General features: G+C 33.0%; 4 protein-coding genes across 12 annotated transcripts; 3 read left to right on the top strand and 1 right to left on the bottom strand.

The window, feature by feature from the left end:
• The first annotated feature begins 39808 nt into the window (after positions 1-39808).
• On the top strand, positions 39809-41988 carry LOC114193632. Of its 3 annotated transcripts, XM_028083509.1 has the most exons (4): positions 39809-40470; positions 40941-41062; positions 41165-41205; positions 41630-41988. In XM_028083509.1, the coding sequence occupies exons 1-4, from the start codon at positions 40111-40113 to the stop codon at positions 41650-41652; spliced, it is 546 nt and encodes a 181-aa protein (XP_027939310.1). In that variant the 5' UTR covers positions 39809-40110; the 3' UTR covers positions 41653-41988. The 3 variants fall into 3 exon arrangements, with proteins under 3 accessions (XP_027939310.1, XP_027939309.1, XP_027939308.1); XM_028083508.1 differs by lacking the exon at positions 41165-41205 and having other exon boundaries at positions 41648-41988; XM_028083507.1 differs by lacking the exon at positions 41165-41205 and having other exon boundaries at positions 39813-40470.
• Positions 41989-60449: 18461 nt separating this feature from the next.
• Positions 60450-76579, bottom strand: LOC114195639 (UDP-galactose transporter 1-like). The gene is made up of 5 exons (XM_028086175.1): positions 76151-76579; positions 75435-75684; positions 75143-75350; positions 71008-71239; positions 60450-60677 (listed from the first exon to the last, which is right to left on the bottom strand). The coding sequence occupies exons 1-5, from the start codon at positions 76259-76261 to the stop codon at positions 60450-60452; spliced, it is 1029 nt and encodes a 342-aa protein (XP_027941976.1). The 5' UTR covers positions 76262-76579.
• Positions 76580-80903: 4324 nt separating this feature from the next.
• Positions 80904-113410, top strand: LOC114194339 (sister chromatid cohesion protein PDS5 homolog A). 7 transcript variants are annotated; one of them, XM_028084498.1, is made up of 28 exons: positions 80904-81156; positions 81548-81781; positions 81915-82096; positions 82424-82544; positions 82999-83226; positions 83373-83589; positions 83671-83816; positions 83905-84062; positions 84149-84298; positions 84370-84418; positions 86228-86419; positions 86961-87140; positions 90424-90563; positions 91323-91443; positions 96327-96464; positions 96594-96671; positions 98694-98836; positions 99473-99590; positions 101718-101852; positions 103480-103673; positions 103775-103922; positions 104003-104137; positions 104261-104362; positions 104459-104908; positions 107703-107752; positions 112504-112604; positions 112984-113054; positions 113138-113410. In XM_028084498.1, the coding sequence occupies exons 1-28, from the start codon at positions 81061-81063 to the stop codon at positions 113162-113164; spliced, it is 4104 nt and encodes a 1367-aa protein (XP_027940299.1). In that variant the 5' UTR covers positions 80904-81060; the 3' UTR covers positions 113165-113410. The 7 variants fall into 7 exon arrangements, 3 of the variants coding, with proteins under 3 accessions (XP_027940299.1, XP_027940301.1, XP_027940300.1); XR_003606381.1 differs by lacking the exons at positions 112984-113054; positions 113138-113410 and adding an exon at positions 109308-112147 and having other exon boundaries at positions 104003-104116; positions 104603-104908; positions 112504-112596; XR_003606379.1 differs by lacking the exons at positions 112984-113054; positions 113138-113410 and adding an exon at positions 109308-112147 and having other exon boundaries at positions 104003-104116; positions 112504-112596.
• A 12648-nt stretch (positions 113411-126058) lies between these two features.
• On the top strand, positions 126059-139366 carry LOC114194275 (small glutamine-rich tetratricopeptide repeat-containing protein alpha). The gene is made up of 10 exons (XM_028084401.1): positions 126059-126325; positions 126619-126890; positions 128450-128483; positions 130025-130158; positions 136452-136518; positions 137166-137265; positions 137434-137597; positions 138051-138097; positions 138174-138224; positions 138869-139366. The coding sequence occupies exons 1-10, from the start codon at positions 126247-126249 to the stop codon at positions 139214-139216; spliced, it is 1296 nt and encodes a 431-aa protein (XP_027940202.1). The 5' UTR covers positions 126059-126246; the 3' UTR covers positions 139217-139366.
• The last annotated feature ends 4813 nt before the right edge of the window (positions 139367-144179 follow it).

The raw sequence follows: 144179 nt of genomic DNA, 5'->3' as shown, positions 1-144179 counted from the left end.
TGGTGGGGGTTTGCGTGGTGTTGAGAATGTGAGGATGAAGGGGTTGTTTCTTTAGAGATCAGAATGCGGGAAAGCCTCCATGAGTGAAGAAGGGGAAGGTCCCTTGAATGAAGGGATCTTGATGATACTTGTTGTGCCTCTTCTATATTCCTTCCTTCATCTGTCATCATGATTATGACCAGCTAGCTACCACCCATAGCTATCAGAAACCTTTAACTCTTGGTCTTCTTTTTTTTTTTCATTTCATTTTTTCTTAAATAATAAAAAGTAAAAAAGAAAAATAAAGAAAATTGTAAATAAAATAAAAATAAATAAAATAAGATTAAAACGAAAAAATAAAAAATAAAAAAAAACAAAATAAAAATATAAAATAAAATAATAATAGAATTAAAAAAAATAAAAAATAAAAATAAAAGTAAAATAAGATGAAATGAAAAAACCAAAATAAAAGTAAAATAAGATTATGAGAGAAAAGGTAAAATACTTTATAACCCAAACAAAATTGGATGTTGACAATCTCAAAGCTTAAAAATTGAAGACTTTCCTTGAGCTTTCGGGTAAGGTGTATCCGGATTTGGTGAAGGTGTTTTATGCCAACCTCAAGTTCAGCAATGGTGTTCTCAAATCAAGTGTCAAAGGTGTGGAGATGGAAATCACTAGGCAAGCATGGAAGGATGTGGCTGGCCTAAGGCAAAGAGGTGTGCAAGTCCGAAAAGGTGAAACTAGTGCGGTGGACGAATTCAATAGGGTGCAATACTTCAACCAATGTGTGAGAAATCAAGGTGAGCAAGCTAGAAATTTCCATGTGGGAAGGCTTCGTGCGGAGGAAAGGTTGCTAGCCCTGGTGGTGACCAAAATCATCATGCTTGGGGGGAGCAACCATGCTACCTTGAATGAAGGTGGTCTTGTGGTGATGTATTGTATCCAAAATGGTGTGATGGTGGACTGGACATACACCATCCGTGACCACGTGATGAAGGCAAAAGGGCTCACGGATTTCAAGCTTCCATATGTGGTGCTCATCTCCAAGTTCATTGAGCATTTTGGTGTAGATGTGGAAGGAGAGCTTGACGAGTCAACTGGACTTCTAAATCATGTTTCTACACTTAATATGCACAAGATGGGATTCACCAAGGTAGGCAACACTTGGATAGTTAAAGGAGATCAAGGTGCAAACATTGAAGGTGGAGCAAATGATCATGAAGCGGGAACAAGTGGAGGAAACCAAGAGGAAGATGAACCTCATCCAATGGCAATTGAGCTGTACAATCCACCTGAGAATACTGGACATACATACTCCCAATTTGAGAGAATGGTTCTCAACCAACTTTAAGACCTCAACATGGCTTAAAATGTGTAAGATCCATGGAATTTAATTAATTAAATAAATAATTAATTAATAAATGCGGGTAGGAAAATCATTTATGACATTAAATTATGATTGGTATGATGTGGAAAAGTACTAGCTTAAGTGGTTGAGAGTACTTTGATTGTGTGAAAGGACTTAGGTTCAAGTCCTATGTAATGCCAATTTTGTGTTATTAATTGTTATTATTTTAATATATGTTAATCATGCTGTGAAATAATATGATAGTTGGATTATAATTGTTAGCATGAAACATGAATTGGTATGATGGTTTGACATTGATTTGGCAATTGCATAGTTATGGGTTCAAGTCTTGGAAAACCCAAATTAAACTTTATTTTTCTTTTGCTAATGTTAACTTTGGATGGAATTGGAAGGGGTAAAGGAAACCCTAACTTGAATTAGCAGCCAAGAGTGGCTGTAACCACAATTCATAATGAGAAATGAATGGCCATTAACAAATAATTAAGTGCATTTTTCGTTTTGATCATTGGCCTAGCTTAAGGCACCAGTTTAAAAGGCAAAAGTGAGGGTTTAGGAAAGGTTTTGCAAGGCTGGAAATATACCTAGAAAACAAAGACGAAAATCAAGAGTGAGGGGAGAGTAGTGAGTGAATTATTGAGGCTGGGTTGAGGAGAATCAAGGGTGGCCATTGGTGATCAAAGGAAGAGCTTGAAAATTTCAAGTTTAGCAAAGGAAACCAGGTTAGGGGAGCTGAACCCGCTTCTTTGCATGTATTAATTTATTCTGTGTGAAAGCATGAACCATTGGATGTGTATTTTGGTACATTGTATGAGTTTTTGGGGTTTTGGAAAATCTTCAGAAATCGCCTGGCGGGCTGCTCATAGCCGCCAAGCGGCACATGTCATTTTAGTGCATTTTCTGGGTTCCATGAGGAACCGTCTGGCGGTCAATCCCTGTACCGCCAGGCGCCACAAACCTGTACCCTAGTTTCTGGGTTCTATGATAAACTGCCTGGCGGTCATGCACACCCGCCAGGCGACGCGAGTCGAATTGGCTCGGTTCTGATGTTTTGTGTGATCTGGAGTGATTCTGATCGGGTAAAAGTGTAGTCCCACTTGAGGATTGATGATTTGGATTGTTACATTGAAGGGTTTTCCATGGTTTAATGTTTAATTTGATAAAGTACTATGAAAACCTTTCGTGGTCGAATGTTGGGGCATATCGTTGTTTAATTAGACGCTGAATCATGTAAAATTGCAACTAGAATAATTAAATGAAGTTACTAAGATTTGAATTACTATGATTGGGATGGAATTTGGACGAAGAATACATGAAATAGCAAAGAATGGTTAAGTGGTAGGGATACGGGTTCTGGAAAAGAATCTGGAGTTGGCAGATGGTATCCACCGCCTGGCAGTGTGGGGCTTGCTGCCAGGCGCCGACGCAAAGGTTGTAATACTGCGTTGACGAGATGAATGTTGAGGGTCTGGGTAGTTGTCCTGGAAATAGTTGATTCAGTATGATGAAATTTGGGGTCGCGGGATCAAGAGGTCATGACTTGCCTTCTACTTAAGTGGTAGTTAACTATGTTGGGTTAGTTATATGCGAATGTTAGAATATAAGAATTTTAAGACACTGGTGGGAGGCATAAATCTGATTTCATCAGGTTGTATGGTTTTGATGAGGCTGGTTTGACAGCCACAATAAATACAAAGGTTTAATAAGATCAGGTTATGAGATGGTGTGTTGGTTTTAGTATGTAAATAGGTCATGAAAAAGTGTAAAAAGGGGAGCAAGCTCTTATTACGAGAACGGTTACTGCCTAGAGTAAGGAATAAAACACCTTGATTGGTATTAACGATTCTTTTGGCTTGGCGTTTCAAGTATTGATCATAATAAAGCTTTAGAGACTTACCATATAACCCAATCATGCTTCATTAGAAGTTACTTAAAATTATCAAGAGCTTATTCATGTATTTTAAAAACTCCAAGATTAGCAATATTAAGTAACATATATCTCTAGCTACTGACCTCCAAATCAAATTTCCACCGTTTAAAGTGAAGAACCACATGTTATGGACCACCTGCTAAAATTTCACCTAAATCGGACAATTAACGAATTGGGAAATGCAGTTTTACGAAAACTGCGCAAACTAGAAAAATGATGGCGCCTAGCGCCCAGAAATCAGGAACTTGGTGCCTGGCAGTACAAAACCAACGTCGGGCGGTTCTTGTTTCGCGAAAATACGAAAAATTGCGTTTTTCGTGAATCAGAACACCATGCATATCTGGTATGGCGCCTGGTGGCCAATTGGTTGCTGCTAAGCGGTTCTTGTTGTTCCAAGAACCCAGAAATTTCCTCAACACCTGCGAACTTTATCCAACCCCTACAATTCTGATTCCACTTGATTAATGATCCAATAGGCTGCATTCACATGTTTATTTTCACTATTCCTTCATAAGACTCCTCCATATACAAAATTCCAATGACCTTACCACTTAATCTAGTGCGACTATGAAATCCCCAATTCATCAACCTAAAAATTTATATTCATGCAATTTTTACCCAATCAAACCTTCAATTTTATATACTTCAGCGAATTCGGACTTTCAATCATTTCCAAACAGTTGGCATTATCTTTTCCCCTAAATAGAACCAACCCAAAAACCCCAAAACATTAAAATCGAGCCAAATTCATTCGCGTCGCCTGGCGGGTGTTCATCACCACTAGGCAGTTCATCAAAAACCCAGAAACTAGGTTGCTCTGCTTGTGTCGCCTGGCGGCACGGTGCTCATCGCCAGGCGGTTCCTTAAAGGAACCAGGAAAACAGGAAGAACAACATGTGTCGCCTGACGGTAGTTCATCACCCACTGGGCAATTTCTGAAAAAATTCCCAGAAATGTGAAATTCAACAAAAACATACATTGATCATGCAATAACATACAATACAACATAGATTTAATCATTAAGCAATTAGAACGACGTTAATCAGCTCCCCTAACCTGGATAGTTCTTGCTCACTTGGAAATTCCAATGTTCTTCTTGATCAACAATGGTTTCCTTTAACAGCTTCTACAACAGCCTTCAATCCTCTCTAAACGCAACTCTTATGCTCTCAAAACAATTCCATATGTTTTCCCTAGGCTACCATTTACTTTTTCCTCTATTTCTCTTCTCTCTTCCACTCTAATTTCACTTAATTAACCATCATTAATCCAAAACCGAAAAATAGCATTAAGGTTGTGTTAATTGCTATTCAAGATACATTATAGTGTGTTTTTCAGCCCTCTTGGCTGCCTCTCTAAGGTGGCTAGGGTTTCCTCCGCCCTTTCACATTCATGCCAAAAGAAATTTTGGCAAAAAGAAAGTTTAATTTTGATTTACCAAGGTTTAAACCCATACCCTTGCCAATTACCAAGCACATGAACAACCATCAATCCAATTCATGTTTCTTGATAATTTCTATAAATATAAGATTATATTATCCCTCTACACGCTCAACATATTATCAAAATTACATGATTAAAATAACATCTAAATGGCATGCATAGGATCCGAACCCAAGTCCTCTCAATCTAACTAAGTACTCTCAACCATTTAAGCTAGTACTTTTCCACATCATAAACCTTAACATTAAATGCCACAAAAGCTCCACTACCTGTATTTATTAAATAATTATTTATTTACTTATTTAAATTTCACTGGTCTTACAAGAATGGTTCCCGTTTCCAATTGACTTGTACACGACAACTTTGTCAATTAGTTCCTTGCCTCCTTCGTTAGGACTTAGAGTTTCCTTTCTTCTTATAAAAGGGCAAGCTAGTGAATGTATTTGTAGCTTTGATGAAATAAATAAGTGTTTCTCCATTTTCAAAGCTCACCTTCTAGAGAGGATTTCGCCTCCTAGGGTTTACTACTCACTGAGAGCACGAGAGTTCCCCACTAAAACTCCTTAGAGAGAGAATCGATATCTCATTTAGAGGTTGTTCGTCTTTCGCTACCATAAGGATTAAGTCTTCTGTTGCGTAGATTCGCGAGATCTGGAAGCTTCGTGAGGGTGTCCACCTTTGGAGCATATACCCATGAGCTTCCACTCATCAATAATGGGGTTATTGCTATGGAAGATGAACTTAATGAATTCACTATAAATTATGTGTGATCTTTTGTTCCTAAAAGTGATGAAACGAATGTAATTTGTACTAAATGGGTGTTTAGAAATAAATTGTATGAAGAGTGCAACATATTAGAAACAAAGCTAGGCTAGTGGTTAAATGGTATATTCAAGAGGAAGGCATTGATTTCGATGAAACATATACACTTGTAGCTAGGTTAGAGGTTGTGAGATTATTATTAGCACATGCTTGCATATGTAATTTCAAACTATCTCAAATGGATGTGAAAAGTGCATTCTTGAATGGTTTCTTAAATGAGGAAGTGTATGTATCATAATCTCCTAGCTTTGAACATCATCTTTATCCTAATCATGTTTTTAAATTGAAAAAGGCCTTGTATGGTTTGAAATAAGGACCACGATAGTGGTATAAAAGGTTAAGCAAATTTCTTTTATTAATAGGATATGCTAGAGGTGTTGTTGATAAAACATTCTTCATTAGAAAACATGAAAGTGATGTAATACTTGTTCAAGTATATGTTGATGATATTATCTTTGGCTCAAATAATAACTATGTGTGAAGAGTTTGTCGCAACTATGCGGTATGGATTTGAAATCTCTATGATGGGTGAGCTAACCTACTTTCTAGGACTGCAAGTCAAAATACTCAAGCAAGGAACATTTTTAAGCTAGTCAAAAATAATGTTTTTATATGTTGAATAAATTTGAAATGGAGAGTTACAAAGAAGTTTTCAATTGCTACAAATTGTATCATGGATTTAGATGAGGCTTGGCAGCAAGTTGACTAAACAAAATATAGAGGGTTGATTAAGTCTTTTCTCTATCTAACAACAAGTAGGCTAGACATTCAATTTAGTGTATGCTTATGTGCAAGATTTCAATCTAATCCAAAGGAGTCACATTTCAAAGTTGTAAAGAGGATTCTCAAGTATCTAAAAGGAACAATCAAAGTTGGATTATGGTATCCAAGTGATTATAAGATAACTATTAGTGGATTTTCAGATTCTAACTATGCAAGGTGCAAATTGGATAGGAAAAGCACAAGTGGAACATGTCACCTACTTGGCTCAAGCTTGAAATCATGGAATAGCAAGAAGCAAGCTTGTGTGGCACTCTCCATAGTTGAGGTAGGTTATATAGTAGCTGGTCATGATTGTGCTCAAATCATTTGGGTAAAACATCAACTCTTGGATTATTGAGTGAAGTTAGTAATGGTACCCTTATATTGTGATAACACTAGTGTAATTAATCTAACTAAGAATCTAGTACAACACTCTAAAACCAAGCATATTGAGATAAGACATCACTTCATTAGTAATCATATACGAAAAGGTGATTGTTAAATTAAGTTTGTTAAAATAGAGAATCAACTAACTGATTTGTTCACAAAACCATTTAGCTCGTGATAGATTTAAGAAGCTAAGAACTGAACTAGGCATATTGGATATGAAAAATGTAATTTGATGTGTTTTTAGCATGTTAATCTTATTAATCCATGCATCGACTTCATTTAAATAAGCTAATGTGTGCATAAAATATGAAATCTAAGAGCCAGTCTGTTGATTTTACAATTCTATGCATTTATTTCTCTTAAACATCATCTGGATATATGAAGTTCAATCTTACAAATTCTTAGTATGTTGATTTTACAATTTTATGCGTTGATTTCACTTAAACAACATCTGGTTACATGAAGTCCAATTTTACGAATTTTAGTCTATTGATTTTTCAAATATATGTGCTGATTTCACTTAACCAGATTCTTTGTGCAGAGAATTATTGTTTTTTGAACTTTTAGACTGTTGATTTGAATCTATGTGTTGATTTCACTTAAACAACAAATATTTGAATAAAATGGATTTAAAAGTTGACTGGGTCAGAGTAATGATCACGTGATCATGTACAACCTGCTCTTAACAACTATTGTATCAATTATCTACTGCTTTTCTAAAAGCATTAATCATAAAGCTTATATGTTGTGTGATTCCAATGTGCATGCACCTTACATGATCTGAACTGATTGATCTACTCAGAAAAACTCATTGGAAACATAATACTTAATTTGGTTTAGAAATATGTGCATGTTATCGCTTAGTGTTGTATCAAAAACCAGAAAATGCACTATGGGATATGATAGAAGTTGGACCTATTCAATTAATCAATTTGGTACCCCTCTCTTAGTACTTTAGTTCAAAATAGTTTTAAAACCTTAGGGCTTATACCAAATTGCTCAATTATTCAAATTTTAATTCTCTCAAACATCACAAGATCAATCCAAACAAGCACAACTATTCTAACATGCGATTTTCAAACTAAAACATACAAGATCACCTCAGCAATACACATTAAACCATCAAAATAATCAATTTATCCTCCAATTAATCAAACATCAATATGCATCCATCAATAAGCTTTAAGACACCAAAAACACCTTTACGTCCACAATATGGATGCTCTGTCTACACCTAGGAACAACACAAGAATGTTCAAGACATATCGTTATAATCACTGATCAGCAAATACTCATATAGAAGATTAAAAAGGCACATGCAAGCGAAAAAAGCCTCACGTGAGAAGAAAACTAAGAAAAAAGGTTGAAACTTAACTTACACGAAAAAAAGAAACGGATTGGTCCAAATTGAAGAGCTGGCTGTGAGTATTAATCCTACGGTCTCAATTCTTCAATCAAATGAGCAGTGGGGAAGAACCCTTAGAGAGAAGTCAAAGAACTCTTAGAAAAGTGGCTTCTAGATAAATATTGTGTTTTAAAATAATGAAACTCGTTTATAATAATTCTATTTATATTAAAACCTTTCAATATTAAAATAATCAAGTCTTACTATTTTTAAATCAATATCACTTCTAAAATACAATTTTCTAGTCTTTACATATTACATGTAAAATAAAAATAAATGCCTTTTAATTATGTCCTACTATATGTTATACTAAGTAAATTTCCTTTCATATTCTTGTAAGGAGGAGAAAATTATTATTTCCGCTAAACATTATTGGTACTTTGATGTTTAGGAACATTTTAATAGGAATAGGTACATAGTGACACGGGTTTAAAATTTATTTTGGGTATCAAAATTTTAGAAGATCAAATATATTAAAAATAAAAAAATATTTATATATTATAAGAGGATTAAGTTTCCCTCCAATAGCTATGAAGCTCTTGACTAGGCATGACAAGAGGGTAGGAACGAGTTTCGTTATCCCATATTTATTCTTAGAGAAAAAAGTCATCCTCATCCTCATCCTCATACCAAACCCAACAAGTGTCAAATTTTTGTTTCATCTCTATCCCCACCGGGAAACGAATATATACTTATACATGTACGTGTACCCAAAATTCATTAATATTTTAAAATAATAAAAAATTACTGTAAAGGAAACATAATATTATTAAATATTGAATATTAAATTGAGGGTTGTTTCTTCAATATCAAATATTTTAAAAGAAATTATAATTGTATACATTTCAAATTAGAATACAAAATAAAATTTTACGAGAACCAAATTTATTAAATTTGTAAACTTTAATGAAACATAATTGATAAAATTTAAAATATTTAAAATATATATATATATATATATATATATATATATATATATTAAAGGAAACAAAATTCAAATTAAAAAATATTTTAAATGTATGTTTGATTCAATTTTTTAAATTCTAATGAATCTCTTTTTTTTTTTATACACTGATAAAAGTTATAATACATCACTTGATCAAAATCACGAAAAACAAATATTAAACTAACTAGCTTCAATACAAGCAGTATGTGTGTACACATTTTTTTAAATATGCATTGTAACGCCCAATTAATTAATGAGCATAATTAAAAGAAAACGTCACATGATTATAATATAACCGCGCAGTTCTGGAGTTTTAAACGTAAAGCCTGACAAATAAGGCACACCACGGTGCCACGAAAGATAAAAGAGCATCATAAACAATCTGCTGGAAACACAAGCATATGAAATACTAACAAATACATAGGCTGTAGCGCTCAAGATATTCCAAGAAAACTAAGCTGTAGAGTCCCCTCCTCTCTGATGACCACGATTATCCCTCGCATCTGCTCCCATCAATAAATTGATGATCATCGCAAAGATAGAAACACGACATACAAAACAACCAACAAGAAAAGGGTAAACTAGAGCCAATCAACATTTTCATCATACAGTTAAATATACTTTCACTATCCAATATCAGTACAACATCCAAGCATGTTAAGACTCTTCAATCAATACACTACGACTCGACTCGACTCATCCGGATACGTATAACTTGGTCGGATTCAGCGGATGCCCGCGCTTGTGGTGGATACCTCTGCTCACCCCCGAGATGCTCACCCCCGAGCTATGTGTTACAAGTGTTAAGATGAATCAATTTTCCCTCACCACAAGGTTAGCCCTTAATGAATTTCAGGCCTCATGCTACTCTCACCACAGGAGTCAGTCCGCTCTAGGTGAGACTAACTGACCCCTTAAAGCGTCAGGATGCAACCTTACCTTGAATCCTTACCTAGTTATACAGATGGGGCACCACCATGGACACCCACTAACAGTGGCCATGGAATTACATCCCGACCACTGAAGCGTAGCCTTGGGAATCTCACCTAGAGATCTCAAGGACTTATGCACTGACTCGGACCAAAATTTCTTAATCAATCAAACTGTCTTGGCATGCATACACACAATATATATATATATATATATATATATATATATATATATATATATATATATATATATATATATATATATATATACACATATACATAGAATTACTCATGATCCACCTCTTTAGTGATCCCAACTAAACCATGCCAACTCATTGTTCTCGAACCCAGAAGGTGGAGCTCTGTCTCATACCATTACCATGCCACATTGATACCAACCCTTCCATATCTCATGTTGAACTCATACCAAACTCATCATTTAAATTTCATGAATCATTTCATACAATCGTCATGCTCACATCATGTTAAACCCACAAATCATAAATCATACACCACCTCATTCACAAGGCCATCCAGTTCATAAACTTGAAAGAATACTCATACAAGCATGTTGTCCACTTTTGAAATCAAAGAAAATATCAAAACCAACCCCTTTCTCGCCCAGCATCTCGCTCAGGCAGTAAGGTCTCGCTTAGGCGAGGGGGCCCTCGCTCAAGCGAGCTCCCTTCGCCTAGGCGAGAGCTTGACATCCAGCATTAGAACCTTGCGCGCGTTCTCGCTCAGGCGAGACCCTCCTCGCCTAAGCGAGACGTTCGCTCGCCCAAAAGTGCAGTGGGTCGCCTGGGCGACCCTTCGTGGAGAAATACACAGGCGAGTCCCTGTTAATCTCGCCTAGGCGAGGCAGGCTCGCTTAGGCGAGTTTAACAGACTTCGCCACTGTTCCTCACTGCTATCAACACAGTGCATGCCCAAACAACAACACAAATCATGCCATACGATCATAGCCACATATAAGCACAAAAAATCACAGAACACCATCACAACTACCATCATTTCACCAGACAAAAGGGTTCTAGCTTCCCTTACCCAGAAATAAGCTAGCAAGGCAGCCCTACACGCCCTCGACACAGAAGGTAAAAGCACAACAACTCAAGGAAGGGGAACAACGGCTGGAAGGAAACCAAAAAAAAATATAGCAGAAGGGGTTATCAAAAGAGTCCCACGGAAAATGCCACAGAAGAGTTAGTAGAAACTACAACAAGCTCGGAAAATAACTTACATGGAGTGGAGAAGTTGGAGTTCGCTCGAAGAGGGTGACGGCTAACCCTAACAGAGCTCTGAAATAGGAGGGACAATGTTTAGGTACGAATTTGCAAAAGTGAGGCTGACAAAGGGAACCCTAGCAGCTTTAGGGCTTTTGCACCCTATGGGCCAGCCCTTAGGCCCAAAAGATTAAGGCCAGCCCTTACACATTAGGGCAGAAAAGAGAAACTGATTTTAATGGGCCTTACATGCATGATACTATATTATTAGGTGATGATATTCTAATGTTATGAAGTTAATATACAAAATAAATTTATATTTATTAAACACAAAGTGAAATGAATGGAGAAAAGATAAGAAAATAATTGTTGATGAATTGGAAAAAAATGAGAGAAGATAGACAGTTTCACAGAAAATATTTAAAAATAATTGTTAATCTTTAAAAAATAAATAAATAATTATATTGTAAAGTATAAAATTCAAATTATATGTAGTTATAGATAATAATAGAATTTTAACCTAGATCTTTTATCTTTTGAACTTCAATACATGTTTGATGGTGATAAAAAAATCCATGGCAATTATGAAAATTGTTATAATTGTTATGAAATAAAGTTTATAATAGAGAGAATAATAGATAATAGAGAAGAAACAATAGAGAATAGAGAATAGGGAGCAACTCATTTGTCTATTATTATTGATAGGAAGAGTCATATTTATAGATACAATATGTAAACCATAAAGGAAATAAATCAACTTAGTTAATACAAATATTTACCATAAAGAGTAATGAATCATATGAGTAAATGTATCAAATCAACGGACAATCATTAATTCATAACACTCCCCCTTGAGTGTCCATTGATAAAGAATGTGCCTCGTTAAAACCTTACTAGGAAAAACCCTTTGGGATAAAAAATCTAGTGAAGGAAAAAGAGTACAACATTTTGTATTCTTTAATACAATATTGTTCATCACATATTCTATTTCTCCCCCTCATGTAAACTTACATCATTAAGGTGACAAAGTCCGAATTTGTGAGTCATTTGCTCAAAAGTTTTTCTTGGCAAAAACTTTACAAATAGACTTGTCATATTTTCAGATGAACGAATTTTTGGATATCTATATCATCTTTTCAATTGAACAATACACTATTGTCCGTCTTCATATATGGTTGTTGATTCCATCTTTCTCGGGGATAGTCACAAGTTTCTTGCACATGTTGAATTATAAACCTTAACCAAACATACTCACAACTTTCCTCGTAATTTTGTATGATTAGACGATGTTGCTACTATGGTTTGTTTCATATACCTTCATGAAACGATTATGCTACCACATGTGAACAAACATCTTGTTTGTGATCAACCATTGTGACATTGTAAGAATATGTAAAATAACATGCATATCCATAACCCATTGGTCTGAATCTGAATCATTTGGATGGAATAAGCTCATATTCGTAGTACCCTTAAAGTAACGAAGTATATGTTTTACTCCAAACCATTTTCTTCTTGTAGTTGAAGAACTATATCTTGCTTAACAAATTTATAGCAACAACCATATATGAAGACGGACAATAGTGTATTGTTCAATTGAAAAGATGATATAGATATCCATTTAGACAAATATCATTGAAACTTAATAAGTTTCTATTCAACTTCTTGGTAGAAGTATAGTAGCTCTTCTAGAGTCTTCAAATATATTTGTAGTACTATAAATAATACTAACATCGATGTCTCACATTATCAAACAAGAGAAAAATTTATTACTCTTGAGAATTGTATAAGTTGTTGCACTATCAATAAGGCATATTCTTTTGGTACTAGTGCAAACATTCGTTTTTCATATAAACGTAAATATCAATATGAGATTTTTTTTTAACACTCTCATAATCAATGAGGTGATCAATGCTTCCATTTGCTTTAGCAAAGAAAATAACAATATCAAGATGAGTAGCATCCATATGGCCATAATCAGAATCACCATCTTCATAAGCAAATTGTGTTTCTATGTTCTTCTCATTATTTGTAAGATGCTTTGGTGTACAATAAGTACAACTCAAATGGCCTTTACCACCATAATGATAATATATACTTTCATCTTTTTGTCAATATTTTCACATTTTCCTTTTCCTTTTTTTCACATTATTGTGCCACTTCTGGTGACAAAATGTGTCTTTGAAATTTTCTTTATAACCATGTCCATAATCAAGATCACAATCACGATCATGAAAATATAAATAAAATGTTGCTGCATTCACTTCTGGGAATGGAGCAGAACCAATTTGGACAGCTTTCATGATTTTCTATCAAAAGCTCATTGCTTTTTTCAGCCATACAAAGGCATGAAATAAATTCATAATATTGATTGCTGCATTCACTTCTGGGAATGGAGCAGATTAGGCAGATCTCATGATTTTTCATCAAAAGCTTTATTGCTTTGTCCAGCCAGCCATACATAGGCATGAAATAAATTCATAATATTTGTGAATCCTTTTTCACAATATTTTTGTCGCATGAGCAAATTAGTTGCTTAGATGCTTTATTTCTTGAATTAATGGTATCCAATTATCCATTGCATCTAAATGTATTTCAAAATTTAAAATCCAATATAAGGAATTCTCCCTTGCAATATCAAGGGTCACAAATCCAAATTTTGCAACGTTTCGTGTGTTTAGAACTAACACATAAAATAACAATATTAATAATAATAATCATCATCAAAATAATAATATTAATAATAATCATCGTCATAATAAAAATAAATAATAAGACGGAGATGAAAATTGATAAGGTCAAACAATTCTTATCACAAGAGGAAGAATATAAGGTAAAATTATAAATTGAGAAAGGATTAGAAAGAGCCTGGATTGAGACACGCAGAGCACTGTCCTTGGAGAGAAAAAACTTCCACTAGTCCACAATTGGAGCATCATGCTGATAACGTGTTATGAAATAAAGTGAACAATAGAGAGAATAATAGATAATAGAGAAGAAACAATAGAGAATAGAGAATAGGGAGCAACTCATTTGTCTATTATTATTGATAGGAAGAGTCCTATTTATAGATACAATATGTAATTCATAAAGGAAACAAATCAACTTAGTTAATACAAATATTTACCATAAAGAGTAATGAATCATATGAGTAAATGTATCAAATCAATGGACAATCATTAATTCATAACAATAATACATTACTTCTTGATCAATATTAACCTAGTCGATGGTCGAGAGATATCAAAAATTGTTTTAGTGAAACAAAAAAGTTCTTCAAATGAAAAAAAAAATTAATGATAATAGAATAAAAAAGATAATTTTTTTATATTACCTAGTAAATGAAAGGTTTATGTTATTGCACACTTAAATTGATAATGTTAAACATTCTCATGTGAGAAGAAAATATACAATAAATAAAAATATTAAAAAAAGAGTAAAAATAATCAAATGTGAAACATAAAAAATATTCGATTAACATATATCATTTAAACATAATTGCATAAAGATTATAATAAAGATGAAAATATCTTATAGACGTGAATTAATTTAATGACAACTTAAATGATTAGAAAAAAACAATAGAAGGGTTTGAACAATACCTACAAATACCGATTTATTTGTATGATGTGATGTATGATGCATATGGAGCAAATGCCTCCAAAATCATACATACTACTAACATATGATAAAAAAAAAGTTTGCATGGAGGAATGAGATCCACTTCGAGAGTGAGTGTTCATAATTGGATTGTACCCTTGCACAGGACCATTGCAATTAAGGAAATTAAAAGCACTGTCCCTGCTGCATGCATATGATATCGGTGTACGTTTTTTCAGCACAATTATACTTGCTTATATATTAAATACATTTGCCTGTTCACTGCACTTAAATGCGAACAATAAACTACAAATAGTGACAATCAATTGGGCAATTAATTTGGTCTATGGCTTATGGTACTACTTATATGCCCTACCACATGCCCTTCTTTAATTAATGGGTCGCTTTCTTCACTTCCCAAAAACAAAAATCTTCACTTCACCCTACATTTTAACTTTCTTTATTCTTTCAAAGTGTTAAAAAATGTTCGGTAGTTAATATAATTAGTAATTTAGTTTTTACATTTTAATTTTTTATTTGTTTTGATTTTTTTTACATTTTAATTTAATTAATTTTTTATTTTTTATTTTTTTAAACTCAATCAAGTCTCTATAAAATAAAATACTCAATCAACAAACACACAACTCACTCAACGAGATAGTGAACAATTCATCCTTGGAGGTATAAATTTGTCCAACTAATACTTGGCTCACTCAATGACCAATTTCCCTTGCATTCTCTAGATTCTTATAAATTTGTTTTCATATAGCAGTGAAATTGACTCACCTAACGACTAATTATTGTAGCAAAAATTCAACAATTTCAATCAAGAAGAGTAGGTTTGGTTAACCAACCCAACCACCTTAAACTTTTTAGTTTTCTAGAAATTTATTTTTCTCAACAATAATAGCACTCGATAAGCAACCCAAATCCACTAGGTTCGGTTTACTATTTATGACTTGCTAAGTTAGTGTATCGTCTGGAACTTATAGAAACATAAAATTTTCACTTTCATTTAATAGGTGGTGGCTTGCCTAGCGAGTATATCGTTTACATAACTCAAAAATATGATAGATGGTTTATTTTCTTTAATTGGTGTTTATCTCCCTTTTTCAATTCTCAATAGATACATTTTAGTTCCAAAACATAGTGCCATGAGCAAATTAACCATACCTATCTTCAATTTGATCCTCAACCATAGAATCATCTACTTACAACTTCATAACAATGCTCACACAGCCACACATATATCACATATAATTATCGATTCAACAAAAAGCTCAACCAACATCAATATTCAACACCACTCATGCTTTACAATCCATGAAAACAAATAAGCATAACTCATTACTTCACAACTTTAATAAAAACAAAAATAAACTAGTTTTCCTTACCTAGACTTGAGCTTTTATCTCAATTAAATTTAATATATTGTATATCGTTCTTGTACAAACAAAACTCAGATCAATGATCTAAACACATCTAATGATCACAAACAATCAGAGATTTATTTTGAATCCAAAAGACTCACATACAAACATATTTTGCCCTTCATGCGAGCATATCTCTAAAATGACTTAAGAAAATGACAAAAAATGAACTTATTTTGATTTAAATTTTGTTTGAATATGATTGTTGCCTTCGAAGAATCTTATGATGCACTCTTCTGATACTTTAAGTTAAATTGGTCAAAATCTTAAAAAAAGTGTAAAAAAAAAGAAATATTATACTTTTAGAAGAATAATAACTTATAAAAATAAAATTCAATTAACTAATCTTCTATTTATAATTCGAGACTTTAATACTAATAACTACATTTCATTGATTAAATATCCTTTTTACTCTTATATATATTTGTTTAGGTTGTTACGATAAGCATGTAAAAAAATTGTTATAGACTTCCCATGTAACCTTAATAAATCAATACAACTTAATCAAGATAATTCATGATTTTAATTAGTATTTTTCAAATATCTATAAGAAAAAGCATGTTTTTTTTGTGAAAAAGAAAACAAGAAAAGCTCACACAAAGCTCGTTTTATTCCATCCAAGGAATGTATAGGTAGAAAACAACTATTAGAAACAAAAGAAAAATAGAATAACATAATAGACGTTGAAGACATACATAATACAAAACATTGAAGACACATGCGTGCATAACATAAGAATAAAAATTAATTTGCTAAATTATCTGCTCTTCACAGGACTCGGTTTAAAGATTTTCCATGTTGATTATGACACAATATACAACTCATCTCAATAATATATGCATAGTTTGGTGTTACCAATAATATAAAAGAATTTTAAGAGATTTAAACTGTTATTTACATAACAAGTTAGATGCAATAAAAGAAAAGTCTTTGACACAAGAAAAACATATTTACAAAAAAGTTTAACATTTTTATTTAAGACAATTATATATAGAAACTACTCCAAGAAAACAAGAAAGAGTAGTTATTATATCAAATAAAGTTTTTTTCTTTTTGCAGGCAATACTATTAATATTTAAAGTTTCAAACAAGTTGACAGAGAAAAATGTTTTTTTTTTCGAAACCTTCACAATAAAAAAATATATTTCTTTCTAGTAAGGATGTTATTTGTTGATATACTATTTACTAAAATTACCTTCATAATCACTACTAAAAAAACTCATATTTTCTGTCAATTTTATTTTGAATTTTTTTTTAGAAAATACTTACAAATTTTATTGTGAAAAAAAATTTACAAGAAATTGCTACCAATTATTTTGCAAAATATTTTGTATAAAACATTTTTCGCAACAAATTTTGTAAGAAATACTTGCAAATTTTATAATTTTATAGGAAATGCTTACGAGGAATGAATTACCTGCCAATTAAAATTTCTAGAAAAAATGGCAGAAAAAAGTCTTTTCTCACAAAATTTTAACAAATTTGCAAGAAAAATTTCATGTATATATGAGAATTTCTAGTAGTGAATCATATACACAACAACTTTATTGTTACTAAAATTCTTAAATATTGATTAATTTTAGTGATAAAAATAATTAGTTACTATTACGATATAGATCCACCTAAACAAAAAAACAAATCACAAAGTGATTAAGGACACATGGATGCATTATGAAACCCTAAGATGATTTAATCCTACAAAACTGAATCCCAATAAGCATAACCATCAAGGTAGTATAAATAACATTATTCATGAGGTAAATCAGTGATCTCATTTATTGCAATCTCTTTGTTATTGTCAGTAACTAACTTGAGCATTGGAATCTCTTTGTAGGCTCCCCTGTCGAGGTCAAACCATCCTCATCGTAAGATAACATCTTGACAAGAACTATGAAGAAGTCTGGTGGATAAAGAGAAGAGTATTCAACTAAGAGTAAGAAGGAAAGTAGACAATGAAGCTACTTGATACGTCTCGGTCTGAGTAGAAGATTAGTTCTTCAAGGTACATCTCGATCTAGTGGGAACATTTGGTAACTAAAATAGTTTCTATTATAAATAAAAAATTATAATTAATTTGTGAATTGGTCTCTAAGTTTGTCACTGAATTAGTTACCAAATTTTTTACTAACAAAATAATTAGTCTTTAAATTGGTCTCTAATTAATTAGTTAAAAACTAATTAGAGACAATTTCTTTGTTAACTGAATTAATGACAAAATTACATATCAATTATAATATTTATTAATAATAAAAATTATTTTAGTTATAAAATAATTTCTAGTTTATAAATTATTATCTAGTAATTAATTATTTTTATCATTAAAATTAATAATTATTTAAATATTTTGTATGGTTATAAATTATACTTATAATAATATTTGAGAAAGATCGAAGCGACTTAAAAGAAAACATAATTATCTTTTATTTCAAAGAAAGATAAATAAATACTAAGAGTAATTTTATATATTTATTATAAGATATACAAAAGAATAAAAGTACATAATAAACTATTAATTAAAGAAACCTTTTACACTTATATGGAACTGTTCTTGTATGGATGGAATCAAGAGATCTCAAGAGCCTTCAGTCTTCCTTCTCTTTCCCTCCTACCTCTTCTAATCGCTCAAGTCATTAATAATCATTAATAATCTGATTTTCTATTTGCACTATATCTGAGTTCAATATTAGATACCCTTTTAGTCATTGAATTGTTTTTTATATTACCTGCATTACTCTCGACTTTATTGCCTACAGGACGGTTTTTCTCCTCTCATTAAACACTAAGGAATCTAATGAATGTCGCAATTGTCTTAGACCTTGATGCAACGGTAACATTTTCATATTCGAGATGATGTTGAGCCTCTGCATTCTTGGGCCTATATGTTACCTCTCCCAGCATTGGAATGATCCTTTACCTTTGTACTAATCCAGGATGTACCTGGTCCCTTAGGCCGGGATGTGCACGCGACTTCATTGGACTGGGGTGTGCACACTGTCCATAGTGGCCGAGAGATACATGAACACCATGCTGAGATGTACGTGGCCACCCACACCAAGTTGGGTCCATCCTCTTCTCCCCTACCCCTTCCTTTAATAAACATACTTTAATTTGAGCAATGTCTTTTCCCGTGCACTTGACCGAGTACATTTTTCCACACTTCCTTACTATACTAATTTGTGAGACATACATGGACACACCATACAGGAACATTTTTTTTTATCAGCGCACTTATATGAAACATAACCCAAAATTGAGGGATAAGTACCAAAAGGTATAAATAAATTAAGGAATAAGACGTCCACTTAAGTTTAAAACTTATTTAAATTTAGTGACTACTACGAGGGTGTTATATAATTTCAAAAGTAGAATAGTAAAATTGTCTATATTTTTTTCTGTATTTCTTTGATTACAATTAAAGTTCTGTTTCAAAAGTTTACATTAAAAAGTAACGTGTAACTCTGATAAAAAACCTAAAAGTTACATTGAAATTTGATGTAAGTATTAACTAAGCACAGCAAGGATTTACTGTGAATGGGTGAAAAAGAAAAGAGAGAAAGTGTAGAAACTGAATAATGTTTTCCTTGTTAGTGTTAGTGAGTTATAGAGTGCTGCCGGGGGCAATTATTTGCACTTACCACATTCTGACTTCTCTCTGCACCAAAAACAAAACAAGACCCACTTCAGAGGGCCCCAATCTTCATTTTCTGACACGCCTCTAACATCAATGTAAATAAAATACTCTTTTTCTTCATTTCAATTATATCAAAATTGTTGCTGCTCTGATTATTTGTCAGGGTCCTTTACTCATTACCCAACCATTGAGAAATAAAGAAATATCTTTTTCTTCTTTTGTGGAAACTATTTTTATCTTCCAAAAACTTTTTAAGTATATGCTCAATCGAGAAGGATAATAAATAGATAAGGAGTATTTATGGATCTACCCATTCTTTTTTAACTCAGTAATTTTATTATCGGTTTATCAGAATTATACTTTCAAAGTTATGCATTTATGATGATTTTTTCTATAGAATTTATGTTAGAGGTAATGTGATATAATATTTAAGTTAGAATGGTATTTCAAAATCACTATTGAAGGGAAGCGTTCTCACACCAATTTTTTTATTTTGTATTTCGATTTCGATCGAAATATATCTATGCAACAAGGTAAAAAAAAAAGTTTTTGGCTTTGGTTGGAAATTAAAGCCTCCTTCTCCAATAGGATTGAGTTGTTTTCGGTTCTTGGTCTCAACTGAAACTTTATTCCATTTTAATTTAAAAAAAATTAAATAATGATTTAGTGTTAGCTTTTGTTCGATTTTTTTATTTTGATTTTATTTTTTATTTTTTTTAATTTAGTTCTAATATTTTTCAATTTTATTAAATTTAGTCCTTTTCGCTAACATCGTTAACATAGTTAATGGATTGTCAACAATCACTACAAAAATAATTATTTTTAGTGAGGGTTATTTTTGGTGTTTCTGGGGGTTTAAACCCCCACTAATGGCTTTACCAGGGGTTTTCTCTTCCCCTAGAAAAACCAGTGTAGCTAATAGATTACCAGAAGTTTTCAGCAACCCCTTGAAAGACACAACTTACCTGGGATTTTTAAACCCCCACTATTGTATAGGGTTTTCAAAACCTCCACTATTATCCAGGGTTTTTAAAACCTCCACTATTACTAGGGTTTTTTAAAACCCTCACTATTACTAGGGGTTTAAAACCCCAATTGGTGTCTAGAGTTTAAAATCATCAAATCTATGAAATTATTTGTCGTGCGTCATGCTGATATACTTTCTAGTTATTATTAAAACCACTTAACCTTTTAAACTTGGTGTTAAGCTAAATCCATTAAACAATACTACTCCCAAAAATTGGATCCAATATTAGAGCACATTAAATAGTATTATTAAATAATATTACTCCCAAATTAGAGTACAAAGTTGGCTTCCAAATAGTTTAATAACCATAAAAAAAAGTCAGAAACAGACCCACATGATTAATCAGAAGTATTCTTCTTTATAAGAATGAAACTACTATTTTCTATGTAGTTGTTTTTCGTTTGTTGTTCAAACCGGAAACATGTCCTCTAGAGTCTACCCTTTTTGATCTCAGTAGTAGACAGTGCTTCATGTTCATGTTCAGATTGAGTCCAATGTCAAGCCCATTACAAGCACATGGAGCATACATCCATAGATCATCAAAGCTTAAAAGCTTCATCAGAGAAAACCAGAAAAAATTGTTATAATGTAATTATACAAAGGTTAATCTCTCTAAATTTGAAACATGATTTTCAGTTTTATTCTATTCATATGCATACCTTGATTTGGAGCTGCTTTCACTCCCTCTTCATTGTACTTATATCAACCTGCATTATACACATCCATCCATGAAATCAATTACTTTAGCTTATAAAGTTAGATACATTTTCATGTTTTTGTCACAATAACTCATAATTTCGAAGTTGTAATAAAATTCGGTGGACAAAATAGAAATTTAACCAATATTCAGTTTCATGAACAATAATTTAAAAGGTAGAATACCATATTTATTCTATAGTCATTGCTACCCTTCCTGACATCTATTATCTACTCAGGTGGTAAGTCCTCAGGAGTGGACTTCTCACCTGCATCCTAAAATAATATTTCCAGAACTATAAAGATTACATATTGAAAATCATAAATAAAGAAGATAATTATTATTGTGAAGAGTGCATATGATCCCTTAGAGCAATAATTGCATAAGTGAACCAAATTCATATGATTCATTGAACTCTGTCATTTCTGGAATACCTATTTTCTCACCATAAAAATAACATTAGAGAAATCGCACATAGTTTAAGAAAATTGAAATGAGAAATAGCATTAGAGGACAAAATACCTAAATTACTTGAAGCTGCATCTGGTGGGGACCAAGATATTGTTGATAAGGATCCGTGAAGTTTGGGAGCATATTTCAGAATGTATATTTGGTCTTCCCATTATGATATTTCTTGCTCTATCCTTGTTCCCAAATAATCTTTCCATGGGTGAGGATTAGATGCATATCAGCTAACAACGAAACAAAAACAAGAAGTTGGAATGAAAAAAGTAGCTTGAGAGAAAAAATAATAAGCATACTCTTTGTGGGTTGATACCAGACGCAACAACATACATATCAAGTTTACCTATGGGAATACCAATTCCCTAATTCCAAGGTCATCTAAGCTAAGATAAGCATAGAATAATAATAATATATAAAAAAATATTAATTACTTGGCCATGAAATTTGATAACCATGTGTTTTGAAATAGTTATCACTTTTTCATATTTTAGTTTATTTCAAATAATTTAACATCTTAAAAGTTAATAATAATGTCTTTTTAATGTTATTCTCATTTTTAAATTCTTTCAACCAAGGATAGCATTAAATAATTTCTCTGTTATCAATTCCTGGCTTCTACCGGCTTAAATAGGTTCACCAAAACCCTATCAAAGTTAGAAACCAAATGAGAATAAATAAGCAAAGAACACCAATTAAAAACGCCTCTGCCTAAAAATAAAAACTTAAAAATAAGGTAGTAATATTTCTTAAAAATAAAACTAACAAAAGATATGAAATTTGTGAAATCACCAATCCTCCTCAACAGGGCATTTGATTGGTACTTAAATATGTTCTAGAAAATATTTCTTACTTCTGATTACTTCTTCTTACTTGGAGCCAAATCACATAGATTTGTTTAATGAGTGAATAAGATCTGATTTGAACCATCACAAGACCTCAAATTAGTGGACAAAAAATGGAGAACCAAAAGACAAGTGCATGCACAATTGTAGGTCCTCATAAATAAAGATCAGAGGAAATTCTTCACCTTGTTCAAAGCCAACTCATTGTCTTGGTAAACTTCTATTTGAATACATATCTATTACTAAAATGATTAGAATAATGTAACATAGTACAATCAATAATAGTAATATTTTGCATGCTCCAATAAGATTTCTCCAATTAACAATAATAAATGATAATAATAATTATAAATAAACTTTGGTTACAAACCTTACTCTAAATAGATTATAGTAGTAAATGTAGAACCTAAACAATAACACAATAAAATATATTTTTTTAAGAAAACTATCCTTACCGAACCTTCTAACTTTTATACTTTATGGCCTCTCCAACAAGCCTAAAGAAATTTCTGCATACATTTTTTTCTTACAAGGTAGCAAGCATGTGCTACTATTTTTATGCTGCCTATAGGTTCTGCCTTTGTACACAATGATAACCTTTTCATTATATTGGTATTACTGTAAAACAGAACTACAAATAAAACAAAACCAATAGCATAACAGGTAGAATGTTAGTAACATTAGTAAAAATGGCAAAATAATGGATGCATAAACTACTAAAACTAGATAAAGTCCTAAACTAAAGACAACAAATGAATAACTATTCTAAAAATTCAAAACAGTAACCAAAAATGGAAAATAAAACTGCACTAAACTAATCTAAAGTGAGTTATGATAAAATTGTAGATTAATCATTATTAGTGTTTGATCATATTAATCAATGCAGTAGATACAAAACTTATAAAGCCTATATTTTCTCACTTTCAACAACAGCTTCTTAGAAACAAGAAAAAATTTAGTGTCAAGCTTCCTATCTCTTACCATATGAGAGTGCTATAAAGTCTTAACAACCCTAAAAAAGAGCAATTATTCATTGACCAATAGAGTTTAACTATTCATTGACCAATAGAGTTTAACTATTCATCAAAAAAGGATAGTGATGCAGGGAGATGATGAAATTAGGGAACGAAAATCAGACGAAAATGAAAGGATGAGATGAAATTGAAAGAACGGTGACGAAATTGAAAGCAAGGAAACAAAATTCAAAACATATGTTTATTACCTGATTTTAGGGAGAACGATGAAATCGAAAAATCAACGTCTTCCCTCTCCTAGGGCACGAGCCACAACTACTTCGTTTTCCTCCTCTTAGGCACGGAATTGAAATCAGAAAGCAACGCTCTTTACTGATTACGAAATCAACACAGTTTGTTGATGAAATCAGCAGACAAAATTGAAATTGAAAGCAAAAATATGATGAAATGAGCGGTACAAACCTTGAGCAGAGTGAGAGGAACCGAAAAAGAGAAAGTTAAAGAGGCACGGGAAAGGGAGAGAGAATAAGTTCAGCCAAATAAAAGTTTTTTTTTAAAAAAAATGATAATAATTTTACTGAGGTTTTTAAAAAAACCTCTGAAACTTACTTGGGTCACTAAAATCTCTGCTAATGTATATTTTTACTGGAGCTTATTACAACCCCATCTAAAAAACCCCTATTAGAAACATATATTTTTGTAGTGAGTAACTCCCACGTGTCATTTTATGATTTTTTTTATTTTTTTTAAATTAATTTTTTTATTTTAAAAATGTCCATGTGACATGACAAGTGGACATTTTTTAAATAAAAAATAATAATTAAAAAAAATAAAAAGAAAATAGAAAATTAAAAAAATCAAAAAAATCACAAAATGACATGTGACAATTATTGTTTATAATTTGTTAACTATTTTAACGGTGTTAACGAAAATGTCCAAATTGAATAAAATTGACAAATATTATGACCAAATTAAAAAATAAAATAAAAAGTAGGACCAAATTGAAAAAACTGAATGAAAACTAGGACCAAATCATTATTTAAGCCTAAAAATGTTTCAATTATGGTAGTAAACCTTGTGGGACAACCATGATAGCTTTTTAGTTGTAGGAGTTTATCTGCCTAATGTCATGCTATGTCCAGCAATTACATTATGAAAAAGTGAATTATTTAGGATACACTTATATAAGAAAGAAAATTCACAAGATTGAGATTCTTACTAATCTAATACTAGTTTTAGATTCTTAGGAGAGACTAGTGCAACGAGCAAAACATGCAACAATGTTATCCATGCCAATGACACCTGAATTGAATATACAATCATTGTTAAACCTTAAAATGATGGATTATAATTAAATACAACAAACTACATTTGCTCATCTATATAAGGAACTAAATACATTTGTTTCCCCTGCTAAAAAAATTGGTGATGTATGCTTGGATGTCAACCATCTTATTTTCAGTACGAATGAGTTAGGGGTCCATGAACCCATTCACATCATCCAACTCCACATCCTCTCATACTTAGCATTGATGCATAGTGAATTAATCTAATATCGATCCATACATATATATTGAAATTGTGTGAACAACTTTAGTAATCTTTAAATGAATCATCACCTCACTTTCGTATTCAAGGTGTGACTCTATCTCATTCACGAAGATTCACTTTTTTTACTGGTAAATTTCAATTTAAACAACATTTTTGAAATTTCACGAAATTTTGCCAGCATTTCACATTGGTATTTAGGTTACACAAAATGAAAGTGATTATCAACCACAATGAATTATACACTTGAAGATCAATACAAAATACAGTTGACAAATTTTCATAAATTTTAGTATATGTATATTAAAGTAAATATATATGCACCAATAAAGTATTAAAAAGTGATTAATCTTCTTAAAATGTCCTACCGGACAATTCAAGATTCAATATATAAAAGTTATTAGTATTGTCTCCTCTCATGTTAATTTTTAGAAAATATAACTTCTTTAAAAAACTTGGAGACAATAAATAATTTTCGTATTGACTCCCAAAGGAAACTAAGTTAACTCAATGCTACAACAATCTCAAATAAACAAAATTTAAACATATAATTAACCATTTTAAATAAATAAATTATTCAAATTATCAAACATACAAAATATTAACAACATAATAAAAAATATATAAATTTTTAAGCAAATAAAAACCTGAAGCGTAGATGATAGGAACCGTGACAATGGAACACGTTTTGGAAGTAAGGAAACACGACTTCGTAGCATAAAACACCTGTTTTAGGAAGACATTAGTATAACTTATGAAAAAAAAACAATGGGAAAGGAATGAATTGTTGGCACAATCAAGCTTAAAGCAAAGAATTAATAAAGCCATGTGCATGAAGATCACATGTGTTTGATGAAGATTGATGAAGATCCACTTCAAGATTATGGTTTTAGTGTATTAAATCTTGAAATAATATGTTAAATGTAATGATTAGATGTTATATCATTGTGGTAGGCTATATGACATAGGTTAGATGTCTTGTTAGTCTTATTGTGTCTCTTGGTGAGTTTCTTTGTTCAAAAGTCTAATCTTGGTGTGTGATTTGTAAAACTTTTGAATATAGTGGAAACTAGGCTTAGGTTGTCCTGGTAAACTGGATGTAGCTCTGTGCAATTCTCTTTCTCTCATCTCACTCACTTTGAATCACTTTAAAAACTCAAGAAAATCAAGTAATCCACTCTTTGTTGTGTTTCAAAGCGTTCTTGTGTAATTTGAGGTTGTATACTTGTTAGAAATATTGATTGGACAAGTTCTGTACGTCAAAGTTTGTTGTTTGAGTTAAATCTATGAATTCTACATTCTGCATAAATTCCCAAGATTTTAGCCGACTGAATTGAAATTTTAGTCGACTATTTCATAGCTCAAGCACAAATTAGTCTATTGTTTTATTTTTTGACTGATTGAAAGTGTATTGTTTTACAGCTTTTACATTCTAATTTTCCTGTCTATTTGATTCAATTGAAAGGGGTTTTATGCTTTTGAAAAAGTTTTAAACAGCCAATTCAACCCCCCTTCTTGTCTTCAATCACCATTTCAAACTTATAATTGGTATTTAGAGCGAGGTTTTTGAAAGATATTCAAGTTTGATAAAAAAATCTTTTGAAATGGCTGAAAATAAACTCCATTTTGCTGAAGGTGGCTCTATGCATAGACCACCTATGTTTAGTGGCATAAACTATTAGTTTTGGAAAATAAGAATGCAAATTTTCATTCAATCTATAGACGAAAGAATTTGGGATGCAATAGTTAATGGACCATACACTCCTAAATGTCTTGTTGAAAATAAGTAGGTGGACAAGCCTTGGACTAAATGGACGGATGAGGAAAGGAGAAGAGCTCAATATGACTGCAATGTAAAGAATATCATCACTTCGTCTGTAAATATGGATGAATTTTTAAGGGTCTCCCAATGCAAGAGTGCAAAGGAAATATGGGATGTGCTAGAAGTCACACATGAGGGGACAAATGAAGTGAAGAGAGCAAGAAAGCATGCCTTGATTCAAGAGTATGAGCTTTTCAAGATGCAAAAAGGAGAGTCCATAGCTGAACTTCAAAAGAGGTTCATTCACATTGTCAACCATCTCATAGGTCTAGGCAAAGAATTTGACAAAGAGGAGCTAAACATAAAAGTGATAAAGTTTCTTGATAGAAATTGGCAATCAAAGGTTTCTGCCATCTCAAAATCTAAGGATTTATCCATCATCACCACAAATGCAATATTTGGCAAACTAAAAGAGCATGAGATTGAAATGCAAAGGCTAAGTGAGCTTGAGTCAAGTGAGAAAAAGGTAAAAACCATAGCCTTGAAGGCTAACTGCAAGAAGAGTGATGAAACCGAGGAAGAGGTAGTTGAATCAAGTGATAATGAAAACTTGAATCTACTAGTCAAGAGGTTTAGGAAGTATCTCAAGAGGAAAGGAAACAAAGGTAATCAAAGGAGGTACATTTCTAAACAAAATGATTCAAGTAATACTTCTAAATTCTCATGTTATAATTGTGGAAGGCAAGTACATATCAAGATTGAATGTTCTAATGTTAACAAGGAGAAGGTTGATGACAGGAAAAAGGAGAAAAAGGCCAAGGAAAGATGTGCCTACATAGCTTGGGAGGACAATGATGATTCAACAAGTACTTCATCTCAAGAAGGAAGTGAGAAAGCAAATCTATGTCTCATGGCCGGATATGAATCATCCTCATCAAGGCAAGTGAGTTCCTTGTCATCTAAAGATAAAAATGATTATTACCAATTGTCACATGACTTTGAAGAGTTGCATACTGAGGCTAACAAAATTGTTGTCATGAACAACTAGCTAAAAGGACTAAATAGCTGGCTAGAAAACAGAGTTAGCCAACTAGAATAAAAAACAACTGACTTAAAAGCTAATTTCGAACATTTAGAAATGATTTACAGTAATTCAGTTGATTGTTCTGAAAAGCAGCTGGCTGTAAAATCTTGTGAAAACTGCACTACATTGAAAAATCAAGTGAAATATCTTTTGAAAACATATGCAAAGTTCACAAGAGGAAAACCAAACCTAGAAGTTGTTATTGGCTCTCAAAATTGTGTTTTTGGGAAGGCTAGACTTGGTTGTACACATATCTTTGAAAAGAAAGCCAAGAAGTTCTCTAGTTTCTTTTCCAAGAGTGAGCCAAATGCTATGCCATTCATTTCTTGCAACTATTGTATGAAGAAAGGTCATGTGCTTAAGAATTGCTATGCTAGAAAATATGATGTACTTAAGGGATTTATGAAATAGATCTCAAAAGGATCTAAAAAGGCATAATCATGTTGGACCCACACTATCAAAGAGTACCATGTAATGCTATGTTGTTTTGCAGGTCATAAACATGAAAAGAAAGACCTATGGTACCTAGATAGTGGCTGCTCCTGGCATATGACTGGTGACAAATCCAAGTTTTCAAAGTTGGAACTAAAGGAAGAAGGCTATGTGACTTATGTTGACAATAACAAAGGAAGGATACTTGGAAGTGGAGTCATAATCAATGGAGCCTCATTCAACATCCACAACGTGCTTCTAGTTGAAGGGCTAAAGCACAATTTGATAAGTATAAGCCAACTATGTGACAAAGGTTTTAAAGTTATGTTTGAACTAAATCATTGCCTTATATATGATGCATGTGGTAGTATTGTGTTGGTAGGAAAAAAAGTCAACAATATATACTTGCTTAATCTGCATCATGCATCATTTAGCATTCATTGTTTGCTTACAAAAGAGGATGATACTTGGTTATCGCATAGGAGGTTTTGTCACATACATATACATCATTTGAATCGGATAAATACAAAACAATTAGTTGAAGGGTTACCAAAACTTAAATTTGAGAAGGATAAGATATGTGAAGCATACTAAAGGGGAAAGCAAACTTAGGTTTCCTTTAAACCCAAAAATTGTATTTCAATTGAAAGACCCCTTGAATTGCTTCACATGGATCTATTTGGTCCGTCTAGAACTATGAGTCTTGGTGGAAACTAATATGCATTGCTTATTGTTGATTATTTCTCTAGATTTACACGGACTCTATTTCTAGCTGCCAAAAATGAAATCTTTTATGCTTTTAAGGAACTTGCAAAGGTTTCAAAAAATGAAAAAGGTTCTAAAATAGTCTCTCTAAGGAGTGATCATGGTGGAGAGTTTCAAAATGAAAAGTTTAAGCACTTTTGTGAAAAACATGGTATTAAGCATAACTTTTCAACTCTTGGAACTCCACAACAAAATGGAGTGGTTGAGAGAAAGAACAAATCATTAGAGGAACTAGCTAGAACTATGCTAAATGAAACCTCATTGCCTAAGTACTTTTGTGTTCATGCAGTCAACACAACTTCATATGTTTTAAATCGTGTGTTGATAAGGCTAATTTTAAAGAAAACACCTTATGATCTATTCAAAGGTAGAAGACATGCTCTAAATCACCTACAAGTATTTGGTTGCAAGTGTTTTATATTAAATAATGGGAAAAAGTAACTTGGCAAATATGACTCCAAAGCGAATGAAGGCATCTTTCTAGGATATGCTATAAATAGCCATGCTTATAGGGTTTACAACAAAAGACTAATGATTGTTGAAGAATCTGTGCATGTTGTTTTTTAGGAAACTAACCTAGTGCAACAAGATCAAATACCTAAGATTGTAGATGAAGAAGATATATTGTAGGAAAATCAAACTCCTACAAAACTAGAATCTGCTATAGGAAATCAGTCAGTTAAAAAGGAAATTCAGTCGGCTAAAAAAGTTGTAAACAACAACTTACCCAAGGAGTGGATTGAACCCAAAAGATTACCAAAGGACAACATAATTAGTGATGTAAAACAGGGAGTATCCACTAAATGCAAGCTTGTATTCTTTGAACATGTTGCATTTATGCCTCAAATAGAACCTAAGAATGTGAATGATGCATTAGGTGATAGTAATTGGGTTGTTTCTATGCAAGATAAGCTTAATCAATTCACTAAAAATGATGTGTGGTCTCTTGTTCCTAAAACTGACAAAATGCATGTAATTGGTACTAAATGGGTGTTTAGGAATAAAATGGATGAAAATGGTAACATTGTTAGGAATAAGGCTAGGCTAGTTGCTAAAAGTTATAATCAAGAGGGAGATATTTATTTTGATGAAACATATGCACCTGTAGCTAGGCTAGAAGTTGTGAGGTTATTGTTAGCATATGCTTGCATGTGTAATTTCAAACTTTCTCAAATGGATGTGAAAAGTGCATTCTTGAATGGTTTCTTAAATGAAGAAGTGTGTGTATCACAACCCCCTGGCTTTGAAGATCACCTTTATCCTAATCATGTTCTCAAATTGAAAAATGCTTTGTATGGTTTGAAAAGAGCACTATGACAATGGTATGAGAGGTTAAGCAACTTTCTTTTATCTAAAAGATATGTTAGAGGTGTTGTTGATAAAACACTTTTCATTAGAAAATAAGCAAGTGATGTGATACTTGGTCAAGTGTATGTTGATGATATAATCTTTGGATCAAATAATAACTCCATGTGTGGAGAGTTTGTTGCAGCTATGTAGGAGAATTTGAGATGTCTATGATGGGTGAACTAACCTACTTCCTAGGGCTACAAGTGAAGCAACTCAAGCATGGGACATTTTTAAGCAAGTCAAAATATTGTTTTGACCTATTGAAAAAGTTTAAAATTGAGTATTGCACAAAGGCTGCCACTCCAATTGCTACAAATTGCCTTATGGATGCAAATGAAGCTGGACAACAAGTTGATTCAACGGAATATAGAGGGTTAATTAGTTCTTTGCTATATCTAACTGCTAGTAGGCCGAATATCCAATTTAGTGTTTGCTTATGTGCAAGGTTTCAATCCAATCCAAAGGAATCACACCTCAAAGCTGCAAAAAGGATTCTCAAGTATCTGAAAGGGACATCTAATGTTGGATTATTGTATCCTAATGAGTCTAACATTGTTCTTAGTGGTTTTTCATATTCTAACTATGTAGGGTGCAAATTGGATAGGAAAAACACAAGTGGTACATGCCATCTACTTGAATCCAACCTAATCTCTTGGAATATCAAGAATCAAGCATGTGTAGCACTATCTACAGCTGAGGCAGAGTACATAGCAACTGGATATGCATGTGCTCAAAGCATATGGTTGAATCATCAACTCATGGATTATGGTGTAAATCTAGAGAACGTACCTCTTTATTGTGACAATATAAGTGCAATCAACCTAACTAAGAATCCAATTCAACATTCTAAAACTCAACACATTGAAATCAGGCATCATTTCATAAGAGATCATATTCAAAAAGGTGAAATTGAAATCAAGTTTGTGAAAAATCAATTGGCAGATTTATTCACTAAACCACTTGCACGTGATAGATTCAATAAGCTTAGAACTGAATTCGGTGTTCTTGATATGAAGAATGTATGTTGATATCTGTTTGGCTTCTTAATGTTATTAGATCATGTGTTTGTTGCATTTAAAGTGTTAAATTCTACACAATTTGTGAACTACCAGTATTTCAGTCATCTAAATTTATAAAATCAACACATAGATTTCACTTAAACTGTGAAAATTTGCATAATTTGTGTTCTGGCACTGTTTCAATTTGCTAATTCTCACAAAACAGCACATATATTTCATTTAAATTGGTCCATTGTGAATTTTGTGTGATCTTAAATTTTTAGTCTGCTAAAATTGTAAAATCAACACATAGATTTCACTTAAAAGTGCCACTACACCAAAAATGTGTGATATGTTATAGATTTAGTTGCCTAACTCTGTATTTTTATGTGTTGATTTCACTTATATTGATGTGAATTTGCTTGAATTGATTTTAAGTGATTGACCCAATCAAAGTATCCATCACATGACATTATTTGGACTTTAGTAACTACATATAACAGCTATTACATCAGCTAAAATCAACTTTTCATATTGCATTGACCATAAAGTGCTTTAATTACATGATTTCCAATGTGCATGCATTAGATGTGAACTGTTTGTGAGTGGATTGTTCATAAAATGCATGGGAAACATATCACTGAACACTCTGATACAGATTCCTTCACATTTAATTGATTGTGATTTCCTGTATTGCATTGAAACCAGAATATCTATACAAATTAATTGACCGATTTTGAAAATCGAGAAACTGATAAATACATGCATAAGCATCATGCATTGGCATTCCTATCTGTTAGCAAGAGCCAAACCTATACTTCACCATGCCTAGAAGACAGAGAATAGCCCCCTCAAATGAAGAAAACTCAACCCCACCTACTCCATCATCACCCATTGCCTTGAATTATGGTTTGAAGGGCATGAAGATAGGATCCAAACCTTCTTGATTGAGATCACTAGGAAGCAAATCATTCTTCCTAAGGTGGTACGCATGTCATGGCTGAGGGCATAGAATTTTGGCACCCTTGAGCAATATCTCAAATCTCAAAAATTGAAGACATTCCTTGAACTTTTGGGCAAGGTCTATCCGGATTTGGTGAAGGTCTTCTATGCCAACCTCAAGTTCAGCAATGGCGTCCTTCAATCAAGTGTCAAAGGTGTTGAGATGGAAATCACTAGGCAAACATGGAAGGATGTGGCTGACCTAAGCCAAAAGGGTGTGCAAGTTCGCAAGGGTAAAACTAGTGTAGTGGATGAATTCAACAAGGTACAATATTTCAACCAATGTGTGCACAATCAAGGTGAGCAAACTCGAAATTTCCATGTAGGAAGACTTCGTGTGGAGGAAAGGTTACTAGCCATGGTCCTACCAAGATTATCATGCCTAGGGGGAGCAATCATGCAACCTTGAATGAAGGTGATCTTCTGGTAATGTATTGCATCCAAAATGGTGTGGTAGTGGATAGACATACACCATCCGTGATCATATGATGAAGGTAAAAAGGCTCACAGATTTCAAGCTTCCATATGTGGTTCTCATCTCCAAGTTCATTAAGAATTTTGGTGTTGATGTTGAAGGAGAGCTTGAGGAGTCTATTGGCCTATTGAATCATGTTTCCACAATCAATATGCACAAAATGGGATTCACCTAGACAACGCATGGCTAGTTGAACGAGATCAAGGTGCAAACATTGAAGTTAGAGCCAATGACCATGAAGCGAGAACAAATGGAGCAAACCAAGGAGAAGATGATCAACAACACATGGCCATTGAGATTTATCAACCTCCTGAGAACACAGAACCTGCATATTCCCAGTTTGAGAGGATAATTCTCAATCAACTTCAAGATTTGAACATGGCACAAAATGCACATCATGCATATTGCACAAGGTTCCAAGATTTGGATGACCAACTCCACAATGTTCATGACCTCCTCTCCAATGTCTACAATAGAGACAACCCTAAACATGAGTGAAGGGGATGCCTAATTGGTCATGCATTGCATTTTCGTGATGCATTGGTGTTTGTGTATGTCTATTCCAGTTTTTTAATTAGTTATTTTCCTATTTCAATCGACTTATTATATCAGTCCCAGCTTCATGATGTATTTTTCATTTTTGTTTTAATTTTATCAGCCACAATCAATTATACACTCGAAGATCAATAAAAAATATAGTTGACAAATTTTCACAAATTTTAATATATGTATATTAAAATAAATATATATGCACCAATAAACTATTAAAAATGATTAATCTTCATAAATTGTCCAACCAGACAATTCAAGATTCAATATATAAAAGTTATTAGTATTGTCTCCTCTCATGTTAATATTTTAAAAATAAAATTTCTTTAAAAAACCTAGAGAAAGTGAATAATTTTCGTATTGAATCCCAAGGGAAACCAAGGCTAACTCAATGCTACAACAATCTCAAATAAACAAAACTTAAACATATAAATAACCAATTTTAAATAAATAAATTGTTCAACATATCAAACATACAAAATATTAACAACATATCAAAAAATATATAAATTTTAAGCAAATAAAAACCTGGAGCGTATATGATAGGAATTGTGACAATGGAGCACGTTTTAGAAGTAAGGAAACACGACCTACATAATGCCACCAAAAAGTAGTACCTAGTCACGAATGGCAGCACAAAATGTGTGCTTTAGGAAGACAAACAATGGGGGGAAAAGAATGAATTGTTGGCACAAGCAAGATTGAAGCAAAGAATTGATAAAACCATTTGCTTGAAGATCACATGTGTTTGATGAAGATCCACATGAAGATTATGGTTTTAGTGTATTAAATCTTGAAATAATATGTTAAATGTAATGATTAGATGTTATATCATGTTGGGAGACTATATGACATAGGTTAAATGTCTTGTTAGTCTTATTTTAATCTGTTAAATGACTTTTAACAGGTTAAAAGGCTTGCACTATATAGTTTATGGTATGAATGTATATAGTCAGTTGAATTATTTTTTAATCGACAAATTTCACCTAAGTTAAGTAAAATAAACTGAATATACGAAAAATTCAATTGACTCATTTCACTTAAACCAAACTATATATGCTATATTTTCAAGAGCAGAGGTGTAATTTCAAAGTTTTAGAGCGCGAAACTTTGTCATTCATCAATGGAAAACTCTCTCTCTCCTCTACAATACACAGCTACAACGTGAAGTTTGAATATGCGCATGAGATATTCAACAAAACTGTGATATTGTAATGATCGCATGTTTTGTTGTAAATGTAATATCTTTGTGTTACTCCATAAATGAGAGTTAATAATACAGGCAGAAATCATTTGGCTTTTGTACCTTTTTGAACAACTAGCAATACCTGACAAAAATCACCTCCTAATATGATCACTTTCCCCCCAAATGGAGCATCAGAATCTAGAATGTCCTTTAATGATCGATCTAGTGCCTCCAAAACATATCTGTTAATCATGGGTGCTTCTTCCCAAATAATTGCATTTGCTATTTTTATTAGTTTTGCAAGATCTGATTGTTTACTTATAGAACAAAACGAATCAGCATCGACATTGATAGGTATTTTAAATCGAGAATGTGCAGTTCTACCACCCGTTAATAATGTTGCTGCTATACCAGAGGAGGTTGTAACTAAAATAATTTGATCGTTGCTCCTACAATGTGCAATTAAAGTACGGTACAGGAATGTTTTACTGATTCCTCCTGGTCCATCCACAAAAAAGACTTGACTTTGATTACGGTTGATTACATCTAAAATGGTATTGAAGGCAATGAGTTGGTCATGATTCAATCTATGTACATTGTGAACATCTTCATTAGGTATCTATATTGATAATTCTTCTTGTATAATTCATGGTACTGAAGTAGTTTCCAATGCATCATTAGATAAAGGTGGCAAATCAAAATCCTTGATTGTTTTACCATGCTGAATTAAAAGGTCATTTAAATCCCTCAATAACATAAGAATCAAGTTCTCATTGACAGAAGTGTTGGTTGAAGTATAATCTTCTAGCATAAAGGTGTGGAACTGATTCCAAAAGCTTCTAACATCAGTTGGTTCACAAAAAAGTAATATGGTCACAAATAGTCTTCGTAAAGCATATGGCATTTGTAAAGTTGATGCTTCAACTAAGCATTCATGAAGAGGTTTCCACATCATAACGACTTAATTTTCCGACCAATTCATCCTCAAAACTGTTTAAATATTCAGCAATAGCACCTTCAAGGTCAATGTTGGTAGTAGTGGTTGAATCTTTATTATAAGCCATTTCAATTCCTTTAGTAGAGAAAATCTTATGAAGAAAGGTTTTGTTTCCTACATAATTTAAATGCAGGAAACAACTACTATCCAAGCCATAGTATTTAACAAACTAGGAGAAACCAAACAAAACTATACTCCCTTCTTCACTTGTGCCAACAAACATCTCAAACTTGTTTGATAGAGGATCATACAGTTTTACCTCTTTGTGAAGCGAAAGTTCATGCTCACAGAAAATTTGGAACTCATCAGGCAAAGTTATCAATAGTTGTTCACAAGCACTAAATGGAAATGTACATTAACAACTATATGTATACATTTAAACCATCAAGGGTGAACTTTACTTTGAAGGCTTGAAAAAACCTTGGTGAAGACAGAGGGTAAGATCGAAATGCATTCGTTGAATCTCCTCCTAAAGGGTGTTGGATCTCATTCCAATCTAAATCAAAGACTCTTAAACGAAAATACCTATCACCATAATATAAAGTACATACATAACCCACATAATCAAGATCATAAAACCCTAATACCTTATGGTCAACATGGATCTTTCTGTCAGCGAGAAGACTCTCATAAACTTGATGTTGATGACATTTCCTCTGGGATCAGAGAAATAACTTGTCCCCATCACTAAAGCTTTCCCCCATACCAGATAAAAGCCTTTATCAAAGTAAAGAAACTCCTATCATTTACAAAACTCAGAAAGATCAATGCTCCATAAAGAAGAAGATTATTGTTTACAAGTTAAATATTATTTGAACGCAGAAAATGACTAAAAAAATAAAAAATTTCCCAACAAAATCGTGTTTAAACAGAAAACACAAAAAATAAAAGAACATGTGAGATGCATAAATACCAACCTCTGAGGGATCCAAAAACATCACAGAGTTTTGGTAAAAGTTTGTAAAACTAAACCGCTTAGAAGTAGACATTCTCCTGGTCTGTCTTGTAACCGGTGAGGTTGAAACTTTATTTTCTTTTTTTTTTCTAAATAAGGACATGCACACGCTTAAAGTTGAAATGGCACAAGAATATGAAACAATCTGACCCAGAAATTCTTCCAAAAGATCAAGGTGCAAATAGAGATGTCAAAATGGGTTTCAACCCGTGAGCCAACCCGGCTCACCACGGGTTCGAGCCGGGTTGGGTTGAGAAAAATTTAACTTTTTCAAAAGTGGGTTGAACTCAACCCGGCTCACTTAACCCACGGGTTAAACGGATTTGATCCGGGTTGAAGGTGGGTTGGCCCACTTAACCCACCAACATTTTTTTACAATTTTTTTTTTATTTTTTTTCAAAATTTTCTTTTAATTTTTTTTAAAATTATTTACTACTCCAATTATATTTGTTCACAATTTCATATTTTTAAATGCTAGAATGTTGCTTAATTATATTTGAATTATTTGAATGTTTAATTATTTTGATTGTCAAGTTATATATATGTTGATACTTTAATCTTTAACTATAATATTTATAGTAAATTACTCAAGTAACCGTCTTATAAACAATTTTTTCTAAATTAGCATGAAAAAAATGTATAGTTTTTTTTTTATTTATATTTTGTTGAATAGCATGACAGAAAATTTGTAATATTAGTCATGCTTTCTTAGACTAATGGATACTTTCTTGGAAATAATTCTTCATATATTGGTGGTGAGCATGATCAAAATATTGGTTCTTGATTTTACTATGATTGTCATCTCATGGGTTACTTAAAAATTTATTTAAATATTTGAATAATAAAAAAAAATTTAAGTGGGTTGGTGAGCCAACCACTTAACCCACCAACCCGTGGTGGGTTGAGCCGGGTTACAAAATAAAGTATATGATATTGATTAATTATTGTTTTGCTGCCAACTCTTCATATTCTAATAACGTTAAATATTTTAAATTCAATTAATTATATTTTATTCAATAAATAAAGTATATGATATTGATTAATGTACATACACCGTTAGCTTATATGATATTCTTTTTATTAATTAAATTAAAATTAAATTTTCATACATAATTATATGTGTTATATATTTAAATAATAAATTATAAATAACAATAATTATTTAAATAATTAATTTATGCATAGTAGTAAAATATGTTTTAAGAATAAATAAAAAACCAAAAATCACAACCTGGTGTATGCACTGCATCTTACTAGTAATAAAATGAAGGTTAAAATACTTCTTTGGTCTTTTTATCAAAATCTTAATTTGGTCCTCATATTTTTATTAGTCTCAATTAGGTTCTCATTGTTGTAAATTAGTATCAATTAGGTCATTTCCATTACTGTAGAACTAATACCGTTTTTTTGAATTTTTTGAATTTTTTTTTTTGAATTTTTTAATTTTTTGAATTTTTTTAAAAAGATATTTATGCCACATGTCAACCTAATATAGTAACACGTGTCAAATAATTGTATGAATCTCAATTTGGTCCTCATATTTGTTAATTTGATTTGATTTGAGTCCCAAATTTTTTAAAAAATTTTCAATTTTAGGCACTTCAAATTTAGACCAAATTTTACTTTTATATAATGTTATGATTATTATTAAAATTGATATTTTTATTAAATATTTTAATAATATTAATTGTATTTAATATTAAAAATTTAAATATATTTATTTTAATTTGTTATAAAATTGTTTTAAAATTTTACATTTGAACTTATAAAATTGTTATTTTTAAGCCAACTCTAAAATATTGTTGATATAGAATGTTATACAAATATTTTGAATATAAATTTATTAATCTATATATTTATAATTTTAAAATAAAATTTAAATAAAGTTTAATGTAAAATATAAATTTAAATAAATTAAATATTGTTAAAAATATGTAATAGAAATATCACTTGTAATAAAAGTATCATCATTACATTTATATAAAAATTAAATTTGGTCTAAATTTGGAGCGTCTAAAATTGAAAATTTTTAAAAAAAGTTGGGACTCAAATCAAATCAAATGAATAAATATGAGAATCAAATTGAGATTCATACAATAATTTGACACGTGTCATCATATTGGATTGACACGTGACACACTATAAACGTGACACGTAACATAAATATTTTTGTTAAAAAAATTTAAATCTATTTTTAAAAAATTTTAAAAAAATTTAAACAAATTCAAAAAAAATTCAAAAATTCAAAAAAAAAACGAGAAGCTGAGACGTGACACCTATTTAACGGTGTTAATTATATACTAATGGACCTAATTGATACTGATTTAAAAAAATAAAGATCTAATTAAGACAAATAAAAATACTAAGAGACTAAATTAAAATTTTGATACAAAAATGAAAACCAACGGAATATTTTAATCTAAAATGAAATAGTGTTCCAGTAAAAAAATTCTTGAAATCAAATAACCTGTTAAAGTTTGAGTATAAACGGATGAACTTGTGTGTTAAATTTCAGGAAGTAATGATGAAAACTGAAGGAGTAAACTGTTTGATATTATGAATAAGTTACTGCTGATGCACCAAACTTCATCATTCATTGATGCGACAATGCAAAATGACTCTGCATGCAAAAGTTGTTCTTAGACCCATTCGTTAGTCCATAATGGCTCACAACCAGATTCTTCGGAATCTCCCAATACACAGATTAGTGCTGTCGATTTTTTATTTTAACTTGTTGAAAGGTGGGCCACTTTGCATCATGTGCCTCATGTGGCATGAGGTAACCCATAGTTTGTGGGTAATTAGTTTTATATTATGATTGTAAGAGAAACCCTGATGAGTCAGTTTATTATGACAGGAGATGATAAACTAAGGGTGCTAAAGTACAAAAGAATCTGATGAGAGAATAGGTGAGGAGTGATGGTTCAGAAATCCTATCTTTCATCATCAATGAGACTACAACATCATGGTAGAGTAAAGCCATAACTAGCTAGTGATTCCCGTGACACTTCCCTCTGCACAAAAGTTAACAACCCCTTACCTTACCCAACAAAACCTCTGCTACACTCTATCACCCTCTCACCCTCTCTACCTCTGGTCCATCACTTCTCAGCAACAACATTGGTGCACTTTTGAAGGACACAATGCAAGGTTCAACAGGGTCATTATTGAAGCAATTGAGTGTGAAAGAGGCTTGGAAATCAACATCAAGTAGGTGGGGTGGGAAGGAGAAGGGGTGTGAAGCTAGTTTGAGCCAAATGGAAGGTTTTTCCATGTATGGGAATGAGGACAGTGGAATGGTGGGGAAAAAGAGAGTGATGGTGGTGGTGGATCACACTTCACATTCCAAGCATGCAATGATGTGGGCACTCACTCATGTAGCTAATAAGGGTGATTTCCTCACTTTGCTTCTTGTTCTACCTCCTCATAAGCCCTCTCAATCTTCCTCCTCTGCCTTTCTGGTCAATCATCTTGCTTCCCTTTGCAAAGATTGCAAGCCAGAGGTAAATTCCTGAATCATATGTTACTCTTAAATGGTTAAAGTCATGAAACATAGGCTATGTCACTGTCCATTCTGTCCATTTTTCATTTTCTTAAATTCATTGATGCGAGGGATGGACATAGATCTTGATTTTTTCTTTTTATTGAAGTTGGTCTTGAATCTTCAGTGCTGTTCAGAAAGACGGAGCTATGATGTTCCATCCGTTTACCCTTTTGCATTATTTAAAACAAAATTATGCATATTACTTTTTCCCATAACGTGTTTGAACTTTTTCTCTTCTTTAGAGGACAAAGGGTCTGAGATTCCTGTAATATTCCAGTTCTTTATTTTCACTTTCCAGAAGGAAATGATGAGAAGGCTCCCATGTTTCTTCAGCTTTTCATTGCACATTCCCCCTTAGAAAAATTTAAAAAAAAATATATATTTATTTATTTATTTATTTACACTACTATCTTGCTTGATCTGACATAGGTGGAAGTGGAAGCACTTGTGATCCAAGGACCAAAACTGGCCACAGTGATGAGTCAAGTGAAGAAGCTGGAGGTTTCAATCTTGGTATTGGGCCAAAAAAAACCCTCTCCTCTTCTTAGCTGGTAGGATTATCCTTCAATGCAATTTTCCAACCTTCAATCGCAATTCTCAAACTTCTAAACCCTTTTTTATTCTTTTAATTTGGCTCTTTGCTCTTTATGCAGTAAAATGCAGAGTGATAAACTAATAATTGAGAAATCGATGAGTACGATTTTGATAACTTTATGATCTATTTTATTATATTATTTCTTTACATGTAGCTCATCACAATTTTAGTTGTCATTCCTCTGTATATGACCATCATTGGTCTATACCTTCCAAAATGCACCGACTAATCAGATCAGCCAAAAATGTATGAAAAGTCAGTTTTATGTATAAAATTTAGTTATAATTATTAAAGCAATTAACAATTTTTCCAGGCATTGTCAATTTGTCATAGAATAGAGTATTATTATCATACCCTTTACAGATAACTAAGTTAGTAATTTACATTGTGAATATGAAATATTATAAAGTCCTGTTAATGAATATGATGTGTTGAAGTAATAAAATGATGTTGGACTGTGTAGAAATTAAACTTATCTGAATTACTATTGAGTTTTTGAAGTTTTACTGAGTAATTGTTGCAGCTTGTGTGGAAACAACAGTATAAGCAGCTCAGAGGAGTTTGCTGAGTACTGCATCAACAATGCAGAGTGTTTGGCAATTGGAGTGAGGAAGAGAAGTCAAGGCAACAATGGATACCTTATCAGCACAAGGTGGCAGAAGAACTTCTGGCTACTGGCTTAGATCCTGAGCTTCTTCACTTTAGTTGCTAGTAGTAGCTATAGTTAGGATCTCACAAAAACCTTCAAATGCTCAAAATTAACACAATAATGTGTGCCTTCTGTTCCAGTTCTAACTTCATTCTCTTTGTGCTAGTGAAATGACTCGGTGCATCCATTTACAAATACTACATGATTATATGATTAGTTCAACATGATTGTGACCAATAACTTCTTCCAACACCAAGTACGAGTTAAAATTTGGATATTTTGACTCACTTTTTTTATCCACTTTTAATTCACTACTTCAATCCCTCTTCAATTATCTATTTTAATTATTTTTAGTGATAATGTAATGATCTAAAATTGATTAAAGTTCAATTATCTATTTTAATTATTTTTAGTGGTGTAATGTAATGATATAAAAATGGTTGAAATAGTGGATTAAAATTGAATTAAAATATCATTATCCTTAAAATTTCACATTGACACAAAATTTAAGATTTTGAGTTAAGTTAAAATAATATCAAATATCTTATGAATTAAGATTCAATGTCATATACATATATATATATATATATATATAATTAGTTATATAATATTTATTTTTATTTAGATGTATCAGTTTAATATTATTTTTAAAAAAGTGTCAATTGAATCTTAATTTTTAAAGAAGTGTTTCAATTATGTCTCTTTCAAAAAAAATAGTAATGGTGTTAATATTGTTTATGAAAAAGAGCTAATTAATATATCTTTTAAAAAATTAAGACTCAATTAATACACTTTTAAGAATAGCTACCAAATTGACATATACAAACAAAACCGACTAATTAAATCATATATATATATATATATATATATATATATATATATATATATATATATATATAATCTCTTCCTCGTAAATCTTTTTATATAATATATAACCCATGACTTTTAGTCTAGCTGATTCTTTAATGTGAAATTTAAAAAAAAGTCACTTTAAAAGTTTGATTTATTTAAAGTCAGAATTCAGTTTAATGGAATCGACGTCTGAATTGTGACGAAGAGAAAGGTGACTGGAAAAACTTCTGAAATTGGACTTTCAATTATCTTTTATTTAAAAGAAAGGTTTTTCGAAAGATAATAAAGTTCAGAATTTTATTCTTTAAGAATTGAAGAACTGAATTTGGACCTGAAAAAGAAAATCTGTGTTATTATTTGGATAATATTTAAATTGAAAAATTGGAATTTAAATGAATGATTCAGAATGTGGTTGAAGAAATAACATTTGGGTGAAATCATATCTGTCACGGAACAACAGCGCGACCTATAGATGAAGAAGGACCACATGGCAGGAGGTAGAAGAAATCATTTACATTACATTAAATTTCAGCAACTTTTTTCTTCAAAATTTTGGTAAGTGTAACACGAAAAGCGTAAACTTAGTTTTCTTTTTTAGAGTATAACGGGCTTGTTTTGTAAAAGAATTTACATTATTTATAAGCAATTTGGAATTCTGTAATTGAATGTTTAAGAAAAAAACCAACATTTTATTTATTACAAGTTATGACCTTTATTTAAAAAACCCAACCTATTGCCAATGAAGTTGTTGGGGTTTAATTAATGAAAGATACTGTGATTAAGTGGTTAGGGATATTGAAATTTAATCTTCACTGTTACCTTTACACCAACATAAATCAATGCTAGTACATGTGTTTTTTTTATGTTGTATGAACCGTATGTATCAAACACTTAAACGCATTATTAGTGTTAAACCAAGTAACTCTGATTTTTTTTTTTCCATCTAGCACACTTTTCCCAAAATATTCTCCGGATACCATACTGTGCACAATATTTACATGCATAGTACACTTTTATTTTACGTTGAGAATTCGGTTTCCGGGCAACCAAATTCTGAACTCAATTTTGCAATTTTTTTTTCTTATACCGGTCTGAATTCGGTCCCTAGAGACCCGAATTCTATACTGGTTTTTTATTTATTTATTTTTTAAATGATGAAAAGATAAAGTTTTTTTAAAATAAATATAATTAATTTTTATTTTTTTTATCAATAAAATAGAAATAATTAAATAAATTATTTTAAATAATAGAATTATAAATGTGTTATTAGTTATTAGAAATAAAAAATAATTTTATTTGTTTCTGAATTTGTTAATTTTAAAATTGATATAATTAATTTTTTTTAAATAGATAAGAGTAAAAAAAATTAAAAAATAGAATTAGTAATGTATTATTAGTTATTTGAGGTGTTATTTGAAAAAATAGTAAAATAAAGAATAATTTTTTGTGTTTATGAATTTGTAAATTAAAAAAATGAATTTGTATTGTATAGTAAGTGATTTTATGTGTAATTTCAAAATATAAAATTCAATTTAATTTTAAATTTTGTTTCATAATTTGTGAAGTATGAATTTTTTTTTTTTTGTAATATGTGTTAACAAAAATTGGAATTATAAGTTTCTTTTAATTTTGGATAATTGTTAAAAATTTCATATTTTAAACATTGTAAATTTGTCTAAATTAATTTAGAAATGAAGGAAATAATTAAAATAATTTAAAACGATTTCATTATTGTATATGAAACTAATTTTTTATATGTTTTTGGTTTATGTAAAATAAGTAAGAATAAAAGATAATAAGAAAAGATGTGTCATTGAATTGAATGAAGTTTATATTTATTGAAGACAAATCAAAGTACAACATAAACTAAGTGGTTTGATGCAGATCATGAAAGTGCAGGGTTATTAGGACAATGATTTCTTATGTGTCCTTCAGTTCTACAATAGGAACACTTTCTTGATTGTCTTCCTTCCCTAATGTCCATCTCAGTCCTAATTCTACTTGATTTAGGACGACCTCTCTCGGTCCTTTTTGTGGCAGGATGAGGCCAAACCTGTGGCCCTTGGTATGGTGGCCAATATTCTTCATGTCTTAACTCGAAATAAATTGTCATATACTTTGACGATGACATCCAGCCTGTAATGTGGACTTATGTACATGCTAAAGTCGTGATGTGCATGCTTGCAAGCTGCAATAACATGTGAACATGGTAGATGTAGTTTTTGAAACTTTCCACAATCGCACCACCTTTCATCTAACCTGACTACAAATTTTCTTGCTGGACGAACCCCTTTGGGATTGACCATCTCCTCCACTCTAAATCTTGTGGTATTTCTATCAAATTCAACGACGTGGTGCGTGTTGGACTTGGAGTCCACATCTTGTAGGAAGTTCGTCGCATATTCAGAATACACATGACTAGCACTAAGCATTGCAGTTATTTGTCTACCTCTTTTGGTAAAGTATGTGTTGCACTTGGTGTATGTGGCCAATACTATGGATGAAATTGGCAAATTTCTTGTCTTCTTCAAGACAGAATTTATTGCTTCAACCAAATTTGTTGTTACGTAACCCCACCTTCTTCCTTGATCATATGCAAGACACCATTGTTCCCTTGGAATCAGGTCAACCCAAGCTGTTGCTTCTGAGTTGTCTTCTCTAATGATGTTGTAGTAGTAGTTACAGCGTGGCTCCGTCAATGTGTACACTGCAAATATAATTTTAAGAATAATTTATGAGTTAATATTGGGTGTGGATAATTGACAGCCAAAAAAATGAAAAAGATAGATTTACATGTAATAACTTACCCATGTTGATGAGGTCCTTTTTCAGAGTTGTATTCTTGAATCTTTTTGTAAAATTTTGTGCAATGTGTCGAATACAAAACACTTGCACACGGTTGCCTTGAGTCCAGCCACTACTGGGTCTGTTGAATGCTACACTAATGGAATTGTGGCGGTCTGACATTAAGCATAAATTTTGTTGAGGCGTAACGTGTGTCCTTAGGTTTTTAAGGAAAAAAAACCAAGCTTCAGCGGTTTCACCCTCTACTATAGCAAATGCGATGGGGAAAATGTTATTTCTCCCATCTTGTGCAACAGCTACTAGAAGGGTGCCCTTATACCTTCCGTAAAGGAAGGTCTCATCGACTTGAACTATTGGTTTGCAAAATGAGAAGCCATCAATGCATGGTTTGAATGTTCAGAACACTCTTCGAAAGTGTTGTTGGTTTTGTAGGACGTCGTCCCCATCTGTAATTGGACTGGTTTTCAACTTGTATACAAACCCAGTCAAATAAGTTTGCATGGCTTGTAGTAGGCACGGAAATCGGTTGTATGACTGTTCCCAGTTTCCGTACACATCTTCAATTGCTTGTTGTTTCACCAACCATGCCTTTCTGTAGGTTGTGTTATATCCCATAGAGGTCTGGATGGAAGAAATTATTGTTGCAATTGGTGTGGATGGGTCTGACTCCACCATTTGTCTTACGTGTTGAGAAATTATTCTTGAGCCCAGGTGTTTGTGGTCTTGCGTTATGAGTTGTGTGGCACATGTGTGCACACCTTCAACTTTTCTAATTTTCCACACTTGGTCCCTTGTACGTAATATTGCCTGACATTTCCAAGGACACAACTGTTGTACACATTGCACCTTCAACCTTGTGGTGTTTGAGTGTGTCATTTTGTAGGTGCAATGGTTTGTTATGTGGTACCTATTTAAAGCATCTAGAAGTTGTTCCTTTGTTTGGAACCTCATTCCTTGGGTCAGTGTACCAACATCGTGGTCAATGTTGTCATTCAACGTTGTGTGGTGGTCATATGCGTTTGGGAATTCTTGGTGTGGGCTTTGGTTGTATTCCTCATATAATTGGAAGTGTTGTGGTGGGTTATAGGGGACATGTGTCTGAGGGTGAGGGTCTTGTTGTATGGGGTAGACATCTAGTGTTTGGTCATGGTCATCATGTTCATAAAAAAGTATATTGTCTTCATCTTCACTAAATGCGTCTAAGGATGTTGGAGGTAGACCTAGGTTTTCAACTTCTACGATAACTGGAGGAGAGAACCTTTGGGTGTTGTGATGTGCGGGAGTTTGAAAAATATTTGAGATAGACGGACCGGTTAATAGTTCGGTATATGATTGTATATCATTTCCCCAATCCCCTAGGTAGGTAGTGTTAAGGTCAAATAGTTGTTGTGGTTCAGTGTTTGGATGTGGATGATACGCATCAAAATGTGTTAAAGAAATATTTTCAGAAGGTCTCGTACATGAGTTGTAGGTGGTGCAGAGTTCAATGGATGTAACAGTTGGGGTGGCATGTATCATGTCGAAAGCGCCATCCAAGTCGTCGTCATCTTGGATCTGAGTGGTTGTGTATGGCACATATTTGAAATAAACGGCCTCACTTGCACATTCTAATTATGACAACACTTGTCAACTTTATTGGGAGATGCCAAAGCTGATTTATTATATTACTTTTGTAAAACGTGACAGATACTTCAATTGAGATAACGTGTCAATTAAGAAATTTAGTTTAACCACTGTAAAAGCTAACGCATATTTGAAATAAATGGTCTCACTTCATCTTCTAATTATGACAACACTTGTCAACTTTATTAGGAGGTGCCAATGCTGATTTATTATATTACCCTTGTCATAATGTTCCAAGGAAGATGTTTAATTCATAAATTTACTCTCACCCTACAATTTGGACAACACTTGTCAATTCTTCGACATGGAACACTTTGGCATCAACACCCAAGAGAACTATTCAAATTCCTATCTTGTACATCCTTTCACACATGTTCAAAATGTATACCATAGGTTAACACTTATGTAGCAATGGGTAACCAAAAATACTGCACACTGGTAGTGAAGAAGAAATATATACACCTTTATTTTCCTTTTCCAAACAACAAATAGGGGCAAACTAGACTCACTTGAAGGAATATGAGTATGAAGATTTAACTTTATCATATAAACTCAAGGCATGAAAGTGCCACTATTGAAGTTCATGTGCAAAACATTGCACCTGGGTTACCATTTATTAAGTCACGGGTTGGCACATAGGGAATGAATTCATATGTTGTTAATTAAATTACAAAAATTCTATTCCTTGACTCACCAACATATACTCCCCACTGGTAATGACGAGAGTGAAAATTGAAATAAGTTTTGTACATCTTTTCACACATGTTCAAAATGTATACCATAGGTTAACACTTATGTAGCAATGGGTAACCAAAAATATTGCACACTGGTAGTGAAGAAAAAATATATACACCTTTATTTTCCTTTTCCAAACAACAAATAGGGGCAAACTAGACTCACTTGAAGGAATATGAGTATGAAGATTTAACTTTATTATATGAACTCAAAGCATGAAAGTGCCACTATTGAAGTTATTAAAGAAAGAAAAAATTCATGTGCAAAACATTGCACCTGGGTTGCCATTTATTAAGTCACGGGTTGGAACATAGGAAATAAATTCATATGTTGTTAATTAAATTACAAAAATTTTATTCCTTGACTCACCAACATATACTCCTCATTGATAATGAAGAGAGTGAAGATTGAAATAAGTTTTGTACATCCTTTCACACATGTTCAAAATGTATACCATAGGTTAGCACTTATGTAGTCATGGGTAAGCAAAAATACTGCACAGTGGTTTCACACATCCTTTCACACTTTCTGCTTTTTCTCTTCCAATTTGCATTTCCACCTTTGTTTTTTTCTCTTTTCGCTTGCTTCCAAAGAAAACCAACGTGAAAATTGAAAAAAGTTTAAAAAAAATAGAAAGTGACAATAAAATGTCAAGTTGTGAGTGAAGTTCTCAATAAATGGATGTTAATATATCATTTTCCTTAAACTTAATACCTACTATAAATTCTAACAATAAATTTTACATTATTTATTTTTGTGTAAAAATAAATATTTTATCAATAAAATTCTTATAAACAAATCAAAATATAAATATATAAATGAAAAATAATTCGTAGTTCAAACAAATTTTTTAATTTAAAATATTTAATAAACATTAAAAAATAAATAATATAACACCACATTAAACATTATATATTAATTATTTTTACTTCTATTATAATTCATAATTTTTTTTCCAAAATCACTATTATAAAAAGATAATTAATCAACAAAGTAAAAAAAAATAAATTGACTTTTATATTTTTAAATTGCACATAAAATAACTTACTACACAATACAATAGCTATTTTAAAATCAACAAATTTCAAAAAGACAAAAAAAAATATTTATTTTTTCATTGTTTCAAATAATACCTAAAATAACTAAAACCACATTATTAAATCTATTTTTTAAAAAAATAATTTTAACCTCTAATGTAACATTTTTCACAAAAAGAAAAATTAACTCATAAAAATATTTTATTCAAAAAAAATCAAAAATGTTAATTCTTATTTATTTAAAAAAAATGAAAAAAAGAAACCAGTTCAGAATTCAGGTCCCTAGAGACCGAATTCTGACTGAGATACAAAAAAAAATTACATTTTGTAAGGTAGAATTCGTGTCCCAAGGGACCGAATTCTCACCTACAAATAAAACCATGCTATTGAGGCATATATTAGGAACAATGTGTTGTCTGGGAAATTAAAAAGCAAAAGCGTGCTACAGCGGTAAAAAAATCAAGTAACTCTAATCATAAGGAAACAATGACATTGTTCGTTTTTTCCATTCATTTCTACCCTTCCTCTCTCCTCAATCAATTCATTAGAACTTGCAAAAATAATCAAAATTATGTTAACCTCTAATAAAAATTTTATCAGGGATCTATCTATATAGAATCTTGGTTAAGGAATTAAAAAATATTTTTAACTATTTGAATTAAAAAGTATAATAGTTATATTCTAACATAATAAATAGTTGACTTTGTAATTTTTCATTTAATAAATACGATTAACTAAATAAAACATTATATATGATATAACGTAAAGATCATTGTCGTGGAGTATAAGTGTCATTCCTAACAATTTCTCAAAATACATGGAGATAAAACTAAGGCACACCACGATGCCATTAACAAAAGAAGAATAAGAATAAACGTTTTGACAGCTATCCAAAATATATGCTCATAGAGCAAGGACAGTATATAGGCCACAGCCTTAAAGAGTACTCGGAGTAGGGAATTCAACCCAAGAATAGCTACGTAGCGGAGTTTCCATCACCCTGATGACCACTAGGGGTTTCCACATCTGCTCACATCAATAAATTGATGATCATCGCAAAAGGAGAAAACCACACACAGAACACACAAGCAAACAGAAAGGGTAAGCTAAAGTAAAAAGGATTTATCATACAATTGAGCATGCAATTTAAAAGTCAAGAATACATGAATCAACCAAGCACGTGATAGTAACCAAGCAAGACTCTAAGACTCAATTATCCGGATACATATAATCAGTCGGATTCACTGGATGCTTGCACTTGTGGGGGCCTCTACTGCTCAGCAAAGCCATTGCCAATGGGTTTCACCCTACCACACACAAGGTTAGCCTTGAAACATCTAAGGCCATTATCCTGCCAAAGACTAGGGTCTTTTGCTACTCTCACCACTTGAGTCAGTACGCTCTACATGAGACTAACTGACTCTTTAGAGTTTCGGGATGCAATCCTTACTTGAATCCTGACTTGATAATATACTAAGGCACCACCACAAAACCTTACTAAGAGTTCGTGGAATTACGTCCATCTGAGGCACCACCATGAGCTCTAACCAAGAGGGTCATGGAATTACGTCCATTAAATGAGGCACCACCATGAGATCTCACCAAGAGATTCGTGGAATTACGTCCTTTACATGAGGCACCACCATGAGATCTCACCAAGAGATTCATGGAATTACGTCCTTTACATGAGGCACCACCATGAGATCTCACCAAGAGATTCATGAAATTACGTCCTAATCCATACCATAGTCATGTCTCACCAACCAAACATAGATTTATCATGCATACCAAATCTCATGTCAATATTCAACCAACCATCCAATCATGTTCCATATGCAAAATCATACCAACTCATCAATTCCAACCCATCAACCATTTAATTCATGCATATTCACCCCAATTCATGCTTTAACAGAGTAATTCAATCAAACATGTGACCATCAACAAAAAATAGAGAAGAAACAACACTAAAGAACATCCCTTCCCAGTTCTCGCTCAAGCAAAAGGGCTCTCACTCAGGCGAGAGGAACCCCTCGCTCAAGCCACCAGTCCTCGCTTGGGAAAGACTACAAACAGAGGACACGTCGAGGTCTCGATCAAGCTAGCTCATCTCGCTCAAGCGAGACTACTCTCGCTCAGGGGAGTGGCCTTCGCTTAGGCGAGCCCTCGAAAATAGATAGGGGGTGAGCTGATGTTGTTCTCGCTCAGGCGAGAGCTCCTCGCTTAAGTGAGAGCTTTCGTTTTGGGCGACCACCCAGCTCGCCTAGGTGAGTTTAGTAGAACTCACTCCTCTTACTCGTGCAAAACCAGCTTTCAATCATCATAGTAGTACAAGCAACATATTTTCCCGCAACCAACATCATATACCAAGTACCCAAAGCATAAAACCAACCAAACATGCAGAATAACTTGAAAACAGCAAAACCCTAGCTTCCTTTACCTAGACAGGGGATAGCTAACAACACAAGCACTCTACAAAGGGCATCACAGCTCTAGGAACAGATTGGCGAGCTAAAAACACTGACATCAGAAGCAAAACGAGGTCACTAAGATAAACCCTAGTCAGAACCACGACAATAGAGCTATAAAAGAGAGGGTTTGGGTTGAGAACCAACTTACGTGAAATGGAAGATGGGGTTGAGGTAACTTGACAAGGAATGGGACCAAACCCTGGCAGAGCTCTGTGTTTCAGCTGTGAGAGAGAGAAGGGAAACTATTTTCTGAAAAGTGGCAGAATAAGAGTGTTAGGGCTGGTTTAGGGATTTTGGGCACCCTATGGGCTAGCCTTAGGCCCAACTGATAAGGCTAGGCCCTTAAACTTTTAGGGCAGAAGTAAGTAGGTCTTACAGACTTAATTCAGTTTTAGTCCCCTTATTTTTTTTTTTCGTTTGGCAAATTTATTCTTTTTTGACTTAATAATATTATAAATCCTTGGTAAATTTAGGAATTTTCAATTAATTTTCTAATAAATTAGTATTTTATCAAGTATTCAATAAATTTATATATTTTCATCTCGATTCTTTTATATCTAAATTTTTTAATTGAGTTTCTATTAAATATTTCTATTAACATAATGATGTGATCGTTAAGAGATTGACATGATTGTCATTTTGACATGTTAGGTTGTTAAGTGACTGATGTGGTTGTCATTTTGACATGTCACTTTGTTGAGTTGTCACCACATGTTTTGTTATTTTAAAATTTTAAAATATTTTATTTTTTATTTTATAAAATATTAATTTTATAATTTTATAATTTTATAATTTTTATAATTTTATAATTAATAATTTTAAAATAAGAAAACAATAGAATATCTGGCAACAACTTAACAAGATGACATAGTAAAATAATAATCACATTAGTAACTAACAAACGTATCATTATGTTAATAAAAAACATTAATAGTCCAAAATTTATGAGTAGACCATAAAAATTTATCAGGAACTCAATTACAAGTTTTTAAATGGTTTAATGAATCGTATGATACCCACTTTGGTAGAGGTGTGTTAATTTGGTACCCGATTTTTAAAAAATGTCAATTGCATCCTAACTTTTGAAAAAATGCTTCAATTAGGTCCCTTCCAGATGAGGTTGACTAACACCGTTAACGACGTGCCACGTGTCAATATGTGGCTTTTTAATTTTTTAATTTTTTAATTTTTTGAAAAAAAAATGCCACGTGTCAGGTCCCTGTATGTGCCACGTGTTAGTGTCATTATCAGATGTCATTGTGTTGACTTCGATTTAGTCCCCGTATATATCTTTTTGATTCAATTTAGTACCTACTTACATGTATCTGATTCAATTTTGTCCCAATTTTTTTTAATAATTAAAATATTTGTGTAATCCATTTTTTATAAGATTAAAACTAATTAAGTATAAATACTTTTAAAAAATTAAGTATTAATATTTATTTTGTTTCTCTCAATTTCAGACCAAATTTATTATTTGTATAAATGCTATACTAATATTTTTTATTAAAAACGACTTTTAACATATTACTTTATTAATTACTTTTTTATTAAGTACTCATGTTTTCTTAATTATTATTTTTTTCCAAAATAGAACAATAATTTCTCTTACTAATTTTAAACCAAAATTTTTATTTGTATGAATGTTATACTAATTTTTTTTTATTAAAAATGACTTAGTAAAATGACTTTTACCATTAAATTTTAATATAAATATTAAATACTTAATTTTTGTAAAAATTTTATACTTAATTACTTTTAATTTTATAAAAAAATAGATTTTAATTATTAAAAAAAATTGGGTCAAAATTGAATCAGAGATACAAAAGTAGGGACTAAATTGAATCATTGAGACATATATGGGGACTAAATCGTAATCAACACAATGACATCTGATAATGGCACTAACACGTGGCATTGGCAATGCCACGTGGCATTGGCAATGCCACGTGTCACACACAAGGACCTAACACGTGGCATTTTTTTTCCAAAATATTTAAAAAAAATCAAAAAAATCACAGACTGACATGTGGCACGTCGTTAACGACGTTAGTCAACTCCATCTGAAAGGGACCTAATTGAAGCATTTTTTCAAAAGTTGGGATGCAATTGACACTTTTTTAAAACCGAGTACCAGATTGATACACCTCTACCAAAGTGGATACTATATGAATAATTAAACCTTTTCAAATTTATTAGAATTTAAAACATAATTAAATTTCGTGGTATGATCCTAGACTTTTCATTAATTTGACATTTGAATATTTAATTATGACACAAGCATACTCAAAATGATTTGATATTGGATTGCTCTGTAAGGCCCAGTTTTATTTCTCTGCCCTAATGTTTAAGGGTTGGCCTTAATCTCTTGGGCCTAAAGACTGGCCCATAGGGTGCTAAGGCCCTAAAGCTACTAGGGTTTCCCTTTCAGCCTCACTCTTGCAAACAGATCCTAAACGCTGCCTTTCTTCCTTTTAAAGCTCTGCTAGGGTTAGCCGTCAACTCTCTCCAAGCGAACTCCGACTCTTCCACTCCATGTAAGTTGCTTCTGAACTCGTAATAGTCTTCCTTCAGCTCTATTTTGGCGTTCCCTTGAGGCTCATCTCAATAACTCGTTCTGCTCTGTCTCTTTGTTCCCTTTCCACCCACTTATTTTGTTCCTGGAGCTGCTGCGCTCTTACGTTCAGTGTTGAGGTTGCGTCGGGATAGTTTGCCAGCTTATTTCCAGGTAAGGGAAGCTAGAAACCTTCTATTGATGTGATTGAAGAAGAAGGATGGGAGTTCACGTCTATGTGTGGACTACAAGCAGTTGAACAAGATGACGATCAAGAATAAGTACCCTCTCCCGAGAATTGACAATTTGATGGATCAGTTGCATGGGTCATCGGTGTTCTCGAAGATTGACCTACGGTCGGGATACCACCAAATCTTGGTGAAGGCTGATGATGTACAGAAGACGGCCATCAGCCTTCAGGTCCCGGTATGGACACTACGAGTATGTGGTTATGCCCTTCGGTGTGACCAATGCTCCGGTTGTGTTCATGGACTACATGAACCGGATTTTCAGGCCCTTCCTAGATAAGTTTGTTGTAGTCTTCATAAATGACATTCTCATCTATTCTAAGACTCAAGAGGAGCATGCAGAACACCTAAGGTTGGTGCTTGGTGTGCTGAGGGAGAAATAGTTGTACGCTAAGTTGTCCAAGTGTGAATTCTGGATAGATGAGGTACAGTTCTTGGGGTACGTGATATCCGCTCAGGGGATAGCGGTGGATCTAGCGAAAGTTGATGTGGTGGTTAAGTGGGAGAGTCCCAAATCTGCAACTGAGATTAGGAGCTTTGTGGGGCTAGTTGGCTACTATAGGAGATTCATAGAGGGATTCTCCAAGATAGTGACGCCTCTAACACAACTCACTCGGAAAGATCAACCTTTCACCTGGACAGATAAGTGTGAGGAAAGTTTCTAGGAGCTGAAGAGAAGATTGACCAACGCTTCGATACTAGTGATCCCGGATGTCGGGAAGCCTTTCGAGGTCTACTGTGACGCCTCCCATCTCGGACTTGGTTGTGTGTTGATGCAGGAGAAGAAGGTTGTGGCATATGCTTCGAGACAACTCAAGGTGCATGAGAGAAACTACCCCACTCATGACTTGGAGTTGGCGGCCATAGTATTTGCCTTGAAGATCTGGAGGCATTATCTTTATGGTGCACAGTTTCGGGTGTTCAGTGACCACAAAAGCCTTAAGTATCTGTTTGATCAGAAGGAGTTGAACATGAGGCAGAGGAAGTGGATGGAGTTCCTGAAGGACTATGATTTTGAACTGCTATATCATCCGGGGAAGGCGAATGTAGTGGCTGATGCATTGAGTAGGAAGATTGTACATGCTGCACACCTTATGATCAAGGAAGTAAAAGTACTAGAGTAGTTCAGGGATATGAAGCTGCAGGTGGAGTTGGGGTCCGAGTACATTAGGTGTAGTACCTTAACTATATCTAGTGATTTCTTGGATTCAGTTAGGGAGAGGCAACTGTTGGATGTCAGCTTGAACCGGGTGCGAGAACAGCTTAGGACAGATGAGGCAAAGGATTTTACTTTGGGTAATGATGGCATACTACGGTTCCAAGGCAGGGTGTGTGTACCTGATGATGCTGAGGTAAAATGGTTAATCCTTGAGGAAGGGCATAAGAGTCGTCTTAGCTTGCATCCTGGCATGACTAAGATGTACCAAGATCTCAAGGAATCCTTCTGGTGGCAGGGGATGAAGAAAGATGTGGCCCAGTTTGTATTCGCCTGTCTAACATGTCAGAAGGCAAAGGTGGAGCACCAGAGACCCGGTGGAATTCTACAGCCTCTAGAGATACCGGTGTGGAAATGGGATAGCATCTCCATGGATTTTGTGACCCATTTGCCACTAACCTTTAGGGGGCATGACACCATCTGGGTTATAGTGGATCGACTGACCAAGAGTGCTCACTTCTTGGCGATGAACTTGAGGATGTCCATGGTCAAGTTGGCCCAATTATACATCAAGGAAATTGTAAGACTGCATGGAGTACCTTCGAGCATTGTATCAGACAAGGATCCCCGGTTTACGTCACGATTTTGGCAAACCTTACAGGATGCTTTGGGAACCAAGTTGACCATGAGTTCAGCCTACCACCCTCAGATAGATGGTCAGTCCAAGAGGACGATCCAGTCACTTGAGGACTTATTACGGACATGCATTTTGGACCACCTGGGTGCTTGGGATAAAGTACTGCCTTTGATAAAGTTCACCTACAACAATATCTTTCACGCGAGCATTGGCATGGTGCCATATGAGGCTCTTTATGGCAGGAAGTGTAGGACTCCCCTATGTTGGTATCAGGATGGGGAAGTAGTGGTTGTTGGGCCGGAGTTGTTGGAACAGACTACTGAGAAGGTGAGGATGGTGAGGGATAGGATGCATGCCTCTCAAAGTAGGCAGAAGGCTTATGCGGACCGTAAGAGGAGGCCCTTGGAGTTCACAGCTATTGATCATGTGTTCTTAAGGGTGACCCGAACCACTGGTGTGGGAAGGGCTCTCCGCTCAAAGAAGCTCTCTCCTAAATTCCTTGGTCCCTATCAGATCACGATAAGGATTGGACCAATGGCTTATGAGATAGCTTTACCCCCTTAGTTGGCAAACCTCCACCCGGTGTTCCACGTCTCATAGTTGAGGAAGTATGTGTTTGACCCGGCTCATGTGTTGGAAGCCGAGGATATACAGATCAGAGAAGACCTTACTATAGAAGTACCACCCATCGCTTTAGAGGATGGCAAAGTTGAGGAACGCCGAGGAAAAGCAGTCAACCTGATCAAAGTCATATGGGATCGGAGGACATGCGACTCCACGTGGGAGTTGGAAGATGATATGAGGAAGCCACACCCGCATCTTTTTACCTGGTAAGTTTCATTTTCGAGGTCAAAAATTTTTCTTGTTGGAGAGAATGTAATGCCCAGTTTTATTTCTCTGCCCTAATGTTTAAGGGCTGGCCTTAATCTGTTGGGCCTAAAGGCTGGCCCATAAGGTGCTAAGGCCCTAAAGTTGCTAGGGTTTCCCTTTCAGCCTCACTCTTGCAAACAGATCCTAAATGTTGCCTTTCTTCCTTTCAAAGCTCTGCTAGGGTTAGCCGTCAACTCTCTCCAAGCGAGCTCCAACTCTTCCACTCCATGTAAGTTACTTCTGAACTCGTAGTAGTCTTCCTCTAGCTTTATTTTGGCATTCCCTTCAGGCTCATCTCAATAACTCGTTTTGGTTTGTCTCTTTGTTCCCTTTCCAACCACTTATTTTGTTCCTAGAGCTGTTGCGCTCTTACGTTCAGTGACCAGGTAGTGTCGGGATAGTTTGCTAGCTTATTTCCAAGTAAGGGAAGCTAGAAACCTTCTATTGATGTGATTGATGTTCATTTTGTCTTTGTTCCGTGATTTATGAGCTTGTATGCTACTGTGGATGCATGTGCTAGTTGATTCTATTGTTTGGGTATGAAAATATAGTTGTTACAGGATGAACAGTGGGCGAGACCAGTTATTCTCGCCCAAGCGACCCTATCTCGCCTAGGCGAGACTTGTAGAGGACAAACCCTAGCTTGCGCTCGAGCTCTCGCTCAGGCGGAGGGTTTTAGTTTGAGCGAGGTACTATCTCGCTCAAGCGAGAGACGCTCGCCTAAGCGAGAACGCGTGGGAGCTTGAGGAGTGTCGCTATAGTGCAGCCTAAGTGAGGGACCTCACCTTTGGGCGAGGAGTGGGCTCGCTCAAGCAAGGGAGGGCTCGCCTAAGCGAGTGCGCGAAAACCTCCTAGGGCCTCTGTCGCGATCTCGCCTAAGCGAGGGCCTGTCGCTTAAGTGAGGGAACTCTTCTCGCTTGAGCGAGATGCATTATGGGCCTCGCTGTTTTCTTCACTTAAGTGCTATAAATTGTTTGGTTGATTGATTGATGTGTTTTAACTATGAAGTATGAGAAATGACATGGAATATATGTGGTATGGATTGAATTGATATATTGATGTGACCTTAGCATGTAAAGTGAATGAGATGGATGTTATTGAAATGGCAATGGTATTGGTATGAGATGAGACTCTATACTCATGAAATCGGTGAATGAGGTGGCATGGTACAACATGGAATACGAATGGAAATTGGTTACGAATGTTGGCACGAGGTTCGAATGCATGATTATTGTTACTTGGTTGTATGAATATATTTGGTATGTGTCAGTGCGTAATTCCTTGGAGTTTCTAGGTGAGACTTCAGGGTCGTGCTTCAGTGGTTGGGACGTAATTCCATGGCCCCTGTTAGTGGGTGTCCATGGTGGTGCCCCATCTATATAATCTGGTAAGGATTCAAGGTAAGGATTGCATCCTGACACTCTAAAGAGTTAGTTAGTCTCACCTAGAGCGGACTGACTCTTGTGGTGAGAGTAACTGGAGGCTCAAAACCCATCAAGGACTAACCTTGTGCGTGGGGGAATTGATTCATTGTAACACTTGTAACACATAGCTCGGGGGTGAGCAACTCGAGGGTGAGCAGATGTATCCACCACAAGTGCAAGCATCCGTTGAATCCGACCAGATTATATGTATCCAGATAAGTCGAGTCGAGTCGTAGTGTATTGATGGAATGTTCATAACATGCTTGGATGATGTATGTGTTGTTGATTGTGAAAGTATGTCTGACTTCATGATAAAATCACTTTTGGGCTCTAACTTACCCTTTTGTTGTTGTTGTGTGTTTTATATGTGTGTTTCTCTCTTTTGCGATGATCATCAACTTGTTGATGTGAGCAAATGCAAGGAACACCCGTGGTCATCAGGGAGGTGATGGTTCCGCTGCTTAGTTCTCTGGATCTTTCTACTCTGGGCTTTCTTGTTGGGCTGTGGCCCATGTACCAATTTAACTCTTACTTTACTATTTTGTTTCGGTTGAACTTTGTATCAGTTTAGTTTTGACATTATGGTGTGCCTTGGATAACTGTAAGGAGTTAAGTTTAAACTCCAGGACTACGCAGTTATATCTTTTGCGTGACACTTTATTTTTATTATGTTTATTAATTAAATGGGGTGTTACATGCTCAACAACAATCTGATAGATATTGAAAGGTCGAGTTAATAAATTAGTGTTTATTATAATTTTAGTCTTGATATTTAGAATAATTCCAATTTTTATCTCTTAAATCTAAAAATGTTTAAGTTAGCCTCTCAATATTGAAAACAAATGACTGTAATTCATAAACATTCAATTTGAAAATATAAAATAAACTCTTTTAATTTGAAGTACTAAAATATTTATTTCAGATTTCGGAAACAAAAGGTATAATTAAATCATAAATTAATTAAAATAGAAAAATTAAATTAGTAAGGATAAAATTCTTCCCATCAAAAATAAATTATCAAAAATACTATTAAACCTAAATAATTTACATTTTAACGAAACAAAGTAATTTCAACCAACTATTAATTAGGTTAAAATACTCCGTTGATCCTAGTTTTGGTTCAGAAATCTCAAATTAGTCCTCTTATTTTTATTGATCTCAATTTCGTCCTCATTATTGTAAATGTGTATTAAATCAACCCTTTTCGTTAACAGTTGGCAAACGGTGTGTATACATGATGATGTGGTTGTAATGTGTATTCTTAAGAAGAGATTATGTTCCCTTAACATTTGAAGGTAAGGGTTTGAAAGAGGGTGTTGAAGTTGTCTCCTCTGTTTTGAATGTCTCCCTCACATTCTTGCTCGTCTTACACTTGCAATGGTTGGGGAATGAAAAATTCTAGCGTTTCTTCTCATGGGGTGTGGTGAGAAGGTTCGATTTAACACCTATTTGCTATTGCGGTGAGAAGGCAATCACGCTCACGGCATTAGTTTCTATTTCCCTTCACCAATTGCAATCCCTAATTAGTTAATTTAGGGTTTCAATCACAATCCCTTTTTAATTCTCAGTCCATGCACACAATTTCGAATACTGAAAATAATACACAGAGCCACGTCACAAATTCAAAACGAAGTTAACGTTAATAATTTTAACATTGTTAACGATTGGGCTGATTTAATACACATTTACAAAAATGAGGACGAAATTGAGATCAATAAAAATACGAGGACCAGTTTAAGATTTCTGAACCAAAACGAGGACAAACAGAATATTTTAACCAACTATTAATTCTTCCCATCAAAAATAAATTATCAAAAATACTATTAAACCTAAATAATTTACATTTTAACGAAACAAAGTAATTTCAACCAACTATTAATTATCATGAAAATACTACAATCCCATCATATCTCAGGCGGCAAAAATAGAAAACTGGTTATAAAAATTACATTGAAATGGAGCCAACAAAAGCCAGAAATGGCTTCAAAAAAGAACTAACTTATGGATCACTCACTGTTCAGTTTATTGGGCCTTCAGTCAGAAGTTAACATGTTAAGAAAGAGTGACGATAAGGGTAGAATGAAATGGAGGGAAAAGGTGGGAGGGTTAAGGAATTTGTTAAAATAAATAGTTGATGGGATTGAATGAAGAAGTTGGTTAATCCTCAAAATAAATTCTATAAACTGTGATTTGCTAAGAATAAATAACTAAAGTGAGTTTAATATTATAAGCTATTCTGTTATGAGTACCTTTCCAAATGGCAAAAGCCTCAACGAAAATGATTATACCTTATCTTCTAATTTGTGATTTACAAGTGGAAGCAACTCCATCATACTCCTAGGTGTCCGAGGTGTCCGAGGAGTTCCGGGAAGTGGTTGCTGTTGGGAGAGCATATGCCTGACATAACCGTAGAATGTACATCCCATAAGAGTCACGGCGCATCCAACACTATTTAAGTATGATATTGGGTTCCTAAAAATTAGCCATGAAACAAGAACAGCAATAGCAACCTGCACCAAAACAATAATTGTTGCCAATTGTTAATGCAGGATGAATAGGGGTTAAGACATCGTGGTCTGGTTTAACCATTCACACAGCACAACCTCGTCACTCATAATTCCCAGTGTGAAATTTAGATGGAGAGAAGCATAAAGAACAAAGAGAAAACGGAAGGAAAATGAAAGACCCCCCAAATGGTACTTTCGTTCCATTTTCACCACCTATCAAATTGGTATGAAGAGAAGAAGAAAACCTCCAATTCCTAACTATTTATTGAGGTGAGTTAGATATTATATTAATGTTTATATTAATTATGTATATTTTGATAAATTTAATGTAAGTGATTAAATTTTCTGAGCTTTTTAGACTGTTAACAAGATTGTGATTTGAGTTTAATGAGTATAATTTAGTTTGGTTTATGAAGTAAAAATGAAAATCAAAAGAAGTTAAAATTTGAAGTATGATTGTACTATCCATTGTTGTTGTACTTTAACGTTCTGCTCATTGAAATATCCTACTCAACTAAACTCTATTGTATTGGAAATGAATGATACTGTAATTTCTATATACTTCTTGGTCTATATGTAATTATATTTTGTTTTTTTATTTTGATTTGGTTTTGTGGTCAATGCTTGACAGAAGAGGAATCATTATGCTTGATTATAGAATCCGAAGATATTGAAAAAATACTTTATTTTCCTGAATCAAACCAAATCAACCAAAGAGGACAACCGCTAGAACCAGAGTTGTACCTTTGTCTATCATTGTTCTAATCTTAATGCATGGATTAAATTTGATCAAGGAATTGATTAAGAGTTATTATATTATTAGATAATAATTAACTTGGTTTGGCCTAATAAAACAGGAGAAACTGTGATATGGATGTGTGCATGAACAAGAAGTGCATATTAGTTTGTAAACACCATTCAGTTCCAACACTTGATAACTATTCAATCAATACTCGGGCAATCTTTAGCTTATTCTCTGAACATTTGATATTCTCATGTCTACACAATTATGTGTGAAGAGAATTTATAACTATCAATATACAATATACTTAGTCCTTGAGAATTCAGCATCTTTTTTTCAGTTGTACAATAGTTAATTCTAACCGCTTGTCAAGAGACCACAAATAAATGTTCTTTGTTAGAAACTAATTGACGAGTCCATGACTCCTCATGACAACATAGAGGTCTTTTCTAGGAGGATCACTAGGAGAATGACTAGAAGAGAGGCATCTACTTTACTTATTTCTTTGACTTTATTTAGTATTTTCACCTTGTGTTTAGTTATGTTGACTTTTACTTGGTTGTTGTTTTGTAAGTTATGCTCTTGGCACCTTACTTAGGAGTGTATGCCCTTTTGGAGAAGGAGATGAAGAATGGGCTTGGCCCAAAGGAGGAGGGACGACCTTGGAGATTGGAGAGGCATGGTTGACCCTCTAGAAGATCAATGTTGCAAGGATTGCTTGGAGAGCAAGGGTGTGACCACCTAAGCTCTCACTCTTAGGATGATCTAACTTCTAGAAACCCATATTTATCTATTTGCTAAGAGGTCCCTCTCATTACCTATATAAGGAGACCTCTTCCTTTATAAAAGGGTTGAATATTTTGAGTATAGACTACCTATATTTGACCATATGTGATAAGGTTTTCTTCTTGAGTGTCTTCTTCTACTAGTCGTATCTTAAGTCTAGACTCAAGTGGCAGCATCAATACTATTCTTGAGTGGCTTAGTATCCCAAGTGGTATGACCCATCTCATCCCTTTCCCTATCTTGTCTTCTATATTTTATTCCATTTTTGTTTCATTTTGTTCTTTATGTTTCACGCTCATATCCAATGCTAATCCATTTATGTTTTCCTTTATGGCTTAATTGAGCTCTTTTCTCCCTTTTGAATCATTGAGAGTGCATTTTCACATCTAGATAACCATATGATTATCTTAATCTTTGGTGGGAATCTTCCTTTGGTTTTTTAATCTAAACACCAAATTAAGAAACACTAAAATGAGTCTTTATCACTAATTGTGTTGTTGATGATAGGAAGAACCAAAAAGTTTTTAGAAAAAAAAAACAAAGAAAGTTTATGTAGTTTGTTAATCTTGTATCTAGTGAGATCATGTGGATAATTGATAATGGTGTTACATTACACGTTATACCAAGAAGGAGTTCTTCACATCTTACACTTCTGGTAATTTTGGAGTGTTGAAGGTGGATAATGATGATGTGTCAAAGGTTGTTGATATTGGTAATGTTTGCTTGCAAATCAACATAGGAGTGCAGTTATTACTCAAAGGAGTCAAACATGCTTCAAATGTGTGTTTTAAGGGTCTTCGTGCATTTTCTTGATGATAATGGTAATCATTTTGGTCTCGATATATGGAAGATCTCTAAAGGTAACTTGGTTATGTCAAGAGGGGAGAAAAATTTCTAATTGTATTGGACTAAAGGATCATAAGGAAGGTTTTCTTTAAGGAAAAACCTATCATTAAAGGTGATAGGTTCTCATACCTATTATCATTCAAGACACAATTTTACTAATAAAAAATAACTTTTAAACTATTGTTGAGGACATTATCCAAGAACAAAACAATAATGAGGTTTTCTCTCTCTTATCGAGAGAATAACCTCGAGAAGGATTAAGGAGATCCATATTACAAAGAGTAAAAGTGCAAAGCAATACTAAATTATTATACTCTCTTTCTCTAAGAGTAAGTATATTTCTCTAAGAGTAAGTATATGAGGATGAAATTAGTTTAATGTGGATTCAATTAATTTTTTAAAAGTTGTGTATAGTTATAAAAATGGACTAAGATAATGAAAGAATAGATAAAGTCTATACAAGACAATGACATTTGGGATCTTGTTGAATTTCTTAATTGTGTGAGACATATTAGTTGCAAATGCATATTTAAAATCAAAGATTTAAAAGGTAAAATTGAGAGGTATAATATTCGTCTAGTTGTTAATGGCTCTTCTAAAGAGGGAAGACATTAATTATAAAAAAAATCTTGAGAATCTTTAAAGGAATATAATGACTCTAGTATCTCATTCTGACTTCAACCTACGTCAAATGAATGCCAATACCACTTTTCTAAATGGTGACATTGAAGAAACAATTTATATGGCACAAGAAACAAACTATGGTAGGTGACCAAAATATATAGTGTGCAAGGCATAAAAATTCATCCATCTCAAACTAGCTTATCACCGATGGCATTGCAAGTTCCCTCAATTCATTACCTCCTATGGTTTTGAGGAAAATTTAGTTGATGGTTGTGTATATCATGAGTTTGGTGGGAGTAAATACATATTTTAGGTATAGTATTTATATGATATATTGCTTGTTAGTAGTTACATAGGCTTGCTGTATGAGGCTAAGAAATTTCTAACGACTTTTTTTCAAGATGAAAGATCTTGGAAAGCCTCTTTTTATGTTAGGTATCAAGATACTAAAAGATTTCTCTCAAGGTATTTTAAGGTTGTTCACAAAAAGAGTTATATTGATAAAGTACTAGGGAAATTTGGCATGTAAGATAGAAAATAAGAAGATATACCGTTAATTAAAGGAAATTAATCTAGTCTTAAACAATACCCCAACAATGACCTTGAGAGAACTAAAATGCAAAAAGATTCTATATTTATTGATTGTGGAAGTCTGATATACCCTAAAGTTTGTAAAGATCTAGACATAACATTTGTTGTGGGAGTTCTTGGTAGATGCTTTAATAATCCTGAAATGCAACATTGGAAGAAAGCAAAACATGTGATGTGTTACTTGAAGAGAACAAATGGGTACTTAAATTAGGAGATTATAGGATACTTAAATTTGATTTTGTTGGATGTCAAGACAACAAGCACTCCAAATTTAGATTCATATATATATATATATATATATATATATATATATTGGCTCGAGTACATATCTCTTACAAGTCTACTAAATGTGTTGTTTTAGCTCATTCAACCATTGTTGTGAAGTTTCTTGCTTTTTTTTGAAATATCCAATCACGAAATATGAATATGGTTCCAAAACTTTGTCACTTTGTTGATGTGTGATTAATGACATAGAAAGACCATCAAAATTCTATTGTGATCATCAATCAATAGTTCTTTACACCAAAAATAATAGTAGTACAATCAAATTAAAGTTCATTAACACCAAGTATTTGGTTGTCAATGAAACAGTTCAAAATATGCATATTTTCATACACATATATGGACTGAATACTAGTTAACATTCTTCTTTGAAGGATGTCACTCTCATTCTGAATAGTTTGCAGGATATGCAACAATTATATTCAACTCACAGTAGTTCAATGGCAGTTCCTAATCCTTTGAGATCTAAGAAAACTCATTTTGCAGAGGAATTGAAAATAGTTTCTAAATGGGCAAATATGCTTGATGAGAGAAAATATTATAATATTAGAAGAAAATGATGAGTTGGTTCAAACTACAAGAAAACCTGGTAGGGGTAGGCTAAAAAAATTAATACCAAATCCTACATTAAACATTAAAGGACCTTTTTGGAATGTAAGAAGATTGATTAATGACAGATTTTTTAATATGCTGAGGAAATTTCCTTTTCCTAATACATGGAGTTCAAAGTATGGAATGATTTTCGAAAAGAAAATCATAAATTTTTTTCATAATAGATATCTTTTTAGTTATAAGTTTATTATGCCCCATGTTTTTCTTTCCTCTTTCTTTTCTTTTCTTCTTTTTTAATAAAATCTTCATGTAATGACAATAATATCTAGCATGAACTTATTTGGAAATACCAGTTGATTTAATAAAGATTTGATATTTCTTGTGCTGTTTTTATTTTTCATACATTTGTATTATTCAAATTTTTTTATAGAAATAAAGTTGATTTTTCATTCTATTATGAATTTATTTTTGTGCAATATTTATATTGTATTTGGATTAATCTCTATAAAAAGCAAAGTTTCAACTAAATGAAAATATGCATGATTGAGATCATATTTCACGTTATTTCCATGTTACTAATCCATATTTGATTTATGATGGCAATTACGAATGGCAATGATGATTATCGTGGCTTTGTCATGTTTGAAAGGGGTATAAAATTTGTCATGTTTATGTATAGTTGATAAAATAAAGTTACAATCCTAATCATTTATTTATGTAAATCTTTATGGTTAATATGGAATTACTATTAGGAATTTTATAATCCTCAATAATTTATTAACGTAGACTTCATATTATGAAATAAATAATTGATTCAATATAACAGAATTTGACATATTTGGTACAATATAAAAATTACAATCTCACTACAAAAGTTTTAATTTTAATAATTTTGTTTGAACTCCATTGATGTTTAATAATTATTACGTGTGTTTATTAAGAAAATAATAATATTAATATGCAATTAAATTTCAAGGAACTTTGCTTTGTAAATTTAAAATCAGTAATGGTTTCTAGTTAATTATAATTAATGTTATTTTTTGCTTAAATAAAAATATGTGATAATTACTAAAGATCAAACATGTATTTAATTATGTTAGTTGCTAAAAGAGTTCAAACAAATTAATAAAAATTAAAATATTTGTTAAGACTTGTTTTCTTTTATCGTACTAAAAATAAAATATGTGACGTTCCACGTTATATTAATATTTATGTTAGTTATTTAAACTTAGATACACTTTATATAAATAATATAATCTAATGAATCTATTATATTACCATCAAAGAAGTTAAATGAACTTAAAAAGTAATGAATTTAACCAGACTTAATTAAGCAATAGACTAAAACATAAAAGGCATGGTTGAGGTCCCTTACACACCAAATCAAAGAAATAGTTATCTCATCTCCTCATTTGAAGAGATAATGAAGACCTCATACAAGAATAACATATACTGATTTGGTTGAGAAAGGTCATAAAACAATTGTTTGTGATTATTAGAGACTCCAGACTTTGCTCCGCTATGTGCATTTTCATGCAATTTTGTTCGTACTCCCGGATCTAGGTAGTATACTTAGATTATCTCGATTGTTCGGGTCATGGTCATACGTGATACCTACTTTGAGTTATTTAAGATTTTTGAAGATGCAAAAAAATGTTAGGCCTAGGAATGCAGTCTAAGGCTTTTAAAAGATTTTTATTTTATAACCAACAATTATGATATAGAAAATATTTCATCTTTTAATTATTATATTTTTGGGTAGTTATTATATTTTTTAACTTAGGGATATATGATATAAAATTTTGGAGACTATAAATAAACAAGACTTATGGATTGAGATTTTTTAGCTTAAAGTACTTTTAACTTTGAACAAAATTATTCATTTTATTTTGTGTTTTAGTTCGGTGCTCGAGATTGAATCTTGGCTGTGAGACTCTTTCTCTCCATCTTGAGAGATGTGCGACATTGGTTTCCGATCTCCTAAAGAATCAAAGTTTCAAGTGTTTTTATAGATAATGATATTTTAACCCACTTTTTTTGACCAACTTTTAATCTTTCATTTCAATCATCATTAAATCATCTATTTTGGTTCTTTTTAGTGATGTGATGATCTAATGGTGATTGAAATAGTGGGTTAAAAATGGATCAAAAAAAGTAGATTAAAACATCACCATCCTGTCTCTACTTGATTATGTCAAACCAAAGATAATTTTATAATTTCACAACCATAAAGAGATTTGTATTCACTTATTCTCTTTTTTGCCTATTGATATTAAAATTATTACTTTACAAATTTAATAAATTTACAAACTAAATAAAATAATTTCTTGAGTAAAAAAATTATTTAAAAAGAAAAAAGTTAACAAGATAATAATTGATTTAATAATAATAATTATTGTATAAAATATATTTCATTATTATACTAAAATGTTATTCTAAATATATATGAATTTTTACTAGAGATAAATATTGTTAAATATTGTTAGTTATTATTTTCAAAATTGTTTGTTTTAATAATATCATCAATAAAAAAATAATAAATATCATTAATTATGTTTAACTAAATAAGATTTTTTTTTTCATTATTATACTAAAAGATAATGTTGCATATATTCTTACTAAATAATAACATCAGTTATATAAAATAAAATAATAATAATAATAATAATAATTATTATTATTATTATTATTATTATTATTATTATCATTATTATTATTATTATTATTATTATTATTATTATTATTATTATTATTATTATTATTCTGTGTAACTAAAAAACTCCTTTTCCTTTTAAAAATATAACATTGAAATATAATACTTTTAAATATTCATCGTTAAATTTTTAGTTAACTTTTTTGTACGAAAATTTTGTTGAAACTAAAGTGTATATTTATTTAACGATGTATAACTTTAAATTATCTAATAAAAATAATATATGACCTTTAGGTTAAATAATATTTTTATAAAAATAATCTAAAATATTTTATGTTATGTTATAGGCATATGTTATATGGATCATTAATTTTAATTTTGTAGCTATATGGAAATTCTATCTGTCAAGTCCAACATAAATTGACATTCTAGTTTGATTGAAGATTGGTCTAACTCGCTAATTTAAATCAACATCTTAGCACGGTTGAGAACTGGTCTAACCTACTAATTTAAATCGAGACCTCGGCTCGGTTGAGGGTTGGTTTAACTTGCTAAATTAAATCGACATCGTTGAAGGTTGGTCTAACATGACAATTTAAATCGACACAATTGAGGGCTGGTCTAACCTGCCAATTTAAATCAACACCTCAACTCGGTCAATGGCTGGTCTAACCTGCTAGATTAAATCGACATCGTTGAGGGCTGGTCTAACCTGTCAATTTAAATCAACACCTCAACTCAACTGAGGGTTGGTCTAACAAGTTTAAATTGACGCATCAACTTAGTTGGGGGATGATCTAACCCGCTAGTTTAAATCGACACCTCAACACAACTGAGGGTTGATCAAGCAAGTTTAAATCAACACATGAGCTCGACTGATGGCTGGTCTAACATGCCAGTTTAAATCGACACCTTAGCTCGACTCAGGGTTAGTCTAACAAGGAGTTTAAATGGACACCCAACTCGATTGGGGGCTGAAGAAGTCAATTAAAATCAACAATGCAGCTCGATTGGGGGATTAAGAATCCAATTTAAATTGATAATCCAACTTAGCTAGGGGTTGAAGAAGCCAATTTAAACCAACAAGCTATTCATTGGTCGGCCAAAAATAAACCATCAAAATTTTTATTGGTCAGCCAAAACAAAACCAACAAATTGTTCAATGGTCAGCGAAACCAAAACCAAGCCCAAAACGACTAGAGGTTGTTCATTGGTTAGGTAAAACAAACCCAAGTTGTTTCTTTTGGAGGTAAAATAAATTGGACAATAAATTATTATACAACTAAAGACACGCATCGAATTTAACAAAATGGGAGATTTATACCTAAAGATGAGGTGATAAAAAGCAAAGCGTGCTAGGAGACGACACCAAATTGAAAACTGACAAGACAAGAGAATTGGTTAAATCAAAACAAGTGGAAAAGTATTTTTTTGAAAGATGTCAACATATTAATGCTTGGCAAGGAAGTTTGCTAACGAGCTTAGCAAATTTCTTCATCCTTTATGCCTTAAACACTTTGGCTCAAAGCTTGGAAATTGTGTACCACTTCGATTGTACGGGGTCGAACCCAAAGCCTGAACCCAGGACAAAACTTCTATATGATAGAAGGGAGCCACGAGTCCCCTAAAGTTTTCTTATTTAATTTTTTATATATATTTTGAAATTATATTTAATTTTAAAATTATATTTATATATTATTATATTATTTATATTAATTTTAGAAAACATTTCTTAAAACCTAAAATCATTAAAACTCTGCCCCTATCCCCACTCTTTTTATTCTTTCTTTTGTTTCTCTCTCTCGTACCCCAATCTTTTTCTCATCTCCCAATTTCTATATCAATTTTCACTCTCAATCTCTCATCTCTTTCAAAACCATATTACACCACGATGAAATTCAGGAGTTAAGCAACTAATCAATTTTTTCTCTTAAGTAAGTTTATTTTCTACCTTTTGTTTTCTTAAAGCAATTTGTTTTTCTCTTGCATGTGGTACATTTGCCTACTGTGTACCACTAGGTGGTGATAAATTTATTATTTTCTAAATAGATGAGAGATGATAAATTTATATTAAAAATATTATAATAAAGAGTAAAAGAATTTATTCTTTTTTCAAGAGGAGAACTTGTGATGACATGAAAAAAAATGCATCTACGACAACTAAAGAGAAATTTTATAAGAATCCAAGAATTAAAGAAAATGAAAAATAACTCTCAAAAGTTCCTAAAGTTACGTATAATGAATTTGGAAATTCTTTAGAACGAAATATGGGAAAGCATCCTCAACTTTAACAATACCCACCAAATCAAATTGATGAGGTAAAAATGGCTTATCTTAAATGATAGTGAATGATAATCATATTTTTTTTTTATTCTATCATTATATATGCTTGGTTTGAGTAACGAAATGAAAACTTATTTTATCCAAGTTCTGCCATTGCCTGAACCTGAATCTGATTGGGTAAATTGCCAATACACCAACCCAAACACATATGAACCTACTTTGTGCTTGTTGACGAGTTTTGAATATACAACAAAGTTGGTGGTTCTAGAAATTGAGTCCAAGACTCTTAGGAGGTTTCTATTTTATTAATAAATTTAGAAGATATTGTATCTTATCGTCATTATATTTTTAAATAGTTATTATATTGTTGTTAGTGGTATATGATGTAAAACCTTGGAGGCTATAAATAAGAAGACAACTCCAAGACTTAGGGACTGAATTTTTTTGACTTAAAATATATTAGCTTTTAATCAAATTATTCATTCTTTTGTGTTCTCCTCTTTAGAACCCCAACTCTTGACCAAAATAATACTTAAATTATCATTTCAATAATTTGGTGTAATGTGTTTTTTTTCTCATTATGTATTATATATATACACACGAATACTTATACTTAGTGGATGTATGACTACACATCACTACGTGTTGTTTTGTTTGTGTTGCAACCCAAACAAGGAACCCTTCCTCTTCCTTTTTGGAAGCAATAAAGGATTGGTGATTTACATGCAACGTTGAAGTGTAAAAACACAACATATTATAAGAAATTATGGAACAAAGGACTAAAAAGCATTAAAGAAACAAAAAAGAAAACTGCATTTTTAAGAAACAATGATAACACTTTTTTTAATTATTTCATGTAAATAAATTCTTAAGAAATATACGAAAGAACTAACGGAATACAAATCCATAAATCCAAATAAGAAAGAAAATAGTATAATAGGCTGAAGTAATAAAATATGCTTGATGGATCTTACCTTAAGGTTTCCAGCAACATTAAATGTTACGGCAGTGGTTGAATGAATCACATAAAAAATGGAGAAGTTAAGACAGAATGCCAAAACTCCGGAGCTGAAAATAATGACGAGTGCTGACCAAGGATATGAATGAGTACTTAGCCACTCAAAAACTCCATAGCCTTCAATTAGCAAAGCAGGTATTGCCAAGATCATTGTTGCAAAAGGGGCCATGTAATAAACTGTGTTTATGCTAAAAGTATACAAAAAAAAAAAAAAAAATTAAGTTGTGCATTGTTCAAGACAGATGCCAAAGAAATTTAGAGAATATATACAAGAAGGCATAACATAACTTAGGCAATACGAGGTAATAAAGGGAATGGTAAAATAACATAACTTGCCCAATAACTTTTTTTTTTCTTTTTCTAAAATTAATTGATAAAATAAGGTGCGAAGAGAAAAATGTTAAAAACTTTGTCTGAGGGATTTTGATCACAAATGTGACCTTGGGATGTTACAACAAATATTACCTAATTAACACTACAATGGGCAAGATTTGTATGCTCTTTTTGAGTATTTGATTGATTGGAGCTGGAAGCTAATTGGAAAAATAAGTAGGGCTAAGACCAACCATTTAGCATAAATCTCGGTTTTTTAATCAATGAATTAAGAATGTTCCTAGTATTGGTCCATTATGTAATTACTTTGTTTGGGTAGATCACAGTTTGGGCTATTGCTTCCTACAAACTCACAATTACTGATTACATACCATAATAAGAGAAAAAGACTCAAACACCTTTCACCATCACCACTATGATCATTAATGTCACTGTTATCATCGTCATCGCTTTCATCATCACCACTGCAGTAGAGGAAGAATGTAGGAAGAAGAGAAAAAATGCAGAAAAACCAAAAAAAAAAAAATACTCTTTCTGAAAACATATTTTATGTGTTTTGAAAAGTTCTTTCCAAACAATATTTCATGTAAAAATATTTTGGAAAATTCATTCCAAAAGATATATGTGTTCTAGAAAATTTATTCCGAAAATTCCATTTCGAAAAACTAATTTCAGAATACGTTTCGTGGATTCTAAAAATTCTATTCCAAAAAACTATTTCAGAATACATTTCATGAATTCTGAAAATTTTATTCCAAAAGTTACGATCCAAAAATTCTATTGCAAAAATTTCTTGGAAATCTTGTTCCAAAAATTTCAGAAAGCTTGTTTTGGAAAGTTTGCAGAATATGTATTATGGAAGTCATGTTACACAGAGGACAAAATGTTATTTTGAAAACTTAAGGGGTGCACATAGAAGTTTTGGGGGTGCAGGAAGTAAAGGTCCACATTTTGTTGTTAGACAGAGAATGAATTCCCCAACATACTTTGTAATCCATTAGCTCAAGTAATAAAGAAAAGGCAGATCCTTCCTTACCTCATCAAATTTCTTCTCCCACCCCATCAAAAACTTCCTAAAAATGCTTTTCGTAAAATGAGGAAATGTTTAGCTTCCAAAAAACAATTCAGAATTATTTATTGTGTTCCAGAAAATAAATTCTAAAAATGATAGAGTACAGAAAAAAAAAAAAAAAGTGATGGGATGCAGGAAGTAATCGCCTAAAAAATATCATGGATTAGTATAGGTCTTTAGTAGAGATGACAAATAAATTTGTTTCCGTGGATATTGTCCAAACATATCTCCGTTTTGACGGGCAATCCTTGTATTGATTTGGTATGGATATGGAAAATTTCCAACTTTTTCAATTGGGTGTGGAATATGAGAAATAAACTTGTTTCCGTAGATATTGTCCAAACATATTTCCGTTTTGACGGGCAATCCTTGCATTGATTTGGTATGGATATGGGAAATTTCCAACTTTTTTAATTGGGTGTGGGATGTCTATATCCCCACCATAATACTCGTCCCTGTTTAAATTATTAAAATATTCACAATTAATTAAGTAACCATATATATATATATATATATATATACTTTTTATTTTTTATTTCTTTTAATTATTTGGTTTAAAACTCATTCGTATCTCCATTATATCTTTCATCTTATCATAACCTTTATGTAATTATGTTAAAATGATATATGTCAATTAAAAATTCTATGTCTCATATTTGAATATTTCCTATTATTTTTTAATATTTTTATTTATTGTATATTTTCATTTCACATGAGAATGTTTAATATTCTAAATTTAAGTATTTAATAACACAAACATTTCATTTACTAGGTAATATAAAAAAAAATACTTATTATTTTTTGTTTTATTTGAAGAACTCTTTTGTTTCGCTAAAATATTTTTTGTTATTTCTCAACCATTGAGTATATATGTTAATATTTGAAGAGTTTTCTTAGAGCTCTAAGGTATTTTTTATCTTATCAATTTTTTAATTATACATTTGTTTTTCTTTGTACAATTTCTTTCAATAGTCTCTCAAATTGTTTCTAAACATTTATTAATTTTTTAATATTTTATTTGTTGTTTATTTTCATCGTGTAGAATATTATTTCGATATATTTTATCTAATTATTTTTTATTTTCTAACTCATTATCAATCATACTTTAATTTTTTTTCTCTATAATTGTATAAATAACTTTTATTTACTACAATATAAAAATTTAATTTAATTGTCATGAATATGTTTTGATCACCATCCAACATATATTGGAGTTCAAAAGATATAATATCTATGTTAAAATTTTATTATTATGTTTACTATTTGTTTTTTGCATCATTTTGATCAATTTAATGTAATAGTCATGAATATTTTTTTATCACCATCCAACGTATATTGGAGTTCAAAAGATATAATATCTATGTTAAAATTTTATTATTATGTTTACTATTTGTTTTTTGCATCATTTTGATCAAGTGATGTATTATAACTTTTATTAGTGTATAAAAAATAGATTCATTAGAATTTAAAAAATTAAAGTAAACAAATATTTAAAATATATTTTAATTTAAATATTTGTTTTCCTTTTATATTTTTTTAAAAATATTTTTAAATTTTATCAACTAAGTTTCATAAATATTTGCAAATTTAATAAATATTTTGATTCTCATGAAATTTTATTTTATATTTTAATCTAAAATATAAACAATTATACTTTATTGTAAAGTATTTGATATCGAAGAAACAATTATCCTCATAATATTTAATATTTGATAATATTATGTTTCTTTTACCGTAATATTTTATTATTTTATAAAAATTAATTAAAATTAATATTGAAGTAGTAAAAAAATGGGTACGAATATGGGTACAAGATTTTACCTTATCTAGTGGAGATAAGAATGAGACAAAAGTTTGATAACCGTTAAGTTTGGATATAAGAATGAGGATAAATTTTTTTCTACGGGATGGGTATGGGACATCGTGCCCATCCCGCCCCGTTGTCATCCCTAATCTTTAGGGGATGCAATACAAGTTTTGATGGATTATATATTTTTTAAATATACTCTACCGCTGCCCAATTAACTAAATTCAACAACATTTAAATATAAAAATTAATTTATTAATATTAAAGGAACTTTAATTTAATTTAATTCACAACATTAAATATGTAAAGCATATTTTCCACCAAAACTAGGAACTTTACCTACCATTAATATATTCCACAAAGTACTTAACTAGGAGAGATAACTTTAATGAAGATAATTGTTTTAAAGAAGTAATTAATTCAAGGACATTTTAGATTGATTCTTGTAAAGGAACTAAACCCAGATTCCAAAATAGACCTTATAAAAAGGACTAAGAGGGTAATCTCCTTTGAATGGCCGAATTCGATTGTCCATCCATTGAAATGGTTAATGGATGAGTTTAGGTTGTACCTTATTAAATAAGGTAAAATATCCAGTTCATTTATTTAAACACTTTGAACAATATGGCTAATTTATATGAATTAAGTTTCATGTTTAATGGATGATCTTTAGCAGGTGTCCTATTCATATTTAAAAGCTAAACATCTTATTAGCTCCAATACAAAACATTTCCTAGTTCTTGTTCTTCAACTAGGATTGATAGTGTGGATTAGAAACTAAATGATAAAATTACAAACTCAAATAACAAAGAAGTTTACATAAAAATAAAAGACACAAAATATAAATAAATAAAAGAAAAGGGAGATTAGAGTTTGCACCTATCAAATTTGTATCCATGCAACAAAGACTCAGCAAAGATAGTTTTTGTGGATGTAGCCAAACAACCAAATAAAGCAGCACAAAACCCATATATATTGAAACTAAGCTCTGTGATAGATGTGAGAAGAATCCCTCCAACAATTGGTATAAGAGAAGTCCAAATTCGCCAATCAAAATATTTTCTCCACACCAGCCACTGCAAAGCAACTACACAACAAGTTCACCAAGCTCAAATGTAAATGTTCTTAAAATCATAACATCACTGAAGCATAAACAACAATTGATTCTTACCTGTTGTTGCAGGGGTGAATGATTTAATTGTCTGCATAAAAGAAACTGGTATGTACCGTAAGCTAACATTCCCCAATACAATGTTAATACAGAACACAAATGACATAGGAAATATTCTTCTCCAAAGATCTTCAGGGTCAACTGATATCAATGGCTTCAGCTTCAACACCTTAATCACCACATACCCTCCAATGGCTGAACAAATAAAATGGATGCAAGATACCGATAATGGAAACTTGAAATCCAATTTCTGCACAAAACAAATATAAAAATTAAGATAAAGAATATATTACAGTTTATACAAATTGAAAAACAACAGATATCAAGGGATTAAAAACATATTAATCACTCTCACATGAACATCCATGATTTCAATTTATTGTAAGAGCATACTTAACTGTTTTTATAAGAAAAAAAACATCTTATCCAAGAAATCCATACACACATAGTGTGATACTAAACTAAACAAATTAAGAGTTCATGTCATTATAAAAACAGAACTATTTATGTCATTAAAAGAAGTATTCAAACAAAAATGACAAATAAAGCTATCGCACCTAAAACAACAACGTATTAACATAAAATAATAGTAACAGTAAATATCATCCCTCACTGTGTTGAAATAAAATTACACAACATGTAATTGATTTAGAAAAGGAAAGAACATTATGCAAATAAATAATAACCGAGGGTGAATAGAAGAAAAAGAAAGAAACCTGAAAGATCCACTTGTTGATGATGATAACAGTGACATTGAAAGCCCACCATTGAAGGATTGCCAAGAGAGATCTAAACGTGCTCCACTGGCAAATAATCCCTTCTTCCATCACAGATCAACACAACCCAACCTAACCCAGATGACTTTAGAGTATCGAAAACTCAGAATTTTCACAGAGAAAGAAAAACAAAAGGAGAAGAAGAAGAAAAATTAATCTTCTTTCTTCCGCTCTGAATACGGTAGGTGATTTCAGAGAATAATAACTATTTTATCTAATGTGGTGATTGTAAATCAAAATGCTTCTTTCTCATTTGTCTCGCCCATATATTTCTTGCATTCCAATCACGTTGTGAAAATCATGCTTCAAATGTTGCATCTCATTCTTTTTCCAATACACACCGACGCACGCTAGTCTCTATTCCTCAAAGGTTTGGGAAATTTTGGGTTCGGTTAAATCTTATTTCACCATAGCTATTAATAGGTATTAGTTATAGATTTTCTTTATTATTTTTCTTACTTTTGAGTAAAAATAAATAAATTATTTCATATTTTCAAAGTACTAAATATACTTAGTTTTTTTGTTTAATATAGAACAATATTTATGAACGTACGTATTTTTATAATTCTTTATAACAATTTTACCAGATGAATAAATATATTTAATATTTTAAAATATAAAAAATTTAATGGTTATATCACCTAAAATAAGCAGGAAGATTAGTACAAAATACAAATAGAGAATTTCGTTTATAACAATTTTTGTATTAAATAAATCTGCGTTTTTTTAAGTATTAGTTTTTCATTTAAATAATTTATTATATAAAATGTATATAAGTGATCTTTTAAATATTAGAAATCATTCTAAGTAATAATATCTATATTGAAAAATAAGCTTTAGTGGATATACAAAGGCTAAAAAAGTATATCAACTTAAAGAATTAAATTAATGAATATTCAATGCTTCCGAAACTATTTTTAAAAATATATTATTGTGTGGATTATTGAAGAGAGAGAGACACGTAAAAGAGTAAAAGCATTTCTTTCTGGAGGCTCATACATTATTTTCCAACTAAATTGTCTAATGGTGCGTTGTTTAGTTGGATTCCTAAGAAGGAACCATGGAAAACAATTATAAGTACAAAGACCCAATTAAGGGTGGTTATCTAAAACAAAAACAAATTTTCTTGCATATATTTTCAATGTCAGCAAGAAGACTCCAATCTTGGTACTTGGATAGTGGAGTCATGTTATATGACTGGAGAAAGGTTTATGTTCCAAGCCCTCAAGAGCAAGAAATGTGAAAGGTCATATTTGAAGGCAACCAACAGAGAAGAATCATTGGCGTTGGTTAGATAGGTAAAAAATCTTTACATTATATTTAAAAAATTCTTTTAGTGAACGGATTAAAATACAATCTACTTATTAAAAGTCAATTGTGTGACAATTGGTGTGATGCTATTTTTAATAAAGACCAACGTAGGAGTCAATAACAAAAGACCATTTTTTGTTGTTGCATATATGACGATAAAATATTTATAAACTCAAAAGGTCTTTATACCATCACTACCATGACTGCAAAGACAATCATTAGATTTGGCCCACAAAGTGTTCTCATGCAAGTATGATATTACTCACATAATTGGAAAGACTCAACCTCACTAAGGTTCGTGAATAATGTTGTTCTTAAAAAAAAAAAGGTTCTTCGAGATGCTGCGGAAAAGGTTGATCATGGATCAAACAACAAAAAAGGACATGCAAAAGATATTATGATACTATGATAAAAATTAAGTGAGTATTCCCTATAAGAATGTTGTATTTATAAGGAAAGGTGGACAAAAAATACAAAAGGTGATAATTGATTAGGGTTTAGGGTTTAGTTAACAAAATATTCAGTATTTGATTTATTATTTTGAAATGCGCAAATATGAGATTCTTGGTAGATTATGCTCAAAATGTATTTATGTTGAATTATTCGGATGGTCTCATTTTGATGAGAGTGTGTTAACTTGTTCCTTTTAAAAAACTTTCAATTGTGTTCAAATTTTTGAAAAAATGTTTCAATTAGGTCTCTCTAAAAAAATTACTAATGCCTCCTATGACATGTCACTCATCAATATGTAATTTTTTTTATAATTTTTTATTTATTTTTTTCCAACAAAATTTTGTTGTCACGTGTTAGGTTAGGTCTTAGTGTGATACATGTTACTGACAATGCCACGTGGCGGAGGCAATACACTTGTCAATGTCATTACCAAAGATCATTATCTTAATTTCAATTTAGTTCCTATATATCTCTTTGATTCAATTTAGTCTACACTTATGTCTTTTTTATTCAATTTTGTCGCAATTTGTTTTCAAAATAAAACATTATTGTTTCTCTACCAAATTTATTATTTGTATATATGTTATTTTGGTATTTTTTGTATTAAAAATGAATTTTTAACATATTACATTATTGTATATTATTAACTCATATTTTGTTAATCATTATTTTTTTTTTCAAAATAAAGCAATATTGTCTTTCTCCAATTTAAAATCAAATTTATTATTTGTATAAATGTTATACTGATATTGTTTTATTAAAAATGACTTTTTAATATATTACATTACTATATATTATTAACTTATATTTTGTTAAGCATTACTATTTTTTTAAAATAGAGCAATATTATCTTTCTCCAATTTGAGACCCTAAATTTATTATTTGTATGAATATTATACTGATATTTTTTATTAAAAAATGACTTTTTAACATATCATATTATTGTATATTACTAACCCATGTTTTGTTAATCAATTCTTTTAACACTAAATTTTAATATAAATATCAGTACTTAATTTTGTAAAAATACTTATACTTAACTAGTTTTAATCTTATAAAAAAGCATGGACTAAAAAAAACATATTTTATTTATTAAAAAAATTGGAACAAAATTGAATTAAAGAGACATATTTAGAGACTAAGCAGAATCAACAAAAACATATATATAAATTAAATTAAAATTAAGACAATGACACTTACATGTAACATTGTCTTATAATGTGGTAACATGACATTGACAGTACCACAAGTACCACATATCATACTAAAGACCTGACATGTGACAACAAATTTTTTTGCAATAAAAATTTAAAAAATATTTTTTTAAAATAAAAAAAAACACATATTGACTCATGACATGTCATTAACACCGTTAATAATTTTTTTTTTCTAAAAGAGACTTAATTGAGACATTTTTTTAAAAGTTAGGATGCAATCAAAACTTTTTACACCTTAGTGAGTAGTAATACTATGCTACCTAAGTTGGTAATAATGCGTCCCGAGATATTATCTGCTTTGAAACATGGAGTTTTGTCACGGTTTTGTTTTTAAAAGGGGTTTCGGAGGGTGAAGGGAGGAAGGCAGGAATACATCAACTGCCTTTGACCTCGACTCCTATGCGATGTGAGACTTATTGGGTATAGCAGAACAAATTTGTTACGTAGAACATATGTCAAAATATATTTCATATGTTTCAAAAATTTTATTCCAAAAAAAATTATTTCAAAATTGTTAATCTAAAAATTTTGAAAATACTATTTGAGAAAGTTTATTTCGGAATTAATAATCCAGAAGTTAATTTTGCAAAAATGAAATGATCATTTTTAAAAATCAACGGGGTGAAAGAAGCAATTGCTTTCCGTATAGTCATCCTCAGAAATCCACTCTTACGATTCCTCTAATACATTACCAAATCCAAACTTTAAACTATTTCCATATATCTTCAAATAAATGTTATATGTCCATGATAATTTTATCTCTAGATATTGGTGGTAAAAATTTTGTAGGCATCTTTAATTACAGTAAAGGATTAACTTTAATTGTTAGATTAAGATAAATAAAGTACAGAAATTCTAGAGAATGAAACATTTGTGAAATAGTTTGATTTTTATTTTTGTATTATTGATAGCATTATAAAATCATAAAAATTATACGTGTATTGCGTACGTACATATATTTAGTGAATTTAATAATAATCCCCAATGTTTCTGGCTAGGGTTTCACTCTCTGTAGTTCCCCTGAGTCAAATCAGAGCTGCAATAACTGGTTTCATTCCCATTCTAACCTCGATCGGTAATTTGGTATTCTTGTGGATAAATTGAAAGGAGAATGATACTTTAATATTCTTTTTGACTTTTTACCCACTTTTAATTAGTACTACAATTATCATTAGATCATTAAATCACATCATTACAAAAATAAAAAAAATAATTTAATAGAGATTGAAACAATGAGTTAAAAATGAGTGAAAAGATGAGTTAAAATATCATTTTCCAAATTAAAAATTCATTTATGTTTATCACAATTTTCGTAATGGTTGGATTGGGTAAGTGGAATGTAAGAATTGACTGGTCTGTTTTCTATTTCGTGTTTGATTGAGCGTGAGTGGATTGGATCAGTGGAATGGAAGAATTGATTGTTCTATTAATTGGATCAGTGGAGTTTAATTCTGAAATTTTGAGAAAGTTGTATTCTGATGGTTGTGTTCGATTTTGGTATTTTGATGTATTCTGTTGGAGGAAGTTCTCTGTTGGAGGAAGTTCTGTAATTGTTTTGAATATGATCAGAGACAGGTGCACATACAGATAAAATTGGGCTTGCATCTAAAGCAGAAAAACAACCCTCAAATTTGGAAAATTGGCGGACCAACCGTCTTGCGGGCCGGATTGTAACTTGTAGTCCATTTCCAATTGGCGGGCCAACCCGGTCCGACCCATTGTTCACGGGCCAATATCGGGTCGGACTCAAACGGGTTACGTCGGCCCGTTTTGCCATCCTACCTCACTGAACTTCACACACTCCCGCTCAAACTTCTCTCTTCTTCCCCAACTACTCTCTGCCTTGTTCGTTCGTTCCTCAATTCCACTATGGACGAATCCTCGTTGCAATTCGTCTCCGAAATAGGAAGACACCTTGCTCAACGAACTCGTCCCAGCAAGGACTTCATCGTCAAATCCCTCAGAGTAAGGCGTTTCAACTTTTTGGTTACTTGTACCAATTATATATATGTCTGTGATTTTTGGCGTTTACAGATGAATTTTCAGTGCATTGAACTAGGTTGTAATTGAATTAGATTTTTGAATGCGTGTGAATTGTATCCCGTATCCCGTACTTTAAATTATCAGTCTCTAGAACTACTGTAACATATTTAACTCAGTTTCTATGCGATTAGTTAGATGGTTGCTATTAGTTGGGATAATTATTTACTTTTATGAGTATACAAGTCTCTTTGTGTGGTTCCATTGTTATCGATTTCAGTTTCCTCTCTAAAATGTTTTCCTGTGTGAGTATTGGTTACCTTACACGCTGGTAAGCTAAACAAATTATTATTATTATTATTATTATGCTGTGCAGAAAGCTGCAAATGCTTTGTCTCAGATAAAACAGTCTCCTCAACCGCGGACGGCCAAGGAATTACAAGCTGCAAAGAAACAAGAAGATGCTTTGAAGCCCCTGTCAAATGCTGTGGTTTGTGGTGGTCTGCTTCAACATGCAGATAAGGAAGTTAGACTTCTGGTTGCCATGTGTGTCACCGAGCTCTTTAGACTTATGGCACCTGAACCGCCTTTTGAAGACGAGCATTTGAGGGTATCCATTATGTGTGTTGCATAGTTGAAATATGTGTAGTTGTTATTTTATTCGTTTTTGCTTCTTGAGTGCTTGAATTATGTAGTACTTTAGTTTAATTATTACGCTGACTACAGATGTATTTTTATTTCAGGATGTATTTAAACTCATCATTAATTTGTTTGAGGATCTGGCTGATACTGCAAGTCCATTCTTTTCAAAAAGGGTTAAAGTATTGGAGATAATGGCTCAACTAAAGTGTTGTGTGATAATGCTGGAGATTAACTGCCTTGACCTAGTTCTTGAGATGTTCAATATTTTCTTCTCAGTTGTGAGGTTGAACTTGAGATCAATCTCCTCCCTCTTTGTGTTTGGTCACTTTACTTTTCTGGGCTTATTATCTAATTGGGGAAAAATTGTATTAGCTTATTTTAGATTATAAAGGACACTGTTAAGTTTTTAGCTTATAAAGGATTATTTATATCATCCATTTGTCCTAAATGTTTAAGTTATGTAATACAACAGTTGGTGGGACTTTGGTGGTTGTAGTTTGTAATTTCTTGAGCAACAATTCCTTAATAATTGCAGAAATATGCTATCCGATTTGATTGTTGATTTATTGGTAGAATTAATGACACCTAACCCACTTCACCCTTTTTGCAGAGATGAACAGCTTCTCATTAGTGCCATGACTTCTATAATGATAAACATTTTGTATGAGAGTGAAGAGGCTTTTCAGCAACTATTAGGAGTGGTTTTACTAAATCTTGTTAAGCAAAAAGGGGTATGATTTTTTTAATTCTTTTATTCTTAGTTAATATATGTATTTTCTAATCTTTTTTCATGGAAATAAATAAATGAGCTTTGTAATTAAAAATCAAATACTGAGTGTGATGCAATTTCATTTATTCCCTTTTTTTTCCACTAAAATATGACTATTTTCCAGAAAACACTGTGCTTCATTGTTTTGTTTAGTCAACTTACCTAGTGTATTTTATGTTTAAAGCTTCTAATTTGGTTTGCTTTTGTTTGTAAGGTCTGATGCAAATTATTTGAGCAATTTGATTTTCTCTTTAATTGCTGAGAGTATCATCATTCATAATTATGTAGTAATAGTCACGTTTAGATATTTTGAGTTTTTGTTTTGTCTATTCAGATGTTTTGGGTTTGAAAAGCACTTCTCTATCTGAAATGAAGCCAAACTGTTTCAAAATCTAACTCCAGCAGCTGAATGGCAGGATGGAAATTTTGCTGCTGAAAACCTTGCTGCATCAGTCATCAAAACTTGTGCGCAAGAGGATGAGCTAAACCTCCTAGCTTGTGGGTTTCTAGTTTCTTGTATACACGACAGAGATGCTATGGGCAGTGGGCTTAAACAATATTACTATGAAATTTTCTCAAAAGTTTTCGAGTGTGCGCCTGAGATGCTTCTGTCTGTCATCCCAAGTTTAATTAAAGAATTATCGGTACACACCTTTAATTAATATTTTGAATTTTGCATAAGATGAAACTAGTTGTTTGAAATTGGTTCCTTTATTTTCTAAATGCGCATTCTGTTTTTCTTTTTTAAATGTATTGCTTTCTTTGACTGTATTTGCATTTTACTTTATAGGCTGATGAGGTTGATGTTCGGATAAAAGCTGTGAATTTGGTGGGGAAGCTTTTTGCACTTCAACATCGTGTTGCTCAGAAGTATCCTGATCTTTTTGTGGAGTTTTTGAAAAGATTTTCTGATAAATCTGTGGATGTTAGGATTAGTGCTCTACAATGTGCTAAAGTTTTCTATTTAGCAAATCCCTATGATGGCACAGAATCACGTGAAATTATGAGTAAGCTCTTTGATAAATGTTCTTCATTGATGGTTTCGTATTCAATATTCAATGTCCTGATAATTTCGTCCAACTGAACAGCTTCTGTTGAAGATAGATTATTAGACTCTGATGAACAAGTGAGAAAGCAAGCAGTGTTTGTTGCCTGTGATATTTTTAGTTCAAACCTGAAACTTGTTTCATCCAAATTACTATCTCATGTTTCTGAAAGACTCCGGGATATAAAGGCATGTGTTGTTGAATTTTGTTTGCTTGCTGAAGGAAAAAATAGTGACAATACAGAATTCCAAACATTTGATTATAATGCTTTTACAGATAACTGTTAGAAAGAGTGCCTTGCAAAAGTTGGTAAGGGTATATCGTGATTACTGCAAGAAATGTTACGAAGGTAGCATGAAAATTAGTAATCACTTTGAAGAGATTCCTTGTAAAATTATGTTGCTGTGCTATGATAAAGATTGTAAGGAGTTCAGGTAAGTTTAGGAATTCAAGATTGCTAGTTGATTCAAAATTAGAGTTTTCTTGTTAGAAGTAAGGGTTATTTTTCATTAAATTTCAGGTTCCAGAACTTGGAATTTGTTCTTGCTGATGATCTATTCCCAGAAGATCTTCCTATTGAAGAAAGGACAAACCATTGGATACACATGTTTTCTCTTTTCAATTTTCCTCATGAAAAGGCGTTCAATACTATTTTGGCTCAAAAGAGAAGGTACCAATATCAACACGCTATGAACAGGATCAAAACAGAGTATTGTTTACAAATTGCGCCATTCTTTTCAGGTTCCAAAATGAAATGAAAAACTATTTGGCTACGAAGAAGAAAATGAAGGTAAAAATAAAAGTCGGTGCATTATTTCATAACAAGGTCACCTTTTATAGTGTGTTTTTTGTTGGATAGAAATAAGTGAAATTCTTGATTAAGTTGTTAATATATTGCTGATAATATGGAATACATAAAATCAAGCTAATTATTAATGAGGAGTGGGTAGAGACCAAGGCTTGCTTCTTGTAATCTAAGAGTGATAGATTGGGGAGTAGAAAACAGAGGGTTTGTTACTATAATAATTTTTGAAATTGAGTAGAGGCAGGCCACTTGTAATTTTAGAGTGATTGATTTGGCGGTAACTCTCAAATTTAGATAGAATAATATATTTCTTCTATATTTCAATAATAAGACCGTTGGAATTATAAATATATGAACCTGCTAGTTATTTTAGGAAATATAGAGAGCTAATTCTGAGAAAATAAATTCCTGTAATTATGGGATTGTTTTTAAGTACATAATCCTAGTATTAATAACAAGATAGGCCTGTAATCAAGAATAAACTTATAACCAGGATAATATAAGAAACTTCCTAAAATACATAATGAGTAACATGGTTTTGACACTTCCCTCAAGTTGGTGAGTAAGTGTTCCCCATTCCCAGCTTGGATATAATTCTTTCCAAGTTAATGCATTTCAACACTTTGGTGAGTATGTCTTTAAGTTGATTTTGAGTTGACATATATGGGATGCAAATCAAGCACCGTCTAGCTTTTCCTTCATAAAATGTCTGTCCATCTCAAGATGTTCAGTTTTGTCATGCTGCACTAGGTTATGGGCTATACTAGTCGCAATTTTTTTATTACAATAAAACCTCATAAGTTCATCCCACTTTATCTTCAGGGCTTCCAATATAATCTTCAACCACTAAAGTTCACATATTCCTTAGACCATTGCTCAAAATTTTGCTTTAGCACTTGATTTGGCTACTACATGTTTTTTGCTTCTCTATGTCACTAGGTTTCCACCAAGGAAGGTGCAATATCCAATAGTTGATCTCCTATCCACAACTGACCTTGCATAGTCTGCATCTATATATGCTTCAAGACTTGCACTCTTGTTTGGTTAAATAAAATTCCTCTTTCTGGAGTTCCTTTTAAATACTAAACATTTTAAGAGCTTCTTGTAAATGAGCCTCCTTTGGTTGGTGCATAAATTGGCTTACTAGATTCATAACAAAAGCGATGTCTAGCCTAGTTTGATATAAGTAAATAAGTCTACCAACAAGTCTTTTATACATTTCTTTGTCTACTACAATATCCTCTTCTACACTTCCCAACTTTATGTTTAGATCGATTGGAGTACTCGTTTGTTTGCAAGTTGTCTTCCCTGTTTAAAATATTATCTGAAACAAGTTATCTAACAGTAACTATATGATTACCTATCTATCGGAAAGACTTTATTATGATATTACGACCAAATAGAGCCATATTTACTTTTTACAACTAGCCTAAGGGAGGTGGATTTCCCTAACCATATAAAGAATATTCTGATCATATTTTTAGCCAACATGGAACTATTTTGCGATGGTTCTCTTTATAGTGGGAGAGTCACAACTCTCGAGGTATAATAAAGGTTCAACATGTGCATATGATTGAATTTCAACAATGACAAATTGCTCATCTTGTGTGTTAAATTTATTCATTGAATTTTAATCTAATTTTTTTACCGAAAGTACATCACTATCTTTTCCCCAATTGGTAATTAATAGTTAAGAAAATTGTATGATGGAATCAGCATAACATACGGTCATTTTATGTGTTCCACCTGTGATTTGCTAGCTTGATAACAATGGAGCTTGGTAACTTTTTTCAGGATATTTGTCTTGAAGAAATGCAGAAGAAGATTGATAGCATGTTTACAAAAATGGCAGCATTCTTCCCGGATTCTCACAAAGCTGAAGAGTGTCTGCATAAGTTAAACCAAATTAAAGATAATAGTGTGTTTCAGTTACTTGAAAAATTGTTGGAGGAACAAGCCTTCACCACGATTGGGCAAACTATGAAAGTATGGTGTTTAGTTCCACTTAAGCACACAATATTCTGTATCAGTAGTTTGAATGAGTTTTTTAGTTCAATGTCGTGCCTTTTATGGCCTTGTGAATAGGGAAGTGTTAACACTTCTGTACAAGTAGTCATACCCTACACGGTTCTCTTGTGATTGCAAGTGAATTAGTTTTGTTGGATTAAGAGTTGAGATTCCCATAATTTATTTTTATTGCTCTGCCCCCAGTAACCTCATTTTTCTCTCTAATAGTAAGTGACTTATGTAATGATTAAGCTTTTGGAGTTTTGCATGACTATGATTTGTGAGTGCTCTTGTTGAATTGCATTTGGAGACATTATAATATATGTTTAATCACTCTGTATTCTAGAATATGTAAGGATAGTTTTCATGTGTCAAGTTTCTCTAACTTTTCTATACATCTTGTGCCATGTTCTCTATGTACATGTTTATTCTTAGTATTCTGTATGTAGTTATTTTTGTTTTTGTATAACCATCCATATTCCCCATTTTATGTCTCCTTTTTGTATATTTTTGCTTGCAGGATAAACATCTGGCAATGATTGGAGACAGCAATCCAACTTACGAGTTTTTACGTCCACTATTCTCCAAATGTTCATCCAACATTTTCAGCTCAGAGCATGTCAGATGCATCTTAGATTATCTTACCAATAATGAAAATGAAAATAGGACTTTGGAGGATTCTTCTGCAAATTTTCTGCTGGTAACAAAACGCTTCTTTGTGGATTTTCATACACTTTCCTTTATATAGTTAGTTCTATTTTTTCTTTTTCTGCTGGTGAAGACAAAAGGGATAAATCATTCGATCCTCCTGCATGAAAATGGAATTTGGCACTAGAGTGTTCAAATCAAAAGATTGTGATAATGACTAGTGAGGCATTCTAGAAGAAGTTTTTACGTAAACAATGGTACAAAATAGACCCTGCTACAGAATAGTTGACATGATGTTCATGACGTGGTATTTACAGTTAAGTCATAATTCTAACAGGCAAAGTTTTAAATAGCAGCAAGGTAGCTTCTACATTTATTTTGAGTACTTAACTTTTATTTATTTTTAGTGATGACAATAATAGAAGAGAATATATGGTCAATTGGTTCAAGAATGAATGCCAAAGCATGAATCATTTAACATGAATGCCTTGGTTATTTGGGGTTCAAATGCTTTTGTTTTTTGTTGTATTTTATTGTGCAAAAAGGCTTTTGGAAGTATTTTATTTGAACTATGCATATGACTGAACTTTTGATGCTACATTAGTATCTTTTCATTGAGGAATTTACTTTGTCCTAGATTTTAGAGAAAAGGAGGAAGGATTGAAGATCAGAAAAATTGTATTATTGTATTTTATGGTACAGTGTTATAAGAGTACATAAAGGCATACCAAGGGTTCAGTTGCAACTGAACTGTAACAGAAACCTAATAGGCTTGCTGAATAGACTAATTGACAATAATGAAAAGATACAATATAGCTGGTTCAGAATAAGCGCTTGTGAACTTAGATTAACCACATCCATGCATTTTGGGTTGTGAAAATAATAGAACGAAAGAATTGTGTATGGGTGCAAGAGTGAATGTTAAAGATGAATGTTTTAACATGTATGCCTTATATTTTTAGGGTCACGGGAATTTACCTTGGTTACTTTGAGGTTGGAATGCTTTGGTTGTATTTTGCTTGAAATTATACAAAAAAGGCTTTTGGAAGTATGTTATTTGAATTATGCATTTGAGTGAACATTTGGAATCACTTTCCAATGGTAAGAATTTATTGTTAGATGCTAGACAAAAGAAGGAAATATAGAAAAGAAGAGAAGTTGAATTAATATATTGTATGATGTAGTGTTATAGGAGTACATAATGACATGTACAAAGGGTTATGTTACAGTTGAACTATAGCAAAACCTAACAGACTAACTGAATAGATTAATTGCCAGGAAGGAAAAAGATACAATACGGCAGACTTAGAATAAGCACTTGGACACCCAACTTGACCACATCCTATCATAATCTAACACCCGTCCTCAAGCTGTAGGTGGCTAAGCAGGACTAGGAGATGATTGCAACTTATCTCTAAGATATTAAAACAAGTTGCGAAAACATTTGTGAGAATATTAACACACTCTTTTAGAGAGGGAATGCATATGTTGTAAATAGATTATTAGGATAAAAATATTCTCAATATTTCTTTAATAATTAAGAAAAACTATCTTTATAATCTTTCTATATATTTCAACATATTTTTGTTTCCTTGCTTTAAAGAATTTGATTATTTCAAATAGAGATAATGAAAATGTAATTGGCTTGTTTATTGTCAATAAAATAATTCTTTAGTTTCTTACATAGTATAAGATATTATTAGAGCTTATTGATACCTACCCTAGTGAGATTTGTTAGACCTATATGCCACTTCCTATTGAGCCTTCCTCTATACTACGCTCAATGTCCTTGACTTGAGGGGTTTGTTGGAGATCCCTCATTGACTATAGATATGCTCTATTGAATATAGTGAAAATAAGTTTGAGATTAATCTCCCTCATGTGTAAAAATACACATAGGGTAATGTATCTATAATAAAGGAGACATGGACTAAGCCCAATATACAAAATAAAGAATAATAACAAAAGATAGAAGATAAAGATATGTAATATATCTAACATGCTCAAATTATAATATATAAGTGAGTACAAATCTTATTTTACAAGCTAGTTTTGTAATGTTGAATTAAACTTAAAGTCCACTTTCTAAGAATGTAGAACCTTCTAACTGTTTTTAACAACCTTTTATTTGAGAAAGAAGAGTTCTAGCTCCATGTTCTTTGTTTTAGCATGAAGAATGGGATTATGAGTTTATTGCAACGATGACTTTATGATATTTCCGTAACAATGGCTTGCAAGGCTGTGGCACTCAACTTCATTGTTGAGTCTGACAACAATGGTCAACAATGGTTTGTTTTCAAGACCACCAAGAGATGAGGTTTGGTATGAAAAAGTTGTAGGACGTAGAGGTTGATTGTTTGTCATAGAGGTCAGAGACCCAATCTGCATCAGAGAAGGCAGGGAGTTGGAGAGGAATTGTTGTAAATAGTGGTTTACTTAGATAAAAATTTCTTAATGATCTCTGTATTGATTAAGATAAAATATCTTTAGAATCTTGTTTATTTAAGCACATTTTGTTTGCTTATTTTAGAGATATTGGTAGTTACAAAGTGAGGAGTTGAGAATGTAATTTGTGTGATTGTTATCAATAAAATTATACAATTATTTCTTGTGCCTTTGAGTAGTTTAAGATAATCAAAGCTCCTGATCTAAGGAGCTTATTTCTGCACAGCGAAGCAAGGATGAGCTGTTGCTGTTTGCAAGCCACCACTGTTTCTGGGGACAATGGTGGGCCCCATGCTAGCATCTCGTCAAAAGATCTGCCATGCACCAACGCTCATTGCTGTCAGTATAGGTGCATTTAACCCACGTGCCCAGTTCTGATGAGACTCTCTAGCTTTTACTTGTCCTAGAAGCTTATGCAATAGGAAGGAGGTTTAAATCATGATATGTTTGTTTCACCCCTTCACATGAAATATTTTCAAGCTTGAAGAATAAGTAATCATAGATGATAGGGTTTGGATTTTTTATTTGTTTTTAGGATTTGATGTGTCTGCTTATATGTTCATTGTAAATTTATAGTGATGATGAATGAAAATGTGATCAAAGGAATTTAGATACCTCATGAATGAATGTATATAGTGCAAAAGCTTAAGCCATCAGGTTTCAGGAATGGTTTTTGAGTGTTTTCTTTATCAATGTTGTCTCTATGTCAAAGTAATTAATTCAAAAGTACAGCAGCTTTTTGAATACGAAGTGATTTATGACCCTAGGAATTTTAGAATATTTTTACTATTAAAGTCAAATTGAAGCAAACCTATTTGTTTGTAGGATTCAAGCAGTAGTCTTTAATTTGAATTACTTGATAAATCTTGCCACTGTTTTATTTGAATCAGGCTATTGTTCGATATTTCCCTTCTATGCTGAAAGGCTCGGAAAAGCAGTTCTTATTGTTGTTGGAACAGAAAAGTCCTGTTAATGACAAGCTGATTGAAGTTATGGCAAAGGCAGGCTGTCATATGTCTTTCAATCATAGGTAAACTATGTATGCTGAATGTTCCCAACAGAATTACACACTAGAAAGTCTGCTTTAACAAAAACTACCATTGTTGCTACTATTTCAATGAATACTTGTATAGCATCTATATGTGTTTTGTTTTAATTTGAAAGATTTTTTATGAAAGAGTCATTTTTGGACGTTTAAAAGTTTTATCTGCAACTTCTTTTCATGTGAAAAAGAAAGGCCATTTTTCCGGACTTCTGATGCAACTGATGGCATGTGGCTTTGTCTCAATTTAGAAAGAATAATATTATTGTCCTGTATTTCAATAATAAGGTCATTGGACCTATAAATGCACGAGTTTGCTGTTTATTTTAGTAAATATAGAAAGCTAAATCTTGGGAAACAAATTCTTGTAGTTATGGAATTATTTTAAATACATAATCGTAGTTTTAATAGCAAGATACACCTATAATAAAGAATAAAAATATAACAAGGATAAAATAAAAAACTTCCTTAAATACATAATGAGCAACACAGTTTTGACATTTGGAGACATTAATTTGTAGATACTTCGCATTCATGTTGTCGGTTGTTCTAAATGTTCTAAATGTAAAGTTGACTAAATGGTTTATGAATTTATTTTTGTGATTTAAGGTAGTAAATTTTTAGAGTTGAGATGAAATTTTGCTTTTAGTTGGAGAAATGTCAGCTTTGAACTAACCCTTCTGAGTAAAAGTAGACTAATATTTGACTGCCTTCCTAATTTAGTTTCCCCGTGTTTTCTATATGCAGTGATATTTATCCATTTTTAAGGGGAATTTGCTTGGAAGGAACACGCGGACAGGCTAAATTTGCGGGGTCTGCAATTGTTGCTTTATGCTCCGAACAGTCACTTTTTAGAAAGTTGTTTGAGGTATAAGTTTTATTTTGAATGCCACTTCCAATTATATATTTGTTATTATTGAATATAGAGAAAATAGGGATTGAGATTAATCTTCCTTGTGTAGAAAATACACATAGGGACTGTATTTATAATAAAGAACATATGGGCTAAAGCCCAAAATACATATGAAAAATAATAATAATAGAAACAGAAAATAAGATATTAAAGATATCTTAACACTCCCACTCAAGCTGGTGCATACAAATCGTATGTACCAAGTTTGTTACAAATATAACTAATTCTTGGTCCTCGTAAAGATTTAGTGAAAATATCTGCTAACTGATCACTTGAGTTAACAAACTCAGTTTTGATGTCTCCAGACATAATCTTTTCTCGAATGAAATGACAATCAATCTTAATATGTTTAGTCCTCTCATGAAAGACAGGATTAGAACTGATATGAAGAGCAACTTGATTGTCACAAATAAGTGTCATTTGATTAACGTCTCCAAACTGTAACTCTTTGAGCAACTGCTTAAGCTAAACAAGCTCACAAGTGGCTGAAGCCATGACTCTATATTCTGCTTCTGCACTAGATCTTGCTACAACACTTTGTTTCTTGCTTTTCCAAGAGATCAAGTTACCACCAATGGAGACACAATACCCAGATGTAGATCCTTTATCAGAAGGAGATCCTGCCCAATCAGCATCTAAATAGCAAACACTGTTGTATGGTTATTAGAACTATATAACAATCCTTTTCCAGGGGATCTTTTAATATACTTCAAGATACGAATGAATGCATTCTAATGATCTTCACATGGGGAATTAAGAAATTGGCTTACCACACTGACTGCAAAAGAAATGTTAGGACGAGTAACAGTAAGATAATTCAATTTCCCAACCAATCTTCTATACTGCTTAGGATCATATATAAGCTCCCCCTAATTTGGTAGAAGTTTAGTATTGGGATCCATGGGTGTATCCACAGACTTTGAACTCACCAACCTAGTTTCCTCTAGAATATCCATGACATACTTTCTCTGAGATAACAATACCATCATTGGACTGTGCCACCACAATACCCAAGAAATATTTTAGTTTGCCAAGATCTTGGTCTGAAAATGATGAGAGAGATGTTGTGTCAACTGACAGATGCCATGGTTGTTACTCCCTGTAAGAATGATGTGATCAACATATACTATCAAGTAAACACATCCAGCACTCGAGTGTTGATAAAAGACAGAATGACCTGCTTCACACCGAGTCATACCAAATTGCTGAACAACATTGTTAAACTTTCCAAACCAGGCCCTAGGAGATTGTTTTAGGCCATATTGGGATTTGCGAAGACGACATATCATCCCAGAAGACTCCCCTTGAGCAACAAACCCAGGAGGTTGCTCTATATAGATTTCTTCTTGCAAATCACCATTGAGGAAAGCATTTTTAACATCCAGTTGATAAAGAGGCCATTGTTGAAGAGCAGTCGTGGCGATAAATAAACAACGAAAGCCATCTTTGTCAAAGGGGAAAAGGTATCTCCATAATCCAACCCAAAAGTTTGAGTATAACCTTTAGCCACAAGACGAGCTTTGAGGTGATCAATAGTACCATCAGGTCCAACTTTGATAGCAAACACCCACCTGCAACCAACAACAGATTTTCTCAGACGGTAACGGGACCAGTTCCCAAGTTCCACTGTTATGAAGAGCACTTAGTTCATCTGTCATGGCCTGACGCCAACTAGGATGGGCTAAAAGCTTCACAGACAGTTTTTGGAATGGTCACAGAAGAAAGAGAGGAAAGACATGTATAAAAAGGTAATGACAATCGATGATAACTCAAAGCAATATAATAAGGAGAGGAATTACGGGTAGAACGCATACCTTTTCGGAGGACAATGGGAAGGTCAAACTTAGGTGTCAGAGCCGGAGGAGACAGAGTAGTTGGCAGTTGAGTGGAGTCACGTGGTGGTGGTTGTGATCGTTTTCGGCGACTATATATCTGAAGAAGTGGTGGAGGAGAAGCTGACTGTGGAGCAGAAGTCGATGGTGAAGATGACACAATAACAAGGTCACAAATAATAGGAACATTAAAGGTACTAGGAGAGTTGTCACGATTGGATGGAGTCAGAGGTGAAGATTGACTCTTAAAATAAAGGGAGAACTCATCAAAGGTGACATCTGCAAAAACAAAATAACGGTTAAGAAAAGGAGAAAAACATTTGTATCCTTTTTGTTATCTTGTAAACCCCAGGGAAACACACTTATGTGATCTAGGAGAAAGCTTCTCAAGACCAGGACTGAAATTATGAACAAAACATGTAGACCCGAAAACTCTTAGAGGTAAGGAATGAAGAGGTTCATGAGGGAATAAAATGGAATGAGATATGCTATTCTTTAAAACCGAAGAAGACATGAGATTAATGAGATAACAGGCAGTAAGAATAGCATCACCCCAAAAATGTTCAGGAACCTCTCCATGAATTAAAAGAGTGCGAGTTGTTTCAATAAGATGTCTATTTTTACGTTCAGCTACACCATTTTATTGAGGGGTATAACCACAAGAAGTTTGATGCAGAATATCGTGAGAAGCCATAAATTGTTTAAAAGAATGAGAAAGATATTCACGACCATTATCATTGTGCAAAACTCTAATAGAAATACCTAACTGAGTTTTAATTTCATTAAAAAAAGATTGAAAGATATGAAATAATTTCGAACGATGTTTCATTAAAAATAACCAAGTACATCTGGAATAATCATCAATGAAAATAAAAAAATATTGAAAACCTAAAGTAGACTTAGCGCGGCTAGGACCCCAAATGTTTGAGTGAACCAAGGCAAAAGGGGACGAAGCATCACATGTGACACTACGAGGAAAGGAGTACGACTATGCTTGCCTAATTGACACGACTCACACCAAACGAGATAACTTGGACAAGGCAAAGACAAGCTGTTATAACTGGGCAAGGCTTGGATGACCTAACTGAACATGAAGAAGAGAGGGAGACTCAATAACTGCACCAACGCGTGTAGAGGGACATAGATGATAAAGACCATGAGACTGTTTTGAACTCCGGTCCTGTAAACACACAAAATTGTTGGTAAAAGAAACAACACAATCAAGAGAACGAGTTAGACGACTGATGGACAACAAGTTAAAAGGAGACCCAGGAACATAAAGAACATTATCCATGGTTAAAGAAGGAAAAAGTTTAACAGTGTCAACACCATGAGATGAGACTCTAGAACCATCAACAAGTGTAACAGAAGGTAAAGGATTAGGAGAGGATAAAGAAGATAACAAAGATTTGTTACCAGTAATATGATCAGTGGTTCCTGAATCAAAAACCCAAGGACCAGAAGAAGAAGATCGAGTCAGACCAACAAAATATGTACCTGTGTGAGCGACAAATGCAGTGGAACTAGAAGACTGTTGATCCTTATACCTTTTGAGAAATTTGTTGAACATAGCAGGTGTATCGGATGAAACAGAAGAAGGAGGATCTCAAGTAGACGAAGGTGGGGAAAGGTTGGTTTGAACAGCTGCAGCAGAGCAAGCAGGACGACCATGCAATGCATAACACTTGTCAATCTTTTGACCTGGCTTGCCACAATCTTCACACTCATGTAATGCATAACACTTGTCAATCTTGTGACCGAGCTTACCACAATGTTCACACTTAGGATGCCCTTTTCCCTATTTACAAAGGCGAGTCCGGTCATCACGGTGAGATGCCAAGCAGAAGAATCATCAACAGAAGCAGGTGTATCAGTGTTGGGTTGTTGTGGTACACTGCAAAAGAGTAGAGCAGGTTGAAGCCAAGGTGGAGACAACCGGGGAACCCAAAATTTGATCACGAATATGTGAATATTTATCAACAAGCCCGTGTAATGCTCCAAGGATGAAGAACTTTGAGCATTGCTCGATCTCCGTAGCAGGATCAGGGGAAGGAGGCAATAACTCATTGAACTCATGAAAAACAACAAAATGAATTTTACCCATATAATCAGTCAGAGTCTTGATGTTTAGAGAAAATAAGATCTGCAAATTTAGAACAGACACCATAGAGACGTTGAGTATCATTGGTGTATAATAACTTGGCATGCTCCCAGATTTGAGCACATGTTTCGTAGGAACCAAAAAGTTGCTTTAACGAAGGATCAAGAGTACCCTTGAGAACCACACGTAATTGAGCATCAATGGTTTCCTAACAGTCCTCCTCAGCAAGAGTGAGAGTAGGTGCTTTCGGGGCAAGATAATCAAGATACCTCTGACTCTTAAGCTAAATCGGACGTCTGATGACCATTTGGCATAATTAGGGCCAATTAACTTGTCAATGGATAAGTGTACATTAACATAGTTAGTGTAGATGGACGGGTTAGACACACTAGAAGAGATTTCAGAACTGGAAGAGGCAGCAAAAGACGCCATGGAGGAACTGGAAGAGGCGCGGCTTCAAAGGGCGCGTCAGGGAGCGTTGATGCTTCGATGGTGACGATTCTAGCGGCGTTGAGGTCGCCTGGCCGGGGCGTTCAGAATTGTACGGTCGCCACTTTAAAATGAGCAAAATTGACCTAGTTTTTGTCTAAAAGCCCTTGTCTATAGTCACCTATGCTTCAACTTTGATTTGATTGTTGTAAAAGCTTTAGGTTCGGAGTTGAGTAAAAGCTTTGTTTCCTTCTTATGGCTAGTAGTGGCTACTAGCGAATTGAAGCTACACCTGTTACCATACAAACCTATTTGCATGTTGGTTGATTTGTGAAAGCTCAGACTGCTCCATGAGCATATTTGAATTTGTCTATTGACAATAATAACTTCAAGCTATTTGTTACTAGTAGGTGATTTGCTTCTTAGCACTGATAATTAACATTATCCCTTTTCTGTTTTTTTCTGTATGTGCCCAGGAGCTAATTGATTCCTTATATAGTGAGCGGAATGTCCCTACTATTTTGCAATCTTTGGGATGCATTACACAATATGTTTCCAATTTTGAAACTCAAGTTGAAGAGATCACGTCATATATATTCCAGAAGATCATTCAAGTACTTGAATTTAATAATAAATTGTCTTGCTTGTTTAATTTATTTATTCTGCCAGAGCACTGTTGATATCGTGGAAGAATATATTATCTGTTTGAATTGTTTATGGAATAAGTTGCATATTTTGATTAGATGGAGCATTTGGATGATGGTCATTGTGCGACATCCTTTCATGATACTGCTCAATGTAGTGATTTTTGTCAGTTAAAGGTTAGTATGAGGAATCAGTACTTCATTTGATTACAAAGTTCTCATCTGAATATATAAATATTTTTTCTAATCTGTCGTATGCCATGTTTCTTTTATAAATATATACATATACATAATATGAAAAAAAATACAACTTGTACATATACATAATGTTGAATATTGTGAAAGAACTGTATAGGGTTAATCTTCCTTGTGTCTAAAATACACATAGGGTGAATGTATTTTTAATAGAGTTATACAAGTATATATGGTAACCAAACATAATTAACGCGATATCTCTAAAACATATATAAAAAATACAACATATACATATAGATAATATAAAGACAAAAGTCAAATTCGAAAATATAATTGTAATGAAAAGTTAATGAAAGACAAAAGTAATTAATAATAATATCATTTCCATAAATTCAAATAACAACAAAGTCAAATTCGAAAATAGAAATTTCAAGTTCAAAACTTGAAACAACAAAACATAACGAATGGGGTTGTTGGTTCAATGGTAGGGTGGATGGACTTGCAGTCAGCAGAATTGCACAATAACGGAGGAGGTTGTTGGTTCATTGTGGGTAGGGTGACCTTGGTCAATATTTTGGTGTAATGTTTGTTTGTATGGGCCTACTCATTTTCTTTAAAAGAAAAAAACACTTGGGTTGACTTCTGCTGGGAAAATAAGAGAGAAGATTAGGGTTTCACTGCCTTGGGTCATGTGGACCTGAGGCTTCTTCTCCTTTGTTTTCCATGAGTGCCTGCTGCAACTCCTTCATTTCAAATGGGTGCTGTGCTGCCACTTTGCAGCTTTTGCCATGTCTGTTCTGTGATGCCATTTTGAGACCCAAAGTCATTGGATGGGCAATCATGAAAAACTCACATCCCCACTACCACGTTGTGGTGGCAAGGTAAAACTCCACCAATTTTCACCATCGTCGATTTTTTTTTGACAGTGTTTGTGGGTTAACAACTCGATAATAGAAGACACAATAGATCCAACAAATCTTGTTAGGATAGATTCGGTTACCATCTTATTACGTGTTGGTTTAGGCTTAACTTAACCTTACGAAATCGGTCTGTGAGGTGAGGTTTGCACTCCATTATAGTATAATTTGTCCACAACTCTAGTTTATGTGGGATCTCTATATACCCCCTTGTGTCCATGACTCAACATCTCCAACGTGACACTATATATTTGCAGGTGGTGAGATGGCTGGTAACATGATAAGTCTAATAAATATTACTAGTGCAGAGTTTGATACCATCTTAGAAATTAAACTTTAAGCCTAACTTAATTTTACAAAACTAGGTTTTAAAGTGAGGTTTGCATTCACTTATATACAATAATTTGATAGTATCTTTAGTCGGTGTGGAATCTCTTACCGTACTTGGGAAGTTGTTGTCTTAATGTATTTCCACAATCAAAGCTTGTCGATCACCTTATCACCCTTGTTTCAGATATTGACAACAAGGATTGAGTTTGTTTGTAACGATTTGACACATCTTATTCTTTGGTTTTCTATATCCCGTAGCCTTCAATTTTAATATCGTGTTCTCAAATGCTGAGGTTTGGACCAAGGTCAAGAAAAATCTGTTCCAATGATGTCCATCATGTTTATAGTTTGGTTATTGTTGTGATGTCCACAAATCTAGAGAATATGGGTTTGTAGAACTATCTTGATAAGCTTGATCCCCAGATGGATAACTTTCCATTGCTGAAAACTCAATCAAATACTCTTGACTCTTTTTGTTTCTACTTGTAACATGAATAGTTGTTGCACCTTTTCGCTCAATCAACACTTTATGGTTCTCTTGGATCTTGGATACTTAGTTCTAATATCATAAATAGTTTACTGAATTGTGGATATAATCTCATATCCATATTTATTTATGATGAGAGAATAATTAAATAAGGATACTATCACTTTGAATTCCAAGAAAATAGTTATACAATGTTTCAAAGAATCACTATTTACATAGATATGATTTTTGACACATTCCATGATGTTAGTTTCGACCTTGATTTTGCAGATTTATTGGCTGAAAGCTCTTGTGAAGATTTCTTTGCATTATGAAGGGAGTCATGTTGAGCGTAGTATTAATGGATTGATGGAAATTTTGTCAAGAATGCTACGAGAAAGTGATTATTTCGTCAATACAACTGCTAGCTCCTGGTATAGCTTCTATATTTCTGTAGGCCAATTTTTTGTATGCATTACCTTTGGGTACACTAATGCTTTTTTCTTCATTTTCTGAAGGCCAATTCTTTTTTGTTTGTTTTCACTGATGCTATGCATCACTGAGACTTTTTTGTTTGGGTACACTAATGCTATGCATCACTGAGACTTTCTTGTTTTCAATTTGTTTACTTACAAATATAGAAAGTCATAACGGTCAGAGCTTTGTGTAGCTTGAGAAAGTCATAGGCTTGAACTTTTATGCTGTTGTACCAAATAAATTTAGGTATTATTCTTGACTTGCTTTTTGTGTTTATCCAACGTCATATTTTGTTCCTCTCTTGTTTAATAAACATCAATATTATATCTTTTAGATTCCTAAAACCTAGTGCAGTTCAGCTGGTTCATGTAGAATGAGATTCACATGCTAAGGACTTCATAATAATCAACTTCGAAATTGTATGCTAAATCAATTAGTAGTTGATTATTGTTGTAGTGAATAGTGATTAATTAAGTTATGTTTTTGATTATTTTTATCATTACTCTCTCTCTCTCTCTGTCTCTCTCTACATTGAAGTGTTCAATTTATGTTTTAAGCTTGCTTATAAATTTTGTTGTATTTACTACATGTAGTGAAAATGATAAGGCTCATATTAAATTAGCTGCTGCAAAAGCAATCCTGCGCCTTGCTAGAAAGTGGGATTTACATATTACTCCTCAGACTTTTCAGTTTTGTATATTGATTGCAAAGGTATGTATATTGAACTGTCTACATGTGAAATAATTCAGTTGGTAGAGAAAGTAGATGAAATTTTAAAGTTGATGATAACATCATTAAAAAATTGTGTAGTTTCTAAAATACCAAAATAAGATATAGTAACATTAAATTATTAAAAAACACACAATACCTTTCAAGATGTTAATAACATTGGCCTAAATTATATAGGTATTCTATTAATCTATTGTTACAATAATAGCTTCTTTGTCTTAAGAGTTGGAAATTGTAGTTTGTTTTATTCTTTCATGAAATTGGGCTTGCTCCAATGAGCACTGAATAGTTTAAAGTCAAACGCCTATTAAAAGGTGGACTTGTCTAAGTTGAATCATATTGTTGAGGTGGGAAGAATAATTGTTCTTGTGCATTATTGAATGGTTAGAACAATTGTACATACACACGAGGGCTATATTACTTGCTAAAGTTTGTGCACTAGTTAGGGAAACAAGAAAACCAAATGTAAACAAGAAAATAAGGAGAGGAAAAATACTATCTTCTCAAACCTCTATATAATCTCAACACTCTCATTCAAGCTAAAAAAGATATCTTATGGTCCCTACCCGTTACTAACATATCCAATTTGGGGACCTTGTCAATATTTATAGTGAAAATGTTGGTCAGTTGATCAACTTGAGCAAATTTGAATACGTGGTGAGACACAAGTAACTCTAATGTAAGACGTAATCCCAAAAGCGTGCTATAGAAAATTTCCTTATTTACACAATCACATCGTTAACAAGTATAAATATGTGGTTCATTTCTTATACTTGTTTCCATGCTTGAACTCAACCGAAGTTTGACACATTTCTCATGTAAGTTTCAAGACTTATGCCCACATGATCTTCCTTTTTATATTCATTTTTTAGATAAATTAAATTTGTATCTATGCAAAGTTGATCCCACTCCTCTTGAATTGTACCCTCTTGTCTTCTCTATATACTCATTTTTGTCATTGATTACTCTTGATAAATTGACTTTAATCCTAACTCAACCTCATCAAAATAGTTTATAAGATTAGGATTGCATTGCACATACTTATATTCTATAATTTGGTCATATCTCAAGTCAATGTGAGATTCCTAGCACACTCCAAAATTGTTCCTTCACAAAATTTTAAAATAGGAAACAAATTGAAACCTGGTAGTATTGTAACTATTAAGTAGAACATACCAATTGATATTGAAAATAGAAAACTGTTGTAAAATGGGATTATTAGGATTAATAATAGCCTAATATCTCTGTAGTAATTGGAAAAAACATCGCTAAAATCTACACATTCATTCCAACAAAGTTTATTTTCTTTGTTAAGAGAATGTGATTGCTAAAAGTAGGGGACTTGAGAATGAAGTATTTCTTTATTCCCTCTCATTATTCAAGTTGGTATCAAAGCTCCCAACCTTGGGGATTCTGTTTCTTCTGCCACCAAGGTGTGTGTGAAACATTAGATGAAGATCACCTTAGATGACATTAAAATTAAGGTAGAAATCCTTATGCAATTGTACTCTGACATCCATTACCACCTCTTAATCCATTACATGATGGGACCAAACATCAATGATACAACCCATGTCCCTATAGGAATTTAGTTAGCTAACATCTTCACTAAGGGACTTCTAAGAGGCAGATTCTAAGACTTTGTAGGGAAGTTGGGAATGATCAATATTCATTTTCCAACTTGAGAATGAATGTTGTAAATAGGGGATTACTATGATTAAAATATCCTATTATCTTCATAGTAAGTTTGAAAAATCTTCACATTCACTCTGGAAGATTTTATTTCTGTTTTTAAGAGAATGTGATTGGTATGATTGTAATTAATAAACTATTTCTTTGTTCCCTCTCATTATTTAAGTAAAACAAGCCAAACATTGGCTAATGTTTACTATCATCTTAAAAGTGAGTGGAATTTAAATTGATGTAGATCTTATACATGCCAATTGATCTGAAATTTGGCACAAGGACAAATATACTAAATTCATGTTTTGCCTAAACTGCTTTTACTAATAGCTCTTCCGTAACTATAAATTACATATTGATTCTCAATTGATTCGGTATTATATTTTTTATTTTAACTTTTGTTTTGTGTCTCTTTCTGTATTTTAGGACTCCTCTTTGTTTGTTAGGGGCACATTTCTTCGTAAGATCCAAAAGTTGTTGAAGGAGCATAAACTACCAATGAGATTTGCATGTGCTTTTGCTTTGGCAGCAACAAATGGCACCGGCGATCAGCAATATCAGGTGTGTTTATGGCTTCTAAATTGTGATTTTTACTATTTTATTTTTTGTTGATTTTATGATTTTATATTCATGTCAAGTTGCATTACCGGATGGATATTTAATTGTAATCTATGCGATTGAAATGTTGTAATGATGACCCCTCGGTATTCTTTTCTTCATTCATTCTTTGTTTCTCTGTGTCGTTTTTCTAATGGGAGTTATACAAGTCTCTTTGGCGGGAAAGAGGGTCAGTGTGAGTATAATCGTGGTAGAGATGACAAAAAAGTTGTATAAGAAATGGCAACATGAGCAGGAAGAGGTGATCGTTGGTGAAGTGTTGGGGAAGAAGGGGATGTCGTGGGCTAATATTTTTAATATAATTTCATACTTTATAGAATTTTAATATATTTTTTTAATATTTATTTTACAAGGAAACAAAATCAAAATCACTAATATCAAATTAATCTTCAATTAAATTTAACTTTGTTTCAATTCAAATAAAAAAGAAAAAAATTAAAGTGATTAAAAAGTTAAAGGTCAATTTAAATCATCAGGAATAAAAAGATTATATATATATATATATATATATATATATATATATATATAAATCATTAAAATTTTGCACTAAAATGTTTTTATATATCACACTTTTTATTATATTTAATTTCCATATCAATTTTAGAATAATTTTTTGTTTAAATTTAAAGTAAATATAGAGTAATATGCAAAAACATTGTTTATTATTTTTAATTTAAATAATTTATTTCTTAAAATACATTTGTAAAACTCAAATATTTTACCTTTTAATTTCATCTATATCACATGAAACATGTTCGAAGGCTTTACATCAGAAATCTTTTGTTTTCGAAAAATTGAAGGCATAATATATTATGCACCTACTTCTATAGTGTTAACATATGTAATTATTAAATGCTATTAATTTGCATGCAATATGAAATACAATTAATTTTTAGTCACAATAATCAAATCAAATTCTTCAAATTCAAGTTTCAATTTAAACATTCAAATTGCAAATCAATTGGTTTAGTACACCAATTTAAGAATTATAACATCAAAATTTAATAATTTGGTTTGTTAGAAATGGTAAGTCTCTTGTCACATGCGTGATTAATGCAACCAATTGTAGGGAAAATTAGTGATTGACGTCACTTTTTCATCTTTTTTGCTCATGAGTGGGAGGGTAATAAAACCACCCTCCCCTCCTTTTCATCTATGAAAATCAACACTAATAAATAGAAACAAAGCGATCAATTTCAATCCCTAGCCTCAATTCTTCATGCATAGTATAATCATGGAAACAAACTCAGTGTAGTAGTTGTAAGGTGAGGTGTTGATGTGGACTCTTCAACAGACCCCCTCACGTCGAGGAGTAGACATATCAAACATGGGATTAGGGAGAACCTGATAGTAGGTGACTTGACGCCCAACACCTTGTTAGGATGAGATTTGAATGACTTTGATACTTGAGATAATGTAGTGTTTTATTTCCCATTACAGCCCTAGAAGAAAGCCTGCAATATTATCATTATTGTTTTGTTCTTGATATTACATATATTATATGCTAGAACCTGTCCTATTATGGGTTATGCTAATTCTGATTAATGGTTACTGATGCTGTTTCTTTTAGACCTACAAGTATATGGCAGAGTTTATAAGGGATTACACTATATCAGCCCGTAAACGAGAAACTTCTTCTGTTCAAGGAGTCATCATTGATTGCCCAGCATATGTTTTGGTCTTCTTGATTCATGTGCTTTCTCGGAATAATGAATTTCCATTTGAAGTCTGTCCAGACGAAAAAATTTATGCTGATATTTGCAGGTAATATATTTCAATTATTATTTTTCATATTTTAGTTTTAATAATTATGCATACGAATATACACCCTTAGATAGTGACACATCTTGGTTGCTTCTTTGTAGTCCACTTTTCTTTATCCTGCAGGCATTAGTTGATATCAATATTGTTGATGGTGACTTGGACATTGTTGATGATGCTATCCTGCATATAGTTAGTATTTTTCGAGCAATCAGAAAGGTTGAGGATGGTGTTGATGCACAGATGACAACTGTAAATTTTTTTACCCTGTTCTTCATTAATTTCTCGTGTTTGTTGTATGTAAGTTTTATTTGAGTTTTTGTGGAATGCAGAAGCTGCATATGCTGGCTGAAATTGGGATATTTATATTAAATGAATTAAGCCACGGAGGAATATCCAAATTGCAAACACCTGGACAAATTTTATTGCCTTCATCATTATATAGAGTGAGTCCTGTTAAGATTGATGTAAGCTTTCTTGAGGATGCTGTAGACAGAACATTTAATTAGTTTGTAATTTATTTATTTTTAGCTTATACAGTTCTTTTCTTATGCATTTTTTTTTTCTTTGGATGAAACATTTCATTGCAGACTAGTTCAAAATGTCCGACGTCATGTTTTGATGAAAATTTTCTAAGTAGAATTTTCCAAGCACTTAAGGAATTTACGTTGGCTCATCCACAAGCTCAAAAGGTACCTTTTTGCAAATACAATGCTATAATTGTGTCTCATTTGTTTTTAATGATGATGGCAATGATTTTTTCTGGGGGGGGGGGGGGATACTAACAGACTGCAAAAAAATTTCCTGAGCATCAAAAGGGTCAACATGATGTTAAAAAGTCTAATATTAATATTGGTGGTGTATTGGACTTGGCATCTTGCAAACCAAATGATTTGTCAAGGAGAGAAATAACAAATGCTAAAACTGTGAAGCTAGACATCCCTTCGGTGAAAAGGAGAAAATGTGTGCCTGTATCTGTTGGTTTGCATGAATGCTCTACGATCGAGAAGCAACAAAAGATACCATCAAAACATTTTGGAAAGACAAAAGAGAGCAACCTGCTTTCATCAAGTGATTCTGCTTGCTCTAAGGGTTCTCTGTATGAATCACATGTGCAAACCCGTAATTCAAAAAGAGCTGCTGCTTGTTCATTGGAGAATGCTGTGACAAATAGCAAACATATTGTCGAACCTTTCAAATGTCCTAGAACCAAACGGAAAGATACAAGTGGCTCAAAGGTTGGTGGGAATTTCTTTGAAATATCATAAGTTTAGTATTGTTTATTGTACTTGCATGTTCATTTAAGTATATTTAATGAATTGGATGAAAAAAATGGATTTAATTAGAATGCAACAACAATGTAAAGTTTTTTAAGCTCATTCTAAAGGAGAAGGAAATATGAAGAATTATTGCCCATTGCTTATAATTCTCTGTACATCAACATTTTAGAGCTGAGTATACGGAATGAAAAGGGAAATAAATCTTCCTAATAAAGACAACAAGAAATGAAATAGTCTCCCCAGGGAAGACAGTAATAAAAAACAGATTCCTACCTTAAAATATATAGCATTAAATCCAAATAGCAAACATATTGTTGAACCTTTCAAATGTCCTAGAACCAAATGGAAAGATACAAGTGCCTCAAAGGTTGGTGGGAATTTCTTTGAAATATCATAAGTTTAGTATTGTTTGTTGTACTTGCATGTTCATTTAAGTATATTTCATGAATTGGATGAAAAAATGGATTTAATTAGAATGCAACAACAATGTAAAGTTTTTTAAGCTCATTTTAAAGAAAGCAAATATGAAGAATTATTGCCCATTGCTTATAATTCTCTGTACATCAACATTTTAGAGCCGAATATATGGAATGAAAAGGGAAATAAATCTCCCTAATAACAAGAAATGAAATAGTCTCCCCAAGGAAGACAGTAATAAAAAACAGATTCCTACCTAAAATATATAGCATTAAATCCAAAAAATATTAAAATCATAATTATACAAAATTTAGAAGTTTCTATAGAATCTAGGTGATTCCAGGGTATCTTCCAGCACATTTCATTACAGGTTGACATCTTTAAGTGTAACTGTTATAGTAAATATTTGGAAGTCATGCTTAGGATGATTTCTGATTGGTTGACAGTGTCAAAAATTTTAGGTTAACTGTGCTTGAAACGTGAAAGCTAAACTCATGAAAATAATATATAGTGTGGCAAAAACTGTAAAATATTAGCTTTCTGTATGTTCTTGCTTACTCAACCCTTGAGGATCGTTATTGTTAGATATGAACCATTGAGGGGCATTGTGCTTTGAAGCAGTTTGGACTTTGGATAATGCTGCAGTGTTTTATGTTATGTAAAATATTTCCTTTTTAATTATAATTTCAAATTGTCATTTAATTTCAAATTGTCATTAGTGTTTTCCAATTTCCCTATTGCATTCTCAATTTGCGTTTAGGATGAGTTGGCTGCTTGACATGTGAAAGTTTGTTTGACAATTTGGTCAAGAATTTGATCATTGCAACCTTGTCTCTCTAAAACCTTCCGTCATAAGGCTTGAGGGGCATTGTCTTTGAAGCACTTTGGACTTTGGATAACGTTGTAGTGTTTTATGTTATGTAAAATATTTCCTTGTTCATTATAATTTCAAATTGTCATTAGTGTTTTCCAATTTCCCCATTGCTGTTATTGTTTACAGTTTTCTAGCCTAAAATATATTGGTTAGCATTTCTCTTTTGTGTCTACATCAACTATATACCTAGTGCTGTAATGAACAGAAAATAATTAATCTTAATTCTCTTTTGAAGTGATAAATTTCCAATAGACACTTGAACAATATAATAAAAAGAATTAAACATCTCTCATAAGTCTAAGTCAACTTTTATCTTAAAAAGTAGACTTTGAATATAACTCAACCAAACAAAATTTAGCTATAAAGTGAGGTCTGTATTAATTTATTAACTATACTTTGGGAATATTTCTTGTTAAATGTGAAATTTCCAACATGCCCCCTCATGCCAAGGATCTACATTTCAAATGTGAAAATAGATATTTATGAGTGGTCCAACTTCAAGTGGCTTGATAGACCTATCAAACCTAGCTAGGATAAGTTTTGGTACTATCTTATAAATTGGACTTTTAGCTTAGCGCAAGTTCACAAAATTGGCTTAGGTACCCATCTATGTCTTATAATTTGATCTTAAGTTGATGTCTTACCCCGACACTATGCACCTCAATTTATGGAGAAGTTGGATAAGGGAGCTTATCAAAAAGTTAAAGTTCTCAAATTGATTTTCATTTATAAAAGAAATTTGATTTATTTGATCTATTTGATTCATTTTATTTTATGACTGCAAGTGTTTACTAGAGATTTTATCCATACATTTCTTTTTAACAGGCTTTGAGCCTACTTCTGAGGTTATATAAAAAAGTATAAACTTTGTATTAGTCTATTATCAGTAGCATATGCTTTATGAATATCCTAAAGCTTTAATTATGTTGAATCAGTAAGTAATTTAATCATTATAAGGTCAATGTGCGATTGGAAAGCAAACAAGACTTAACTTCATCTATAGGATTTTGTCTTCAGAAGCCTTGGTTTTTAAAGTTAGACGTAGTTTGGATTAGCTTTTAGCTCATGGGGACTTTTCAGTTCTAAAATTCAAGCGTTGATATTCTTTGGCAAGTGCAAACCTTTGTTAAGTTTGTAAATGCTTAAGTACTTATAGAGAAGTTATATGAGAAAGTTTATGAATAGTTGATAAGCATGAGATGATTTTAAGTTTTAACATATGGGATATGTTTGACTCATTTTACCTCTATTTTTTATTTTCTTTTCCTTTTGTACTAGTTAAGAAGATAGCGCTATGCTTTTCTTGTTAATGCCATCTGAGAAATAGGTTTAATAAATCCCTTGTTTTGAGCTTCATTTCGTCTTTACTCGTCTTTTGTCCCATTTTTACGCTGCTTAAGTGTTTCTTGTGGAAACAATTCTTAGGAATATCACCTGACCACTTTTTTTTTTTTTTTGTAGAAACAGGATGTACTAGAAGATGTTTCAAATAAAATTAATTTCATCCCCCGGTGAGTTTTATGATAACTTTTTGCTTTCTAGTGTTTACTGCATTTTTATTGGAAAAGTTCAGTTTTCTTTAAACATTTTCAAGTTTGGTAGAAGAATATGTCTAAATTCATTAGTTCCTTTTTCGAGCTACAAATTTGAATTGGATCAATTCAGATATGTTTAAATTACATGCATTTATTTCTTATTTTTAGGGATGTGTGGGGTTGGGTTGGGTTTCATCTAATAGTTATTCAGCTAGGTTAAAATAGTTTGGATGGTATTATTAATTTTTCTATGAAATTGTGTTAGAGATTCAACTAAAAATAAAGTGAACTTACTTCTCATAAGCGAGTGCAAACTTTACCATATAAGTTGGTTTTGTAAAATTGAATTAGGTTTAAAATTTACTTTTTAAGAATTTGGTTGAGTCGATCAGTACCAAAAAAAATAAAAATTATCTATAAAGTAAAAAATATCTTTTTTCTTTATCGATGCTTTTCAATATACCTTTGAAATATTTATATTATATATGTATTTTGATTAAATAGTGCATTTAATCAAACTAAAGTAACATTTAAATTATTGAGATTAAGGCATAAATAAGAGGATGAACGAGACTATAATAAGAAAATTGGTGTTAGCATGTGATTTTTCTCAAACTTTATGTTTATAAAGTATAACAACAATACATTCAAGTGAAAATGTATAATATATGAATGGATGGGTTAGATTGATTTCAAGGGTTCAATACCAAGAGTCAATACTCAAGTGAACAATGAGTTTTATTTAGTCAAAATTTGGATCGATTTGGATTCATGGGTGTTCAAATCTCTTAACACCTTCTAATTGTGTTCTGGCCAATGCTTCTCTCCCCTTTAGAAGGGGTTTTAAAACCTGCCATCTGGAATCACTTTACACTTCATTTTATTTATTTATTTATCTTTTTTAAGGATATAAATGTAATTTAAACCTCAAAAAGCCCCAAGTTCAAGAAGATATTGTCCACCCTCCAATCTGCTTTACCATCCTTCATTCTCAATGGCAGCCTGACCCTCTCATCCCCGTTCCACTGGTTTAGAATATTTTATTTCCTATATCCTCCAAAGAAGCCAATTTATCTGCACAATTATTCTCTTCCTTAAAAATATGTGAATATTTGAAATTCATATTGATACAAGCAAAGAATTAGGGGGGCATATTAGGAAGACACAAAAGGTTTACGAAAGAAAGAAGTGGAAACCAATTGCATGGGGACCACAAGCCCACACATGTTGATTCTGATACTAACAGAATTGCCTACGTGGCTTCTAGAAGGAGGAGGGAGATCTTTGGTTTTGGGAGGCAGAGAGAGGGAGGGTTTGAGGGGGGTTTTTCCGTGGGAGGAAGAGGGGGAGGGCTTGTTGGATTTTGGGCAGGGAGAACCAGATAGTGAGAAGGCAAGGCCATGGAAAGAGGGTCATCCTCAAACATTTGTTTTTGAATTCAGTAATACAATCAGTATTTTCTTTTTATTTCTCCATTTCTTTGTGGTTACTTATCAATTGGTATCAAAGCTAGTTGTTTCTGGGAGTGCAGGGTCATTACACGAAACGCGATGGAGAAGCGCATTGATGGCCTTGAACAACAACTCGCGGAGTTAAGAAACTTGATCATTGCTTGTAACAGGTCTCGCAGTGGCCGACCTCACACACAACGTTCGCACAGACGACGGAAGGTGCATGATGAGGATAATGGTGATGTGGAGCGTGACGACAACTCACGTTCGACGATACGGAGTAGTAGTGGCGAGTCGTCGAGGGATTTCGGAGGACGGAAACTCAAGATACCCATCTTCCATGGTGATGACGCTTATGGATGGATCGTTCGAGCTGAACGATACTTCAAATTGAACTGGGTGCACGAAGAAGAAAAGCTCGATGCAGTGGTAATCGCATTGGAGGATAAGGCCCGGAGTTGGTATCAGTGGTGGGAAGAACAAAGTAAGGAGCTCAACTGGGAGGAATTTAAAGGAGCGTTGATTCGACGCTTCCAACCAGGGTTGGTCCAAAACCCGTTTGGTCTGTTGTTGAGTATTAAGCAAAGTAGTTCCGTAATGAAATACAGAGAAAAATTTGAACGTGAATCGGCTCCATTGAAGAAGGAGGAAAGGATTATGTTGAAGGGAATTTTCATCAATGGGTTGAAAGAAGAGATCCAAGCTGAATTGAAACTCTATGCCACGGGCACATTCGACGAGTTGATGGACCGAGCTTTATTGTTAGAAGAAAAGAATAATGCCTTACGCAAGGTTGGGTTGATGGGCTCAAAGAAGGTGGGTGACAAACCACCTATGAAACAGGCGAAAGGGTTCACTAGATGGGCGAAGGGTGGATTACTGAGGGGATGAGCAATAAAGTGAATAAGAGTGAGCCGGTTGAGAAGAAGACAGTGGGTGGAGGAAGACTCTCTCAAGCTAAATTGAGAGAAAGGAGTATGAAGGGTTATGCTTTAAATGTGGTGAAACATGGGGAAAGAACCATATTTGCAAATTGAAACACTTTCAATTTGTATTATTGGAAGACTCTCAAGAGGAAGAGACGGAGGATAGTGAGGGAGAGCAGGAAACGGTGGATACTCTCACTATTAAGGTCCTGCAGATATCATTGAAAAGCAAGGAAGGGTTGACTTCTAATCGATCCTTCAAGGTGATGGGGTGGCGATTTTGTCCTTTCCAGAAAATTGCAATACTCAGCCTTGAGTTTGATACGTTTCTTTGAGTGGGAAGAATTAGCAGCTGAAATTGAGAAGGATGTGGAACTGAATAAAATTCTACAAGATCTGTTGGTCAAGGAGGGAGAACACTCAGGGTATAAGATGAACAATGGGAGGTTGTATTATCATAACCGACTGGTGATTCCTAAGGACTCACAGAAAATCATCAGCATTTTGAAAGAATTTCATGATACAGTTGTGGGAGAACACTCGGGATACTTTTAGACCTACAAGAGGATTTCAAACTTGTTCTTCTGGGAAGGAATGAGGAAGAACATTAAAGAGTATGTGCAGAAATGTGATGTGTGTCAAAGAAACAAGTATCAAACTCTAAGTCCAGCAGGTTTGTTACAAACCTTACCTATTCCTAAACATCATTGGAGGTTTGCCCAAAGCAGGGGGAATGGATACAATATTAGTGGTGGTGGATCAACTCACCAAATATGCCCACTTTATTGCTTTGGCACATCCTTATAATGCCAAAGAGGTTGCAAAGTTGTTTTTAAAGGAAATGGTAAAACTTCATGACTTTTCAGAAACCATTGTTTCCTATAGAGACCGGGTTTTTATGAGCTCCTTCTGGACAAAATTATTTAAGTTGGTTGGAACCAAATTGAAATTCAGTTTTGCATATCATCCGCAAACTGATGGGCAAACGGAAGTGGTAAACAGATGTTTGGAAACTTATTTAAGATGCATGACTGGTGCCAAACCAAGACAGTCACATAGGTGGGTTAGTTGGGCTGAATATTGGTTTAATACAAACTATCATGAAGTCACTAGGATGACACCTTTTAAGGCAATGTATGGAAGAGATCCTCCTCCGGTGATTAGGGGAGATGTTGCAACAATCTCAGTAGATGAAGTAGCTGGGATGATACAAGACAGAAATAAAATGTTAGATATATTGAAGGACCACCTGGTGCAGGACCAAAATCGAATGAAACAGCAGGCCGACAAAAGTAGAAGGGGAGTGGAGTATAAGGTTGGGGAGATGGTGTATTTGAAGATACAACCATACAAATTGAAGAAGTTGGCTAAGAGAATTAATCAAAAACTTAGCCCAACATATTATGGTTCGTATGAAATTGTTGAGAAGATTGGAAAAGTGGTGTATAGATTGAAATTACCCGAGGATAGCAAGGTGCATCCAGTTTTTTATGTGTCTTTGTTGAAACCCACTATGACAGTTGAAGTTGTGGTTCAACCGTTACCACCATATGTGACCAAGGAAATTGAGTTACAGCTAGAAGATGTTTTAGCTATGAGAGGAGATAGCAAACAGTCATTAGAGGTATTAGTAAAGTGGAAGAACATGCTAAATTGTGAGAATTCATGGGAATCTTTGAGCAAGATGATTGAAGCATTTCCTGATCTTCACCTTGAGGACAAGATGAATTTTAAAGAAGGTGGCTTTGATATGGGTGGCATATTAGGAAGACACAAAAGGTTTATGAAAGAAAGAAGTGGAAACCAATTGCATGGTGACCACAAGCCCACGCATGTTGATTCTGATACTAACAGAATTGCCTATATGGCTTCTAGAAGGAGGAGGGAGATCTTTGGTTTTGGGAGGCAGAGAGAGGGAGGGTTTAGAGGGGGAGGGCTGGTTGGATTTTGGCAGGGAGAACCAGATACTGAGAAGGCAGGGCCATAGAAAGAGGGTCATCCTCAAACAGTTTTTTTTGAATTCAATAATACATTCAATATTTTCTTTTCATTTCTCCATTTCTTTGTGGTTACTTATCACATATTCGAAAAAACTGCAAATACTTTCTCCATCTTTTTATAGCCAAGGCGTAATTGTGACATCAGAAAAAAGTCTTACAAAGTAATGTAGAGTCACTCTCCAACCAAACACATATTTATTGACAGCTTCCTAGGAATGCTCTATGACGAGAACAGCGGCCATTGTTTCTGCATATTCATCTATTCATCTTGTTTTCTATATAACTTACGTTTTACATGCCGTTTTTTTGTCTTTTAAATAAATTACAAGGTTTCCTGTTTCTTGTTGCAGTGAACCTGGTGAATATTCTTCTCGTGGTGTTGTTGGTATAAAGGCTGCAGTTACAAGACGCCAAGCTGCCAGAGAGGAAACACCACTGAATAAGGAAAATAGTAAGTAGTTTCAACAACCAGCAATGGATCTTATGGCTGATATTTTATACATTGCAGGCATTACCTATTAAAAACAGTCATAATATTTGAACATTGGTAAGCATGTAAAATTCCGTGGTACAGATAAACACAGAAAAATAACATGTGAATATGATGTTTTCCATGGTCCGTGGGTGGAAATACAATTAGAAAATCGAGGCTTCATAAAAACATTTTAAAGAAATGTTGTACGGGCAACAATCACTGCCACTAGGATAACTTAATGATGTTTAGTTTTCTGCTACATGTCAGTAATGGTTCTCAAGATTCACTTGAATGCATATTTGGGAATTTTCATGCCCTAAAGAAATTTCTCTCGATAATGTGAATTTTGGTGCAGCAAACGTAAATGCAAGGGGAAAATGCATGGAAACATCAGCTTCAGAAGTTGTCAGTACAAATGCAAATGCTGTAAAGTCTTGCCCAAATATATTTTGCTGCCTTATTTAACAAATGTTTATTTGGCTTTTTAGATTTTTGTTGCTTATTTTCAGGTTAGAAGAACAAGACGGAAAGTATAAATGTTGTGCCTTGTTCTCACGGACACGGAGCTTTGGAGACCACGTATTCCAATCCAGAGTCATGCACAAACTATAACATCTCACTCCGTTGTTATTTTTTGCATTATTACATGCTGCAACCTTCCCCGTGTTGGGAAGAACTCGAGCTTGTGTTTATACATTTTCTTATCCTGTATGCATGCTAAAACTTTGTACTCCCAAACGAATGCTCTTTCTTGTATTTATTTACTGATATTTTCATTTAGATATGATGATTGAGAATAGCACATCAACAACAGTGGTGGGAGACGATATATCTTAAAAGAGTATTACCATGCGAAAATAGAATGTGAGATATAATGAAATGTCTAATTGAATAAAGCATAAAAAGTATTAGTAAATCGCAGAACCAAATGTAAAAGAATTCAGTCAATAAAATACAAAAAGTTATCAATGATGGAAAAACTAAGGACAACGGTTTTAAATTTCAAAGTCATGAAGTGCAAGTACAAATGCACCCTATCAATCTTATGTAGATTTGTATACGAAACATTTTCTGAGATGTCAGATGTTATATAAACTTGCCTTTCTTTTGCTATTATTGCACTAACCACTAATGGCTTCGATGGTTGAAAGATACAAAAGACAGATAGGAAAAATAAAGAAATCACCCATGAGGTGCAATTGCTTACTGCACTCCACTGAATTCCATGATTTCCTTTTGCACCTCTACGGAGTATGAAACATATTAAAAATATCCTTTCATGCAGTTTCATAGAGAAGACTACCGATTTAATGATCTAGAAATTTTTAGATTACATAACAGTTGAAATTTGGGTATTGTATTTTGTATTATACAATTTAGAATTACTTTTTCTATTGTTATTTTTTTCATTCGGATTGTCTTAATTGCACAATTTACAGTACATTTTGAATTATGAAATTCTAAAGTATAATTTAAATTGTGCATTCTAAATTATTTTACAGTACATTTTGAATTATGATATTCCAATGTATAATTTAAGTTATGCATTCTAAATTAATTTTCACTTCTATATTAACTAATTTAGAATTAATTTTTTACACCTTTGGATTTCGATTGATTAGTTAATTCTTATTAATCCTCCTGCTTGTTATTTTTTAACTACATAAAATATTGATAACGTAAAAAAAATGCAATATGAACTGTCAACGCTATAATGATGGCAAGGACTCAGTGTAAATATTATAATGATTGTAAGTTTTAGTGGATCGCTAAGAAGAAGCTAGTGAGTTAAACCACTTAAGTGAAGTATTGATCAAGATCAGAATAAGACTATATGAGACGTTGGGTGGTAAAAGAGGCAAAATATAGATGTGTGAATACCAGGATTGGGAGTTGGTGATTATTGGACTAAGTTGTTGCAGCAGACAACGGAGAAATCTCGTTTAATCCAAGACTAGATGAATGTGCCACAGAACAAACAAAAGTTGTATGCAAATATGAGGAGAATCTTGGATTAATAGTGGGAGTTGGATTAATGAGAATCTTGGATTCTCAAGTCAAGCAACTCAGAGAGAAAGAGATCCAGACTATGAAAGTCCTTTGGGACGAGGCAACTTAGAAGCTGACTTGAGATATGGAACACCTCACGAGACAATCCTATCTGCACTTATTCCCTGGTAAGCTCAATTTTCGAGGACGAAAATCTTTTCAAGTGGGGGGAATGTAAGACTCGAGAAATTTAAATAATTAAATAAATCATTATTTAATAAATGCGGGTCGTGGGAGCCTTTATGGCATTTAATGTGGTTTGTTATGACGTGGAACAGTACTAGCTCAAGTGGTTGAGAGTACTTAGTTATGTTGAAAGGACTTGGGTTTGAGTCCTTTGTATGTTATATTAATAAGTGTATTATTTTAATGTTATGTTTGAACGGAGTAGTGATAATGTAATCCTAAAATTATAGGAATTATCACAAAACCTGAATTGGTTGTGCATTGACTATGTAATTGAGTTGTTGTGGGTTCAAACCTTACTAAGAACGAATTTAACTTTCTTTTTGCCAAAATTTCCTTTGGCATGGAGAAGAAAAGGCAGAAAACCCTAGCTGCCAAGGGAGGCAGCTTAGTGGGTTAGGAGACAACCAATAATGGTCTTTGAATGGTCATTAACACCTAATTCAAAGCCATTTTCGTTTCCCCTATCATTAACAAGTATTAAGGCTTAGTTAAAGGTCTAATTAGAGAGTTTTTGGGTGAAACAAGAGAGGAAAACGTGAAGGGGTAAAGAAAAACGAATTTGATAGTGGAAAAGAGGGTCTGAAGGTGAGTGTTGTGTGGAAATTGATAAGAGCATCAAGTGTACTGGGAGAAAGCCAAGGTTGGACTAGTGGTGCCACAAGAGAAGTCTTGATTCCTCCATTTTGAGCAAGGATTAACAGGTTATGGGAGTTCCTTCACATATATACATGCTTTATGATTGTTTTGTATTATAATGTATGATCATGATACCCTGCATAATCCCAAATCGTGGTGTTTTTGAGTTTCTGGAAAAATTCCCAAAAACCGCCCGGCGGATTTAAATGTGCCGCCAGGCGACGCATGAGTGATAACCCAATTCTGGGTTTTTATGTGATGAACCGCCTGGCGGCAAGGGTGACTCGTCAAGTGTAAGACCCATGAAAATTAATTAATTAAATATTTAATTAATCAATAAATGCGGGTAGAAAGCGCCTTTATGGCATTAACTATTGTTTAATGGGATGTGGAAAAGTACTAGCTTAAGTGGTGGAGAGTACTTTGATTGTGTGAGAGGACTTGGGTTCGAGTCTTATGTATACCAATTATGTGTTATTGTTTTATGATTTATTTCTAATAATATGTAGGAGTAAGGAATTTGTGATGTAAACTGTTTTTGATTGGAAGGTATCACCAAATGTGGTTTGGCATAGTGGTTGTGCTTTGGCCTTATGAGTGGAAGGTCACGGGTTCAAACCTTGGCGGGTAAAGAATAAGCTTTATTTTTAATAACCATTAGTGGTGGTATGAATGTGAAGGGGTAAAGAAAACCTAGCAGAAGGGTAACCATTAGGTGCTAGAAAATCACTCACTAAGAGTCTATGGCACGTCATAGGCAAACCAAGGAAATCCCAATTTGTGTATGAAATTGCTGATTGTATGTGTGAATTTTGTGAATTTTATGTTGAATGCAATCTGAGTTAGTGATTGGGGTGTTTGAAATTGTGGCTTGAAAGTTCTACCAAATGTAAGGTTGGGAGGGGCTTACGCACTGTTCATGTGATTATGGTCTTAAACTGGTTTTTGAAACTATATTGGATCTCCCCTGGTATAAGGGGTAAACTCTGAAATCAGAAATTTGTATGTCGTGTGCTGTGATTTGTGATTTGGTTGTTTTTGAGATTGTGTGTAAAGACATGTTATGTATCCTTATGATTAGAGGGAGGGTTTTGGGAATTTCATGGTTAAAATTGGACAAATGTTGTGTATTGGCAGTTTCACCGGGTGCAAATATGTACATTAATTTGTGAATGATTGACTTGGGATGCTGGGTATAGTACCTAGAGGGTTTTGGAGTATGGTGTGTGTTGTTTTCGCGATGGAATAGTGGCGAAACTTTGTGATTTTCGCCCAAGCGACTCCTTCTCGCCTAGGCGAGAGTTGCAGGGGTCCATTTAGCGTTCAGAGTCGAGCAATTCGCTCAGACGACCAAGGTGGGGTTTGGGCGACACACAATCTCGCTTAGGCGAGATTGGCTCGCCTAAGCGAGATCACGATGAAGACTTGTATCATTTTGAGCGCGAAATCTCGCTCAGGCGAGAGGTTTTGAGTTATGGGCGATGGACACTCTCGCATAGGCGAGAGTGGCTCGCCTAAGCGAGTTCTCGATGTGTGTTCTTATATGTTCGTTGAAGACTTGTCTAGGCGAGGTGTTGGAGTGGTTTTGGGCGAATGTGTGGCTCGCCCAGGCGAGAGGATCTCGCCTAAGCGAGATGACGGGTTGATGATACTATTTTAGGCTCGCTTAGGTGACGGGAGCTAGCCCAAGCGAGACTGAGGGCTTAGCTTGGGCGAGTGTCCCTGACTTAAGCGAGTTTATGTGATTTTAGCATGTTATGGTTGCTTGTGGGTGTGATTTGGCTACTCTATCCTAAGTATAGGAATTTTATGCATGTGGTGTGGCATTTGGGCTTGAAGGACTAAGTCCAATAGGGGTCTGGGATGTGCTTGGTGGTTGGACACATGATGGGCAAGGAACTGCTTGAGTTCCCGTCGGCTACTATTGGGCGAGGAGTCCTTAGTATGGTGATTGCATGTGTCGGGCGCACGATGGGCAAGGAACTGTGATGTTCCCGTCGGCTACTATTGGGCGAAGAGTCCATAGTATGGTGATTGTGTGCGTGCCAGGGTCCAAGTATGAGACTTGGATGTTTTACTACAAACGAGGAGTCTGTAGGGCAGGACTATGAGCGAGATAGGCTCATAGGGTTGGACCACGAATGAGTTAGTTTCGTGGGAGCATAGGGAAGTCCCAAGACCTAGTTCATGCATATGACTCATGAAGGACTATGAGGTCATGGTTGGGTGATTTGGAAATTATGTATTTAGTTATGTTATTTTGGACTGGGAAACATATTTATATTCATGTTTTATTTATATATGTTGTGCATAGCTCACCCTTTCTCTGTGTGTGTGGCGATGATCGGATAACTCGTTATCCGGGAGCAAATGATGTCACAAGTGGGCCAGGAGATGCTTAGACTCAGAGCGAGGGCTAGCTTGGGATATTTTGTAGATACATATGTATATGTTTATTATTTTATCTTTGAGAATATTATGTAAATCTGGCAGGAGCCATTGACTCTTATTTCAGTTTTATGAATTATGGACTCCTGGTTTTATGGCTTTATGTATGAAAGTTTTAAATTTCCCGTGTTTTGGGAAATAGTTTATATTAAATGCGACACTTATTGGTTTTTGAATTTTTTTATTTATTTATTAAATATCAGTAATATTCCTTAGGGATGTTACACCAAGCGGCAAGGGTGACTCTGCCAGGCGATGCGAAGACTGTGAAAAACGCTATTTTTCATACTTTTCGCGCAGCAGGAACCGCCGGGCGCATGTTTTATACCGTCAGGCGCCAAGCTTTGATTTTCTGGGCGCTAGGCGCCACAAATTTTTCTAGTTTGCGTAGTTTTCATAAAATTGTGTTTCCCGATTCGTTAACCGTCCGATTTAGATGAAATTTTGGTAGGTGATTCACAACATGTTGTTCTTCACTTTGAACAGTGGAGATTGGATTTGGATGCCTGCAGAGGAAGATATACGTCACTCATGATTGGTTGTCTGAATTCCCTAATAGTATGATTACTAATGGATGATTAAGTGTGCTCAAGTGCTGGTAGGCCTTGATTGGTGAATGTATATATATAAATATATAGATGTGTGATTGATGAGTATTTTTTTGGTAGTGCTTGCTGAGACATGTTGAATATATGAACCTATATATGTTAGCTCGAATGTATGATGTTATAAGTGTGTGAATAAGGCCACTATTGATGATATCACTATGACCGAGTGTTGCATGATCATGACGGGTTTTGGGAAAGTATGGGAACATGCTAATCATACTTTAAATGTAATGGAATTACGAGGGCATACATAATAAGTATATAGCTTTGATTGTGTCTTATGTGGGGTATGTGAATTGTAAGCATGCAAAGGGTTGGGAAAATGAGAAGGGGAAAATAAAGTGTGTGTTGGAATTGATTTAAGAGGTAAGTATATATGAATTATAAAAGAGAGGAATGTGTGCTTATACTTGAAAGATGCATATGTGTTGAGATGTTGTAATGTGGAATATACGAATGTGTATGTTGATTACTGGATGTTTGAGAATTGAATGGTTGAATTCTAGGAAATGAATTAGAGTACCTAAAACCAGTAGTGTCACATTGGTGTAGCGCCTGGCGGTGTAGAGTGAACCGACAAGCGATAGTAGGAAACAAGGATGTCTTGTGAGTTGTGACGCCCGGCGGTGATGTGGAACCGCCATGCGGTCTGTACTGCCATTTCGCCGAGCGGCGCTTAGGCTGCGATAGGCGAAGGTGTAGTGGCATGGTGCGTTGTGATATATTTTGCATGACTTGTTGTGTTGGTCCTGGTTTGGGATATGCTTGAAGTGCCATGAACGGGTAGGTTCATGGATGGTGGTGAACACGTGATGATATGAGCGGGGAGGTTCATGTCCTATTACTCTCGTGTGGGGATACGAGCGAGGTAGGTTCATATGTTCCGTGCGCACACTTGAGAGATGTTGCGTGTAGGGAGGTACGTAGTTGGTGGATCACATGCATTGGACTACGAGCGGGTAGGTCCGTAGAGTTGGACCACGAGCGGACAGGTTCGTGGAAGCATTGAAATCCCTAAGACCAGCTTGAGTATGTACCTTGTGTAGCGTAGTGTGCTTTTCTTGTTTTCGCTATCATGCTGTGATGTGAGACTTGGATCAGGAGATGTTGTGCCATGAGCGGGTAGGTTCATAGATGTGGTGAACACGTGATGATATGAGCAGGGAGATTCATATCCTATTACTCTCGTGTGGGGATACGAGCGAGGTAGGTTCGTATGTTCCGTACTCACACTTGAGAGATGTTGCATGCGGGGAGGTACGTAGCTGGTGGATCACGTGTGTTGGACTACGGGCGAGTAGGTCCGTAGAGCAGGACTACGAGCGGGTAGGTTCGTAGAGCAGGACTACGAACGGGGAGGTTCGTAGAGGCAGGACCACGAGTGGGCAGGTTCGTGTAAGCATCATAAACCCTGAATCTGAGGCTAACTATTTATGTGTTGTGAAGGTTGAAAAGCCTTGGAGATTAAGTTATTGGCCAAGAATTAACTAGAATAAAATAGATGGGTGTATCTTGATTTTTATTAAATTTTATGTTAAGTATTTATGAGTTCACCCTATCTATTTGTGTTTGGCGATGATCGTGTAATGCGTTACACGGGAGCAGATGATGTTGCAGGTGGTGCTCGTGAGGGATAGCATCAGAGAGAGGGTTAGCTGGGAAAAGCTTTTATTGGAGTTTTATCATTATTGTTTTTATGAACTTTGTAAACAATGTTTTACTAATTTGTGAATTTGGATATTATATTGGAGTTTCATAAATTATGAATTTTTGGATAACTTCCGATTAATAAATGTTTTAAAATTCTCCGCATTTTTGGGAAGCAAAGTATAATAAATGAGGTTTGCATCATATTTCTTATTTTTATTACTTATATTAGTAATATCCGACCGGGATGTTACAAAGTTTCCTACGATGGGAATTTCGACCAAGCTTCTCTCTATGGTCAAAATAAACTTATCCTCACTAAGGAATCTCATAAATTTACCATCAATACATCCCTATCCCTTTGTTCAACATTATTTCCTATAAATAGTACTTCATTTCACACATCTTCTTCACAAAAATCCAAAACAATAGAGAAGGAGAGGTCTAAACTCTTGGGAGAAAATTGAAGTAGGAGAAGGAAATCCAGAATCTTGGGGTCTTCATTTCATCTTAGAGTATAATTAGCATCTCCAAGATGTGGGAGGTCTATCTCAAATCTCTAAGTTTTTATCTTATCAAGTTTTCTTTAAGTATACAATCTATCTTCTTGATTTTGAAATTTTCATACATTATCTTGAAATTTTGAGTTGAAAAATGGACTCCTTTGTATGAAAATCTAGGGTTAGGTTCAAGAATCATCTTATTTGAAGTTTTACACAAAAAGTTATAAATAAAACAAGTTTGCTATTTTACTTATGAAATTTTATACGAAAATTATGTTTTAATTATGATTACTGTTTTGATTAATTCTCTGTAAAGTTATTGTGAAAGAATGATTCATGCTTGGTTGTTAATTTTAAATTATTTTTAACTTGGTTGTTTTTACTATTTTGAAAATTGTGACAAATTAGAAACGCAGTTGTTATGCTGCCAACATTTTGTGAAAGTCTTAAGAATTATAAAAATAATGCGAAAGGATGATTATAAATTAAAGTACAAAAATAAAGAATAAAAAGGACTATATGGATAGTACAAAGATACACTGGGTATAGAGTCCAAAGAAAGGTTTGATAGACCTAGGAGAATGAAGGGTGGTGATATAGATACCCTGGATTAACGTACACAATTAGTCGGGTATTCAAAAATTCACAGGCCTCGCACTCTATTCTCGATCGTCCTCTTGACTATACTGTAAGACTAGGAAGGTGGAATAACATACATGTTGTATCCGTGAGAACGTTTAGCCTACTAGCACTATCCATATTGGTGTAAGACCATTATGATTCGGAAAAGTCTAATGGCAGTGTAAGACCATTATGAAACTCGGAATTATATAAATATGATTATTAAAAGATTGAAAATGAGGATTTTGATATCCTAAATTTAAAACATACGGAAATGATTATTTTATTGATTAATTTGATTTTGATAATTTTGGCACGGTTAGTTATGACGTTATGAAGATTTAAACTTTTGTGAAAATGTTTCATTCAATTGAAAGTTTATTCAAATGACCATACTTTGAAATGTTTTGATGAAGTTTTAAAGTTAAGGGAAAGACTCACCATTACTTTCTTTATTTTTCAGAGGAAGAAATTGGAGACCTAGAATGTAACAATGAGATTGTCTAGTTTAACTTTTCTTAACTTTGGATTATGTTAAAGCTACAACTAATATAGTGTAACTTGTTTGTGATGTATTTCAAACTAAAAGTACCTTTAGTTCGTTGTAAAGTATAAACAAACTTTTGTTACAAACACTTATATGCATGTTAACATTTTATTCGCATAAATATCATGCATGTCTAACAGATGATACATTCGAGTGATGTATTATTATTATTTTTTGTTTGGTATTTGTTAATGGAATACAAATAAATTTTTCCTTAAGTAAATGATACATTAGACAAGTAAAGAACATATAGTAGCACCAGATTTTAGTTGTGGTGTTACATTAGTGGTATCAGAGCAGTTCATTCCAAGAGGATTGGGTATGGACTAACTTTGCTTGTGTTGTGTGTTTCTAGATTCTTTGACAAATAAGAATGTAGAAATATTGTTCCGAAACCTACATGGTAATTTAAGTAGGAAATATGTGATTTATTTATTGAAAATATATTTTTCTTGTAAAATGAAAAATAAGCATGAAAAAAAAAGGTATATAAGATGATTCTTTATGAAACTAACACACTAGTTTTAGAGAATCATGACAAGTAGACCCAACAACACAAATGGTGAACTCTTAGTTAGAATGACACAAATTCTGGAAAATTTAGTATGGGATAGAGGCAATGAACCAATAGAATATCAAGGTTTTTCTGCTTTCACAAAACATCACCTACCTAAGTTTGATGGCAAATTCAACCTAGAAGGAGCTCAAAGATGGATAACTGAAATAGAAAATATTTTTAATGCCATGGGCTGTCATGAAGAACACAAGGTTATAACTTCAATGTTGTGGCATCGAAACCCCATCTTTATGTGGCACGATACATCCATTACAACAATGGATGTCAATGGCATCTGTGGGTTGCTTATAACAAAATCAGACGTCACTGGGAAATTAAGTCTATTAACGATCGACATACATGTTTCTCTACACTAATTTCCCAGGATCACTACAATCTGGATTGGACTCAAATTGCTTTGATTGTTTTCAATTTAGTTAGGATGAACCTAAGCATTCACATTAAAAGCTTGGTCGTAGACATCAAAAGTCGTTACAGATATACCGTGACATATAGAAGAGCATGGATAGTGAAGGAAAAAGCAATTGTCATGGGGTATGGCGACTGGGACCAATCTTATAATGAAGTTTCCAGATGGTTACAAGCTGCCCAACACACTAATCCTGGGACAATTTTCCAACTTTCTAGTCCTCTAGTTAATGTTGATGGTGAGGATGTGACATCCATATACATTATGAAACGTTGCTTCTAGGCATTTGGACTATGCATTGAAGGCTTTAAGTATTGTAAACCTGTTGTTCAAGTGGATGGAACATTTTTAACAAGAAGATATCATGAAACCTTGCTAACTGTAATTGCATGGAAATAGAAACATATTTCCTTTGGCATTTGCAATAGTAGAAAGCGAGACAAATGAGGCACTAATTTGGTTTTTTCAACTACCACGAGAGCATGTAACTCCTCAACCAAATCTATGCCTAATTACTAATAGGGGCAAGGGCATTTTGTCAGTCCTACGGTCAAAAGAAGTTGACTGGGAATCATACAATCTTCACTCTATCTACTGGATACGTCATCTGACTTCCAACTTCAACAACAGGTTTAAAAATCCAGATCTCAAGAAAGATTTCGTTAACTTGGGTACTACATTTTCCTAACCTTACATTCCATATCCATAAAATTTTTCCTTCAAACTAAATATTATTTCATTTAATATGTGATTTCTTTTTCATAGCTTACAAAGTCAAACAACCTACACTACAAGCAAAACTTTCAGCCATGGAGTCTCAATTCTCGCAAGCAATAACTTGGATTGATAAAATCCCCTTTCACATGTGGTATCAGGCTTATGATTGGGGGCGGAGGTACACCCACATGACAACAAACTTGGCAGAGTGCATGAACTCCATGCTTAAGGGGCTCGCTCCTTACCTATCTGTGCACTCTTGAAAAAAACTTTTGAAAACACAAATGTGTGGTTTGTTGAACGTGGCTTGAAGGTAGACTCTATGTTAAGAGCAGGTCATCAATATCTAGAAGACGTCATAGCCCTACTCCAACAAAATCACCAGAAATCCGCATATTGTCATGTTTAACGCTACGGTCGAGATAATTCTGAATTCAAGGTGCAAGAGATATTGATCCCTTATCAATATCGGTCAAAACCAGTCTCATTCACTGTCAGATTAAATGATTGGTGGTGTGATTGTGGTCACTTCCAAGCTAGTCGCCTACCGTGTCATCACATCATAACTGTTTGTTCTTTTGCTCATATGCCACTTACAAATTTTATCGATCCTGTTTACAGTCTTGATTACATAAATAAGTCTTATTAAGTCCAATTCTATCCTCTACAAAATGAGGATTATTGGTCAACATATACATGTCCAAATTTCATTCCACACCCTAAAACTAGGTGCAAGGGTTCCGGACGACCAACAACGACAAGGATAAACCAATTCCGAATAAACCGAAAAAATGATCTTATTGTCCCACTGAGGGTCATCATAGGGGCCAATGCCCATTTCACCAATGAATTCTGTTCATTTTTAATTTCAATAACTTTACTTTTCAATGTTCTATTCTTCTATCTTGTATGTCAATATTAATAAAATTTTTATGACATTACCATATCTTTTGCCTTCATCCATTAAAATTTCAGAAACTTTATCTTCTAATGAATTACAAAACCCTACAAACTCCATTCATGCATCTATAATCGATTACAACACTCAAGTAATCGATTACATATTTCTAGAAACTATATTTCACCATTTGTAATCAATTACAATACACATGTTATTGATTACACAATACTGCAAATATAAATTGTTCGAATGTAATCGATTAGAATGTGATGTAATCGATTACATACTAATATCGTGTTGAGGTCACACAATTTTTAGTTAAAAATCGTTTGGGATTTACACGTTTTTTAAATTGTCATAGGCCACCACAATCCATTTTCAAAGAAAATCGTATAGGAAATGTACATTTTCTATTTAAAAAATCGTTTGGGAGCTAACAATTGGATGTAATGTTTTAAAAAGTTATCTAGTTCCGTAATTACCCTAACTAAAATGCCTAGTATAAAAACAACCTCAAACACGTGTATCATATATCGTATAATATCACCTGTATCAGATATATTTGCATCGTACGATATTTATCGCACTGTACTCAAGTTTAGATACAATAGTTTAATTATTTCTGAGTAATTAATATATAGGGTTAAGTATGTTTTTAGTCCCTGAACTTTGGTCAAAAATTGGAATTCGTCCCTGATCGAAACTTTGATAAAGTTTGGTCTCTAAACTTTAAAAATGAATAAATATAGTCCTTTTAACCCAATTATGTTGACTTTTTTTTAGGTTTCGAACATATTTCTCAGTAAATATTGAGCCGAGAATGTGTCAAACGGCGTAAACAACTCCAATATTAACATGAAACACATTCCACATGTTGAAAAAAGTTAACAAAATTGGGTTAAAAGGACTATATTCATTCATTTTTAAAGTTTAGGGACCAAAATTTATCAAAGTTTCGACCAGGAACGAATTTCAATTTTGGATCAAAGTTCAGGGACTAAAAACATACTTAACCCTAATATATATCTCACAACATTATACCCAAATCAAAAGCACTTTTATTTGCCAGCTGGTAACATTCCAATTCTAATTGATTTTTCTTATAATTAATACAATAAAATGATTAAATTTAACAATTCGTTATAATTGTTATTTTTTTTTATCTGATTATATTGATTTTTGAATTTTAATAATCTATCTATCTTTGAAGCTAATATAACTATTTAAAGTTTCTGAAATCACTGGTTGAAATCGATAATCGATAATCATTAATATTTAATATTATATTAGGTTAATTTATTCTAAACTTCTCGAATTTCATCCGTTAAAATATTTTATCTACTTTTTCACTTGTCGCCCACTCTATGTATAAACATGTAAATAAAAATAACAAAAAGGGTTAACTTATGCCATTGGAAAAAATATACTTTAATACATTTACATTGTTTGTTTGTAACATCTAAGGTGGGTGACATTTTGTGTTTCTAAAAATTTTCAATAAAATGTAATCTGAAATAGAAAATGCAGGAAGTTAAATAAAATAAAATAAAAGATGTGAGTTCCTCTTAAGAGGATGCGTAAAGTAATAAATCTGTCAAAGTGCAAAATCAAAACATCTTCATTTAGTGCGCCTTCAACCCGTTAAGGCTAGATTCGCTGCTTGTTCTTCGAACTTTCCTGAACACATTCTCTTACTCCAAAGCATGACCATTTTCTTCATCTTCATTTAGTTTCTTTTCAATCCATCATTCTTTCTGCGATATCGTATGGCTCACAATCACATCTCCACCGATTCTCCTCTCTCTCGTCGTATAGTTCGTGCCTTCCTCCACTTCCTAAATTCTGGTATTATTCTTCTCATTCATTGCTCACCAAGAATCACTTTCAAATTTAACTGCAACTGCAAGATGTTACCCTTATCGCCTATGTATGCATATCGACCAATTTTATCAACCGGGTAGATTTATTTTGTCGTGATTAATTAGGTTCGAGTTGCCAATTGTCGTTTTAATCGTATTAAGTTTAATAGGGTGGAGAGAATTTGTTGCATGATTTTCATTTATGTTACCAATTTTGTTTTTTGTTTTTCTTTTTATTGCGATCAATGCATGCTCTCTAATTTGGTTTGTCTGGAATAGTTGAACCGGGTACTGGGGTTGATGCTGAGGGGATTCAGGTTGCTAGAGAGTGTTTGACAGAGGCTTTCAAACTTAATTCGTCTCCTGTGGATGGGGATGATGGGAAATCTGATTCTCTGATTGACATATTCAAGTCTCTTGAAGCTAACAAGCAAAATGAAACTAGAAAGTCAGATGTTGATACTCCATGGAATTGTGCGAATGCTTCAAGTTCATTCTCTGGTGAGAATCCTGCTCGTGGGATGAATCATTCTGAGGCGTCAAAATCTACGGTTAATTGACTTCACACTTACCCTCATATACCATTGCATTAGGCTAGTTCGTTAACATTTTTGGTTGTTATATTTTACTGTTTTTTGGTGGGGCCTTCCTCTTTGATGGATTGAGTTAATGTTTTCCCTCATCTGTTCAGTTGATTGGAACGTGCATATTCTCATTTCACTTGGGGTATCTTGAGTTTTTAGTTGATAATGAGCCCTTTTTCCATGTGAAGGATTTTGATGTGTTTTATACTATGAGCTTTGTATTGTATCTAGAGTTCTAGGTCTGAATATACTCTACTAGCATGACACCCCAAGTGTCCTGTTTTATTTAATTAATTTTATTTTGCTGATAAAAAAAACCCATCCAAATAGACATAATTTAACATCTTATTTTATCCCTGTACCTAACTATTGAAATTATCGACATTTACCTTAAGAAGGAAGAATAGATAACAAACTTTGAATAATGGAAATATAACTTCAAGACCTCTTTGAAAATCAAATAGTTAGATCATACTCTTGGTCTCCATTTTAACAGTGAAAAGATGTTGGGAGGAAGTGGTGAAGCATTTGGGAACAATAATTGAAAAAAAATAAAACATAAAAAGCCCAAGCGCAATTGGTTGACTTTTGAACGTTTGATTTTGTATGGGGTCAGTGTTCTTCTGAGTTTGTTGTTTTTCTCCAATTAAGTTAAACCTGTGGTAGTGGTGATGAAAGAAAGTGAGATTGCTGGGAAGGAAAGGATGTGCTTGCACTCCTGTTAAGTGTTTGACTTGACCCTATTTAGTGGGGCATATGCGTGTGCCATGTTTATGTGATGTAGGGACTTAACATGCTACATAAGCTGATCTATTCTATTAAAGTAATATTCCTCACTTATCGCCTCAACTGACTTGAGGAACCATGTTTATTTCCAGGGACTTCTTTTTTAATTTCATTAGTTCAAAGGACTAAGGTTACAACATGTGACTAGTTTTTGGACTAACAAGGGAGCTTACTATTTTATTTATTAAACTAGACTATAAATTCTAATTTAATGAATAATGAGATATAAAATCATTCATGCATCTTCACCTGGTAGCATAAGCTTTTGGGGTAGTTGGTTCATAACGTGATATAGCCTCTATTTCCTATGGTTATGACTCATGCCTCCTATGCTTGTTGTACCTGTTCATCAATCCTTGTTGAGCCTGTGCATGGTGCACATTTCTAGTTCAAGAATCTCTTGTTTGTGGGTGCATGATTTAAAACCATTGACGTGACGTTCCTAATAGCTTGAACTTTTGGGATGGATGATTTGTGACTGTAATATAGATAGTTAGTTTGTGGTTAAGCAGCTGTAGAAATTAGAAGATTAATTGTGATCTTTTAAACTTAATGGGTAATATTGGTTTTGCTAATAGTATTTAATAATCAATTTTGTCACATCGATACTGAGTTATTTCATGATATAGATGTCTATGCATTCACTGTTCTTGTAGCACATAAAAAAATGACATTAAAATAGTGTATTGCTGAAATTTTGATTCAGTTCTAATTTATTTCGTTATACGTAACTTGATCAGGTTGAAGATTCAACACAGGAACCTTGTGCTTTCGGTAAGATAATGTCCCCTTTATTTTATTTAAATTTGAGTTAATGTATACTTTTAAACATTCATTTAGAAAATATTTTTATATTAGTTATTTATTATCTCAAGGTTATCAATGACAGAGATATCTAGGTTTATAGTTTTGAAATTGTAACATTTAAAATCTTTATTTGTTACTAGCGTAAACACAGGCGCTATCGCACCTGTGTTTACGTATTTTTTAAACATGCGTGATATTATATTAATAGGTGATAATATTGTCATGTTATTAAGTTAAAAATAAAGTGAAATATATAAAATAAAACAATATTTATTAAAAATAAAGTGAAATATATCAGAAAAGATGAAAGAATAACTGTTGATAAATAGGGAAAAAGAGAAAACAAAGATAAACAATTTTATAAAAAGCTTGTAAAAATAACGGACAATTTTCAAAAATTTAACAAATAATTATATTTTTTAAAGGATAAAATTGCAATTTTAAAATGTGGATACAAAATAGGAAATCCTCTTTATATATTGTTATAGATACCTTGACAAGGCTCTCGAATGTAGACCCCTTCATTAAACATTGCTCCATATATTAATAACTAAACGATTTTAGTTTTCTCTTACATGACAAGGATTGAGACAATGAGACAATACTTCCTTTCACAGTGAATTTTATGGAAGTAAAGGTTGCAGTTTTCTGATATATGTTTGAATGACACTTTCTTAATGTGGTAATCATATCTATATGTTTTTTCTGATGGTGAATGGATAAAAAGGAACGGAATAAAAGTTTCATTGATAATCAAGATATTAAATAGCAATAAGGTGTTGCTTTTGTTAATTATTGTTGGAAGTTCCACATCGACTAGAGATAAGACAATTTCATAGTATATAAGTGGGGTGCAAACCTCACTTTATAAGCCCGTTTTGTGGGGTTGAGTTAAGTTTAAACTCCACTTTTCTAACATGGTATCAGAGCCATAGTTTAGAAAAGCCTATCCTAGCAAGACTTCTTGGACATTCTGTTCCACCTGCTATCGGACCGCTAACGGATCACCCATTAATTTCTAGTCCCATGCACAAGATATATATACCTCAGTGTGAGAAGGGTGTGTTGAAAGTTCCACATCGACTAGAAATAAGATAATTTCATAGTATATAAATGAGGTGCAAACCTCATTTTATAAGCTGGTTTTGTGAGGTTGAGTTAGACTTAAACTCCACTTTTCTAACAATTATTATACAAAAACTTGTTGTTAATCTAGATTCTAGATGAGTCTTTTTAGGTTTTCTTTAATGTGCTCCTTGATCATAGGGTAAGAAACACACAATAGGAAATATTAAATGAAATGTAAAAGCATGCTATATTTTGAAAAATCTGAAAACCATATAGAACTTCCTTCTTATATATTACCGTGAGTAATGAATGCTATATTTCTTATTTTTTTACATTTATCATTAAAGTGCACCCGATAATGATTTCTAGATTTATTTTGGACTGAACTGGTGTCTTAAAATGTTCTAAGTTAAATTGATGTTCTTAACATTTGAGTGCAGCATCTAAAGATGAACTGTGCGGACAATTCTTTGCTGCTCTGGAGAAAAATCATTATTTCAGGAGAAATACTGATGGGAGTGATGACACAGTGCAACTGGAGAAAGCATGTTCTTTATTTGATGAGGGTTGTAAGGTATGACATTATGTCATGTATAAACATATGTTGCTCTTACTACATTTATTATTTTATTAAATTTGGTTTATTTCTATCCTGCTATAGACAATTAATTCTTACTGGAAAAAAATCAAAATTAATTTGTAATCAGAACCCAAAATGATGCATTTTCTAACCTCACTTTAAAACTCAAAATAAATTAATACTACTGTTTTGTAATCAGAACCCAAAATAATGCATTTTCTAACCTCACACTTGTTTGTTCAAGAACCCAACGTGTGGTTCTAGAACCATTTTGCTGGCTTTATATAACTCAACAAAATGTTGCAAGTTTAAATTCTATGCACTCTTAATTTGTCATGTCCTGAGCAACTTCATGGAGCAGGTTGGAACTCCAGAAATTAGGTATAGTTTTAGTGGTATTCGCCTTCCCCATCTCAAATTGTGAATCAAATAACCGTGATGCTGTACTACTTCTTGAAATTTATTGAAGGATGGAAAATGGTGGTGGAACTTCTTAGAGATGATAGAGGGACAAGGAAGACAAGGACCTATATAAAAACATGTTAGCACAAAGAAAGAATATAGAGAAAACAAATTCTCATTGATTTCTAGAGTTAGTGCATGTTTGTTCGACTGGTTTCTTGAGAGAGCCCTTTGAAAAAATAAGCAATTAAACGGAAGGGGATTGCCACATGTTATAAGATCAAGTTTGGGTTCTCTATAACTCAACTGAAAAGTGACTTTTCTTTCAAATTTATATGTCCCATTGCATTACAAGTACATCCTTTTATATAGGCTAAATTTTATGTGTCACAATCTAGACAACCACAAAAAGGCCCTCCAAATTCCACATTAATTCTCAATAAGTAATGTCCACTAGTGATTAGCTCCCTCTAGTTACCTTTAATTCCCACTATATGCATCATTATTTCCCATCATAAGAACATGAATGATTCACGTCTTGTGGTTTTTTTACCTTCCCATGTGACAATTTTAGCTTATTAATTAAAAAATAAAACATAATTAAAATTATAAAGAAAACCTAATATTTTATTGACCTCCTCTAGGTCATATGAAAATGTGTTTAGACAATCCTTGGACATGGTAGTTTTACCAATGTGGGTGCAGCCGGTCTTTGTGTTCGTATTCAATAATTAGGCTAGCAGTGCAATATAAAACAAAGCATAAATACTTATTCAGTCACTAACTTTCAATCCCCACTCTTGAAGTTGGTTGAGGATGTAGTCATGCTCAACTTGTTCTGATCAACCTTACTCCCATTAAGATATCAACTATCTATTGTTGAGTCCTAACATGTCCAGTGGATACAATTCCTCACCCCTCCCTTCTCCCTCCCTCCCTCCTTCCTTTTCAACTCAAATAATTCATTCATGAAATATTGAGTTTGAGGTAATGTTAACGGGAAGTTGAATGTCCAACAAAGCTTCATAGGTGGAGGGTGGCCCTTGCAACTCATTACAAGTTTCATTTTGCAGTTGATCTTACTGCTACATTTTCTTACTTTGTAACATACTAAATTTCCTTCTAGGAACACACGATAACTACAACGGCTATTTCTAATCTTTAGGAAATCTAGTTGACTCTCTATGACAGGTGAACCTTGTGCTTTGTTGCTCCTTTTGTTCTTAAAAATTATTTGACAACCCACTAGTCTTGCCAAATACCATGAGATGTACTATATTGTATCCTAGAGAGGACTTTGAGAAAATAAAATGAATTCACTAACTATACTTTATGGGAAAGAACTGTCTCAATGTGTCACAGTATGGTAATTAGTTTACCGATTAGTTTCGTGTAACTGTCTAGTTCATATTGTAACCTCGAGTTTCACATTTAGAATCATCAAGTGTCATATGTAAGGATGACACTGTGGTTCCTCTTCTATTGCATTCCATCAAGAGTGAGGTCCTTGGTTATTGTTTTCGGAATTGAGACAGCACTAATGAAGCAACAAAGGATTTGGTTGAAGGAGAAAGTTGATTATTAAATATTGAGAAAAACTGTATAGGGTTAATCTCCCTTGTGTCTAAAATACATATAGGATGAATGTATTTATAATAAAGAGTGATACAAGTATATATGACAACCAAACATAAATATGGTAAATAGAAGATATTGTCTAGAACAATATCAACAATATCTACCAATATCAATCAATGTTTGTTTTTCCCTAGTAAACAATAGACCCTATGTTTCCTTAATTAACATAAAACACGATATATCTAAAACTCCCCCTCAAGCTGGTGCATATATGTCGTATGTACCAAGTTTGTTAGAAATATAATCAATTCTCACCCCCCTTAAAGACTTAATGAAAATATCTGCTAATTGATCATTGAGTTAACGAACTTAGTCTCGATGTCTCCAGATACAATCTTTTTTTAATGAAATGATAGTCGATCTCAATGTGTTTGGTTCTCTCATGAAAGACAGGATTAGAACTGATATGAAGTGCAGTCTGATTGTCACATATAAGTGTTATTTGAGTGATATCTCCAAATTGTAACTCTTTAAGCAATTGCTTAAGCCAAACAAGTTCATAAGTGGCTGAGGCCATAGCTCTATACTATGCTTCTGCACTATTTCTCGCCACAACACTTTGTTACTTGCTCTTCCAAGAAATCAAGTTATCACCAATGGAGACATAATATTTGGAAGTAGATCTTCTATCAGTAGGAGATCCTACGCAATTAGCATCTGAATAGTAAACAATTCTTGTATGGTTATTGGAACCATAGAACAAACCTTTTTCAAGAGATGCTTTATTGTACTTTAATACACGGATGATTGTATTCCAATGATCTTGAGATGGGGAATTGAGAAATTGGCTCACCATACTGACTACAAAGAAAATGTCAGGATGAGTAATTGTAAGGTAATTTAATTTTCCAACCAATATTCTATACTACTCAGGATCTGAAATAGGCTCTCCCTGATTTGGTAGGGGTTTGGTATTAGGATCCATGGGTATGTCAACAAGTTTTGAATTCATCAACCCAGTTTCAACCAAAATATCTAATGCATACTTCCTTTGAGATATAACAATACTATCGGTGGATTGTGCTACCTCAATACCTAAGAAATATCCGAGTTTGTCAAGATCTTTGGTTGAAAAATGGTGACAAAGGTGTTGTTTCATCAGGGAGATGCCAAGATGGTCATTGTGGGTAAGAAAATGTCATCAACATATACTATCAAATAGACACATCTAGCACTTGAGTCACGGTAAAAGACTAAATGATCTACCTCACTTCGAGTTGTACCAAATTGTTGAACAATGTTACTAAATTTCCAAACCAGACCCTAGGAGACTGTTTTAGGCCATATAAAGATTTATGAAGACGACATACAAATCTGGAAGACTTCCCCTAAACAACAAATTTGATAGGTTGCTTCATATAAATTTCTTTCTACAAATGTCCATGGAGGAAAGCATTTTTGACATTCAGTTGATAAGAGGCCATTGTTATAAATCAGTCATGGCTAGAAATAAACAAATAGAAACCATCTTTGCCTCTGGAAAGAAAGTGTCACCATAATCCAATCCAAAATTTGTGTGTAGCCTTTGGCTACAAGTCGAGCTTTGAGGCAATCAATAGTACCATGAGGACCAACTTTGGAAGCAAAAATCCACCTGTAACCAACAACAGATTTTCCAGATGGTAATTGGACGAGTTCCCAAGTTCCACTATTTTGATGATAGTCCCCCTTGGACTATTAACCAAAAAATTAAGTATAGTCCTTATCCTATCAGTCCATCCATTCATGCATCTCTTTTTCTTCCAAAATAGTTTATGCTCCTCCAAAATCATATTGGTCTTTTCAACTTGTTGCTTCAAGTATTTCACCCTAATCTCATTGTAGGATGGTGGCTTAAATCCAACCCTATGTTTTGCAACCAACTCTAAAGCATCCTCCTAAACTCTTCATTGTTTGCCACTAAATGGAATTGCATTGTTGTAGAAAAATAAAGCAATTTCTTTACAGGCATCCTTCCTCTCACTTTTCTTAAAGATGGAATTGATAGTAGTCTGAGTATTCCTTGACTTAAAAATATTTGATGACTCTTAAGTACATTCTTCACTTGGTCTTCTCCTAGCAAATTCTGATTCACCCATGATACCATCCCCTTCAAATTCTTTGAATATTGATTTTTTAACCAAATTTTGTTGCAACAAAGAAACAACACCCAACATTGATTTTTTGACATCTTCAAGAATTGCAATACATGCTCCAACATCCTTTGGAGTTCCTGCTAAATGATGCTTGAGTTGATAAATTCCACTGCCAATACCTTTTCACAGTATTAACATTTCAGATTTCTTGATTTCCCATCAATAGAGATATAGTGACTCCATGCAGGATCAGTCCTTACTCCACTTCCTCTTCCACTTGATGTAATTTTTTTCTTCAAATTGAGAATAAAGAGAGGTGACATGGACAGAAAAAAAATAGAGCACTAGAATCGTGGCTAGTAGAAGAATAGAGTCACAAGATGTCGACGAGGACGGCAGCAATGTCGGGGAGGACGGCAGCGAGGGCAGCAAAGACGGTGGCGAGCGTTGGTGATGTAAGCCGGGTCGTATGAGGTGAAAAGGTGAAGGTGAAGCTTCGTGTTTGTAAGGTGAGAAGGTGAAGGCGTGAAGGTGTAGGGGCATTTCTGATTTTGAGGAGAAACAAAATACTAACCTAATGTAAATTAACCTAACCTAAAAAAAAGGGGGGGAGGGGAAAGTTGGCTTTTGGGCTGAGCCGGGTCTTTTATTTTACAAAATGATGGAGAAGGTCTGTTTTTAATAAGACATGGTGTCGTCAAAATGCTAACCCCATTTTTTCTCCTTTCGAGGCTATTTTCAACAACACCATGGATCTTCAAACTCAGAAGATCATTTCCATCCGGTGAACGTCCAATCTAGCATCTGATTTAGCTTGCGTGAGGTGCCAATTTGTTGTAAAGAAGATTGAATTGTAGTCTTGAGAACCATGCATATATGAGCATCAATTCTTTTTCAACTGGAAAATCATCGGTAGGAATATACGTCATTTTTTGAGTAAGATAATCAAGATACCCTTGACTCTCAAACCAAAGTTTAATGCCTAACGCACAAGTCCAATAATTTGTGTCATCTAACTTATCAATGGACAAACTTGCATTGACATAGTTAGTAAAGATGGATTGGTCAGATCCACTAGTGGTGGTAGAAGAGATTTCAGAATTAGGAGAGGCTGCGGAAGACACCATGGAGGAAGAGAGAGAAAAACCCTAAAACACCGAAGAGGCCAGGTTGGATCAATGAGACCAGATCTAGAAAGAGGAGGATGAGACGATTCCGGCATAGGTGATCGTGACCAAAGAGGAGGGGTGATGCACTGCCATACGTGGCGGCGAAATAGGAGGAGGCGTGGCTTTAAACGGCTCGTGAGGGAGCGTGGCTGCTCCAATGGTGGCGATTCTTGCGGTGTGGAGGTTGCCTGGCCGAGGCGATTAGAATTGTGTCATCAAAGGTCAGAACTGACACTTTGGTGACGACATCGACGACAACAGTGGTAGCGGTTGCAGTGGCAGAGACGACGAAAAAAATGCCAAAATAACTTTAAGCTCTAGATAACATGTTAAATATTGAGAAAAACTGTATGGGATTAATGTCCCTTTTTTCTAAAATACACATAAGGTGAATGTATTTATAATAAAGAGTGATACAAGTATATATGGCAACAAAACATAAATATGGTAAATAGAAGAGATAGTATTGTAAACAATATAACCATTTGTCTACCAATATCAAACAATGTCTATTTTTCCCTAATAAAAAATAGTCGCCATGTTTTCCTAATTAACATAAAATGCGATATCTAACATTGATCATATTGTATAAATGGAGCAAGAATATGTCGAATGAAACAAATGTCTACTCTATGGGAACGGGAATATCTAAAACTGGATCTTGAGATGCAAGGATGGAAGAAGGGGTGGGTTAGCAGGGAGGGTTCATCCATAAATGCTTTGTGAAGGGTAGTTAGAGCTTGAGGATGATAAATATACAGTTGCTATCTCGACTTAGTTAAAATAATGCACATTGTAATCTCTGCTATTATTCTTGTATTATTATGTAATTCATTTAATATCTTTCTTTTTGTCTGTTTAATACTACAACAGCAGCCAAGTCTTATATCACTTGATGGGGTTGGCTATGCAGATCAATCAACATTGGACTGATGGGTTCTATGAAAAAACAAATTTTAGTAAAACTGTCTGTTTAATTCTGATGAAATCTGCTTCTATGTAGGAGATGGTAAGATCTGGTTGTCAGCAGTTCTGTTTGAAGAGTTTGGCCGAATCACTAAAAACATTAGGTATGACAAGTGACTTTAACTTTAAGAGGTTTGCTTTTTCTTTGGATGAATAAAAATTCTCTATTTTGAACACACTCAGCTGTGATTTACGTGATGTGTATTTCTAGGCATAACAAGAAAACCTGAATCAGAGGGTAGCATTCTGACCCTGACCTGATTTAGTAGGAAAAACCCACTTTGACTGGGTATGGAGACGCAACTTCCCACTGCATTCCTGTCCTCGCCTTTCTACGTTTGTTTTTTCACACACACACACACATATATATATATATATATATTATATGTATGTATATATATGTAAAATATGTATGTATGTATCAATATTTAACTTTTTGTGTATTGTTTGAATTAAAATATAAATACTAACTTTATTACTTATTTAAAAATGTATAAATAAATTAAATTGAAAAATTGATATGGTGGGTTTCCAAACAGGCCTAAATACATCCTTCATTACTAACAATTTAATCATCCAATGTTTTTCTTTTTAAATAAAAAATGGAATCTTACACATTTCTGGGTCTTTATATTCTACTGCAGATTGGTGTGATTAGATTGTTTTTCAATTTAAATCTATGGAAGTTTAATAAAGAATATTGGTTTTTATCTCAACATGATATAGTAGATGAAATTTGCTTTTCACTCAGGTAACAAGGCAATGCAATCTAAGAAATACAATGATGCAATTGATTTGTATAATTGTGCCATTGCACTCAATGAAAAGAATGCTGTTTACTTCTGCAACAGGTATTCCTCTGGTCTACACCCTTTCTTAAAAAAAAAAAAACGTATTTAGGCTAGAAACAAGAACTTCAAAAGAAAAGTCGTTTGTTAGTTTTTCCGATTCATGCTTAGGCACCTGCTTATTTAACTGATGAAACTACATTTTGTGCTATCAATTTTTACATATATCAGGGCAGCTGCTTACACTCAGATTAACAAATATTCGGAAGCAATTCAAGATTGTCTTAGATCTATCAGGATTGATCCAAATTACAGCAAGGCATACAGTCGTCTGGGTTTGGTTTATTATGCTCAAGGAAATTACAGAGATGCTATTGATAAAGGGTTTAGAAAAGGTTGGGAAAGAATTATATTCATCCCCAGAATTTATTCTTATAATCTGTTTTATTGTGTTTTTATTGGAAATTATCGGATAATATTGACTTCATTGTTGTTATCTACTGTTATCAAGGTGAATGGTGGAGATCCATGACCTTAATTTTGTAATGTTAATCAGAACTAAACTTTTCTCGAAAGTTCATTAATGGTTAGCTTCTTTTTTGCCATTGGGGTTTCCTACCCCTGCTGGAACATATTATGAACATTATAGTCTAAAGAATTGATTTGAGTGAAAAGGCATTCTGTATTTATTAGAATTATAGTTGGAAAATGATTCAGTGTGCAGACTTTTATAGTGTGTTATTAATTTATATGTATAGGATACTAGGTGTTTGGAATTTGGAAATCTTAAATCCTGTGAATCTCGAACTCAATGTATTTATTTACCTTGGCATGTTTTGCATATGCAGCGTTGCAGTTGGATCCAAATAATGGATCTGTCAAAGAAAATATCCGGGTTTGTGCTGTTTTAACTTTTCCTTCTGCTTCTTTTGTTTCTTTTTCTGTGATTATAATGCTCCCTTTAAACACAGGTAGCTGAGCAGAAATTGTTAGAAGAGCAAAACCGTGCACATCACAACCAGGTATTATTAGGATTACTGTTATCATTTAAATAGTTATGGTATAGTTTTAATTTGTATAGCATGATTTGATGCGTGTGATTCATCACTACATATATACTTCGTCGTTATTTTTTCTTTTCTCTTCAGACATAATATTTAAGGGTGTTTGTTTCACAGAATTATATTATATTTTCAGGAATCATATTCCTTGAAATATTATAAGCTAGAAATAAAACTCTGGCATCACATAAAATGGTGTTTGGTTACATTTTACTGTTTCTTGGAATATTTTTAAATTCAAAACAATTTAAATAAAAGATAAGTAAAAATGAAAGAAATAAGTTTAATAGTAAAGAAATTCCCAGATTTCCACGGAAATATCACTTCTCTCCTCTTCATTATGGGAATATAAGATAATCTTCATTATGGAAATAATATAGTTTTGTTCATTTATCTTTCGGTATTAGTTTACTCTGAGTATATTGCAGTTGTTGCTTCATACTAAAATGTCAGAAAACATTTTTACTTTTCTCCTACATCGAGCAGTCACTTCAATTCCTTTTTTCTTCTTGTTAGTTGTTATTTCTGTTAAGATGTTTATAATATTTTGATGACTGTTTGCTAATGTCTTCAACTCAACAAATTTCTCTCTTCATTCTGTATAGAATCCAACAAGATCATCTCAAGAAGTTCCAAACCAATCTGCACAAGGATCAGGAAGCCAGGGGGTGCCACCCACATTTTCTTCTGTGCCATTTAACCCCAGCCAAATGGCAAACATGTTCAGGCACATGGCCTCAAACTCTACAAATTCACAACAGAGGCCACCGACTGAGGAATGGGAACAAGAAATTAGTAGTGAATTTAGATTTGGGGCAGATATTTTAAACATGGAGCAAATTCCGGAGAATCTAACAGGGGCCGTTCAAACTATGATGGAAATGTTATCTAGGACCGTAAGCCCGGGACAACCAACAGAGGATCAAACCAATCCAAGAACAGGACCAAACTAAACCTTTTCAGCATTATGAGAATGTAAAGACTATTTTTTGTTTTCCTTTCTTTTGACATATTACAACAACATTAACTTACCAAGAAGCTCTTTGTGTTGTGTTTGAGGCAGTATTCTTTGGGAAGCAAAATATACAATTGTCATTTGTTCATATCTATATTTTGTTATATCTGTCTTATGAAGTAAATGGAGCTACCGAATGTATCAAACAAAGATAACTAAATGATCTTATAAGACGATCTTGAAATACTATAAAGGATATTATAATATAATTTAGTTTTTATTTTAATATTATATTCCTAACATTTGAAAGCTATTTACCTATGCAAACTTGTTATATACTTTTTTTCAGCTATTTTGGTGACATTCAAATAAAAATTATTGTTTGATTTTCCTTTATAAAAATTAAGGGTGAGAAAAAAAACCCAAACTATAAAATTTAATTAATAATTATTTAAATTTACATTAATCTTTAGTCTATGTAAATAAAATTACCTTAAATTTAAATTCATATTTTTGGTTTTAAGTTCAATTTATTTAATTAGATTTAGATCGGATATAGATGAAACAAATATTTGTATTTTGAAAATTCAAAATAAATGTCTTCTTAAACATTTTAATTTATGAAATGTTTGGTTAGGTTAAATCTAAGTAAAGTAGCAATAGGTAAGATTGGGTTAAGTTGATTAAACCCCAATTCGAAATGAGTTGGCTTGGGTCCAATCAAATTGGGGGGTGAGCTTGCATTCAGTCGAATCATGGTAGATTCATATTCATCAGAGTCAGGGTTAGGGATGTCAACGAGACAGGTAGGATATGGATAATAGCTCCTTCATATCCTACTCGTTGGATAAATATTCGTCTTGTATCCGTACCTATATCTGTGCGGGTATCCATTATACGGGTACCCACATACTTTTTAGGGTATCTACAAAAAATAAATTTAATAACAAATTTTAATTATAAATTTAAATAAAAATACAATACATAACATTTATAAATTTTAAACAAAGTGCAAATAACTCATCTAAATAGTGTTGAATGACATTTCACAAATAAATGGAGATTTTTGAAATCAATTGATAAAAAAAAACCCATTCATAATCATTGTGTTAATATTTTAATAATTTTTTTTAAATTTTTTTAATTTAAATTATATTATAGCGGGTACGGGTATCCATGGGTACATATACTATGATACTCGTATCTGTCTTGTTAACATACGTGTATAAAAAATACTCGTACTCTTATTCGTGGGTATCCATTTTCAATATCTATTTCCTACCCTTTACAAGTTTTATCCATAGATGCCCACAGATACTAATGTTTTTGACATCCCTAGTTAGGGCTAACCCATGTTCAATTGAGTTAGGCTTCGTACATATTGGTCCTAGTTTGATTAAAACTAGGTCAAGTAGGGCTCAATTAGGGATGGGAAATAAACCTGCTTTGTAGATATTGTTTGAACATGTTCCCGTTTTGACGGGGAATTCTCTCAATGATTGGGTATGAGTATGGGAATTCCCAATTTTTTCAATTGGGTATGAAGATGAATATGATGATAGGGATGTACATATCTGTCTCATCGTCATCCGCATCCCTACCATATCTTCGTTTCCATATACACACATATACACACAATTTTTATTTTTTATTTCTTCTAATTATTTGGTTTGTCATGAAATTCATTCGCATTTTTAGGATAATTTTTTTGTCTTATCATAACTTTTACGCAATTATGTTCAAAAAATGTACGTCAATTAAATATTTTTTATGTCTCATATTTGAATATTTCTACTCTTTTTTAATATTTTATTTATTGTATATTTTGTTTTCACATGATAATGTTTAATACTCTTAATGCATAAACATTTCGTTTACTGGATATTAAAAATTATCTTTTTTATTCTTTTATTATTAATTTTTGTTTTATTTGAATAACTCTTTTTGTTTCATTAAAACAATTTTCGTTATCTCTCAACAACATTTGAAAAGTTTTCTTAAATCTATAACGTATATTTCATCTTATCATATCATTAATTGTACATTTGTTTTTCTTTGTGCGATTTTATTCAATAGTCTCTCAAATTGTTTCTAAGACACATTTGATAATTTTGTCAATATTTTTATTTGTTGTTTATTTTTATCATATAGAATACTATTTTTATATATTTTACATAATTTATTTTTTATTTTCTAAATCATTATCATACGTATAATATTATCACTACAATTGTATAAATAAATTTTATTTATTATAATATTATAATTTAATGTAATTGTCATGAATTTTTTGATAACCAACCAACATATATTGAAGTTCAAAAGATAAAAGGTTTGTTAAAATTTTATTAGTATTAGTTTAATCTTTGTTCTTTATGTGATTTTGATCAAATGATGTGTAATAACTTTTATTAGTGTATAAAAAAAATGATATTTCATTAAAATTTTAGCAATTGAAGTAAAAAAAATTTTAAAATATTTTTTAATTTGAATATTTGTTTTACTTTTATACTTTTTAAAAATATTTTCAAAATTTATCAACTAGGTTTCATTAATGTTTGCAAATTTAATAAATGTTTTGACTCATGAATTTTATTTGGTATTCTAATTTGAAATGTATATAATTATATTTTTTTTAAATATTTGATATTGAAGAAACAACCCTCATTTTAATATTGAATATTTGATAATATTATTTTTAATTATTTTATGAAAATTAATTAATTGATTTTGAAACAATAAGAAAGCGAGTATGGGTATAGGTACGAGTATATACTCGTTATTAGATGGAGAAGGAGATGGGACAAAAAAATTTGATACTCGTTGGGTTTGGGGATGAGGATAAGGATGAATTTTTTTCTCTAAGGATAGGTACGGGATAGTGAAACCGGTCCTTGCCCAGTCTCATTGCTAGCCCCAACCCAACTGAAGCCATGTTAGTTTGAGCGTAGGTCGAGCTAGGTCAGAATAAGTTCACATTTAATCGAGTCGGAGCGAGTGCATGTTCATTTGAGGTTGGCTAGGTTTAGATCGATCCTAGTTAGATCAAGACTGTATTAGACCTGACATGATTAAGACTAGGTTGAGTAGGACCACATTTAGTCGAGTTGAGCTACAACTGTGTCAAGTCAAATTCGATCAAGTCCAATTCAAGATGAGCCTTTGTCGAACCAAGGCAAATTGAGTCAGCTGTGGCCAAATTAAGTTGCATTAATATCATGTAAGGTCAAGCTAAGTTGACTTAGGTCCAGATCGACTTAAATTGGAATGAGTTAACATTTAATCGAGTTGTGCTAAGTACAAGTTAGGTTGACTCTAGTAGGATTGTGCTTTGGTTAAGCCTAGTCCCATCGAGTCTAGGTCGAGTTAGGTCAAGGGTGGGATTAAGATAGACTAAGTTAGGTTGAGCCATGTTAAGTTGGACTTATGTTGGACAGAGACATCGAGCCACATTGAGTTGGTTCCATGTCAAGCTAAGTTGGGTTGATCTCATGTCATGCCGAGCCAAGTAGGTATGACACCATTCTTAGCTAAGCCATGTTGGGCATGAGTCGGGCCCACTTAGATAGGAATTAGGTTAGGCTGGTCTAATATTGAGTTGGTCCAATATGGAAACAGTCCATGCTAAAAGCCCTTAGGGTGATATTCATCAAGTCACATCCTTACCTATTAGTGCTAGTGGTGATATTTCTCCTTCTTTGCCTAAAATTTTGGTGTCGCCTAGTCTTTCTACAAATCTTATTTTCGTTGACCAATTCCTTGATCATAATTATAATGTCCAATTTTCTTGTTCTAGTTGTGTTGTGCAAGACTGTGTCTGGGAAGATAATTCTGGAGGGACCTAAAGTGGGACGAATCTTTCCGCTATGCTTATATCTTCTTCCATATATTGTCCTATCTTTTATCTAGTCTGTTTAGATGATAGACAATTGAATAAAATGTGGCATAATATTTTAGGCTATCCAAATTTTCATATACTCAGTACCTTGTTTAAATCTGGTTCTTTGGGCAATAAAAATTCACCTATTTCCTTTGATTTTCCTACATGCAAACTTGGTAAAAGTAAAACTTTACCATTTTCTCGTAATGCACTTTGTGAAAATCATTGTTTTGACATTATTCATAGTGATGTTTAAGGAATTTCTCCGGTTGTTTCTCATGCAGGTTATAAGTGTTTTGTTACATTCATAGATGACTACAATATATTTACTTGAGTATATTTTCTTCGGTCTAATGCCGAAGTTTTATTTTTTTTTCAGTGTTTTGTCTCATTTTTTAAGACTCAATTCTTTGCTCATACAAAAATCCTAAAATTAGATTTTGGAAGAGAATATATGTCTAATGCTTTTCATAATTTCCTTCAAAATGAAGGGATTATATATCAACGTTCTTGTCCTTCCTCACCAGAACAAAATGGTATTGCCGAAAGAAAAAACTGTCACCTTCTTGGTGTTGTACGAACTATTTTGCTTAAATCCTCTATCCCTCCTCATTTTTTGTGTGAAGCTCCTTGTACTGGTGTTCATTTAATGAATCGTTTACCTTCTGCTACTCTACATAATGTTTCTTCTTTTTTCTAAGTTGTTTGGGCATTCTCTTTCATACGTTGATATTCGTACTTTTGGTTGTGTTTGTTTTGTGCATCTTCCTACTCATGAACGTCATAAACTAACTACCAATCTATTAAGTGTGCTTTTTTAGGCTATGCTCTTAATAAAAAATGTTATGTTTTTTATGATCCTTAGTCCCATCGCATTATAGTTTCCAGGAATGTGATTTTCTTTGAAAATTAGTTTTTCTTTCCATATGTTGCATTTTCATCTCTATATTTATCTCTTTGCCACATTTTTTAGATTCTTCACAAATTGTGGAATGGTTCAAGTCTGTCATCATTCTTTTGGTGCCCTTCATGATTTTGCTTCGATACTTGATCTTATCACTACTCTTGCACAAGTGTCACG

This window comes from Vigna unguiculata, chromosome 8, assembly GCF_004118075.2.
Source record: "Vigna unguiculata cultivar IT97K-499-35 chromosome 8, ASM411807v1, whole genome shotgun sequence".
In the NCBI taxonomy this organism is placed as follows: domain Eukaryota; kingdom Viridiplantae; phylum Streptophyta; class Magnoliopsida; order Fabales; family Fabaceae; genus Vigna; species Vigna unguiculata.
The sequence above is the reverse complement of the archived record's forward strand: the minus strand, read 5'-3'. Positions and strand labels throughout refer to the sequence as shown.

Coding starts and splice junctions, on each gene's coding strand:
- LOC114193632 (XM_028083507.1), top strand. CDS start 40,111: ATGCAAGGTTCAACAGGGTCATTATTGAAGCAATTGAGTGTGAAAGAG. Junction 40,471..40,940: donor GCAAAGATTGCAAGCCAGAG/GTAAATTCCTGA, acceptor GATCTGACATAG/GTGGAAGTGGAAGCACTTGT. Junction 41,063..41,629: donor CCCTCTCCTCTTCTTAGCTG/GTAGGATTATCC, acceptor TAATTGTTGCAG/CTTGTGTGGAAACAACAGTA.
- LOC114195639 (XM_028086175.1), bottom strand. CDS start 76,261: ATGGAAGAAGGGATTATTTGCCAGTGGAGCACGTTTAGATCTCTCTTG. Junction 75,685..76,150: donor TCAACAAGTGGATCTTTCAG/GTTTCTTTCTTT, acceptor TGTTTTGTGCAG/AAATTGGATTTCAAGTTTCC. Junction 71,240..75,142: donor CATGGATACAAATTTGATAG/GTGCAAACTCTA, acceptor GTATACTTTTAG/CATAAACACAGTTTATTACA.
- LOC114194339 (XM_028084498.1), top strand. CDS start 81,061: ATGGACGAATCCTCGTTGCAATTCGTCTCCGAAATAGGAAGACACCTT. Junction 82,545..82,998: donor ATCTTGTTAAGCAAAAAGGG/GTATGATTTTTT, acceptor GCTGAATGGCAG/GATGGAAATTTTGCTGCTGA. Junction 101,853..103,479: donor CCGGCGATCAGCAATATCAG/GTGTGTTTATGG, acceptor TGTTTCTTTTAG/ACCTACAAGTATATGGCAGA.
- LOC114194275 (XM_028084401.1), top strand. CDS start 126,247: ATGGCTCACAATCACATCTCCACCGATTCTCCTCTCTCTCGTCGTATA. Junction 128,484..130,024: donor ACAGGAACCTTGTGCTTTCG/GTAAGATAATGT, acceptor ATTTGAGTGCAG/CATCTAAAGATGAACTGTGC. Junction 137,266..137,433: donor GCTGTTTACTTCTGCAACAG/GTATTCCTCTGG, acceptor TACATATATCAG/GGCAGCTGCTTACACTCAGA.